The 141,035-nt window shown below is 33.8% G+C and overlaps 17 protein-coding genes across 35 annotated transcripts in view; 6 read left to right on the top strand and 11 right to left on the bottom strand.

Annotated features, from left to right (window-relative positions):
• LOC101259893 (uncharacterized) overlaps positions 1-4,299 on the bottom strand; it is a 5,594-nt gene extending 1,295 nt beyond the window's left edge. Inside the window, exons 1-5 of the mRNA XM_004231207.5 lie at positions 3,603-4,299; positions 2,835-3,010; positions 1,952-2,741; positions 1,358-1,846; positions 1-25 (exon numbers count right to left, since the gene is read on the bottom strand). The exon at positions 1-25 is cut by the window's left edge and continues 151 nt beyond it. Coding sequence (XP_004231255.1) covers positions 1-25; positions 1,358-1,846; positions 1,952-2,741; positions 2,835-3,010; positions 3,603-4,299 — 2,177 coding nt within the window. The remainder of the gene's footprint in view (positions 26-1,357; positions 1,847-1,951; positions 2,742-2,834; positions 3,011-3,602) is intronic.
• Positions 4,077-7,390, bottom strand: LOC101259593 (spindle pole body component 110-like). The gene has a single exon (XM_004231206.5). It carries the CDS (start codon positions 6,252-6,254, stop codon positions 4,323-4,325), a length of 1,932 nt encoding a protein of 643 aa, XP_004231254.1. The 5' UTR covers positions 6,255-7,390; the 3' UTR covers positions 4,077-4,322.
• A 5,530-nt stretch (positions 7,391-12,920) lies between these two features.
• Positions 12,921-21,092, bottom strand: LOC101251332 (mitochondrial import inner membrane translocase subunit TIM44-2). Its single transcript, XM_004230099.5, has 14 exons — positions 20,844-21,092; positions 20,641-20,759; positions 18,997-19,080; positions 18,785-18,860; positions 17,217-17,261; positions 16,678-17,124; positions 16,514-16,582; positions 16,236-16,300; positions 16,082-16,150; positions 15,928-16,000; positions 15,429-15,533; positions 13,970-14,041; positions 13,739-13,801; positions 12,921-13,365 (listed from the first exon to the last, which is right to left on the bottom strand). Exons 1-14 carry the CDS (start codon positions 20,919-20,921, stop codon positions 13,234-13,236), a joined length of 1,497 nt encoding a protein of 498 aa, XP_004230147.1. The 5' UTR covers positions 20,922-21,092; the 3' UTR covers positions 12,921-13,233.
• A 701-nt stretch (positions 21,093-21,793) lies between these two features.
• Positions 21,794-23,348, top strand: LOC101259300 (LOB domain-containing protein 20). Its single transcript, XM_004231205.5, has 2 exons — positions 21,794-22,247; positions 22,899-23,348. The coding sequence occupies exons 1-2, from the start codon at positions 21,879-21,881 to the stop codon at positions 23,253-23,255; spliced, it is 726 nt and encodes a 241-aa protein (XP_004231253.1). The 5' UTR covers positions 21,794-21,878; the 3' UTR covers positions 23,256-23,348.
• Positions 23,349-24,261: 913 nt separating this feature from the next.
• On the top strand, positions 24,262-29,193 carry LOC101251927 (protein CANDIDATE G-PROTEIN COUPLED RECEPTOR 2). Its single transcript, XM_004230101.5, has 6 exons — positions 24,262-24,740; positions 25,687-25,878; positions 28,141-28,294; positions 28,382-28,484; positions 28,704-28,785; positions 28,913-29,193. Exons 1-6 carry the CDS (start codon positions 24,432-24,434, stop codon positions 28,988-28,990), a joined length of 918 nt encoding a protein of 305 aa, XP_004230149.1. The 5' UTR covers positions 24,262-24,431; the 3' UTR covers positions 28,991-29,193.
• A 3,190-nt stretch (positions 29,194-32,383) lies between these two features.
• LOC101251624 (vesicle-associated protein 2-2) lies at positions 32,384-39,186 on the top strand. The gene is made up of 10 exons (XM_004230100.5): positions 32,384-32,713; positions 33,009-33,107; positions 33,615-33,685; positions 33,764-33,845; positions 35,671-35,786; positions 35,861-36,040; positions 36,134-36,229; positions 36,700-36,864; positions 38,291-38,368; positions 38,801-39,186. Exons 2-10 carry the CDS (start codon positions 33,059-33,061, stop codon positions 38,912-38,914), a joined length of 951 nt encoding a protein of 316 aa, XP_004230148.1. The 5' UTR covers positions 32,384-32,713; positions 33,009-33,058; the 3' UTR covers positions 38,915-39,186.
• A 443-nt stretch (positions 39,187-39,629) lies between these two features.
• On the bottom strand, positions 39,630-45,670 carry nhx4 ((Sodium/potassium)/proton exchanger 4). 5 transcript variants are annotated; one of them, XR_742519.3, is made up of 17 exons: positions 45,266-45,670; positions 44,798-44,831; positions 44,323-44,587; positions 44,024-44,142; positions 43,807-43,904; positions 43,011-43,070; positions 42,869-42,915; positions 42,596-42,790; positions 42,425-42,471; positions 41,710-41,776; positions 41,525-41,625; positions 41,113-41,214; positions 40,795-40,933; positions 40,657-40,719; positions 40,446-40,529; positions 39,935-40,352; positions 39,630-39,854 (listed from the first exon to the last, which is right to left on the bottom strand). XR_742519.3 is itself a non-coding variant. In XM_010325857.4 (16 exons), exons 3-16 carry the CDS (start codon positions 44,494-44,496, stop codon positions 40,038-40,040), a joined length of 1,611 nt encoding a protein of 536 aa, XP_010324159.1. In that variant the 5' UTR covers positions 44,497-44,584; positions 44,798-44,831; positions 45,266-45,658; the 3' UTR covers positions 39,630-40,037. The 5 variants fall into 5 exon arrangements, 3 of the variants coding, with proteins under 3 accessions (XP_010324159.1, XP_025884695.1, NP_001233885.2); XR_011212370.1 differs by having other exon boundaries at positions 44,323-44,584; positions 45,266-45,658; XM_010325857.4 differs by having other exon boundaries at positions 39,630-40,352; positions 44,323-44,584; positions 45,266-45,658.
• A 9,230-nt stretch (positions 45,671-54,900) lies between these two features.
• LOC101251037 (uncharacterized) lies at positions 54,901-69,505 on the top strand. Its single transcript, XM_004230098.5, has 15 exons — positions 54,901-55,328; positions 55,830-56,060; positions 56,952-57,266; positions 57,854-57,961; positions 58,755-58,944; positions 59,725-59,987; positions 60,853-60,982; positions 62,714-62,784; positions 64,341-64,598; positions 64,680-64,756; positions 65,847-65,938; positions 66,636-66,718; positions 66,997-67,068; positions 68,538-68,663; positions 68,936-69,505. Exons 1-15 carry the CDS (start codon positions 55,185-55,187, stop codon positions 68,972-68,974), a joined length of 2,199 nt encoding a protein of 732 aa, XP_004230146.1. The 5' UTR covers positions 54,901-55,184; the 3' UTR covers positions 68,975-69,505.
• A 799-nt stretch (positions 69,506-70,304) lies between these two features.
• On the bottom strand, positions 70,305-82,428 carry LOC101250741 (protein HASTY 1). Of its 2 annotated transcripts, none has more exons than XM_004230097.5 (22): positions 82,111-82,428; positions 81,350-81,451; positions 80,524-80,667; positions 80,337-80,417; positions 80,165-80,234; positions 79,609-79,679; positions 79,371-79,534; positions 79,228-79,299; positions 78,910-79,141; positions 78,313-78,375; positions 77,942-78,220; positions 75,989-76,102; positions 75,763-75,889; positions 75,506-75,675; positions 75,312-75,413; positions 74,425-74,528; positions 74,053-74,341; positions 73,716-73,960; positions 72,266-72,769; positions 71,867-72,161; positions 71,144-71,327; positions 70,305-71,032 (listed from the first exon to the last, which is right to left on the bottom strand). In XM_004230097.5, the coding sequence occupies exons 1-22, from the start codon at positions 82,216-82,218 to the stop codon at positions 70,953-70,955; spliced, it is 3,600 nt and encodes a 1,199-aa protein (XP_004230145.1). In that variant the 5' UTR covers positions 82,219-82,428; the 3' UTR covers positions 70,305-70,952. The 2 variants fall into 2 exon arrangements, with proteins under 2 accessions (XP_004230145.1, XP_069148412.1); XM_069292311.1 differs by having other exon boundaries at positions 80,165-80,257; positions 82,111-82,411.
• Positions 82,429-86,706: 4,278 nt separating this feature from the next.
• On the top strand, positions 86,707-96,191 carry LOC101249862 (probable serine/threonine-protein kinase At1g54610). 4 transcript variants are annotated; one of them, XM_004230094.5, is made up of 8 exons: positions 86,707-87,037; positions 87,680-88,162; positions 88,275-88,559; positions 88,673-88,990; positions 89,708-89,935; positions 91,974-92,074; positions 94,804-94,918; positions 95,431-96,191. In XM_004230094.5, exons 2-8 carry the CDS (start codon positions 87,761-87,763, stop codon positions 95,707-95,709), a joined length of 1,728 nt encoding a protein of 575 aa, XP_004230142.1. In that variant the 5' UTR covers positions 86,707-87,037; positions 87,680-87,760; the 3' UTR covers positions 95,710-96,191. The 4 variants fall into 4 exon arrangements, with proteins under 4 accessions (XP_004230142.1, XP_010312274.1, XP_010312276.1 ...); XM_010313972.4 differs by having other exon boundaries at positions 87,036-87,550; XM_010313974.4 differs by lacking the exon at positions 86,707-87,037 and adding an exon at positions 87,124-87,295.
• A 515-nt stretch (positions 96,192-96,706) lies between these two features.
• LOC101259005 (pentatricopeptide repeat-containing protein At5g03800) lies at positions 96,707-99,765 on the top strand. 3 transcript variants are annotated; one of them, XM_026032452.2, is made up of 2 exons: positions 96,720-97,124; positions 97,277-99,765. In XM_026032452.2, the coding sequence occupies exon 2, from the start codon at positions 97,420-97,422 to the stop codon at positions 99,589-99,591; it is 2,172 nt and encodes a 723-aa protein (XP_025888237.1). In that variant the 5' UTR covers positions 96,720-97,124; positions 97,277-97,419; the 3' UTR covers positions 99,592-99,765. The 3 variants fall into 3 exon arrangements, with proteins under 3 accessions (XP_004231252.1, XP_025888237.1, XP_010312264.1); XM_010313962.4 differs by having other exon boundaries at positions 96,737-97,184; XM_004231204.5 differs by having other exon boundaries at positions 96,707-99,765.
• A 122-nt stretch (positions 99,766-99,887) lies between these two features.
• On the bottom strand, positions 99,888-101,284 carry LOC101258707 (carboxylesterase 1-like). Its single transcript, XM_004231203.4, has one exon. The coding sequence runs from the start codon at positions 101,101-101,103 to the stop codon at positions 100,135-100,137; it is 969 nt and encodes a 322-aa protein (XP_004231251.1). The 5' UTR covers positions 101,104-101,284; the 3' UTR covers positions 99,888-100,134.
• Positions 101,285-101,917: 633 nt separating this feature from the next.
• Positions 101,918-103,143, bottom strand: LOC101250162 (alpha/beta hydrolase). Its single transcript, NM_001365368.1, is given in 1 exon segment — positions 101,918-103,143. A coding segment is annotated over 1 exon segment (984 nt). The 5' UTR covers positions 103,078-103,143; the 3' UTR covers positions 101,918-102,093.
• A 1,139-nt stretch (positions 103,144-104,282) lies between these two features.
• Positions 104,283-122,630, bottom strand: LOC101249584 (phytyl ester synthase 1, chloroplastic). The gene is made up of 13 exons (XM_004230093.5): positions 121,756-122,630; positions 121,458-121,509; positions 120,153-120,208; positions 119,205-119,363; positions 119,000-119,104; positions 115,982-116,088; positions 113,945-114,066; positions 113,113-113,221; positions 111,698-111,828; positions 110,797-111,166; positions 109,313-109,426; positions 108,030-108,127; positions 104,283-107,908 (listed from the first exon to the last, which is right to left on the bottom strand). Exons 1-13 carry the CDS (start codon positions 122,168-122,170, stop codon positions 107,608-107,610), a joined length of 2,139 nt encoding a protein of 712 aa, XP_004230141.1. The 5' UTR covers positions 122,171-122,630; the 3' UTR covers positions 104,283-107,607.
• LOC138347265 (uncharacterized) lies at positions 104,513-106,540 on the bottom strand. The gene has a single exon (XM_069295112.1). It carries the CDS (start codon positions 106,538-106,540, stop codon positions 104,513-104,515), a length of 2,028 nt encoding a protein of 675 aa, XP_069151213.1.
• Positions 122,631-124,644: 2,014 nt separating the features above from the next.
• On the bottom strand, positions 124,645-125,954 carry LOC101250451 (uncharacterized). Its single transcript, XM_010313939.4, has one exon. The coding sequence runs from the start codon at positions 125,368-125,370 to the stop codon at positions 124,807-124,809; it is 564 nt and encodes a 187-aa protein (XP_010312241.1). The 5' UTR covers positions 125,371-125,954; the 3' UTR covers positions 124,645-124,806.
• Positions 125,955-125,971: 17 nt separating this feature from the next.
• LOC101249305 (WD repeat-containing protein) lies at positions 125,972-140,804 on the bottom strand. Of its 9 annotated transcripts, none has more exons than XM_069295438.1 (20): positions 140,377-140,678; positions 139,884-139,949; positions 139,645-139,754; positions 135,519-135,677; positions 135,037-135,102; positions 134,836-134,925; positions 134,391-134,693; positions 134,194-134,291; positions 133,228-133,263; positions 132,830-132,950; positions 132,472-132,708; positions 131,268-131,363; positions 131,086-131,151; positions 130,878-130,916; positions 130,674-130,808; positions 129,643-130,004; positions 129,312-129,405; positions 127,969-128,157; positions 127,610-127,726; positions 125,972-126,734 (listed from the first exon to the last, which is right to left on the bottom strand). In XM_069295438.1, the coding sequence occupies exons 3-19, from the start codon at positions 139,741-139,743 to the stop codon at positions 127,625-127,627; spliced, it is 2,292 nt and encodes a 763-aa protein (XP_069151539.1). In that variant the 5' UTR covers positions 139,744-139,754; positions 139,884-139,949; positions 140,377-140,678; the 3' UTR covers positions 125,972-126,734; positions 127,610-127,624. The 9 variants fall into 9 exon arrangements, with proteins under 9 accessions (XP_069151539.1, XP_069151469.1, XP_069151481.1 ...); XM_069295368.1 differs by having other exon boundaries at positions 125,972-126,676; XM_069295380.1 differs by lacking the exon at positions 140,377-140,678 and adding an exon at positions 140,076-140,126 and having other exon boundaries at positions 125,972-126,676.
• Positions 140,805-141,035: the final 231 nt, after the last annotated feature.

Below are 141,035 nucleotides of genomic sequence, written 5' to 3'. Positions count from 1 at the left end.
TTGTCTCTAAGATTTTGGACCAAGTCTGCAACTCAAAAAAGAAAAAAAAAAGGGGGGAAAGAAAAGATCGGTCAGATAAATCCAAAGGTGGTTCCGTCTTTGGTTATCTCAGAGAAATGAAGGGAGAGTACTGTAAAAATTTTGCCTATAGACTGAAGTTACCAGTAAAATGGACAAATTGAAAATATCAGTAGAAGACAATTGAAATTTTTGTTACAATATAGGGAATATAAGAAAACATGTAGAAATTGTACGTTAGAAGGAACAAAATTTTTAGTGAATGCTGATTTTTTTTAAACACCAACGCACACCCTGATAGCAACTGAACTGAATGCAGTTTCTAGCTACATTGGCATCAAAAGATCTGGAAAAAAATAAACGTAAACAAAGGTTTATCAGCTGCAAGATTATCACCAACTTTATTCTGAGAACTGAGACCCCACAACTCCTCACTATCCATGTCATTCTATTTAAGCCCGTCTCCAACTAATATTTAATAACTGAAGTTATTTAACACTACAAGTTCTCTATCTCTTCTACTGACATACAAATCCTAACACAATATAATCTTCTAATATTGAACCTGAAGTAAGTGTAATGAAAAAACTAAGCCTTATCCCAATTCCTGACTAAGGAGGTTATCCAAAAAAATCCCACCTAATTGGTATTGCTTAAATGGATCTTTTCTTTCATTATACTCTGTTCTCCCCAAGTCTAGATGGAACAGAAGAGATTGTATACATTTCTAGATAACTTCTCCTTTCAAACACACCTGCACGGATACAGTTCAAGGCCTACATCAGGACAAGACTAAATCATCTCAAGCGAGCTTCTCTTATTTATCCAACGTTTACTACTTCCACTTTTTGTAAAATGTGATCATTTCTAGTGCTGTTCATCCTTCTATGACTACTGATTCATGATAAGTCAATTAGTTGTGTAGTTTTACTGTAAAAATTGACATGCCGCTCCTTTATAAGCTGACAATGTGAGGATGCCCACATAGATGGGGTTAATTCGGCAAATAACATAGACCGTAGATAGCCAAGATATAAGCCACCCAGGAGAAATTCCACGTTCCTTGGACAAAGTTAAACCACAACTTCAACAGAAAAAAGTCATCATAAAACAAGATGTATCCTACAAATTCTATCTCTGGAAAGGATATTAGCAGGCTCTAACCAATTATAAAGGCAATTGGAACCAAAATTTCATAATCAGAGATGTGAAGAGCAGAAATTTGTGACTGCATATGACAAGAGGCAGTGCAGCATGTCATTCATATTGGGAGGTGATTTTGTGTGTACACGGGCACATTTCAAAGTGAAACAAATAATAGAAGAGAGAGGAAACACACATTGGATCTCATCTGTCAGCCCAAGGATTTTGACCAAAGCAACAACCCTTTCAGTTGGCTGAACTTTCTCCAGGAGACCTAAAAGTCTATCTGGATGGAAAGAATCTGTTATTTTATAAATAGCTAAAAGCTGCAAAAATGCCACGATCTCGGTAGGTTTTACTTGGGACCCCATCAAAAAAGAATACCAGTCAGATGCAAACACAAAAGCTTCCTTTTTAACATGAAGATCAATTTCTGGAGAAACTCCTCTCAGCTGGTCCAACAGATCAGAGAAAGCCCTCATAACTGATGGGAAGTTTTCACACCTCACTATTTTTGTGGGATGACAGCTCAGGAAAGCATCCAATACAAGCAAAGCAGGATCTGATGTACAATATGAACTTGAAGCACAATGGCAGAGTACATCGTGTCTTTTGCCATTTATATCCATGTTGTCGCAAATAGATTCATCTGTACAGCCTTGAGCCTGATGTCTCTTGGATTTTTCTACGGAAGGAAAATCATCAGTTTTTGAAAAGGCAACAATAACACAAAAATCTAGGAGAAAATTTGACAATACCATATAAAAAATTCTTATATCTAATTACTTACTTGAAGTATTATCTGAAATACCGAGGACGTGACAAATTTTAGATGTATTCACATGATGTGCTACCTTGTGATACAAACTCTCAAGTTCCTCTTTCTCGAAGGCAGATGACAATCTATAGCAACCTACAAGAAGCAGAAAACCCAAGATTGTCAAATGGTTTTCCATTTCAGTCATCATCTTTGCTTTCCAGGCAAATGCAAGCTTGCTTGCTTTTAATTTAGCCTCTGGTATAATCTCCCGTGAAAGTTCCATCAATTGTTCTAATAAAAGGATGCAACTCTGCCTGATAATATTACGATGAAATCCAATCTCTTCTCTCCGATGGTTGGGAGGATAAAACCCTTCCAGTGCTTCCAACACAAGCATATCTGAGTCCAGTGACATTTGAAGAGCACTAAAGACTTCACTGCGCAACAACTTGTGCTCCTTAGAATGCTTGTTCAAAAAATTCTGCAAATTATTTCCACTCATGTTCATAATAATAATTGCCATAGTATTGGAATGATCAAAAGTGCAAGCGCAGGCTTTAGCAGAGACTGATACAGAGTTAAGGGCCTTGGTGCCTGTGCGAATAGATGGATTAGTTGATCCCATCTGGTTCACATTAGCTTGCTCTGGCCTTTTAGCCTCACAAATGATGGATAATGCAGCTTGATCTTCCTTCTGCCTTGTAAGAAATTCTATCTGCTCTTCAAGTTGTTCTACCGGATATTGAGACTGAAGTTTGTAAACCAGAATGCATCTGATAACAGCTCTAACAGAAGCAACCCTTTGTTCAATGGCCTCAATCTATTGACAAAAAATTAAATAGATTTTTTTTTAAATGAGTCTTTGATCTTAAAGGAGTAGATTAATATATTGGCAACATAAGTGGCATGGTACCTTTTCTTCAGCGGAGGAGGTCGCTTTCTCCAAGACATTCACATAATTACGTTCAACACATTCCAAGTAATCTTTCAGAATGGCTGTGGGCGGGAAATGGTCCACTAGTTCAAAAGCATAAGCATGTCTAATAGCTTCAAGGTGTTGCTGCTTGGTTAGAAGATTCTGGATAAAACCTGAAAACATAATGAGTAGGTTGCTTTAGTTTGTCACCATCTTCCCAAAGAAAGCTAGGGTAGTGATTTTCTCAACTACAATCTCTAATAAGACAACCATGTTGACATATAACAAGATTCTAGTACACCAGAGGCCAAAGAACTTAAAATATTTAAGGATAAAACCTCAGTTACGAGTCAAACTTTCAACTGTCCAGAAAGACATCTCACTTCTAACTTGTGAGAAAACAAACTATTGATTTGAGAATTGAATAGCTCCAGCTAAATGGACTGTTATGTTAAATAATCTGAAATTTCTTACTGTTGCAACATGATCTCCCAATAGACAGTCGAATTGGTCCAATCAAGGTCCAGCATGCTTTGGTAAATTCCTGGGCAATGAACAAGGAAGGAATTTACCAAAGCATGCTGAGTAATGTCACAGGAGCACTAAAGTAAATTCAGCATCGTACTGTGTTGGAGCCTGGAACAATATTAGCAAACTACAGCAGTAATTATTTATGATGTGTTTTTGCAGTGGGAGATGGATGCTTGTTAATAGTATCGTCTACCTTTAGTTTATCCACAAAAAAAAAAATACTAATATACTTACAAGGTAAATTCTGCTTCATATCAAGAGCACAACACAATTCTGCAAATTTGTCATGCTTAGCAACACTCTCCAGCAGGATCATAAGTTCATCAGCATCAAAGAAAGAAACCAAACTGTACGCAGCCAAAAGATACAAGAAAACCAAGATCTCATCTTGGTTTCCTTCGGTAGCCTCTATTTTGACCTTCCAATCACTTGCAATGCATCTTGCTATTTCCCTCACAGAACCTTGAATCTCTGGTGAAACCCTAATTAACTGCTCTAACAGAAGAATGCAGCTCCTTCGGGCAACACTACCCTCAAACTCTGTTTCTCTCTTTCTCAAATGGGGAGGACAGAAACCTTCCATTGCATCAAGCACCAATTTTGCAGGGTCAGGAGACATCTGCAGAGCCTCAAAAATGTCATCAGACATCAAAGCCAGCTCCTTCTCATGCTCAATTAAGAATATCTGTAAGCTCTTCCCATCCATTATCGCAGTAAATCTTGTAACAGTAGAATTACCTACAGTAGTATAGACCGTGTCCACTGTTACATCTTCAGTAGCTTCTGTCTTTAAGTGCGCATTAGGAATACCATTCAACTGCTTCTCCTTCTCTCTGAGCTCTCTACACCGATCCTCAAAATGTTTGTCTCTTGATTCAAGCTCCTCTAATCTATCCTTAATTCTCTCCTCTCTAAGTATAACATCTTTCATGCGTTGCTCAAAAAGTCCTTGCTCTACGAGGAATTGTCTCTTTTCAGATTGAAACCCCTCATAGCTTTTTTCGTAAATTCCTCTGCTGAATCCAGCTCCTTCTCCTTTGAATTAAGCTCTTCAACACGCAGCTTATATGCTTCTTGAGTACAATCAAGCTCTCTCTCCCTTAAATGGAGACTCTCACTGAATGACTTCAAGTGTTCCTCCTGGAGTTCAAGTTTCTTCTTCATTGCACCCAGAAATTTCTCCTTGTGTTCAATCTCCTCCTTCATTGAGGACAAGATCTCCTCATTAGATTCAACTTGCTTTCTAAGAGCATGCAAGTTCTCTGCTTCAGCTTTGAAATCGTTTTTCACCGACTCCAATTCGTACATCTTCTCCCTCAGCTCTGTTTCGACAATATTCAAGTTTTTTACCTTTTCTTGAAGTTCCTTCTTCACAACATCTAAGTTACTTTCCTTCAACGTCAGTTCTTTCTTCATACTATCCAACGTGTTTCCCAAAACAGCAATTTCCTTCTTCATTGAATCCAAGTCAGTTTCCTTCTCCCGTAGTTCCTTGTTCACATAGTCCATCTTTCTTCCCTGTTCTCTAAGTTCCTTCAGCACAACATCTAAGTTACTTTCCTTCAACGTCAGTTCTTTCTTCATACCATCCAACATATTTTCTACAACAGCAAGTTCATTGTTCATAGAATTCATTGTTTTTTTATTTTCTCTAAGCTCCTTCTCCACACAATCTAAGTTACCTTCCTTCACTTTTAATACTTTCTTCACACCATCCAACCTGTTTTCCTTAACAGCAAGTGCCTTATTCACCGCTTCCAAGTTATTTTCCTTCCCTCTAACTTCTTTCTTCAGTATCTCCAATTTACTTTCCTCTACTCCAATTTCTTTCTTCACACTATCCAACTTACTTTCCTTAACAGTGAGATCCTTCTTCACAGATTCCAAGTTATTTTCATTCTCCTTTAGTTCTTTTTTCACATAATCCATTTTCTTATCCTTTTCTCTAAGTTCCTTCTCCAAATACTCTAAGTTACCTTCCTTCACTCTTAATACTTTCTTCACACCATCCAACCTGTTCCCCTTAACAACAAGTGCCTTGTTCACAAATTCCAAGTTATTTTCCTTTTCTTTAATTTCTTTCTTCGAAACCTCCAATTTACTTTCCTTTGCTCTTAATTCTATCGTCGTACTATCCAACTTACCTTCCTGGAAGGTGACATCCTTCTTCAAAGATTCCAAGTTATTTTCAGTCACCCTTAGTTCTTTCTTTGCATTATCCAACTTACTTTCCTCGAAAATAACATCCTTCTTCACAGATTCCAAGTTACTTTCATTCTCCTTTAGTTCTTTTCTCACATTATCCAAGTTATTCTTGATCACCCTTAGTTCATTCTTTACAGATTCCAACCCCATTACATTAACATCATATTCCTTCTTCATGCTCTGCAACTTTTGAAACTCCTCCATCTTTTCAGCCAATTCTTGATCTTTCAACTCAAGAGCTTGTGTTTCATGGCGAATCCAAATCTGAATCTTGTTCAACTCCTTCTCTTTCGCATGAATCCCCATTAACTTCTCCTCCACATCCCCAATTTGTTTCCTCTCAAACTCAACCTCCTCCCATAATCTCTCGACCATCTTCTCCTGATCATTCAACTTCTCCTCCCTTAACTTCACAGTCTCAGCAAACCCTCTTCTCGCCGCACTCAATCTCTTCCACTTCAACTCCAACTCCTCCTCTTTCCTCTCTAACGACTCCCTAGTATCCTTAATCTCCTTACCCTCCATCTCAGTGAAACATCCCTTCAAACAGTTGTTCGGCAATTTTAAGTCCTTATCAAAACAACCCCATTCTAAAATCAACTGCAGTATCTTTTGCCTCAACTCAACTGTCTTCTCCTCATTGTCATACAATGCTTCCGATATCTTTTCCAGTACACCCATATTTCTTCACCAACATAAATACAAAAAAAAAACGAACAACCCAACAAAAGAAACACCGGATATTTAACCGTTAGTTCAATAAGAAAGAAAAAAACCCACAGTTAATAACAAGATAATGGTGAAAACAGAGAGATTATAAGCAGGAAAACTAGGGTTTAAGGGGAAAAAGAAGTAGGGTTAGTTAGTTTAGTGAAGTAGTAAAACAAAACGGAACCGGAAAATCAAGAACAGAGTAATACGGTTTTCCGGCCTCTTTGCATGATTTTAGAAGACGACTGACGGTGGGTCCCACTAATTTCTTTTCTTTTCTTTTCTTTTTTATTTTCCCTTATTATAGTGTCAATATATAGAAAAACTTAAATTTGCTTCTTTTTTTTTTGGAAAAACATTAGTTATACACATTAATTATAATCTTAATAAACGGTAAAACTTTATACATATTCTAGTTATAATTATAAAATAAATGTGTATAATTTCTTTTAAAATGATTTTATTTGATCAACTTATTTATGCAATTAATATTTGTGATAATTGCAACAACTGTTTTCATAATAAAGCAAAGAGTATTTATAAGAACAATTTATCACGTACTCAATTATTAAATTAAATAAATTATAATTTAAGTATTTAAAATAAATTTAAGAGCTTTATTAATATAGTCCACTCTAAATAATTTTTTGACGATAAATGAAACTTTTTTATCATGCGTCAAATATTTATACAAATATTTTACTTTATTTTACAAATTATAAAGAGTTTTTTCAAAGAAAAAAAAAGTTATTGTTCCTCGAACTAGAAACGGATATATATAGCAATGAATTGTCAAAATTTAGTTGACAATTATAAATAACTATTGAACTTATACGCGTTTCGCGCGATTATTAAAAATGATAAGTTATGAGTAATTTTATTAAGTATCATATAAATAAAGATGTGTTTGTAATATAATCGTTAAACCTTGATTTTTTATATCAAAAAATAATATATAAATTTAATGCATAATTAATCTTTCGAGTTTTTGCTAACATCCACTCCATAGGTTAATCATAATTTAATAATTTGCATCTTATTTTTTTGAGTCAAACTAAAATATGCAAATAATAAACATAAAGAATATAAAAAACAACAAAAAAATAAATAAATCAATGTGATGATTTCTACATAATCTAACAATATCTCTCAAAAACATAACAACAAAAAAATTAAAGTGATGATTTCTATAAAATTTTAACTATCTTTATTTATACGACTATAATATCTAATATCAATATGATTATTAATTACTTTAGAAATTAGAAAAATAAAAAGTTGTTAATGTAATGAAAATAAATATCATTAAAACTTATATCAAAGAAATAACTTTTTAGTTTCTTAACATTTTATTTAATACTCCCTTACAAAGGTAAATTAGATCACATCAATTCGATATTTTAAACAGAAAAATCAGATATTCTAAAACTACATGAAAAGTACTATAAATTACATTTTTTTTGCATATTAATATGATGAAAAAATACATCTTAAAATGTTAGTCAAAGTTTTTTATAGTTTGACTCTTAAAATAAAAATCATGACAAACAATCCAGACGGAGGGAGTATAATAATTAAAGAATTGAGTTGTAAATGAAGGGAAAAAAAGAAAATAAAAAAAAAATAAAAAATCAATTATTAATTAATAATCAATTATACTTTTCCAAAAATAAGAAATTCAAAAGCTACCGTTTTGCTTACATATAAAAATATATTTCTTAAATATTTCTCTTCTTTATATTTCACTTATTACCTTTTATTTTTGTAGTTTATATATATATATATATATATATATATACACAAAAAAAAAAACTAAACTCCTGCTACTCAAAAAAAATACGAAGTTTAAAAATTAAAAAGAATAAGTTATAAATAAATTTCTGATAAATTACAAAAAAAAAAATCTTTAAAAATGAGCGTGATAGAAATTTATCAGAATTTAAAAAGTGTTTTATTTTTAATAAATGAAAGAAATTTAGGAGAATGAAAGAAAAATTTTAGAAAAATTAACTAATAGTATTTTATTAATGATAAAAAATAAAATATTTTAATTTTTTTCAACATTTTACAACAAATTAAATGAAATTAATTGAGAAAAAATGGGCAGAACATATTCATGGTAATAAAAGGAGACATAAATAAAACATACATATTTATAAAAGATAATAGAAATAGAAGGTACAATGTAAAAATTATGAAAATAAGGATCAGAGTTAAATACATTTCTTTTTTAGAAAATTATAAAAATAGAAGGTAGAAAAAAGAATTTCAATAAAAATAATAAATTGTAGTAATGATAAAGAAAAATGAAAATTAATAAATTGTAATAATGATGAGAAATTTGATTTTTTTTTTCAGATTTCATAGATTAGAGAAAATAAAAAATTAAAATATGTAACAAAATAAATGACTGAAAATTAAACTTAAATTTTAATTATATTACATGAAATATTTTCTTTTTAAAGAAAAAACACAAATGTTCTATCAAGGTTTAGTCAATAAAAATTTTAAAATAGTACAACTATCAATTCCAAAAGTGGATCGATTCTCAATAATCAAAAAGGAAAATAAATTATAGCACTAACTAAATTTAAAAAAAGAAAAGTAAATAAACAAATGCAAAAGAATGACAAAAGCTTCAGAGATTTTCAAACTCCATATTCAGTCGTCTTCTTCGATCAGCAGCGCAGAAATCCATGACTATCTCGACACCATCTATTCATCCGACTTTCATCTTTTACAAACAATCTCATGTCCAACATGTAGCAATCTAATGGTATGGTTTATATAGTATTCAAAAGTTAATGTTAAAAAACTTTTCAAATTCTCTAATTAAGTGTAAAGAATAAATTTTCTTAAATTTTACAATTAAGAAAAAAAAATTTAAGGTAAGAATTTGATAACTGAAGCTTTTATGTATGATTTAATGAGGGAGTGATTAAATAGTATGCTTTAATATTTTATGAAAATATTTAATAATATTTTATATTTTAAAATGAAAAAAGAAACTTTACACAAAAAATCTGCAATAAATAAATAAAAAATCCAGCCCTTAGAGGCATGCCACATCATCAATTCTTGATTCAGATTTATATATATATATATATAGATTAGTATTACCTAAAAAGGGAGTTTCAATCAAGTATAATTATATTTCAAAAAGAACCTTATAAATTATCAATGATACCAAAGCTTTGGCTACATGGAAAAATGGCTCTTAAAAGAATAGTGTCAACATCTATGTATATTTATTAAAATAAAATTTGATCTCTAATTTATTAACTAATATTGTGTTTGGATCAGTGTTATTCATTATATTGTTACTATACAATGTTTATTTTGATTGTTACTTAAAATGTATTATATTGTATTGTTAAATTTCGTTATTACGTAACAATGGAAACTCTTATTTTATGGAACAACCAATTTGGTGTGTTTCCGTTATTACTTAATTTCTTTTCTCAATTATATCTTTATATAATATTTCAAAATACTATTTTACCCTTTACCTTAATTATTTAAATCTAGTCAAACCTTCTACCTTAGAATAATTAAGAATATTTAAGTAAATTTATAAATTAAAATACAGTACGATACAATCAAACCAAACAATTAAAATGTTACTAAACAATAACAAACAATACAATTTAGCAAAACATTATATTTACCGTACAATACAGTACAATAGAATATAATACATTACAACACATTATGAAATAATGATTGTAAAGGGTACGACTTGACATCTCTTGGCTAAGGGTGGTGTCGCCCCTGCTTACAGTAACTTATGGAACAAATTCTTTCTAATAACTTGCAAGTAGCTTAAAAGTAGGGATGTGCACTATTGAAAAATCAAATTAAATCAAATCACATTACACAAAATTTTAGTTTTGATTGATTTTTTGTTTGCTTTAGAAGTTATAAAAAGAAAAACAGAAAAAATCAAATTGTATATATAGAATTAAGTTGGTGTTAATCACCTCTATTCATTTTTAGTAGAGCTTGTCAAAATGAGTTGGTCCAACTCAACCTAATTCTAGCGTGTTAGAGAGTTAAATAAGTTAGTACAAGCTGATCATTTTATTTGAAGAACCTATAAAATAGCAGTCAAATCCAGTTCTAAGCGGACCACGAGTTGGAACAGGTCGACCGTTCAACCAGAAAAACGAACATCATTGTGTCTTAGAAAGAATATCTAAGACTAAGAGTATCAAACGTTGATATCTGATGAAGACGACATCAATACATATAATTACACATTTTTGTGAACACTTATAAAAGTACATAATAACCAACATAATAGCCAACATACAACATTGCAAGATTCATCCCAGCAAAAATTATGACACGATCACTTTTTTTCATAAATAAGACAATAAAGGAGAAAATGAAAAATTAGACATAAAATTGAAAGTAGAATTGATTTTAGTCGGCTAAAGGTCGTGAAATGTAAAAGACCTACAAAGAAGTTAAGACATAATTTTATATTTTTTAAATATTTATTGACGAAATCTTTGCAAATAAAACACTACTACAATATATAATAAATATTTTTAGGACATATTACATAAATACACACCTTTTGTTTTACTTATTTCTATTATTTTCTATTACTTTCTAAAATCTTCAAAATTCATTATTTTTAATGTATCGGATCTGCACATTAATATATTCGAGTCAGTATTTAATGTATCTCAGCTACATATTAATGTATTCGAGCTTCAATTATTGAATTTTTATTTTATTTTTAAGGGATTAATGTATTTAAAATCTATTAGGGATAGATTGTAATTTCATATTTAAACTATGAATTTATGTAATTTACTAATATTTTTAACATTCATACCCCATTTAGTGCCCGTTTGGATTGACTTATTTTAGGTTTTTTAAAGTTAAAATAACATTTAAGTAGCTTTGAAGTGTTTGGATAAAGTTTAAAAGTGCTTATAAACACTTATTTTAAAGTCAAAAACAACAAAAATAAGCTAAAAGTCATAAATTATAAATTCTAACTATGCTTGTTGCCTTATAAGTCATAAGTCATAAGTCAAAAGTGAAACCAAACAGACCTTTACTTCAAGGGTTGAGTTGGAGACTTAACGGGTCATGGCATTATGATTATGTTTGTATATTATGTTTTAACATCTATAATTGATATATTTATAAATAGTGTAATTTAAATTTTACTTGTGATTTATATTAGAAAGTATATTTAAAAAATTTAATATTATTATTTTTCTTAGCGTACTTTTTTCTTCAAATTGTAAATATAACTATGATTATATTATTTATTAATTAACGACAAAATCGAATATAAAAAAATCAAATCAAATTAAATTTATATTGGTTCAGATTGAATAACATCCTTTTAAAATTAAAAATCAATTAGTAAAAAACAAACCAGAAACTCAATACACACCTAATGTAAAGAGCAGCTTCCTTCAATCTCGTAGGTAATTTACCGAGCAACTTCGTTTTTATAAATAGAAAGTTAATCAGTAGTACATTTCTTAGTAGCACATTTCTACATTTTATTATTATTATTTATTATTATTATTATTATTATTATTATTATTATTATTATTATTATTATTATTTCATAACAATCCTCTCCCTTCATAATTATTGGACTTGTAATTTCAATTCTATTATTTTGGTGATAAATTTGTTTAAACATGAGAAAGAATTTACATATTAAAATAAAATTTTAACAGTGTCTGACTGTCTGATATGATTTAAAAATCTATTTTATTTTTTTTACACTTATATCTCATTAAGTCTTAAACTCTACAAGGTATATATCATATAAAATATAATGTAATTCCTCTTGAGTTTATGCTGAATGAGTACAATTTCGATATTAGAACCCATAACTTTTCCTATAAAACTTGTATGGAGCAAGATAAAAATTCTCTAAATTTACATACCTCATAATGTATATTGAAAAAAAATTAAATCATAAAAAAAATATTTTACTATATATTTTTCAATAGGCATAATACGTAAACATAATTGATAACTATGACTTTTAACTTTAAATGTGCATAACCAGACACTTAAACTTCTATTAAATTGAGCAAATGGAAACATTCATCCTACATAATATCTTATATATATTATGACACTTGTGTCGACTCGTTCAATTTTATAATAATTTAAATTTATACTTATACATATTCCAAATTAAAGAACATAATTGTATGATCACGCCATTGTGTTTATATATTATGCATTTTCATTATTTAATTATGAGGAGCAGAAAATAGGGAAATCTATGGAAAATCTTCTAAGATTTTGAATATCAGTGAAATTGCCACCACATTACAGACAGCTATATATCTATAGAAGCTATAAAAGACAACAGTAAAAAGCTGTCTTTACTGTTGATACATTTCTCTACTCTCTTCGTTACTATTTAATCGTCACTAATTCAGATTTCAGGCTCCTCCAAAAAATAAAAAAAAATTAGGCAAATTTACTACTATATTCTAATTTAATGTTCTTAAAAGTTAAATTTTCAATAAATAAATATAAATGAATTTATTTTAATTAACTAATTTAACCAATGAACAAACGTTAATTACACAAATATATATTTTCAAAACTAATAGAAGTAAAATAAGAAAAATAATGACATAATCACAAATACTCAAAGTTTTTAATAAGAATTGAAAAGAGTATTAAATGTAAGGTTGTAACTAATTCGCTATATGAAGTTAAACTATAGCGTAGTAAGCCTTTATACAGTCAGTCCATACATCTTAAAATTGTAACTATGATGAATATTCTATTTTTGCTGGTATAGTGAAAAAATATCCTATCTCCTTCATTAATTTGAATACATGATGATGCCTCCGTTCCAACGGTGGAAAGGGCAAAAATTTATTGCAAAAATTTTTCTGCACAAATTAAGTGCAAGAACATGAACAAGGCGCAGGCAGCAACAAATTTAAATGAGGGCAGCAACACCAAGTTGCTGCATCTCTTTAAGCCTCCATATAGGGTGGATCGCTCCTTCTCCGAGTTCTTCTGCTTCTACTAGTTGCATAGCCCAAGCATAGTATACAGTGTGTATTGTATCCTAAAGACATGTAGTAAAACAACATTTAGCCATGCCAGGGTTAATTTCAAATTCACAAGTCTTAAGCTTCGACGATGAGCTACTGTAGATTGAGATGATGAGGTCATTCTATAGAGCAACATAGATTGTCTCAATTAAGAAGCTTTTTCAAAGGAATGAGCTTTTAAAGTCATCGAATTTGGAAATTCTTGACTGATGCTCGTGAACATCCTGAGTGTACGAAGAGTACGCTAGTAACATAGAAAAATGACGATTTGACCACAGATGATATGATCACTAGAAAGTACCAAATTTACCAGCGGGGTCAATTAATTGAATAGCCAATGCACGACATTAAAAATAATATCAACCTAAAACAGAGGATAAAGCTTACCTGTCCCCCTTCTTTAATTGAACCAAGTTTATCACGTATGCAGTAAACCTGTTGCGTCTGGAACTGTGAAAATTAGCAAAGGAAGATTACTATCAGGGTTTCTCCATCATTCATACACAAAAAAATTTACCAAAGAAAGATTACTGTCAGGATTTCTCCAAAACTTATATACAAGCCCTGTCAAGAGATGCATTAGTCCACACACCAAGAAAAATGAGGAGATATGCTTACCGCCAAAATGATAATGGGACTGTCTCCCATCATTTTTGTCTCCCGTACTTCAACGTCCGAAATATGTAAAATCTGCACAACGAGAGAGAGAGAGAGTGAGAGTAGTTAACCATACAGATTGTCTAAACATTTATTCATCCATATACAAGGTGCACAAATATAAAAAGGTAGGATCTGTCCGCCACCAGCCCCTTTTTTTGTGGATGGCAGTGGTGTGAACTCATTTTCAGTAGGGTTATTTGATTCCTAGTAGCAATGGGGAGAAACCACAGGAGACGAAAAGTAAAAGGAAAGTTTGATGCTAGAGAAACCAATTAGTACTGAACTCACACTAATCGTTCCCTTGAATGTAATTTATTTATGTGATGAAAAATGAGAGATCACAAGTTCCATTTCCAATTCATAGTTTGAGCAACTTTCCTACAGCGAGAGGTGGGAACTCTGGGATGAACCATCTCTCCAGGGATTGTGAAAGATGCTCTACTAAAAAAATTCTTGTTATTGCTTGGCCTCATAATCCCCAAAAAGGGGATCCCACTCTAATAGCTAGGAATAAATTAAGTGTGCGCAGATACAAAGGCTCCTTATTCCACAACACCGAAAGCACTACTTTTCTACTCTTTCATATACCTCGCGCAGCTGCAGCAGGATTTGAAAAAGGAGTTGATTGCAACTTCTTCCCTTTTGTGCCAGTTGTGGGCTAGGGATCTCTTTAACAGGGAGAAACCACAGGAAAGGGAAAGGGAAGTTTCATGCTAGAGAAACCAATTAGTACTGAGCTCAAGCTATTCAACCCCTTTAATGTAGTATACTGTGTGATGCAAAATGAGAGATCACAAGTTTCATGCCAAATTTTCAGTTTAAGCATATTTCCTACAGCGAGATGTGCGAAATCTGGAATGATTTTAAATCAAGACCACAACTACAGCAAATGTAGCACCTAATGCTTAGATCAAGGCCAATGAGAAACAGTAAATAGCAATATGCAGCGTGAACAAATACATTTAACTATTGACGCCGGTACAACCCCTAAAGAAAAAAAATGACGCGTTTAAAAAAATAATAATATCACTCTTCAAGGTATTAGATTTGTTGAACAGGCTTCATGACAGAAGGATAGTTCTAGTCAGGGAAAACGGTTCTAAATCTCTATCAACATAACAGCATCTTGACAAGCACGGAACTCACAAATTGTATCTTCACATTAACAGAATAAGCCCATGCATCAGCAATAAAATGTAATCACCTACAGCAGTAAGAGAAGTGTCTTGGCTATTTTAATTCGATCAACTTTACTAACTATTGATCATGTCTGACATGCTAATAGAAGTGATCGAAAACAGATTGCAACACTGAAAGTTTAAGTAAAGCGGCACTTTTAATTTATTTATTGTTATTCCCTTCAGTGTAAATAAATATTCAAACTGGAAGCCAATACCATAACTTGTGTTTCTCTTACCTTGTTATCAAAAATGATACCCTGGCTTTCAAAAGCTTGATGCTCTGCTTTACACCGCTCAATTACCTCTTTGCTGCAATATTTCTTCAACACCTCTGAATCTCCCTAATGACCCAAAAGCAAGACGTCATTGAAAGAAGAAGAAAAAATAACATATTTAAGTATATCAACATGAGAAGATTCAATAAGCAGTGAAAGACAAAATAGAGCTCGGTACGAGGCAACAAAAGGAAGGGTAATGGTGGACCTGCTGATTTACTTCTGAAGTATTTATCCATCCCTTTGGGTTATATGATAAAGAGACACATAGATTCTCCTGTCTGTCCAACTTTGAAGGAGTTGAAAACTAGACGTGGAGAGATTGCACCACCCACTACTCTTAAATGTGAAACAAACACATGACTAACCCATACCCTTCTGTCTGCTTCTACTATTTCTACCCCACACGAGAATTAATGTTCATGTGTCCATAAGCTTTAGTGAACTTGCGCATACTTACTTTGAAGAAAGCACCAAGAACTGGCCGAATCACTTCTTGAACCTCAGCAACAAATTCAGGTAAAGAGAATGACCTTCACAAGACATACTTCAAATTTCTTATACAAGCCAAAAATGAAAATGAAAAATCAAGCAAAAGAAGGCTGTAATCATACGGATCTCTGCGGCGGATCTCTTTAAATGACAAAGCAGCTGTTGATTCTCCAAACACAGTTTCATTTATACTGCAACCATTAAGATAGACCTATAAGTTACTCTTAAATAGAACTCTATCCAGGACACAGCATTAAAATTGGAATGTAGCCATACTCTTGGATTTTATGAACAACGGGATGATCACTTGTTTCCCATCTCTCACGAATATCTTCTGCAATCTGTCATACCACAAAAATATTTCAGATAACTTCATATAAATGCAATCCAAATTCACTGCTGCTGCTATCAGCTACATGATTTTATGCTAAAAATTCTCACTTACAAATGCTTTCTGGATGTATATCCTCATTGAGTTAAATATAGCAGATAACGAAGTTTGAAAATGAAACCATATCACAAATGATAAATTTCTACAGAGAATCAGAAAGTACCTCCTGGCTTTTTGTTACAACAGGTTCACTCATGCCAGTGAAGCGCTTAAACACAGGGTGACCTTGCATCTGGAAATAAATAAAAACTTAAGGCAAATTAGGATTATGAGAGGAAAAGACAAGTTCACTCAATCTCAACAAGGACTAATAAGAAAAAAAATTACCTTTTCCTTGAGTGCCTCCCATTTCTTATTCCACTTCGACTGCTTTGACGGTAAGACAGCAACATCAGTCCTTGTGCTCCTCTCGAAGTTTGATGAAGTTTCTTGTGTAGGAGCAGAATGTTCGAGGCGCTTTCTCTTACCTGGAGTACCTTTCAATTCATCCAATATAATGCCATATCCCTTCTTGGCTAAGTCAACAGGCTTTGCTTCTTTTATTTTTTGGATGGCTGGTGAGACTTTTGATGATAAGGATGAAGCAGCAGACTTAACCTTGCTAAAAACTGTTTCTGCATTATCACTGGAAAAAGATTGTTGCTGCTGCTGCTGTTCCTGTTGAGTTTTTGCTGATGCAGACTCACTACTCTCATTGGTATTTTTACCAGAAGTATCTGAATGACCACTTGATCCTGGAGTTTCTTCCTTCCCCGTCCGAAAGCTTGACCTGACCTATAAACGAATCAGGGTCAACTGTTACTCTCTTAAAGAATTCACCATAATCGGGACATGTGCTAACAAGAGCTCAGGGAAGAACTACCAACCTCCTCTTTAGTAGCAGATATTTTTTCCTCCACATTGGCATAAACCTACAAGACAAATTATATTATCTCAAAAGGCAGTGACTAAACTTGACTTTTTTAAGGAACTTTCAGGATTCGAAGATTGAAAGATCAAATATCTTTTTTTTTAATGGAAGAGTTTTATTACTGGCTTCAAGGAAAAGCATTCAATACAAGAGTAAATAGTTAGCTCCATTACATGAGATGGTTATGGCAGAACCAAGAAGCTATCCCAAAAAGGCAAAAAATATGTAGGGGAAACACAAACAAGTGGGAAAGTCAAGGTTAGGGAACTAACAAAGTCTAGAAATGCATCAACATTATACGACAGTTTGTTCCAATCAAAGATGCAAAATAAACATCTAGCCTTCTTGGAGTGGTTTGTAGTTGAAAGATCAATATCTTTACTAATTAATAGTGATAGGTGTTGAAAACATAAATAATTATATAAACTTATGCTCTCTCTAACAACTTAAGACCACACACATTAAATTGCTATCAGAGTAGGCAGAAGTCATGGGTTTGAGTCTTGCCACCACCCATCATCAAATTTTTTTCCCCACATGCTTGGACCAGTCACACGTGAGGGGATGTGTGGAGACGTAAGTTATTAAATAAAAGTATGTTATCTCTAATGACTTAAGCTTTTAGATGAGATGGTTACACTTCAACGACAAGACAAAACTTCACTGCAATGAATGTTCTCAAATGTTGGTGCACCAGAGGAAAAGATCTCCAAAGAAATAGTGCACCAAGAGAAGTCTCATGTTTTGTTGGCAGTAGAGCATGGTGCTTGACAGAGGATAAACTACGTACAAAACTTCATTACAAATATTACCATACAAAAAATAACTTGATTGCAAATATTTGTATTACTAAATTAAAAGAAAGGGGGGGACACTGTGTACAAGAGGATCCAGTATGTGTAAAACATAAGTAGGAATTGTGAATCGTCTATTTATTCACTAGAAGGCTGCAAAAGAGTTGTGAGACATGTTTTCGACTTATTCGATATCAGGCAGGCATACTTGAATCCGTAAAGGTTGTCTATAACAGCTTACTAGGAGGAAAAGAGGGAGCTCAGTTGCAAGATATAGAGAGTTACCAGCAAGTATTATATGGACACAAACACAATGGGGAAGAAAGGAATCAAGAATGTCCCGTAAGTGTTTACACTCCACAGATAGATTGAAAGATAGATGTCCATTTAATCTAACTTGCCTCTGCAATTCAAAGTCTGTATATGATGTAACACCTGGGCTTTATATCCCTTCATTTTTGAGGGGGTAGAGGGGTGCTTTTATACTCATTGCATCCTCTGAATCTCCGATACTAGATTTTTATTATTTTATAGAAAGGCAACAGAATAATATGAATCAACCTGGCATACCATCTAGATACCTAGAAGCAGCTTTGCACAGCCATGAACAGCTGTTAATATAGTCTCGAGGAAAAATATATGTGTGGGAGCATTCATTTTAGATAAATCTCAATCAGCAACGAAATATTAGACCAGCACCCTGATGGAGGGTGCACCATTACAGTATTACCTTTTTTGCCGTAGCTTCAGCTTCCGTCCAAACACCATCGACATGCTTGTAAAGCTGCTCAGTTGTCTGCTTCGTTCTGCATTTGCCAGTTCACCATTTCAGGGTCCCCATTGGTAGTTCTGCCAGCCTTGACATACAACAGTATGTCTCAGCCCCTTAAAGAAAAGGCTAAAACCTTTTAAAATTACATTTAAAGGAAATCTAAAAGGCACCTTGTTTTAAGATCTTCTTTCACCCCTTTTAACTCCTCTGCTTTCTCCTTCAACACCTTGACTGACTGTTGGAATTCTTGATTACTGCAGCAATAAGCATTGAGGAATAAACCCAGTGACACCCCCAACAAAGTCTTAGAAGTAAATAGATGGAGAGCGCGACACGGACACTAGAAACTTGATAATCATAAAATTGAGAAATATTTGTATTCTCTACTATCTCACTTCAAAAGATAACAACATGTCCCCATATCACCCGGTCCCAAGGAAAAAAAGAAATGCTCAGAATCAGGTTCCTCATACTTCATTTCGACAGATCTAGCCAACTAATGAATGCTAGGTAGCCATTTCTGTTGGGGATTTTAAAGATAAAGATGTAGTAATCAATGATAAAAAATGTTGAATGCAAGTTAAGTTGAGTGGAAGACATAGCCCGCCCAAGAGTGAAACAACATATTTGAAATAACTACATTGTCTAGCATATCCACATACCTGTGTGTGCCCCCTTTTTTGTATGACAATAGTGTGAACATAGGATAAAATGATAAGGAATCTTCTCTTGGAAGAAAAACATTGCCACAAGCAATATCATTTCATGGATAAAAAGAAACTAATATCTGTTTAGAGTGGTCTAAGGGTCAGGATACTATTGTATTTAATATGGCCATGTACACAAATGGTGGTAGAGATAAACACAAAAAGAGATGAATTATTAAGAAAGTAATAGCTGCTAAATATGCGACATGAATGAATGTTTCCAGATGAAGCGACTAGCCATTTAATGAGCACGTCTGCGGAAAGGGATTATGAAGAAAAAGATGACTTCCTTAGATTCATTGACTTTGTCATTCGGAATGACAAATTTTGGTTGGATATGTGGCATGAAGATGCAATCTATGATCAGTGGTGTTAGCTATTGCTCATAATATGAATGCAATATGAGCTTGTAGCTAACATGACGTTTGAAATCGTTCAAGAGAATATCATGGGAATTTAGCTTTTCAGGAGCTATTCAGATTGAGTATCTGACAAGTGGAACATGGGAAGGGTAGGATGGTATAAAGACGGTTAGTGTGTACATTGTCATTAAAATCTTATTCCTACGGTCTAATTAATTGAGAAGAAAAGAAGACGTCGTAAAAGGAGATTCTCACACAAAGGCACCAAAGAAAGTCGCTCATTTAACTTAGGTGTGTCCCGCGAAATGATATCCTTATGAAGACAATCCAATAAAAAATAAATGCATTTCTTTAAGTGCAGAGGCTATGGATAGATGAAGTTATGTGTCCACCATGTCCATCAAAGGAACTGGAGGATTTTTCAAGGCAATGAGAAAATACTTAAGATATATACAATATCTTGTTTTATTTCATATATGCTTTGGCTTAACTAATTCTTTTGTATAGATAGTTTGGTAGGCTACATACCTAGATTGTACATATATCTTTTGCGCATCTTCACCAACTACTGAAAGATATCAAGCCCAGGGTTGATCACAAAATTAGATACAAAGGGAGCTTCTAATTCAAATAATAGAATTCCCTAGCTGGTACAAAATCCCTTTCTCTTCTTTAATTACCAATATACAATAAAGTAAAACAATTAGAGCATTGAAATGAAAAGCAATAAAGAAAGAGCAAATACCTGTCTACTTCGCCTTTAACTTTCTTGGAGAACTCATTGAATACACCGAAATGACGAATACCCAGATACCTATCTGCTCCAACAAACCTCAAATTTGTTGTAACTCTACCCAAAACCACCTAATGCAAAAAAAATAAAAAATTACAAATTATAAACAAGAAGCAGTGAGCACAAATTGAATAAAGAAGAAAAACAACGAGAACCTGTTGCGGTGCTAATATTCGGCGGAAAACAGGTTGTTTGGAGATAAACAAGTCCCGCACAATCTTTCTGCTGGTCATTTGGAGCCCTTTAATGAAGAAGAAATGCAGATTTTCTTGTGAAGAAGAAAACGGTCTGTAGTAAGCTCTTCTTCTTCCGTTCCTGCCCTAATGTTAGAAAGACTTGTTTGGGCCGCAAGATAAACCCCAACTTTTTAAAAATATATTGGTCTAACAATTTTTTTAAAAAATATATTCCATTGAAAAATGAATTGCTTAAAAATAAGGAAATTATTAATTGAAGATAATGAAAAATAAGTTTAACAAATGATATTCGCATTTATTTATCTTCCATACCGTACAACATGTCATCCTTGCTCAACCCCTCGTAGCCCCAATCCAGCCGGCTATCCCAATTATTTATTTAAATTATATACATTTATTTTTTATTTACATATCGAATACAAGAAAAGAAAATAAATACTCGTATATGCAAATTAAAGCCTTGCATCAAAATGCAAAGAAAGCATGACATAGTACATGATTATAACTAAATACGTCTGGTTTCCAAATTCCCACAGGCCACGGGCAGCATAAATCTTGTGTCTTCACTTCACAGACAGCACTTCCAATCATAACAAACTTAACCCCCACCACAACCGCACACAAAATTTAGTAGGTTTAATCTTTAAATTGGTTAACGTGTGATATTAAGTTATGATGAATTTACTTAAATAACAATATTACCATATTATGTTATGAAATAATACGTAACAATGATTTAATTAAACCGAAAAGTGAACCTATGGACAACACTCTCTTTGCACGTGCCTCTCACACCCAAGAAGTACTTACTACATTCCTCTTTTTCCCTCCCCCATTCTCAAGTACTCTCACCAACCTTAACGTCTCTACCTTTGCCAACCCTTCACGAGAGTTACGTGCCTTTCTTCATTCCTTTTCTTATAAACAACTCTATTAATTTCTCTTTTAATTACAATTTACATTCTTACTTTCCCTTTTAACAAAAGCCACCACATGGATGAGCGATCAAGTGATGGCGCCGACCGGCGTAAGGGCCCTGGAAAGCATGTTTCAGGGGCCGTGGAGCAGCAAGCCTCGGGCGTTCTTCCAGCTTCCACGGCCCCTTGTGGTGCATGCAAGTTCTTGAGAAGAAAATGCATCAATGGCTGCGTTTTCGCTCCCTACTTTGGTTCAGACCAAGGCGCGGCTCGGTTTGCAGCCGTGCACAAGGTGTTTGGAGCCAGCAATGTGTCTAAGCTATTGTTGCACATTCCGGCTAACCGGCGGCAAGACGCGGTGGTTACTATTACTTATGAAGCTCAAGCTAGGCTCTCGGATCCTGTCTTTGGTTGTGTCTCAACCATTCTTGCTCTGCAACAACAGGTGAAAAAGTGTCAAAAAAAAAAGAGTAAAATATTCTTTCGTCCAAAAATATTGACAAAACTAAGTCATTCTATGAAATAATTCACCAAAATAATATGTTTTTTAAAAATTTTATAAAAACTAGTATAAACGTATTTCACAGTAACGTTTTAGGGCATATTTTATTTTTTAAATGCTGACGGCATTAGATTGATATACATTATTCATAGTAACATTTTACTCCTGAAACGTTACTCAAAGTAATGTTTTAGGAGTAAAATATTACTAAAAAAATATTTTAGGAGTAAAACGTTACTCACAGTAACATAGTATCAATCTAACGATGTTTGTAATGAAATATAACTTAAAACGTTAATGTGAAATATGTATATACTAGTTCTGTAAAATTTTGAAAAAAAAATATATTATTTTGATAAATTATTTTATATAATGGCTTAGTTTGGCAAAAAAATTTCAAAAGCTGACATGTTTAAAGCCACAAAATTAAAAAGCAATTTAGTACATTTGATTTAATTTTAATTTATAACGAAAAAATTAAAAAAATCTTCTTTTAAAATTTTGTGTCAAATCAAACCAATTCACTCATTTTGAAACGGTGGAAGTATAAGTTCATCTAATAGACTAACATGAGGTAGTACAATTATTTTGTAGGTGGCATCGTTACAATCAGAGCTAGCAATAGTGCAAACACAGGTGATGAACAGCAGATATGCAATGGCAAATGCGTATCACAATATTTCACAAGAACAACACATTGCAATTCTACAGCCAAGTTACTCAAACAATTCTTCTATTTCAAACAACAATATTAACCTCATCAACAATTTCAATAACTTTACTACTAATAATATTTTTGATCATCAACTGCATGGATCAGTTACCTGTACTGCTAATAACTCTCCAAGTTTTGACCCAATTCATCAACTCCGTGAGGAGGAGGAGGAGGAGGAAGAAGAAGAAAGCCATAATCCACTTGCTTTTACTAATCACATGTTTCATTCCCTGTGAAGTAATATTATCACACTACACCTTTAATTTTACAAATAATTGAGCTGTTTTAATTACCATATATATATGTTGATAGAAAAAGTTTATTAATTATTTAACTAGTAAATATTTCACTCCTCGCTTTTACTTTCACTTTCAACATTGTTCAATTACCGCTAATTAAATATGTATTTTAAGCGACACTTAACACTCTTTATATATATTTTTAAAGTCTGTAGCGACATTTAAATCTAACTTAATACGAATAAAATTTTTAACATTATTTATTAATGTGTCGATTCATTATCGCTAAAAGTTATTTTATTATAATGCTTAATAAATATTTATAGGAACATATTAGTTTTGACTTAGCAAAGACGATATATGTGACTTCACGAGATCAAAAGTCCAACAATAATCGGTCAAGATAAACTTAAAAGTGTAAGTAGCCTCAAATTTTTATTTTATTTTTTTTTTAGAAAATAAGTTACATAACTCGACAAATAACGAAAACAACGTGCAAATATGAGTCATCACATTATTAGAAATAAACAATTTACATTAAATATTATTCACTATTTTCGTACGTAGTATCATATATTTTGTTATTTTTTATCATTTATCTTTTATATAGTGTTATTTAAAAAAATATTAGACAAAAGAATTTTGATTATTTTATTTTTATTTATAGGAACTACTAATATATTTTCTTAATATATTTTTAAAAATTACTACGTGTTGAAACAAAATAAATAACTACAAAAATTAGAGTGATAAATAAATTAACAATAGAGTGACAATTTTCTGTAATAAAATTGAAAAGAATGCAACCGTAATTTCGCTATTATTAGTAGGAATATTTTTACTCATTTGATGACTAAGAAAATTACTCTTCATATATAAAATAAATATCAATTTTAGTTTTGCTATTTATAATTAAGTATGAGAAAACTGATGTGTTATATTATGCTTATCTGTGCATATATTAAAAATATAATTGTAATATAAATTTCGAAATTAGAAAGATAGAGTATAACTTATTAATTAAATTGGTCTCTGCTAGCTACCAAATAGTTTGACCTTTTCTATTTCGTTAAAAAAACGACGCAAAAAAGAATCCGATTGTATTTAGAATTCTCCACCAACTATTGATCAGTTATCTATAATTAAAGGGATTAGCTGAAGTTAGGGCTTTTGATGATTGATTGGAAGATGAGATCTGTTGAATCCATAGTGGCGGAGTTATCACCGTCTTCTTCCGCAACAGCCGTGGTCGGAGCAGGAGGAGATGGCGGCGGCGGCGGCGGCGGTTGGTTCGTGGAGTGCCACGGTTTATGGCATAATGTATTGATGATAGTTCCTTCAGCACTATTTGTTATATACTTGGCTTCCCAAGCCAAGAGAAGCTTCTCCAAGGTTTCTAATGGTCGATCGCATGTAGTAGCTGTTCTCTATGCCATTCTCTGGCTTGTTAGCATCTTCAATTTGGCCTGGTGCTCTATTCAGGTACCTATTTGTTATCCTGTTAACTGTTTGATTATTACTAACTTTTTATAATTTTTTGTTCTGATATTTGTACTTCCTGTAATAATGTTCATACATCGGATTGGTCTTACCTTAGCAGCAAAGCAATGTTCTATGGAAAACAATTACGATCGCCATTTACTATTACTCAAAATGGATTTTTTATTTCTAGCTATAATTAGGGGTTAGTGAGTTGTTACTGGTTACTGTATGTATATTTTTGATCCTTTTTGAAATGTGCCAATGACAATCCTTGCTTGCTAACTGTCAGAAGAAGGATATTACAGCTTTTGCTGGACTTATTTATGGAAACTTCCTTTGTCAATATGTCGACAATGTCTGTTCCTGCTTTCTTCAACTTGGAAAAACACAACTCTTATATAGAGTGCAATAATGAAACAAAAACGTAGAAACAAAAGAAAAGGTAGTAAATCCTGCTTATGGCATGGTCATGTAGAATTATTTTACTGCAAAAGACTTCACATTGATGGCTGTTATCTCCAACTTGTTTCCCGTATGGGCTGCAAATAGTTCTGCAAGCATTTCTATAGATTATAATCCCAAACTCATTGGATGTTGGTGCCTTACATGATGTCCTGTTATGTATGGTATTGAGCATTTACAACTTTTAGAGTTGTTTTTGGTCCCTAATGCATTAAATGCTTCTTTATGTGCTTGACCAAGTAAAAGAGCTTCTTTCTTGCTTTCTTGAAGCTTCTATTTTATGTTCTAAAAACATGTTTCTTTCGGTTCTCACGAAGAGGATATCTCCATTTAAATACAATATGTACAATATTGATTTTGTATTGATGCTTCTGGCTGTCCAATTTGTAGTGACTGGTGCACATTTGCCTAAAGATCAACCTGTAATTAAGCGAAATTGATATATCTGTTTGTCATTATCTTATTTAACCCATTTTTCGCTCAGGCATGGGAGTGTGCTCCAGGGAAACAATTCATGTGGAGTGTCATCTCCTTGTTCACAACATCTGGCATGCTATTTCTCGAAGTAAGCTTGATAGCCTTTCTACTTCAAGGGAACCACGCTAGTGGACGTGAGGCGCTAACACAGACTTTCCTAATCTCTGCAATTGTAGTAGGTTTAGATATATCTCTAAAGGTGCGATCCTGTTCTGTTTAATCACCAAACTTTCACTTATTTGTTGCTTAATGCTGCTGTTACCATGTTTATGCAATAGCTTAAAGCCAAGTTCATATGGCTAGCACATGATTTTTCTGCTAGGATAAAGTAAGAAGGAGAAGAAGAAGAGGATTAAATGTTCATATTCTTATTATGTTATGAGGAAAAGGGACTTGTCCAGTGTGGGAAAATTGAAAAGTTGCTAGGGAAACGGAAGAGTGGACACAGAAAGGGATGTGCCAATGTTGATGATACAGGAATATTGAATGGAAAGGGAAGAGGGAACCGGTAAGCACTACAAAGGAGAATGTACCATATATTGGTTTGAACTATCTAGTGAGCCACTTTACACCAAAAATACAGATTTTGAAAACATCTATCGTAATGATAGAAATGTGAGTTCTCTGCCCTCCAAAGCAAGTTTTTTCTGCTCCAGCGATATTATCCATAAGATGCACAGTGTAATAGTTCTCTATGTGTGCTTTATCTCTTTTGGTATCACCTGATGCTGCCAACCCTCCATTATACCTTTCACATACTGGGGCATCACCCATGTTATACCACAAAGGTTTTGGAATAACTCCCAACATTCTCTAGAAAATCTGCAATGGAGAAATAGGTGCCAAATTGTTTACTGATCTTCTTGATACAGGTAGCATCTAGTACATAGGTCAAAACCTCTCTTCTGCAAGTTAGTTTGAGTTGAGCATGCCCCCCATGTTGCAGCCCTTTCCAAACATGCTACTTTAACTGGAAATCTGGAGCGTCACCCATGTAATACCACAAAGGCTTAGGAATAACTCCAAATATTCTCTAGAATCTGCGATGATATAGGTGCTATATTGTTTCCTGATCTTCCTGGCACATGTAGAATCATCTATTTCATAGGTCAAAACCTCTCTTTGCAAGTTATTTTAATTAAGCATGCCCCCCGTTCGGAAGCTAATTAGTTGGCATGGACACCATGATTATAAAAATATTTCAAAAATAAAATATCATGTGGCTCAATAGTGAAATTCAAACTATCCTCATTAAACTGTGTTTCAAAATGCCATTCACTGAAAGCAAGTCATGGAACTTCTTATATAACAGAAAAGGTTGTGTAGATTTATGTAGTCACCTGTCAATACAACTTAATCTCTTCTTTAGTCATAAGATCAACTTGCAATGTCGTGGTGTGCCAGAGTTGAATGTACATTTGCAGTCTGAGTAGGAGTAGTTCAAGTTGCAATTCGGATCTGAAGATAGTCAAACAAGGATAAAGAAAAAAGTCACCCAATCATGAGCGAGATTTAACTTGAGAAGGATATGTATATGGAGGCAATAAGTGACAGGCGAAAAATCTATAATAAAAAAAGAGTCATATTTTTCTCTTCATGCTCTCTATACATTTGTTGGGATCCCAGCCTTAGTGCTGAAGATTTATATACAAACTTGTTACCTTTGTCAAAAAAATAAAAGATATTCTATTTGAAGACGGTGTATGTATATATGAGAACAAGCAGAAACATACTTAAGTAACATGTATTCATGCTTTCTTATTAGTTGCATGAAAATATACTTTATTATCTGCATCTATATTTGTCAGCAGATGCAATGTTGTGCGTCATAATATGCTCAAGTAAAACCTTGTTCCTTCTCGGAACAAATTTATGTAGCTTTTCCTGCTGTGGGTTTGATAGATTTCTCTAGATCACCTCATTTAAAAGTTTAAGTAGTCTGAGAGGAGAAAATTTTTATTTATATAATTATGTCTTAACACCCCAGTGACATGTGGGCCTTATTTTTTTTTATTTTATTTGATTAATCTGTGGAAACACCTTTGTTCGTTTGGTGGCGGTGAGTTCTGAAACCAAAATTATGCTTTGGTACCATGTTCACGATCACCTCATACAAAAGCTTAAATTGGTAGAGAGGAGACATTTTAATGATTAATTTTGTTGTAACAGCTCTTAAAAAAAGAGGAGGTATCTGGCGCAAAATGAAGTTGAAAGTCGGAAGTTTCTGTGGCATGTCATGTTGCTGGTTATATCCCAGTTGAATTTTTAGATGAATGACCTAGTTCCAATTATTTCAGTTGCTTTTGAATTGTTTATGTCCTATGAGGATCAGGGACTCATGTCAGCATTCAGCACCTCTGACATGCTTCTTATGCGTCTCATCCTCACTAAGAGTCGCACATTTTACTTTTGTGAATTATATCATACTAGAGGTATTGATCCATGCTATTTATTCTCCCAGGGGTTATACCTATTTGGATTTGGTATTCAGTTGTTTGATGTTAGCAACAATGGCTCACAATGGGCCTTATGGGTTATTCACAAGTTGCTGCTGACTGGAGTATATGGCCTCATCTTTTTTATGTATCGATCTACATGGAGAGAAAGGTTGCCAGGTGAGTTTCGTCTCATGAATTTATGTGGGGTCTATTATGAACTTATACTATTATATCCTTACTATTAGTATCTTTCTCTCGTTGCAGCAAGACCTGCATTCCAGAACTATATTTCCATCATGTTTTGCGTAAATGCAACTGCCTTGCTTGCATGTGCACTTGCAGCACATGGGACTGGATTTGGAATATGGTAGGCTGTCTTTAATGACTTCAGATGATGTCCTTTCTTATCTACTGTGATTATTAAGGGCATTCATACTTTAATACTGGAACTAATGATAGTATGAGTTCAGACATGCAATTTTGACAAGTACAAGTAAAGGGGGTCGGGGAGCTGGGGAATTAACATAATCCGATGTATGATTCAGCTACTTTAAGTTTACTAAGAGATTATCATTTTTCATTACAGGTTGTACAATATCACGGTCATATGTTACCATGCCATGTACCTTCCTCTTCTGTATATTACTTTCCTAGCGGACTTTTTGCAGGTATCATTTACTAATCATTCATTCTCACTTTATGTCCCTGCCATGTGTATCTTTGACCTGCAAAGCGCTTACATTGTTGGACTGTAAGATACTTCTTTACCTGCTCTGTTCTAACTTATGTGTGCAGGAGGACGACTTGCATCTGGAGAATGTATACTACTCAGAAATGAAAGATGCTGGCTTCTTTGATGTCGATTGGGAGTAATTCAGCAAGTACTTCTAAATAATGGTGGTGAATTGGATGCTGTAAATGTGTAAATATGTATTAACATTTTAGAGAATTCAGAAAATGGTAAAATTAGTTTCCTTTCAAGTTATACTTAACTTCTCAATGACTGTACCACTATTTGTTCGATGCTACTATAGAGCAAAAATATACTTTATGCATACGTGAGATAAGTTCCTAAATCAATGATACTAAGTACTAACACATGCCCTTGCCCAGTGGTTTGGGCTTGAGATTTTCATTTTGGAGGTCTCAAGTTCGAATTGGGGTCGACCTCGTTGCACCGGCCTTGCCTAGTATAGGTTTTCTTTTTCTTACGTGGGTTGCAAGCTATTGCGCCCTGCGCTTGGGGATGGATTTCCGTTGCCATAAAAAAAAACTAATGATACTAAACATAAAGAACCAACACCATGAACATGTGAACAAAAACAGATTTTGTTAGCACTTGCAGTTGCACCAATGTATCTTTATTAGAAGAAAATTTTAAATGATGTGAACATGCTATTAGTCATTTTCAATTAAAAGCCAACTCTAACCAATTTTGTTCACATATTTCTCAACTGCCTCTTTTATGTAACTTGGAGACAAATCAATCTTTTCAACAACTGGCCTCATTATCATCCATTTAACCAATTTTGTTAATATTCCTCGTGAGTTAATTTCTCAATGGAGGAGTCTACTACGAGTAATCATTAATCACATTCTTTACAAGAAATATATATTCTCTCAGTGTTTAAAAGGAGGCGTGAAGCGAGGCGTTTTATACCGTACGGGTGATGCATAACCCCCGAGACATGGGGTGTAAGTCTCATGGATTTACGGAGCATAATTCCATGTATATTTAATATTATAGTTTTATTACTAATAAAATAAACAAAAGTAAACATTTCAATGATTTTAAAAATAAAGATTTATAAATAACCTATAATATATAGAAATTATATTATGATGTTTATTTGAGATAAGTATTATTAATCAATAAAGCAAAAAAAAATCAAAAAATAAATTAAAAACGCCCCAGCCTACGTTTTTACGCCTAGAACTTACGTTTTCATGTTCTAGGCTTACGCCTCAAATTTTAGAACTTACACCTTTAATTTACAACCCGAAGCATTTTTTGTATGTCCGGTCCCGAAACTCGCCTCAAAAACGTTTTTGAAAACACTGTTAAATCTCAATTATTTCTTCACCTTTAATTAGAAATCTCGTGTGAAAATAAATTTTTTACCAATAAAAAGAGAAATCACTAAGATCTATCTTGACGTGAATTTAAATTAATTCAATCAAATTAGTAAATTTTGAATATAGTGTTAAGATTAAAAAAAAGACAAAGACAAAACAAGATGAAGCATCTCAAGGTTTGGTCCCATACCCAATTAAACCCATATTGTTGAAAAGATAAGAGATAAGAGGAAACTTGAAGAATCAATTCTGTTTGCATAATGTATGCAAAAATTGGTAGTTTTTTTTCTAATTTCATTTGGCTAAAAATAAATTCCCAGCCTACTCCACAGGTGATATTTCATTTTCATTATTCAATGTAAAGTAAAAGTTGCCCCACCTATATTTGTTGCATGTGTTTATACAAAACCACATATTATTATTACTTACTTACAAAGAGAGTAATTTAATTTGCATCAAAGTTGTTGGTGATCATGCACTGGCTTCTTTTTCTTTTCAATTTTTTTTTTATTTTGATTAGTGAATCATATGGAGAGAAATTAAAATATTTTTTTCTTAATCTTTAATTTAATGGAGTGAATAATTAAACATTGCTTTAATTTCTCTGCCTTCTTTTTTTAAATAAAGTTGCTCAAATTAAATGATTGAGTCACATTGAAGGAAAAAAGAAAACGATTGGAGATACTATTTTTTTTTATAAATAAAAACAATCTAATAATTTCTTTCTACATACACACATGATAAGGGGGTTTATAGGGACAATCAAGCCAACATTTATGATCTGATCTAAAATATACGAGTGTCGGACATCAAATAAGAAATTAAAAAAATTCATAAGTACCATTTATAATTTTCATACTTCAATGGTTCTGCAAGAACCAAGTTAGTTCTTTTAAATAAGAAGAAAATTGACTTATTTTGGAGTTCTTATTGTAAAATGTGTGATCACTTTTAGGCAAACTTCAATATTAGGAAAAGATCATATAATTAAGCTTTATGATATTATTTTTCTTTTTGTGAAAAGTTAGAATAATTTTTGGTAGGAACATTTGGAATTTTATTTTTTTTTTGAAAGGAACTTGGTTGATAGAAGCACCATGACACAAAAAGTTCAACCTTTTGTTAATTATTTGTTCATTTTTTAAAAGAAAAGTTTTCAATTTAAAAAGATATTGGTTGAAGAGTCAAATGTTGAAAGGACATTCATCAAGAATGAACTATTGAAATACTAACAAAAAATTTAAATATAAAGTCATCAAAAAGGTCCTTTTAACCTAAAAGCACATATAATTTATTTGAAAGTGACATCTAAAGTTTATGTAAAACAAATATCCAACGTTATATTGCAAGAACGATGTTTATAATATTTAGCTTGATATATTTATTAAATATTATTTATTTTTATTTAAAGTAGATATTTTGATGCACATTATTAATTTCACTCCTGATAATTATGTTGTTTTAGATTACTGATACCAATATTTTTCAAAAATACATTTTGAATTTGAGTCACAATTATTCGTTTATTGAATGTGACATTTCTTATTCTTTAAAAACATGAAAGTCACGATTATTTGCTTGTGATATTGGAGTTTAAGGGTGGTATATGGATAGGTTAAACTGAATTTAGGCCGATCAAAATAAATTAGCAAATTTATTTAAAAGTTATTTAGATTGAAAATTTGAATTACGATAGACCTTAATTTATCTCCCAACTATAATCAATTTAATATTTTAGTTTGTTTCTTATGATTAATGAAATTACTTAACAATTTTTTTTAATTACGGATGCAAATAAAATTTCCAAAAAAAGAGATAATACGTATTTTTGTTTGATCAGATTAAATTATATATTTATTTTAATTTTAAATATGTGGTATAGATGAATTATATCGATTAAAATAGAAAAAAATCGACTGGACAAAACTAAGAGAATACGATGGATCACATTTTTTCATGAGGTAATTCTTTATCACTTCTATCCAAAGTAATCATATATTACATATAAATCAATTGTAAATATAATAAAAATACAAAATATCTGAAGTAATTTTGGAAAGAGGTTATTAAATAAAATATGACTCATTTATAGTTTTACAAGAATTAAGAATTATGATTAAATGTTATGTAGTTGATCAATTTTAAGTTCTCGCTAATTATAAAATTACGTCGATTATATTATATATAAAAGAAGCGGTCCGGTTCGATAGCCCCAGTTCGGACCCTTTCGGTGAACCCTTTTACGCAATTCACACTTCCCCCCTCTACTCTCTCTCTCTGTTTCTGATCACCGAACAACCAAAAATTCTCTCTCTCTCTCCTCTTCATATCCTAGGGTTCATCGATTTATCTATGCATACAATGCACGTTGCTTTCTCTCTCTCTGCATCATTTGTTCTTCTCTAAGAAAGATAGAGAGAGAGAGGTGATACCATTGATCAGAGGAGGTCCCAAAAGTAACGTTATATTCAATTCCAAGATTGATTCCTCTTCCATTATCATCATTCATTGGAAGCTCCGGTGAGTTCTCTCTCCCTCTCTCTCAAAATTACGATTTCTAAAACGTTGTCGTTTCTTCTGTAGACGCTGAATCATGAGTCTGATGGGAAACTCCGGATCAATTTTTTTTTTTATGTATTGGATTTGATGCTCATTTTCCTTACTGGCATGCACATATTTTTATGAGATTCTTACGCGGACATACAATAGTTGTATTATGGTATCTTTTTGTTCGTTGTTACTTTTAGGTTGCGTGTATTTTTGTTGATTTAAATATGGATGTTTTTTGCTATTTTGATTTCTTTTTTGCTTGCAGGAGGTGATATCTGTTAATTTGGATTGAATTTTAAGATAAACAAAATAGCCATGTATTCCGACCTGGTGGAAATTGCACCAAGGGAACTCCAGTTCACATGTAAGTTTTTTCCCATATTCCAGTTAATGCTGCTTGCTTACATGTGTAGTTTAGTTTAAAAAAATAAATAAATAACACTTGCTATGAGCTGTGCAATCATACTACAACTTGATCAGACTGAAGGATTGGTATGGATAAGAGACAGATTTAATTATTCTAATAAGAGCTTTTGTTGATGAGGTGGAGCCTTTTGGTTCGATTTACACTTGTTATGTTAAGGGTGTGATTGAATATACACTCATAAGTCATAATAACTAATACTTAACCTCTGACACCATATAATTTCCGGCGAAGGGTGTGCACCAAACCACCCTTCGCCTAAGGTGGCCCCGCCAATGATGGTCTAGTGCTCATGTGCATCCACTTTTCATTGTTTTCATCTTAGTTTTTCTTTCTTTCTTTTTTTGTGTGTGGGGTGGGGAAAGGGTTGGTTTATAATGAAAGTTTTGTTGTATAAATTCTGGGAAGGATATTGTTGCTGAATTGGTGTTGGATTTTTCCTTGCAGTTGAACCCAAGAAGCAAAGCTCTTGCACTATTCGACTAATCAATAAGTCCCAAAATCATGTTGCTTTTAAGGTATGTATTTTTTGTTTTAGTTGAGTGCTTTTTTGGAATTATATGGAGGTTGATAAGTATCATGTTGGAATTAAACAGGTCAAGACTACTAGTCCAAAGAAATATTGTGTTAGACCAAATACAGGAACTATTAAGCCAAGAGCATCCTGTGATTTTACAGGTAAGAACAATTCTTCGTGATGGCAGCATATGCACATCCATACCTGTGTTTTGAGTTAGATCTATGACAAATCATTAAATTTCTTGTAGTAGTAAATACAACTTAAGAATGTCGCATTATTCTTGGTACAAGTAGTAGTTCTGGTGCGTTCTGTAATGGAGATTACCACCACTTCAGCATAGGTAAACCTTTTCAATGATCACTTGTCTGCATGATGGTCTGGAATGATAGTTAGTATTGCAAGAGGCAATTCATAAATCATTTTTTAATTATTTGTTTATGCTATCAAATGGATAGAGAATCCTAGTGTTCCTTTCATATGAAAGAGGAATTGACAGCTAGAATTGAATGTTCAGTGTTATGTACTAGGGTCATTTTGAAGTGGTAAGGATGGATGCTAATATAAGCCTAAACTAAATAAGCTTTGGGAATTTACATGGAATTGATTTTAATGGAGGTGCTCTTCCTTTTCTTCACTAGAGAAAGCTCATGTACTACATAGAAAGAAATGACTAGATAGACTGAACATGAAAAATATAATAAGACGAATAACCAACCAATGCTGTGATACCCATGCCTTTTGTCTAGTTGTAAGAGCACAACATGTGATGTGTGGGTTAGGTGCACATCACGGGTTCAAACCAACCAGTGTTCTGATCTCGGCGCTTGGGCTTTGTTCTAGTGGGTGCAACATTTGACGTATGTGGGTGAGGTGTACGTCATGGGTTGTGGAACCCTGCCTCAGACAATATCCTGGTATTTAAGTGACAAAGGGTAGACACGGATGGACCAGTTGTCTACTGAGTTTTGAACTGTGCACCAGTGGTCCTGGGGATTTAGTTATTAGAAAAATCAATGTTTTGTATGGTTAAAGGCACACTTAAGGACTGAAATACTCAGTGCTGTGAATCTTGGCGTTTTGCATTGCTTGGGTAGCTTTCAGTGCAAGAACAAAGGCTAACTCATGTTCCTGAACAAAAACCAGCCAACGAAACAGTCATTTTATATAAAAATGCAAAGCAAATTGAGTCAGCAGCCATTGCTTATTTGAATTTGACATTAACAGATGAAAAAGAGAAAAAAAGAGAGGACATAATTGGGTTATCGGAGTATTAGAATTCTTCTCCAGATATGCTTCAGTTCTCTTTATACTTCTTCCCTTGGTTGCTTCTCTTCTATCTTTCTTTGGTTTTCGGGATTCACTTCTTTTTTATTTGTGAGTAATGTTAATTGTAATCTGATGTTATAAGCCCATAGTGTTATGTGTTTTTCTACTGATTTAAAAAATGTGTGCTTTAGTTCAAAGAAGCATGCACTTATCTCTTCTTGTTTGAAGCTCCTAGGTGTTGTTGCTTTCTTGCTCAACATGAATTTTGATTGATTGTATGTCTTTGAGACTCTATTCAGTTTCTTGTTTTAACAATTTCAATCACGGTATGAGTTAAGTAATGTTATTTGCTAGTATTTGGGACACTCCCTTATCTTGTATATCATGTTGTTTGTTAATTTAATGAATGTGTGAACAGAATATCCGGAACGAAGTAGCCTCTCTGTTCAATTTTAATTCAACCCGTAACTCATGTTGTACCTGCTTTGATTGTCCCTCTCTAATACTGACTGTTGTGCTGCAAAAGGAATTCCTGTTTGAGAGATGATATACAATATATATTACAGATATTGTGATGCATCAGTTCTCCATCAGTTCTCCGTAGTGGAGAAAACTTTATTACAAATAATCCTCTGACTGAATATACTGTTCCTGTTAGCAATGATAATCAATTGATCATAGGCAATATATAGGGGTTTGAACGTTTTTTTTATGCAGTGACCATGCAGGCACAAAAGGCACCTCCTCCTGATATGGCATGCAAGGATAAGTTCTTAGTTCAATGCACAGTTGTGGCAGAAGAGACTGTTGAGGAGGATATTACGTCAGCCATGGTATATTCTTAGTGGATTATATGATTTCTCAAAGGGCATTCCTCTTACACCATTTCTGACTGCTTTAACTGTAGTTTTCGAAAGATGATGGCAAATATGTTCAAGAAAATAAGATGAGAGTGGTTCTTATCAGTCCACCTGGTTCGTCTATTTTATCACCAATCAATGTAGAACACAGTGATCTTCCAAGTAACATAGATTCACCGCGAGAAGATCAAGTACATGGTAATGAAAATATCAGTTCGCATCAAGAAGTAAGTAATCTTCTTCGGAAACCAGAATTTGTTGACCATGTGGTTTGATATGGTAATAATGCCAACAAGCTAAATATTGGTAAATCTTTTCAGGGAGATGTCAATGGAGTACATAACCACAATGGAAGATACAAAGAAGCATTGACCAGAGATCAAGTAAACCCCCTCAATCAAAATACACAGAAGGAAGTAAGTTATTCATCTAAACCAAAATTTAATGACTGGTATAAATGGAAAAAACATGGAGTAATGCTAAGTGTGTTCAGGAGATGTCAGTGGGGTTTGGCTGTAAAAATGCGGCCAAGTAGCATGATTGTAGAGGCTCTGAACCATATGAAAGATATGGAAATTAAAAGGAGAAAAAATTTCTTGAATTAGTTGTTCAACAACATAGGAAGGCTCCTTGCATAGAAGTTCTAAACAAGTTTAGACTGCATAAAATAAGGAAAGTTATCATATAAGGATTTCTTTTCTATATTATTAGCCTAAACACTGAGAAAAAATTCTAGAACATACTATACTAGCATATAACTAAATAAGTCCTAATTTGCTTGATAAGTTTATACTGATTGTGTTTTCCAGTGTTTTGCTCTATGTTATGTACATTGAGTTAGCTGTTTGGTAATATATTTTATCTATCTGTTGATACACTTGTCCAGCTGGATGAGAATGCAAAGGAGTTTAGAAAGGAAAATGCTAACATGCAAATGGGGGGAAAGCATGCCCAGTTAGAGACGAGGAAGCATGATGAAGAGATGGACTTAGTCAAGGATGTCACAAGCATGAAGTCAAAAATAACTGAACTTGAACGAAAATTAAGTGAGGTTAGAATTTTTTTACCTTCTCTTCTCTTCTAATTTTATTTCAACAGTCTGGAACAACTTTTGTTCTGTCATTTCAAAAACAATATGTAGTCAGTGCCCTTGGTGGCCATCAATCAAGCCAGGGATGAAAGACTTGTACAAAATATGCTGCCACTTCTTTATGTCATAGTATGGTCTAATTCCTTGTGATCTGCATAAATAGCTAGCAGCAAAAGCAGATTACACTGAACTTCTTAACGGTTCCCTGGATTTGTCAGACCTGGACACATCAGATATCAGTCAGCAGTATTATTGACTAATGTCCGCTGCTCAGAATTGTCTCTGGGTAATTTTTTTAAAAAAAAGAACTCTTAAAATGCACTATCAACTATATGTCTATTAGGATTAGGGTCGGTGTTATCAAAAGCATAAAACGCAAAAAAACTTTTAAGGTCCGTCGAGGCTTTAAGAACAAAACACAAAAATGAAGCATAGACTTCAATGAAAAAGGGACATATATATATATATATATATATAGAGTCCAAGACTCATAATTCTAAGCATGAATGACAAGTATATGAAGAAAGAGATTGAAAGAAGACTATGATAAAAGTGAAATATCACAGTGTCGCCTCTTAGTCTCGTTGGCGGAGAAGTATGCCTTAGATCCTTGATAACAAGACTGAAGTGTACATTAAGCGACATGAAGCGCTTAACATGGTTTGAGCTTCAGTTCAGTGCTTAAGCCCGCACCACCTCTTACAACATTGTAGCGGAGTGAAGTGGATCCCAATTTATCAGCAATGAACGAGTATCTTCCGACTTGGATTTGACTTCCGTAATCAGAGTCTCTGTTCAATGTTAGTGCACTTGATCTAGCAATGTTGAATCAATCCTTTTTAGTTGTTACAGCTGTCTGCAAGTACAGAAGGGTGGTTTCCTCCTAGCAGAATCTTGGTAATATGCTGCTCAAATATGTCGTAGCACTGTCTTCTTTTTTGATGTCCCGTACATGATAAGGTTCAGAGTAGTTGCTTGAGGATATTTGGCAAGTACATAGTAAGATCAGACTTAGTGAATTTAATTCAGGCGTCTGTTATTTAACTGTGCGTCTTCTTTATCATATTTTAGTGTGTACTAGTTTTGGCATCTATTGGTCAAAGGTGGTCGCTTGATGAAAATTCAGAGTAGTCTAGTTTGTACCACAGTTTGCTGATTTGTCTAGTCATTTTGATGAACTCGATGCCAAAAGGATAAAAACTGGAAACTAAATCAACCTCGACCTTTCTTGCTGAAGATTTTTCGAGTCTTCTGGAACACTTCATAGAGTTTGATATATCTCTCCCGTGGATCTGAACTTTTGTTCAAACATGAGTCAATTAGGTTTAGTGCCTGTAATTGGTTTGGATAAATGCTCTGTTTCTCACCCTTCCTTACCCTCTTGCAGGCTAAAGACACCATCTCAAAGCTAACAGAGGAGAGGAAATCTACCGCTCAAGAAAGAGAGAGCTTACAAAGAGAACTGGTATTTTCATTGATTCCTATATGGTTTAAACAAGATTTTCTCAATATTATTAATTTAAGATCACGACATCAGTAGAAGTCCTCAAAAGATTGGGATGCTATTAACTAAGTCTATTGGGATAATAATAAGCCAGAGTGTTGTGTGGATGTTGTGGATGTTGTGTTTGTTCTGGGTCCATGTTAGTCTAGCTTTACCTCAAGCAAATTGCGTCCTTGCCTTGATAAGTCGGATCCATTTAAGTCTTACAAAAATGTGCATCTGTGAAAGTGAGGGATGTAGAAATTGTGTTTCAGTCCCTCACCCTAAATTTTACCTAGATGAAGTCTCTATTTCAGTTGCGGTGCTCCTGTGACAGATTTTGTGCTCTATAAAAAGTGTCCTTAATTACCCTTCCTTGTTTCGTGTTCTTTTTCTGGTGTTGTGATATTGCAGGTCATGTTGACAAGTAAGAAAGGCGGAAGAAAAGTGCGGGTTGGATTTCCGCTCCTCTATGTGGTTACTGTAGCCTTTATTAGTATGGTGTTCGGCTACCTTTTGCACTACTGATCGAAGCATTTAATACACTGCTGCGACTGAGAGAGGTTATTATGTCTTATCTTGATAGACAAATTTTCCTTCACAAAGCCCTTCATCTGTTCTAGCTAACGCTGAGGATCAGATATGTTGTTGTATTGACTAGTAGAGTATATCAAGTGTTGTAAATGCCGCTTTTAGATGGAATAAAGTGTAATAATCTCCGTCTACTACCTAAGCCTGGCAGGTAGAGGAGTTGGAGTATCTTTTTGCTGGAAGTGTTAATTATATTGATGGTTTTGTGAGGATGCTCTTTACATTTTTTTATGTTCAATATTTTTTCAATGCATGTGAACAGTAGTTGGCAATTATTGTGAATGCCAAAGAGCGTAAACTTTAGTTTTCTCAAGGAAATATTTTCTTGGTACCTCCGTCTAATATTAGTTATCTCATGGCGGACTAGTCCTTTTATTATGATTTCTGAGAACTAATAAAATGCAAGTATGTTGGTACTCACGATCACTTGAGAGAGCAAATACACTCCTTGGTGAAGAGATACGATCGGAAAGTGATCATTCGAATCGTAACATGAGATAGACGTACATTGTCATTGAAATTTCAAGATCCTCTAATATCCAAGTGTGACGAAACAAACAATGAGATTCTGGTAGGTCATGACGTGTCATTGCGGCAAATTATCAGAAAGAATGGAAGTATCAATCTCATGTCGATACTATGGAAATGAAAATGACTCTATGACAATTATTTCTTTCTCAACTTCATAAAACATTACAAATGGGATATATATAAATACCACACCACGCAAAAAGAAGATGGCAACATTTAAGCAGCCAAAATTTACAATAAGTTTGAATAGAGATATTGCCATTTTCAGGATTAACTTACATACTCGCCGTTGTCAGCCAGAGCTTCACCGTTTCGTAAATCCACCACTGCAAATGAGGGGATTTTGCTGAATTTTATGAAACATTTTATCAGTTTTAGAGTTTGCTAAAGCAATGTAAATGACAGCAGGACCAAATGATCAAGGACCTGGGTGAAGCTGTCAGCAATTGTGTACACAGAATCTTTAGGATTCCCTGGACGTCCCTTGGCGACTTCCTTTTTTACATCAATTTCATTTTTCTAGTGCACATCATGGACCGTGTTCCGTTGGAGAACGAGGAGCAGGAGGAGCAAATCCCCGACCACCAAACATAGGGCGCATGAATGCATCGTCAAACTTGCGCCAGTACCGATGCACTTTATGACTTGGTGCGGTAAGTAGCATCCTCAAACTTGGTGGGTGAGGAAGATCTGGGACATTTAAATCACCTTCAGAGTCCTCTCGACTGCCTAGGAGTGGGGCTGTTAGAGACTTAGGAGTATTTGCACCTGATGACACTGTACTCAATTGCCTCTGTGGTGGCAGCAGGAGACTTATAAGGGGTTTTGTCATTAGACCAAATACCTGGGGGAAAAAAAATAGTTTACATATTCTGGATTTCACGCATGAATGGTTCAACTGACAAAGAATATCAACGCAGAGACAAGAAGTATATACCATTGTGCTGAATAGAACAATGGTTATCGTGCTGGTAATCATTATTGCATTGTCCTGCAGTTGAGTGTGTCCCCCATGAGTGAACTGCATGACCAAATGATCAATGATTCATGGCATAAAAAAATACAAGGATGTGAAAATAAGTGTCATGAAGGGCTGATATTCCTTCAATGTCAGCAGAACTGGCCAAGATTATGATTAGCACGTTTACCTTATTATATGCCAGTGCCATGGACACTGCGCCTCTCATCAAACCTGCCCACCATATTATCACCTACAAAACAAAAGTTTGTACTGATATCCATATGAGACTGGTAATAAGAGAGAATTTGATCAAGCCAGTGCTCACTTGCTGCCTAAAGGTAATTTTTTCTTCCGAGGATTTCTTCATTAAGTTGGATAAGTATGATAATGGAAAAACAAAAGCAGCTCTCCCCAGCAAGATTAGTCCCATCAGTATCGAACTCGCGGAAATTGATAATCCAGGCCTGCAAGAAATAAAAGAACCACCTGATAAAGACTACTGAATGTATGACAACAAATTAAAAGGGAGGAAGGTTCACCATGTAAGAATTAATACTTATCTTTCTCGTACTTCGCACATAAAGTTCTCCTTTCGCAATATCACTAACAATCATTTCAAAATGAAAAAGAAAAAAAGTGATACCTGTCACCAACAAATTTCCACTTCTCGATATCCAAAGCATCCATGCCCACATAGAGGAAGAGGAAAGTCTCTGCAAGAAATGACAAAGTTGCAAAAGTGTGCCTACAGAAACATAGCACAATAACGTTTAGTTGCAATATGTGCACATATGTCAGTTTTCTACCACAAGTGATAGCTGACATGCAGTCATTTATATAAATGATTATTTGCATAAGCTATATAAATGTGTGTCTATTTGTCAAAGCTAATCAGATCAGCTATTATTTTAATTGTTGTAAGGCTTCGGCAGTTATGACCTAAATAACAGGTTGCAGATCGCAGATGAAATAATTTTGACAATAAATGCACAAAACTAGGGTGACCAGGCAGAATAAATTGGAAAACATCATGGCAGAAAAGTAGAAAATTGTACCTTGTAGTGACTCTTGAACTCTCGGTCACATTGTGCCAAGTGTAATGAGACATCACAATACCACAGAAAAATACGGTGAGAATCCCACTCAAATAGAATAGCTGCAAACATGAACAATTACGTCACTAGTATCAGAAACATGCATATTGAATATAAGTGCCAATTTGCTAAAATGAAGATCTTACTTCGGCCAGCATGTATGATAAATAAGCCATGAGCATCATAAGGGCAACCTCACGATCTGTGGAGTGCCTGGAGACCGTAAAAGTAACTTGTCATTACTAGTACTGCAATAAGCAGAGGTACGGAAATAAGAAAAAGAATAGGTCAAGAAGTTTCTCCGTCAAGTTAAAAAGGAACTAAGCAAAGTTTCACTAGATAAGAAAGTGTAATGGAACATGAAAACTTTAATATGAAAAGCTTTTTCATGAACCATGTTTACAGTTCTATCAAATATATTCTGGCTCTCTCTAGCTTCTTAGAAACACAGTCTCAAACAACGGAAAGTCCCTATTAGTTTGCTATAAGTGACAAATAGATACATCTGCAAATGAGGCCAGAAATCTTAAATCTAACTAGAGCAAAATAATCAGGAAAATACATTTCCAACAGACCATAGGTGTAGAACTCGCTATATAAAATAGGCATAACCTTTCAACTATAGTAGGGAATTTAGTTACTGATATAGAGTCAAGCGACATCCCAGAGAAAAGCATCATATCTGAACAGTCAAGCTTGCAAGAATACTACATTTATTAGTTACAAATAATGTTCTTGTGACATTAAGGCAACTTCACTAATTAAGGACTGAATTTGTTGTAATCAAAGCATATCTGCAACTCATTGCAGCAGGAAAACCCGAAATCTATGTTACCATAGACTCCTTAATAGAGGCATTACCTGCCAAAATACAGCTTCTTGATAATGTAAGCACTAAGAAGACCAGTCTGCAGTAAGAAGAAAATGTCAAATGGAGGGGGAAATCCAAACTAGAAGTCAATATCAAAGATTTAATGAATGATGCATCACGGACACATCATTTCCCACACACGCTCACAGAGTGAAGCTTACTCCTGCTCCCAGTAAAGTGCTAGCAAGGAACAGATAGAAGAAGTTGCCAAGGAAACTGAGGGCTATACTGGGATTCAAGCTCGTAAGGTCAACGTTTTGAATAGCATTGAAAAGCACCACCGATGTAGCATCATTTACAACTCCTTCTCCAAATACAAGACTGTAAAGGAGGGGTGTCTCATCCTGATGTAGGACCTGCAGCAGCAAAACTTGAACTTTAGGGCATTATATTGGGTCTAGCATTGCTATATGATGAGGGCACTACTTCTGTACCTGCAATGTGCAGACGGAATCTGTGGCAGCAAATATTGCTCCAATTGCTAACAAGTGGAGAGAGAGAGCAATAAGAGCGGTCAGAGGTAGATACACAAGCAATCAACAACAGAACAAACACAACCATGGTTTCAAAAAATACCAAGATAATCCCCAATATCTAGGAATTCAATGTCCAACTTCTTGAAAGTTTGAATGGCACCTTCACACAACAGAGAGAAAATATCAGAAAACACTAATTAACAAAGGTTGTGAGAAACTAACACATACTACTGCATTGAAATTCAATTCCAAGATCAGGATAAAACAGGGATGATTTCATTACCAAAAAAAAAAAGGACATAGTAGCATGTCTGCGCCAGAAACTCTAGGTGAATGTACTAAAATGCTCAAAACTTCAGGTATCAAACACATCTACCCTAGTAATAGAGAAGCTTTGCAACATTGCTTGATGGATAGAAGGTAAGCAAATTCGAGACATCTTGAAATAACCTCCTCCTTCCTTACCATCAGCGAAACATCTGGAATATAATCGTTTGTTCACTATCATTATCAAGGCCATGGACATGAAACATCATGCACGCAAATAGGCAGCTTGATATGTGGAAAAGCATATGAAAAGCAATTAAGCAAAAATTATCTCGAGAAACATACACATTGACTAGTGAACATGTTTTAGCAAGAAGAAAATCCACGAGAAATCAGTGAACTCATTACAGTTTCATCCATCACAATTTCATGACTCATATGGAAGATAACTTTGGGCCGGTGTAATCTCTACTCTTTAAAACAAGTACCTTCAGTAGCTATGATAAAACCACAATAAGCATCAATCTGTTGACTAGGTACCCCAGTTGCAGAATAACTCTCTGGAGGAGGACCTCTCTAACCAATAAAACATATTAGATTTTCCTACAAAAGAATGCTTTCAATAATACCTAATGATATAATGGCACATGAGACCAGGGTACCAATGGCTCCGAACAGCATTATAGTCATGAAGTTCACGAAAAATTGCTTCTTTTTTACCTGGAACCTGTAAAAGAGGAAAGTAACATATGTAATAATCAAATTTTGTGGGATCAATACTAGCAGTCAAAATATGCAATGGACCACAAGAAAGAAAAGTAACAAGAGAAGATAATGATATTTTACCCTGCATTAAATATGATTGGAGGAAGTAGATATATGAAAAAGAGATCTTCACTGAAAACCAAAAGGTGTGAGCTCTTTCCACCACTTACAAGCAAGATAACCACTCCTGTACCCAAACCCTGCAATTATCAAACATACATGTAATGTAAGTGTTAGTAAGCAAATCAAAGAATGTAATATATATAACTAGAAAACTGGAAATTTGAATCAAATTCAAATGCGACACCAGTCTGTAACTTCAATTTTATTTATGTTTACGCGATCTGCATTACATGTAGAATAAAAGGAGTGACACTCACAATTATGAGGGCAGTAATGGACTCATTAACCCAGCGGTTCTCCTCCAAGAGATGACCAATGATAATGCAAGCACAAAGGAGTGCCACAAAGAGGTTGATAGATGCAACAGAAGCATGATCTGAAGTACCCAAAGATCCCAGTTTTGGAAACAGAGAAGCCAGCACAGAAGCCATCACTTTTGCCACTTTGTAATACAACAGTTCACCAACTTTGTTTCAACTTCACCAAGTTTTCATTGCGATTAGCTCCGGTCATGTCAATCTTCTGCATAACACGGAACAAAATATCCCACATAAATCGAAACCTTAGAAGCCAAGCAAAAAGTAACTTTGAACAAAAGGAGCAGAAGAGAATGATTTTCATCAACTAGACTAATGTAATTTAAAATTCTCTATTTTTAATCTCCCAGTTATTCCAATCTACTGAACACCCAAACAGAAAACAAGATCGTTTCTACTACATAAAGATTCTCACCAATGCAAACAAAAAAGCTTCCAGCGCCTTTCACCTATAATTACAAAAAAAAAATGAAAAAACTTGTGTTAAAAACCAACTTAACAAAGAACAAAACATTCACATTTATTACAAGTCCCACAGTACAATTTCCAAAATTTGTCTGATTTTCTAAACAACCAAATATAAAATAAAAATAAAAATCAATTCTTTTCTACTGAATCAAGATTTTCACCCAAAAAAGTTAACTTTTCAATAGTTTTCTACTGTTCGTGTCCAAATTATTCATGGGGTATAATCATTTAAAATTCTAACCCAATAACCTTCAATTACAAAAATTCCCTGCCCTACAATGAGGGGAAAAAGTTAAGTACGTATCATTTTCCATGAAACTAAAGGGTTTTACAAACATTTTCCGAGAAAATTCATCAAAAAACGGAAAAACAGAATTTGAATACTCAGCTTTTTCTATTTTTCGTATATACTCACCAATATAATTGCATTCTGAAAGCGCCGCAAAACAGAGCAGAAAAAATATTACAAATCCTCAAAACTTTCTGAAACCAGAAAAAGAAAAAGAAAAATGGGAAGAGAAAAGTGCAAAAGTAAAGTTCAAATATTTGTCTGCTTCGAGTTTTCGTCGTGAAATTGCTCCCAAAAATGGAGAAGAAGAAAAAAAAAGCAGAGCAGAGAGAGAAAATGATTTTGAGGAGAAGCGCGAAATTTCTAGAAACATAAACAGTAAACTCCGGGAATAACGTGACCTCCTTTTCCTTTTTATTTTTTCTCTCTAATATAGTTTTATTGTATTTTTGTTTCTTGATTACTAATTTATAAAATTGGAAGTAAAATATGTTCGTATGTATCGATACTTATTAAAATAATATTAAATATGATATATTACTAATGTTTATATTAATTAATATATAAAATTTATTATTAAAATTAATATATAATAATAAGTTCTAAAAAAAACATTCTTAATAAATATTTTGAGAAGCAACAATATCTTTAATATATTAAAAAATAATATGAATGATAGATATAATGAATACGTACATTTTTTTTTTTTTTAATAATCAAACTGAAGCCTTTCTGTGATGATTGTGAAATGCCTTTAAGTTAGAGTATTTAAGTTTGAAAATGATTTTGATAGCAATATCATTTAACTCTAATAGTGATCGATAATACATTATTCTTTTATATTATTCTTTTTGTGGTGATTGTGAAATATCTTTAAGATAAGATATTTAAATCTGAAAATAACTTTGATGGTAATATCATTTAATAAATATTGCAGTATATTATTTCTTATAATAAAATACACTTTACATTAAATTATTCTCATTGTACTACCCTTCTTGTCTAATTAAGGCTGACCTATAAGTGGAAATAATTTTGATAGTAATATTATTCAACTCTAATAGTGATAAAAACATATCAAATATTCTCTTAGAGGGAGTTTGCACTTAAAAGCAAGCTCCTCTCTTATTATTTTTACACTGAATGAAAACATATAATATTATTTAATTATTATGATTCATAAAATAAATTTATGAACAAATATTAGATCCATATGTATACGGATAACTCATAACTAGTAATGATATTGATAATACACAATATTAGGTACATTTTTTTTTTATATAATATACTTTTATCGAACTACCCTTATTGTGATGATTGTGAAATGTCTTTAAGGCAGGCATTTATGTTGAAAGTAATATCATTTAACTCTAATGGTGACCAATAGTACATTTTTTTTTTATATGAAAAAGGTTCGAAATAAATTTGAAATTTGATCGAAATCTTTATAATGATATCAATTTTTGGAAAGGATATTTTATTCATGTACTATTTAATAATGTATTTTTAAAGGTATATATGTGTTCACATGGACACATTACTATTTATAGTTATACTATATTTTTTTATGTCAATGTGGTACATATATACCTTTAAAATACGCTATTAAATAATGTACGAATAAAAGATCCTCCATAAAATTTAGTATTGTAACATTAATTTTGACCATATTTGGAGTATTTTTCCAGACCCTTTATCAAACAACCCTTCTTGTAATGATTGTTGAAATGCCTTTGAGGGAAACATTTTAGTTGAAAATATTTTTGATAGTAGCATAAAAATTTCAATAATAATTTGTTCATTATTGAGTTGGTATAAAAATTAAGAAATTATAAATAATAAGAGTAATTTTTGTAGGAAAATAAATAGTATTTTAATAGTACGGATAAAATAGATATAAAATAACACATTATTTAATAATTTTATAAACTATCACATATTATTAATATATCCTAGTAAAAATGAGTGAAAAAGTATCTTTTATACTTTAATAATGACTAATACTAGGGTTGTTCATGGTTATGGTTAAAAATTTAAATTGAATTTTAATCCGATTGAATCGATTAAAAAATTAATATTTGATTTGATTTGGTTAGGTTTGATTTTTAAATTTAAAAAATCGATACTATTTGGCTTGGTTTTAATTTTACTAAAAATAACTGCAAAAATAATCGAACCATAATAATTTTATTAAATTTTTAAGTAACTTAAATCTTTGACGTACAATTTTCTCAAGCATTATACTTATTTTAGTCCAATTACAATTCTAAGTCCAATTTTTTAAAATTACCTTTCATAAGATAGTCACTCACTTTTTCTTAATTTAATAACTTTGTTAGTGTATTGCTTAATTGAATCAACAATAACTTTTTCCATGGATTATTCATGTACTGATGTTATTTTTATCAAGATATGTATGACTTAAAAAATTCACTCTTTCAAATTAAAAGAACCAAAAAAAATCGAATCAAACTGTCAATAACCAAATCAATGATTATTCTTTCATTTGATTTGATTTAATTTTCCAAATCGAACTACGAACGCCCCTAATTAATACTATAAGAAATAATATATATGGAGCCAAAGTGATTTCACTTATCAGTCATTCCCCTCAGATGTTACTTTAGAGTTTGTCGGAGAAAGTAATATTTTATAAAGTAACTTATATTTTTCAATAAATAAAATAACATTTACGTGTGAGATAAAAATTATTATAATAATAAAGAAAAATCAAAATGAATTCGAACAGGACAAGACCAATTGACAGGTGATATTATGTATTGGATCTAAAATGATGTTAAAGTTTTATAGCATCTTATGTCAAGTCAAATTATTAATTTCTTTTGATTCATTCATATACTTCAAAATAAATTAATTTTTTTATAATTGTTATAAGAATTCCATTTTACTCACTTTATTCTAGTTCCTCTAAAAAAAGAAAATGAAACGTGGAAGATAATCTGTCATACAAAAAAAAAAGGCTACGTATATGATAGCAACTCTGATGAGCAACCGCAACTATATATCTCAATCAATTTTTAATGTTAATTTTGTTTTTTTTTAAATAGTAGGCGTTTGTCCATAATTTTATGAAATTAGAGTGGAAATGAATTTAATATGTTTTGATATAATAATTTTTTTAAAGAGAAGAAAAAAGACTTTATTTAAAATATACGAAGACGGAATTAAAAATATATATATATATTTTTTAAAGAAGTAAATAATTTTCGTGATCAAATGATTCTTTAGTTCTTCTATTTTTATAAATCGGATTTTCTAATTTTGAAGTTGATTTTTTTAGCAATGTACAAAATATATTGTTAAATATTTAAAATAAATTTCACGGGATCTAGTTTTGTTCAAGCAATTAATTCTACCAATAATCAAAGAGAGATTTAATAATGAAAAGGAATATCACTTTTTTAGAATTCTTCCTTTTTTCAAACGAAATGAAAAGAGATAGAATAAAACTAAATTTGGGTCAAATCTCATTATTTGAAATCTTTTGAAAATTAAAATTTTACCCTAAATTTTTATTTTTTACGAAACACCCTCTATAGTAGTTGTTTGTGTTGTATTACATAATTTTTTACGTGAACATCAAAATGGTGATGAAATATTTAGTGAATATTAAATAATGATATGATTGGTGATGAAAATGATGAAAAATTAGCTCAAGTTTACAAAGTCATGCGCTCCATGATGTATGGAATGATACTTGTTACACTCACTTCAAATTACCACATTGTTTTAATGTCATGGACACTATTTATTGTTGTTGTAATGAACAATCAATTGACTTGTAATACAAACTTATAGCTAGTTTTGATAGTTTTTTAAACTTATGGACATGCTGAAATTTCACTCAAATAACATTTGCTAAAAATATTTAAAAAAAATTTATGATCAAACGCGAGCTAAATCTCGAAATGTCTTTCTAAGATATTATCGTTGGTTGTAGGATTGAACACGAAATGTACTTGCTCTTATCTACATACTTTATTGCATATCTGTCTTTTCATCACAAATGTAACAATTTTAATTATCGTGTTGTCTTATCAACTCGATCTGTTATATTTAGCTTATCACTTCGCATAATGAGGGCCCCTACTCGTACATTCTGAAAAATATCCTAATTAAACAAAATAAAATTATAACAAATTAAATGTTTTTTAATTTCATAATAATTTAAAGAATTATTATAATAATGGTATATTCTGCTGACATTGTGACAAAAATGCTTCTTGACGTTTTCCTAAGATAGCTGCCGACATAATTAAACCTAGTAAATGTCAATCTTATTCTCATTATTAGACAACTGTTCTTTTCAAATGTTACTTGAACAATATACAGCTTCAATTCTAAATAATTTCGGACGAATAAAGTTATTTAATATTTATTAATAAAATTAATTAGAATACGTAAAAATTATTAAAAAAAAAAAAGTAGAACAAAAGAAGAATACATAAATAACAACTTTCTTGCTTGCAATTATAATCTTGTAGTAGTTGGAATATTCACGTGAAATAATGCATCAAAATTCACGGGCACCAATGCCATTCTTGGCCGTAAATCAATATATTTACTTGTCTTTACATGTAACCTCATACATTGAAACAAATTGAAAAATTATTTAGTGGTAATAATATACTTATCATTATATTATATTTAGTGCTATATGTATGCATCGCAAGTATCTTATTTAAATCTTGATAAATATTTTAGCGATTTTGAGAATAATAACAGAAAATTCAATTAATCATTAAGTATTTTTATGATAATAACTACTGTTGTTAAAAAAAATCTATATAGATGAAAGTATTTTTTAATATAACAATTCAACTAAATTAATTTACTACTCCTTTAAAAGTTATCTTCTATATATGTTCCATTTGTTAACGTAAAAGAGTAAACTTTTGGATGAAATTAATGTTTAACCTTTTCAATTTTGCTTCCTCAATCAGATTCTTGTGAAATTCACAAGAAAACATAAAGTACTTGTGGCTCATTGTTCTCTTCATTTTCATCGATAGAGTATTGTTCATTGAATCTGATTAGATATTTTTGTTCAACTTTTATTTGATCAAGTAATTTATTAATATTATCGTTTGATATTTATCATCTAATTTTATTTTATAGAATAAGAGATTGTTATTTTATGAGATCAAACTCAACGTTTGAATTGATTTTTATTTATCTACTAATAAAATGCAACTCCGAGCTATGTCCGAGTGAAAAGTAATAGTAATTGTTATCTATTGTATTGATTGTATCATTACTATGTATACGATGTCTGTTTTGATTATTATTTAAGTGTATTATATTGTATTGTTAAATTTCGTTATTACGTAACAATTAAAATCTCTATTTTATGAAACAATCAATTTGGTGTGTTCGTATTGTTACTTAATTTTTTTCCAATTATATATTTACATAATATTTCAAAATACTATTTTACCCTTTACCTTAATTATTCAAATCTAGTCAAACGTCGTGCCTTAGAATAATTAAGATTATTTTAGTAAATTATAAATTACATTACAGTATGATACAATCAAACCAAACAACTAAAATGTTATTAAACAACAACAAACAGTACAGGCTAGTCAAACATTGTATCTATCATACAATACAGTACAATCGAGTACAGTACAATATAATACATTATGAAATAATAGATAACAATGATCCTATTAAACTATGAATCTATGAGTATTGAGTAGACTAGATAATAGTAGTTATATCCACTTTTAATTGTCATAGTTTCGTCTTTTTTTAGAATCAAATAATAGTAACTTTAACTACTAATATTTTTTTATATATATTTTTATTATATTGATATGTAAAAAAAATTAAAAATTATACTAATATTTTTAGTGTAGTTTTTGAAATATATACTTTTGTTTAAATTATCGAATTAATATAATCTAATTTAACTTTAAAAATTAATCAAATTGATTTTAAAAATAATGCAATATGATAATTAAAACTGAACAGGAGAAGTACTTTTTCTTGTCTTAATTTACGTGGTATATTTCAATTTAAATGAACTTTTCTTTAGTTGTATTTATTTTTTCTTTTTTTTTTAAAAAAAAATATATATTTAAATTTAAATTTAAGCTATAATTGTTAAAAAATTGAGTCTCAAAATTTGTATAAAATAAATTGTTGAGACCCAAGAAAGAATTATTTTTTTCACCCCCAACAAAAAGTTATATTGAGTGGTTTGGAGAACGATATGAGTCACCTCATGGCTGCGTGTAGAATTTGGATTGGCCAGAGCCACAATTATTTGACTAGACTAGAGGTACTAGTAATTGATGGGTATGTAAATTTGTCCTATTGAGCACATCCCTGACCCATGAGTACAAATTATATTCCATCTAATTCTCAATTATTCACTTCATAATTACTTTGATTAAAAAGATAAATTTACTCTGTCAATTTTTGTTTTCTTAATTAGTGTATCAATCCAAAAGTGAATAAGTAATTTAGGGATAGAGAGAGTATTTTGTCTTCTCATCTCGTATATGAAAGTTGATATCGAATCTTCAATTAAATCTGTATTAAACACTGAATGTTTATTTTAGAGTGACGCTTTTAACAGAATTTTCTTTTTCTTATTCAAAATTCAAATTTGAAATCTTCTAGTTAATGGTGAAACAATCTTTTGATTGCACTATAATTGATAAATTTAACTTGATCCAGTCTTACAATATTAAACAATGAGTAAGAAATTAATATTATCTTTAAAAAGATTATGATATTAAATGATGTTTTTTTTGTGGAGATATAATTCTCTAAATGTATTTTTCTTTAAGATGTTTATTATAGACCAGTCATTCCATCATTTTATATGTTATTGGCACATGAGTTTATTCACAGAGTATCACAATTTTATAGGAACACGCAAAATAATATCGTAAATGTTCACAATATATAAAACTAATGAAACTTTAGCTTTTTAAGGCATATCTTACTTGTTAATTGTTAGCATGACTTCAAAGCGTATTTGAATAAGTAACTTTAAGATTAGTTATTTTACTATCGTTGCTTTATTCTTAATATGAGATATGAATAATTTTTATTTTGAGATAACTAATTATGAGGCGAGTTATTATGTAATTTTTAATTAAATTAAACATATATAAGCTTATTTTAAAATTAATTTCGAAATTAATTATCTCTTATCTCTCGTACCAAACAAATTTTATAGGGTTGCTTGGTACGATGTACATGTATATATGGTTTTGGAATAAAAACTTAGAATTACCTTTTTTTCTTATTTAGTTGTTAATTTTGAAATAAGTTACTACTTCAAAGATGAAAATTGCTTATATTTTACTATTACTGGTCTCAATGTAATTAGTGATGTACATGCATATATGTATGGTTTTGGAATAAAAACTTAGTATTATTTCATTCCTTATTTAGTTGTTTATTTTGAAATAAGTGACTAAGTCAGATGAAAAAATATTTATATTTTACTATTATTAGTCTCAATATAATTAGTATCAACGTATTAAATTTCAATATAATCTGTCTTCAACCAAAATCATCCCTATTCCTTTTTTTTAAGAGAGATTCAAAGTTAATATAACCTACCATATTTTACTTTTATGTTTTCGATCCTATTGTGAATAGTTCAACCTTAATTTCATACACACAAAATTAAAACAACACTTGCAATGCAATCAAATAATTAGATATATCTATTTTTAATAGCTTACACTTATTAATAGTCTTACAACTTTTACCTAGAAAAATAAGAATAAAGTATCTAGATTTATAAAGTGATATTCAAACACAAAATCTCAAAATTGCAAAATTCAATCTCCGTCGATACAAATTTAAAAAATCAAATAAGAAAAATAACGAATGAAGGAGTAAACAAAGAGATATGGCAAGCCGGTGACTTTTGCAAAAGACTGTTTTGTGTAGTTTTATCATGTATTGTGAAAAAGACTTATTTTCATAATTTGAACTCGTAATCTCATGATTACATAATAATAACTTTATCAGCTAAGTTAAGATTTTCATTGAAAAAAAAATGCATATTCAAAGTGAAAAAATAGAAAAGTCGATACAATTACTAAGAAAGGAGGGAAATTATGAATAAAAAATTAATTAAAGGGGTGAATAAATCCTAATAGCAACTAATTCAAGGGAATAACAAATAAGTATTAGTTCGGTTTTTGAGAAATGGAATTGAATATAATATTAACTATAAAGGTAAGTTCAAGCCTAAATCAATCAGATATTAAATACATACTATAATTTTTAAAGTTATTTTAGACATAAGAAACATTATATCATAACATATTTTATATATTTTTCTTTAACTTTGTCATGATTTTGTTGGGCAACTTTCACATATAGCAAACAAAAAATTTATATTTGTATGCTTTATCAAAGTTTACATAATTGCACTCCATAACAAACATATAATTGTATAATTCACTATACATATATAACTGTATAATTCGCTGGCCTAAATTGTATAATTCGTTGGCCTCGCTGTACATATACAATTGTATGACTCGCTGGCATAAATTGTATAATTTGCTGGCCTATTTCACTGCAATTGTATAATTTGTTGGCCTATTTCGCTGCAATATGAGTATAAAATTTGTTTTGCATACAACTGAATCGAAGTAAAATATTTGTATATTGTATAATTCTAAGTGTATAGGAAGAAGATATATGTTTTTCTTTCGCTTTATACAAAAACGGAAACACAATTTACACACTTCTGTTGTATAAAACGAGAGAAAATTGTATTTCACTGCAATTGTATAATTCGCAATTGTATAATTTACTGACCTTTTTCGCTGCAATATTTGTATACAATTGAATCGAAGTAAAATATTTTTAAATTGTATAAATAAGTGTATAGCACGAATATATATGTTTTTGTATGTGTATATACAATTTTCTCTCATTTTATACAAAATAGAAACACAATTTATACACTTATGTTGTATAAAGCGAAAGAGGCGAGCAGGGTGAGAGTGGTGAGTGAGAGTTTTGGGGGAGAGGAGACTGACAAACTTTGACAAACGCTTGTTATGAGGCACAATTAAATCAAACAGTAGTTACTCTATTTATTTTAGTTTATTAGTTTGCTATCATATACAATTATCCCATTTTTGTTTTTAACATCATATTTGGGCCTACCATTCAAGCCCGCTAGGCCCCATGCTTGTGATTAAGATATTCAAAACCCCAATCAAACTATTTTACACCCTAAATTGGTAATATTAATATTCAGCTCGAATATATTAATATGCAACTCGAATATATTAAAGAAATTAAGAATCTTGGAGATTTTCTTTATTATACAGTTTTTATGTTTGCTATGGAGCGCAATTATATAAACTTTGCTATATCATACAAATATGAATTTTTTATTTGCTAAATATAAAAGTTGCTATTAAATATGTAATAAATTTATAACTGGATCAATATCTAAGTGATCAAGTCGCTACGTTGTAAAGATAAAACCAATTTAAGCTTTTCAGCCCTTCTCAACAAGGATTTGGTTCCACTTATACACAATATAACTTCGATTTTGTTTTCCTAATTTTACACAACATATTTTTATTTTTTTATTTTTTTTAATCTAAGAATTTAAAATTTAAAATCTTGAATTCATCTTTTATCGGAAATAACTTTTATACCCTTCGAAGATAAAACTAAGATTGACATATTCCCACCCTCCAAAACATATTTATAAAACTACATACTTGAGAATAATGTTTTTTCTTTTTTCAATTAAAACCTCTTGTTTACACATTTTTCTTTTGTTGGGCTTAACTCTAAAGCATGGGCCGAACCCAATAACAAGTAGTACTATAAAAAAGCGAACAAATTGGTTTCGGGTTCCAAATTGGTTACGGTGGGTTAACCCGACCCGATCTAAAAATCGTACGCAACTGAAGAGAGGGGTTTTCGCTTTTCAGTGAAAGAGGAGCCACCAGGGTTTCAAGAAGCACCGCAAAACCCCTTGAAGAATTAGTTATTCTTGTTGAACGGTGAAAAAATGGTGGGCAAGAAGGGAGGAAGCAAAGGAATGGGGGCAGCAGAAGATGCAGAGGAAGAATTGGCTCGTACCCCTTTGCAAGCGATTATCTTGGCTGATAGTTTCACCACTAAGTTCCGACCCATCACTCTTGAACGCCCTAAAGTAACCTTTCAATACCCTTATCTGCTTTTACTTTCATTAAATTTATATGGGTTTCAAGAACTTGGACTTCTTCTATCAACAGTTTCATGTCTGAAATTTTCTTTTAGGTGTCCTAGGCAATCTGAATCTTTGTTTTTTTCTCGTAATAGTAGAACACATTAACTTAAAAAACACCTTTCTTTCGATATTTAACAATTGGGAAAAATCCAAGCTTATGGTATCTTTCTAAATTTCTAACTATGTCCGAAGCAAACACCAACCATATCAAAGAATAATCTTGGAGTACCAGTATTCGTCATGTTTTTTTTTGTCTTATTTTATTGAGAAGGAGCTTGCTTTAGGATTTTCAGTCTAAGGATTGAAATTGCATGCTCTAATTTTTATGTTGCTAATTGTATGAGTAATTAAATAGTTAATTCAAAATTTGGAATTCGAAGTAAATGTATTGACAGATGTAGTGTTATATGTGTATAATACAGGTTAATGGTTTTTGCATTGCAGGTACTGCTACCATTGGTCAATGCCCCTATGATAGATTATACCTTGGCATGGCTTGAATCTGCTGGTGTTGAAGAAGTTTTTGTTTTCTGTTGTGCTCATTCCAAGCAAGTGATGGATTATTTGGATAAGTCCAATTGGTTTGGCCAACCAAACTTTTCAGTCACAACGATCGAATCACACAATGCTATTAGTGCAGGAGATGCTTTGCGTTTAATCTATGAGCAACATGTGGTATGTAATGACATTTGCTTATCATCTTGCCATCTTCCCCTCAAATTAAAAATCAGTTAGTGGATGTTACAGTTTGTCATATTTATTGAACAAAGAAAGTACATGTTATCCTATGGTTTTCTATTTTAGTATACAACTGGTGATGTCTCTAGATTATTTTAGGATCACATGGAAATAAGGGGTTTTGTCAACAAGGCACAGGAAAATAGTAAAAATAAAGTTTGATCCTAATGCCTGGGACTTTATCACGCAATTGGCATTCTGATCTTATCATGTAGATGCTTTAGGGTTAGATAAGCCGTTCCTACTATAGTTTGTGTATTCGAGAGTGTGGAAAGTTATTACTAGTTTTAAAGGCTATAACCTGGTCAAGTAAGAGGTAACAGTAGAGTAAGGGGAGGTTTGGGCATCAGAGATCCGAGGAAGCAGAACAACAATCTACTGATGAAGTGGCTTTGAAGATATATAATGAAGAGGCGAAAGCTCATGGAAATATAATTGTAAAATGAATCAAACAGGGATGAAAACCATGGGAGATCATGGTTCAAAACTTAGTCGAGGCAAGAAAAATTTGAGGTGATATCTTCCCAGCTATCTTAGCCTTTGGTGAATAGAGATTATGTGGTGTTTGTGCCGGTGAAGGTAGTAGGTACCTGGTAAAATAGTTGAGACACACACAAGTTGATCCGAACACCACCGTTATGGAAAAGATCAAAGATCAATGTCGACATTGAACAGTGTGTGCAGTCCATGTTTGTTTTCGGAGATGAGGAAGATGTTTTCTTTTCCTCTTTGTGTTCACTGTGCTTAAACTTGTAGACTTAATATTGTTGAATTTGGAGTAATCTTTTGTCAATGTGATTAGTTGACTCAACTTTTTGGCCTTTGAAGATACGCGGTGATTTTATCCTCGTCAGTGGAGATACTGTGAGCAACATGTCACTATCACAGGCACTTAAGGAACATAAGGAGAGACGAAGAAAGGATAGCAATGCTGTAATGACCATGGTCATTAAACAATCAAAGGCTTCACCTGTAACTCGCCAATCTCGTCTTGGAACTGAAGAGCTTTTTATGGTAATTGATCCAGAGACGAAGCAGCTGCTGTATTATGAAGACAGGGGAGATAATTTAAAAGGATATTTGTCTCTTGACAAGGCATTGCTCACTTATAATACTTCCATTTCCCTTCAAAATGACAAGCAGGTTTGTTTTGTTACCTTGCTATAATAGTCTAGTCTTACTAGTACTGCTACTAGTTTGAGCAATATTCTTGATAATCTGTGTTGCACGATCTGGGTTTCATTACTTGAGAAAGATGAGGTCATTGGACGAGCTGTACGAGTGGTTGCCTTTTCTATTCCTCTCCTGCTTGAATTTTATTAACAATGTTATTTACAGATTACATCTGCCAAAACAAATTTTTTGTTTTAGTTTCAATGCAAATGTTTTGCAATAGTCAGTATTTGTGGTTCATATGTTTGTTTTGCCTCAATAACAAATGGCAGAGTTTAACATTGTTTAGGTATTGCATTTGGTGAGGTTTATTTACTTTCCTTTGTTGACTTCACTAACTTGTTATTTACTTATGTTTTTAAATGCCATTGTTGCTTCTTTCCTAGTACGAACCTTCATTAATAGATGAACTAGTAAGAAATGTCCAAGTTTCTTGTAGCTAAATTTACTCTTCACATGTGATGCTATTCTTCCTGTCTTCATCTTATTTTGGAGAAGGCTCGTCATTTCTTTCAATTTTATTTTTGTGATAAATGATTGGTAAGTGTTGGTTGCAGGATTGCTACATTGACATTTGCTCCCCAGAAGTTCTGAGCCTTTTCACGGATAATTTTGACTATCAACATTTGCGGCGTGATTTCGTCAAGGGGTTGCTCGTCGATGATGTATGTATAACCCATTGTATTTCTCTTGACGAATGCTATTCTTCTACCCAAGATTAAGTGAGAAGGTCAAGCAAAAACATAATTCCAAGTATGCATTGAAAACATGTTCCTAGTGTGGTTTCACCCCAAAATCTTGCTAATGGTTTTGAATGGTTTGTGTATGGCGATGTCTTAATTTTCGCCCTGTGTAAAGATGCCAGAAGAATGAATTAGTTATTCTTGAACGTAAGTAAGTAAATAGATATAATCGTTTCATTAAAATTTTGGTGAACTCTTTCTCTTGCCAGTAAGTTCACTTAAGTTAATGTAAAAAAACTTATCCGAAAATTGGGTTCTACGGGCACGAGGATGTTGGTTAGGAATCTGTAATGACCCATTCTTAAAGTTTAGCTGGATTCTTATATTCTTTTACATAGTATGGAAGTATGTTGAGTTGTATTTGAGTGTCATCGATACCTTTCATGTGTATGGAATGATTGAGACGAATCTGGTCCGCATGTTAGGAGGCGTGTTGGAGAAGTAATTATATAAGTAGAAGTTTTAAAAATATTTTAAGCTTTTGGTACTACTCACTATAGTATACTCATTCAAAAGTCTAGTTGTGGACTTCTGCTTTCAAACTTAAAGAAGTGGAAACAGAGTCGAGTGTATCCAATAGTTTAGCCAAGTTCAAGTGAGATGGTACTATCCATCTTTCATGGTCAAGTTTCTTTAGCTTGTTTGCGTTGCTGAGCATCTCTTCTTGCTTCCTACATCAATATCTTTATCCTCAACGTACTTTTTCTTTTTTCAGATAATGGGTTATAAAATCTACAGTCATGAAATTCATTCAAGTTATGCGGCTAGAATTGACAACTATAGAAGTTACCACACCATTAGCAAGGACATAATTCAGCGGTGGACATATCCCTTGGTGCCTGATGTCCAGTTTTTTGGAAATTCTGCTACTAAATTGGAAAGGCAGGGCATGTATCGAGCACCTGGTCAGGACCAATTCCATCTTATCTTCTCGCTTATTTGAACATGTTGCTAATGGATTAACTTAGGTTGGACATTTTGAAGATGGAAATATTGAATAACAATTTATGGCATTCTCTTGGTAGATGGATTGTATACATGAGTTTTTCCCACATTAATAAAATTATTTACCTAATCAAAAGAAATATTGAATATCAATTTTTAAAACTGCGGCTAACAACAAGGACATGTAATGGCTTCAAAAAATGTGGTAATCTAACAGGTTTGCTGTTCACAGGATTTAACTTTAACTGCTTTAGTATCTGATGTGCTTGTTGTTGAGGAGTCGTGTAGTTGACTCCATCTAGTTTGAGATGGCGGTCTAGTATTTTTTCTTATAGCATCTGATGTCCTTGTAAGTTCCGAGGTTTTGCTGCAAGAATACTTGCTATATAATAAAGCAAGCTAGCTATACAAATTGCGAGGTTTTGTTGCTAATTTATGCTCATATCATCTTGGATGGACTTTTTTGTGAAAATGGTATAGGTGATATAGATTGTCAAAGAGAGCTGCATAGCAACTTGCTATTTTTGGTGTAAAGAACATTGTATAGAAAATGCTGAACAATTGGTAGATCTTTTAGAAATCAGTCTCTTGTTTTAGCTTGTTACTACCTTTTTGGAGGTGTCCGGCATACCTTAATGCTGAGGAATACAACATCACAAGTTTCAAATAAATAAATAAATATAGATTTTGTTATTTTTTCTGGACTCCTTTGACATTGTTGTTTACCTGCCATTTCTTAGAAATTAAGCAATCCAGCTCATCGAAAATTGGTCCCTTTACTGTCATTGGGTCTGGAACCAGTATTGGGAACAACACAGAGATTTCAAATTCAGTTGTTGGGGAAGGTTGCTCGATTGGGTCAAATGTCACTATAGAAAACTGCTATATATGGCATAATGTCACTATTGAAGATGGCTGCAAACTGAAGCACTCAATAGTTTGCGACGGTGTGACAATGAAGTCTGGAGCAGCTTTAGAGCCTGGTGTCGTCTTGTCTTTTAAGGTAAGTGCCTCCAAAGAACCAAGATTACACACTTCTTTTTTTTTTTTTGGATGTACTAGTCAGACCCGTTTTTGATGAATTTCAATTAAGCAATTCACACATCGTAACGTTGCCTCAAGACATCATCCCTTAGGAGGTGGAGACGAGATTATTCATGTTTTCTTGGCGGTTCTTTCTGGACAGGCTGTTTACCTTTATATGTTTCTTGCTTTTGACTAAGATCTGGGGCCACTTCTTTAAGCATTGCTTTGTGAATAAATTGATCAGTTCGAATGAATCTATGGTAAATCATATCAGGGGTTTCCACCCTTCCTCAGTGCCATGGTAAATCCTCATCGTCAAAGGGATTTATTAAACTGAAAAGCAGAAATTTGACACTTAAAGATCAGGCTTCTATCTTATGCTTAACTCATATACTGAAGTCATGAGCTGTGGCGTAGAGGGTTATTCTACTTGACCATGGAGGTAGCACTTCTAACTTTAAAAGGGTTTAGACCTTGCACAATTAATAGTGAGGCAGAGATCTTATGTCACGTTGTAATTCTTGATTAGATATGAATGTTTCTTAACTACCCTAGATTGTTTCTGCTTACTACAATATGTCCTATTTTCCCCCCTCATAATTTGCCTTTGTCTTTGCCTTAGAGCACCACTTGTGGGATCACACTGAGTATGTTGTCTTATAATTTGCCTTTGCCCCTGGTAACGGTTCTTGATTGAACTTAATAACTGTTGCACACCAATGTCTCACACTCTTGTACCTAGTTTTCCTTTCTTTTAGTCTGCACCAACATATTTGTCTGTTTGATAACCCAGCCTTTCCCTTTTTTTGCTACTTTGAAATGATAGCATCTATCTCCCTCAGGTTGTGATTGGCAGGAATTTCCTTGTACCTGCTTACTCCAAGGTATCTTTGCATCAGCAACCAATCAAGCAAGATAGTGATGAGGAACTGGAATATGCTGACAATAGTAGTGGGATCACTGAAAGTCCATGTAACTTTTCTTACTTTTGAATATTGAATTTTGGTGAAGTGAGCGAATAAATATGGCTTATATTTTCCTATATAGTGTGCCTTAGATGATAGACACCCAGGTGGAATAATGTTGGCGTTTTTACACATTCTTGTCTCGTCTACACTTCTTGAATTTTGATTAGTCCTGAGGACTTCCACACAAATATGCACTCCTGAAAACTGTTACTTAGATCTGAAGTACGGTATGAAAAAACAATTATTATCTATGCTTGAATGGTGTCTCAATTATGCAAATAATCACATTGACTCCCACACCAAATTACTTTTTTTTTTATAACACTCCCGCACCAAATTACTTAACCTTGTTTCTTTCCTATTCCGTCCTTAATTCTAGATTTTCCCAAAATAGGGAAGTTCAGAATCATCAATAACTTTGACAAAACTCAAGTTTAGGGCAGAATAGGAGCGAAATTATGGTAAGTAATTTGACATAGGAGAAATATGACTAGATTGTCCATCCGAGAGGAGTCTACTAATGTTATGAGGCTTATGTTGGATTTTCTGAAGTAGCTTAAATTTCGAAAGACCATCAAACCAATAAGTTGCGCTTAAATGTGGAATCCTCTATTTATTTTCATTATTTTGGTTTTGGGACAATGTCATAAAAATAAGCCGGATTTTTCTGAAGTAGCTTAAAATTTTGAAAGACAATCAAACCAATAAGTTGCACTTAAATGTGGAATCCTCTATTTATTTTCATTATTTTGGTTTTGGGACAATGTCATAAAAGTTAGAAGTTTGAACACATTTAGACACTTGGAACAGGGAACAACTACATTAATATACCCAGTGTAGTCCCACACAGTGGGGTCGCAGTAGGGTAGAGTGTATGCAGTTCTTATTTTCTACCTCAAAGGCGAGGGAGGTTGTTTCTGATAGACCTCCGGTTCAAGGCATAAGAAGTCTATAGACAGTAACAAAATGATAGATAGTAACAGAACCATACTAGAAACGAACTCATGAAATGACAAAATAACAAGATAGTAACAGAAATTGAAGAACAAGAAATGACACGACCTTGATAGGTGAAGGCTTAGGCAAGCATGAAGGGATAAAGTTCCATGGACCTACCACCTCAATATACGTGTCAACACCTTTGATAGGTGAAGTATTTATAGGAAGTATCTTGGTAGGTGATGTGTGTTCCATGCAGGCTTTAGACTTTGGCTTGTCTGTCATCCCAACAGAGTTCCGTGCATACTGAAACCTTTTGTCTTTAGAATATTTTCTTTTAGCCTTTCTCCAAACACTTGATTATATATCGTATTTTTATAATTAAAAATTTGCGAGATTGTTATTAATAGATATAATATTTAACTTTTGGATGTATTTTACATATTTCCATAATATTTATATTTTATCTTATGGCGTTACTTGGAAGAAAGTCATCTTGTTGGCTGCCCAGCTGCCTTGTCGCTATTGGCCTGCCCATTATAAATTAAGTTCTACCTTTTCTGACGTTGGAGGAGTAATTGATTCGAAATGTTGTAATTCTCAGTTTGGTAGAGTCAAACTAGTTTCCTGTCGGGTAGACATTAAACTATGAGTCCTAAAATGTGCATCTTGTGCATGTTGGTAAATGATGTCTTCTGGTGTTTTTAATTTTTTGTTGTTATTACTGTTATATGGTTCTTATAAGATTCTCTATAATTTATGAATTAACAACGATCCTTAAATTGATTTACCTCAGCTGTCTCTGGTACTTCGGACCTGTTGAATGAGGAAGAGAGGACTGAGCTACCTGACTCGCAAGAGTATGAGGTAAGTTTTAACTCTTGCTGCTAAAATTACTTCTCAAATAAAGATTATCACAAAATGCTTCTTTGAAAGAGTACTTCTCGGAAAAGCTATTTTGACAAATGTGTTTCTCTTTTTGAAATTGAAACTGATGTGCTTCTCAGTAAGAAATTCTAGAAGTTTGTTCAAATAGGTTTTTTTTTTGGTAACCTAGAGATCCTTCTGTGACCCATCCGTTGGACCAATCACAACCTTCTGAACTCGGTGGATAGTGGACCCACCCCTCTACCCTTCTCCACTTAAATACCGGGCTTTGTTTGCGTGGTGTGGAGCTTGAACATGGGACCTAAGACACAAATCCTCCACCTTTTGCCACTTGAGCTAAGCCTTGGGGTTGTTCAAATAGACTTTTAGTTATCATACTATCACATGTATTTGATCAAATTAGAGGTCTACATAGGATATTGACATTGCAGGTGATCTTGCACCGCTCGGATGTGATCGTTTTGTTTTCTTATCCTGTTTGTATGTCCGCACATCTATGTTAACATATGTTTTTCTTCAACACTCATCTTGGGGATATATTGGGCTTCTACGGTCCAATAGACACTCCCATATAAAATTGTTGGTGTCACATTGTTTTATAGAATTTACATTCAATTTGTTAGCATCTTTATGATTACCCCCCCCCCCCCCCCCTCCATTTCAACCTTCTAATTAAAATTTGTGTGTTGCATCTTCATCTTTCATGCCATTCTCCTGGAAGATTATAGCCTAGATATCTGAATTGTCTGCATTCAGGAACCACAACTCTACTTGGGTGCACTTATTCTCTCATACTTATACTTATCCTAAAATCCTTATTACTCATTCTAATGCTTCAATTGTACTTTTCTTGTATCCATTGCAACTAGACCTTAAAAATTAGCTACTTTCTAGTTGATTAGGTTCCTTGGCAATCCTTCTGTCTTGATGGACTCTTCGTTCTTGTAATCTTTGGATAGGTTGTATTCATCTCTTTCTGGTCTGAGATATTGTAAATGTTCGGAAATGTGAGTCTCAACATCTCTTGTCATAATCAGTTGTGACTCCAGTATTTGATTCTACTGTCATTCCCTACCATCAAAGTTATGTTGCTGGTGAAGTCTTCCGCTTCCTTAATGGGGCTTTCTTGCAATTCAGAGATCTTTCTCCTCATGTCTCTCCTCTCCCCTCCAACCAATTTCTTTGGATGCATAACGTCCTCCCTGCCGACTAAGTGAGACTTCCTTGTTTGTTTGTTGAAATAGAAAGTTTTTTTGAGAAAAGCATAGAAAGTTCTTTTTAGATCCTTTTCAATTTATCTGTGACACTGATCTGGTGCTTGAACCTGCGCTATAAAGTCGTGTAGGTGTGATTCAGTCTTTGAGTTCCTGTCCACAGGTGCCCAAAATGGGAAACAAATGGAAAGAGATTCTTTATTAAAAAAAAAGAAGGAAAAACAAAAGTCACCTGTGTGAAATTCTGTATCTTGTTTGAAAAGCCAAAGCTGTTATGATGCGTTAGTTGTTTGTTTCTTATACCTTATCCTGATTTTCCAGGTTGGTGATGGTGGAGTAGGTTTCATATGGCTAGTCAGTGAGGCTGGACAGGAAGAAGAATGGAGACACTCTGTTGCACCAATTCCTGTGGATAAACTTGTTGAGATCATGCAAATCTCTAATGATGAAACGGATTTACCAAATGAAGATGGTGCTTTTCTTCCACCTTCTGGAGAACTGGGACCTGATTCTATTACTAATGATTCCAATGAAGACGCTGAAGACATTAGAGATGACTCTGTGATTTTTGAAAGAGAAGTAGGTTTTGATGGGAATATTAATGATCATTTCGTACAACTATATCATAGACTAAGATTTCCTTACCATTTATTACTACAGGTTGAAGCAACTTTTCAAAGGGCTGTAGAGGAAGATGTAACAGATGACCATGTAATCTTAGAAGTTAATTCGTTGCGGTATGGTACTAGTATATCAATATCTTATATTGTCGACTATGGTGTCTTGAGAAAAGCTCTTTTCATGGAATTAACTTTTGCTCTTCCCTCCTGTTGGCTCCTGTTTGCTGCATTATTTCATGCCAGTTTTATTACAAGATTTCCACTTTCTGTATATTCTGTAGCTCTTGCCCTTCGGACAACTTCTTTAATTTCTGCTTGTATTTACCAAAGAGGGTCGAAGTGCTACTTGGCTTAGTATATCTTTGCTAGGTTAAAGCAGCATTTTTCCTCTCCTCTTTGTCTTCTGTTTCTTTTTCTTTTTTCATTTTGGCCGTCTACTTTGTTGCCTGTCTCCTGCAAGACAGTGTTCTGCTTCTCGTCTTTGACCTTTCCTTTCATTACTGTACTACTCTACACTGTATATGCAGATTTACTGTAAACGAGTTCCCTGGTCTCATGTTGTTTGTCTTACTCTGATTAGACCCAAGATTTTGTGTGCAATTTAAAGTACATAAGAGGATGAATTGAGTTCCAGAAAGTATTATTAAGTAAAGATAAATATGGAAACCTCCAGATTATTTGTAGATAGTGCTGAGTAAATTTGTGGCCTCCTGCCTTTATCTCAAGTAGTTGCATTTATCTCTTGTAAATATTCACATTTACTATCTCTTTGCACTATCCTTAATTTCTGATGGTAGAAGGAGAAACATATTGTCATAGGAACAAAGACTAGTGAATTGATGATTGGTTGTTGTTGTTCATTTTAATTTCTGACTTCATTCAGAAGTAATTCGCAAGATCATGCACAATCTGTTATTTTTCAGGAGTCTTTATTTTTGTTAAAGACGTATATGTTTAGTACTAAGTTTTTGTCGCAGGACTATCTATGCTTGTCCAACATACCAAACGACCCCCTTAGTGAAAATGTAAACACAGTAGAATCTTTAGTGCTAAATAAGCTTTAGTTTTGGAGAAACACTTTTCAGGAAAGAGATGTGATTCAAATGCCAAATATCTCTCATTGTCTGTCTTGTACAAAAAAATAAATTCTATTGTGCGATCTTCTGTGTTCAGATTATTTATGCCTTCTTTCTCTATTTCATTGCAGGTTGTCATACAATATGGCATCTGCAGATTGTGCAGGAGCTTTATTTTATTCAGTGATGAAATTGGCACTGGATGCTCCACATGACTCGCCTAGTAAGTTTTCCTTCAATTTTTGTGTTTCACAATAACCCGGGTTGTTGTAATCATCTGTTAGGTTGCTTTTTCTGTTGCAACTTGACACAGATTACTGGATTTATGGCATTCTGTGGTGAGTGGTAGAGGTGCTAGTTTTCCTGTCTTCATCAAAGAGAAGAGAAATAATTTTCTTTAGTGTAGATTCAGATTCACTTTGTCAACTTGGATGTCCACCAAATGGACATCTGTTGCATAAATTCAAAGATCATTTGATATGCATGTCAAGCATTGAAGCACTATTCCCTTAAAGCTATAACTCAATTAAAAATAGAACTTTTTAGGTCAATATCATTGTCTCTTGGCTTCCATTTCCAGTTTCTGAGATTAATTTTCTACTCTTTGTTGATGTTCTGTTGTTTGCTATGCATGTGCATTTGTACTTGTATGTTCATATTTTTCTTTTAAAACATGATGGTTTAGATACTGAGTTTTGAGTATTCATTGCCATTGCTTTCTTTATCTCAGACACCAATATCTTGTAAAAGATATAAAGAATTTAGCTGGATGCACTTTCTTCCATCCTTTTTTTTCCTCACTCTTTTCTTTCTGGAGGTGGACTATATTTTGTGTAGTCTTTTATGCTTTTCTTTGCCCGCTTCCGTCATATGGTTTGTGTATTCATCACATATATATTTTTATATATGTTCTTTTTCAGATGAATTGTACAAGAATGTTGTCTCCACGGTTAGGAAATGGAAAAAGCTTCTGAAATATTACTTGTCAAGCATTGATGAAGAGGTAAAGAAACTTCCCCTCTCTCTCCAAAACAGGTAAACTAAAATAAAGTAATGATTTTTCTTACCATCCTGAGGCGCAATAGGTAGTGAAAATTAATTACGTAATTAAATTGGACCAGTGGTGTGTTAACTTGCCACCTATCTGTTGGTTGTTTATCTTACCCAAAGAAACGTTGGGTTCTTAAAAATCACAGGGGTAAATGTTTTTCCATCAGTTACGATGTTTGGCGACTATTTCACATTTTTGGTGCTCATGAATATTCTGACTTTGATTGTCAGATTGAAGTAATTTTGAAGTTTGAAGAAATGTGCTTGGAGTCTGCCAGGGAATATTCTCCATTATTTGTACAGGTAAGCTGTTTCGTTCTTAGAAGTTGCTTCAGTTTTGCAGTCAATGGTTAGAGGATTGAATTATTCTTTCCAGTTGTTTGGCTGTTTGATGTGTGTAGCAAAGGGTTAGATCTACACAATCTATAATACAATCTTGTTGTCTACTTGTCTTAACAAGTAAGAAGCAATTCATTTTGGAAGTTGTTAATATTGTTGAAGATAGTCTATGTGAATAATACTTATAAAGGAACAGTAGATGAATATCACAATTTGCTGTCTTAAATTCTGATAGTAGATTTGCTTTTGCTGTGTTGGCATGATGTGTAGTGTTCTAAAGAGCCTTAAATTCCACTGCTAGCTAAATGTCCTTGTTTTATTTGGACTATTACTGAGAAGAGAGTTGAAGCTCCCTTTGCTTTTGTCCCCTTGCGTGGACTATTACTGAGAAGAGAGTTGAAGTTCCCTTTGCTTTTGTCCCCTTGCCGACAACTCGTTGCACCTTAGTGTGCATTTGCAGTTTACTGCCTTCCGACACCAATTAAATAAGAGAAACAAGGGCCATTGATGGTAAGTGGCTATGAAGATATGTGGTTGATGTCACACCCTAAATCTGGAGAAAACACCAATGCCTGTACCTTACCATCGAGCAAACCAACACTCATTTTATGCTTATGCTTAGACAGCTATGCATCATGATAACAGAAATGTTAGAACCTGAATTCATAGAACTTGTGGCTCATTAACCTTAAAATCATTTAGAACGTCTATATTAATCCATGAAATACACTCAACACAATTCTGATCATAATTACACGACCCTCAGTGAACTTGGAACTTCTAATGACAAGGATTATATAATGCATACAACTAAAGTAGATATGGGTGTGGTAACAAGGTTTATTATACAATCCTGGAGGAGTCAAATGCCAGCCTAATCTGCTTCCCCTAATTTTACATTTTGCGCCTGCAAAAGGGTAAAAACAACAATATTGCCCAAACAATGCAGAGTACATTCACTATATGTGATAACTCTCCAATTCACCAGATGAAGCTTCCAATCGCCTTCTGAACTGTCTCATAAAAAGTTACACTAGTCTTTCCAACCTCTCAGTCACTTCGCCAGGGGCTTGCAAAAGTGACATGAAATATGTAGATATGCTAGAAAGAGTACTTCTGATCAAAACTTGTTCGACAAGTACCTCTTTTGCTATCCCCGCAAGCCACTTCTTTACTCTCTTGAACAATGGATTACACACTGCAAGATCTTTGCTTGAATAAACCAACAAACCAAAAATGGACGGGAACACCCACCAAATTCAGTCACAGCCTTGCCGGAGAAGCGATAATCAGAAAACCCTTCCCTTGTTAAAACGCTTTTTGTGCTATCACACAACATCTCTTGTTTGATCATGTATACTGCATCTGACCTACTTAAATATCCCCTATGCAATCTAACCTATATATCATTCCTCTATTTTGTCCCTCCACAGATTTTGCATCATCTGTACGATCAGGATATTATACAAGAAGAGGCAATACTTGACTGGGCCTCTGAAAAGGAAGGAGCAGAGGAGTCAGATAAGATTTTTGTCAAGCAATCAGAAAAATTTATTCAGGTTTGTAGTTACAGCACTTGTAACTTTGCTAGATGACCTGCCTGTATCGAAGATCCATTGGTCTATTTCGATGATTGATCTGCTTAACCTATCTTGTCATTCCATCCCAACCTCTCCCCACCCCTGATTCCCAATGCTCAGGAAAGAAATGACAAGTAATTTACTAACTTGTAAATTGAAAAAAGAGAAGAAAAGCAAAGTGTCTTTTCAATATTCCTCGCTTTACTACTTGAATCATGCATGCACCTTATGAACTCTGGATTTTTTTGCAGTGGCTCAAGGAAGCATCTGAAGAAGAGGACGAGGATTGACACAGTTACTCGGGACCCCGTAAGTTTAAAGCTGTTCTAACTACCTACAGATACCTGACAGTTTGCCCTTGGATGAACGTGGTACTCACCACTCAGAAACCTGACACAGCTGAGAATCAAAACCTTAACCTCCTCCAGCGTATAGTCCGAATGTGTCAGTTATACCCTTTTTCGTCACTTGTATGATCATCAAATAATTCATCTATAGTGAAACTGAGGTGCCATTTAGTCTGTAGTCTCTTCTGTAGCAATTGCAGAGGTCAGTTTTGTTTCAATAGAATTGTCTCGAGGAAACTTCGACATGTCAACTGTGTGCGGAAATGTCAAGTAGTGAAGGATTAGTTGCAATGAAGCTTAAGATGTTGGAGGGAGACACTGTTTCCTACTCGGTAATTGTCAGTTCTATGCCATAAAACAACATTTGAGCTTCTATATATTATTTTTTTCTCTGGGCCCATAGAACAGCTTTGTTGTAACTAAGACACCTGTTGGTGTCTTCTTGAGTATCTGAGAAGAGCTTGTTTTATGTTATTGCTGTTGTATATGAACCTTTTCTTTCTCTGTTAGTTCTCAATTTTCTTTTCTGAAATCCTCATTACCATAAATATGGGCTATAGGCTCTGCTGGGTCAACTCTTCTTTTAAAAAAGTAAATAATTTTTATGTTTCTATAAGTTAAAGTAATAATTTAAAAATATTACCATAAATATTGACAAGACAATATTATATTGTGTTAGTTTTAAATTTTTGGCTAAAAACATCATTTAATTATATCCAAATTTAAACTACATTCTTGAAATATCATTTCTAGCAGAAAACATCCTTTAATTATACTTCAAATTTAAACTACATCCTTATAGTATCATTCCATAAAACATCCTTCTAGTATTTTAAAGTGAGCAATTTTCATCTTTCTTATTTAATTCCTCGTAGAGCTACCCCATATATCCCACAAAAATTAAATTGTCCCTTCCTAATGATTATTTTTTGCAATTGAGTTATGATGCAAAACTTTTACTTTGACCATCTTTTTCATTCATTTTTCATGTAAATTTAATTAAAAATATTATTAGTTTGATTATGTTTCTTCTCAATTGAATATGCTAGAAGCGATATTTGTTGGAGACTTCCACTTCTAATAATGTAAAATGTAAAATCAATATTTTGGTCACCTCAATATTAGAACAATTAGAAACTGAATAATATAGTCTCAGTCACAAGTTGGCAATTAGAGTTAAGAAGCAGTGAGGTACAAACAAAATAATCTGAAAGCCTCAACTATTCTTGTACAGGTTCACCGGACATATTTTCATTGCATCAGACCAATACTCTTAACTCGAAAATCATACTTGATTATGGTTCAGACTCACAAAGTCAAAAAGCAGAATGTACATGGAACACTAACTTACAGCCATGACTAGTACAGAAGAAAGAGCAACTTTACAGATAGTTAGAAAATATGACATTTATAGTGTCTTCCAAACAAACCATTCAGCTAAAAAGATGGCCTTTCCTTGCAGCTCTCATGTGACATTCGCAAATCTTGATCTGTTGTTGACTATATCCTCCTCAGTATTTCATTTCATCTTCACTGCATCATCCTCAATGGATGACCACTGTTTTCAAATTTTTACCAACCTCAACAGGTAATTAAAAATGGGCAATTTCCGGTGAAAGGCCAAAATTTTATGATTAACACCAAACTCAAAACAAGTAACATACTTCTGTTGTTCGTATACTTTTTTTTGTATATTGTGCAATCTTACCTGTAAAAAGAGGTAGGAAATTGCCCTTGGATTTCACCAGCGATAAGGTTAAAGACTACTTAAGAACCAGTAGTCTTCATTGGGGGCAGAATAAGAACGGCATCAACATTGAGGACTAGATCATTACATTGGGATATTATGGAGCTTTTCGGTAATTAACTCACGATTTTTTATAAAAATATAAATGATCACCAATATATGGAATGAACTTCCTTACACGATTCCCGCTAATCCAATAGCATCTCCTTCATCGGTCTTGGATTCCAATGCGGGAGTTACATTTCGAGGTTTTGCTGAAGAATGAGGCGGAATCACAAGTAAATTAGCATCTTAAAAAACTAAAATCTAGGTTTATATGGACAAGACAGGAGAAAAAACAAGGCGTTTTATTGAAGTCTACTCACTTGAAACATTTGAGATGACATTAATGCTTTTTTGAGCAGCGAGAGCTTTTAATTTGTTTCCGGTTGCTAACAGCAGGAAGCTCTTCATGTGCTGTTTCTGCTCCTTAGGACTAGCAGTCTTGGTCAAAGCTTCCTCAAAGGCGAGAAGATCTTGGGATGTAATGCAAGGGAGAGAGAGTAAAATCTGCAGGCAAAAATTTGTATGAATTATATTGAATATAAGATAGAATGCTTTCAGTGAGGTAAACTTCAGTACTTTGCTATTGAAGATAGCAAAAACACTTCATAGCAAAAACACTTTTAGCCATGTGTGTCATCGTCTATGAGCATGTGTTCTAATGTAACATATGTTTTTTAGTTATGGGTATACTTGGAGCAATTTCAATGTATCAACAGAAAAGTAAAAAAGATATGCAAGTTTAAGAATTTCTGAAAATAAATTTGGTTAAATAAATTGAAAAATGTATTTTGTTCCTAAGATACCAGGGGAAAAAACTTGCATGGGAACTAATAACTTTTGACTAGTAAAAAAACAATTTGTTATACCCAAAAGCTAATATAGCCTTTTAACAATATTATTATGAATATAGGTGAGAATAAATGCAAATGGATAAGCACAATCTCTAGAATTCTATCTTTAAAATACCAGACAAAAAGAAAGAATAATTGCAATGAACATTGGGTGACACCACAAGCAACTGAAAAGTGTGAGATCCAAATAACCTGTCGCGGTGCTGGGTGTTTATCAGCAAGATAAATGAAAATTTCACGACAAAGCGCAACTAAATCAGCACTGATGAAAGCATTTGACTCCAGAGACAGAGCTTGTATTGTTGCAGGGAACAAATCTTTACAAACGAAGTCCCGAAGCTCCATATTAGTAGTTGAAATAGCCAAGAGGATTACAGCTCCACAAAATGAAGAAACTTTAGTTACAGCTTCACCATCTGTCCATCGTAAAGCCTCTAAACTGATCTGCAAGGCTGGAAGTGCTATGCTTTTATGCATCAATACAAATCTGTGCATACATCATAAAGGTCAAGAGTGAGAACAACAGAAGAATGTAGACTAGAAAACTACTTCCACACACTAAGCAACTTAAAATTGACAACTTCCACATACCCAACCATGGAGCTTGTGGCGAATGCAGCCAAGTCTTTAAGTGATAACTCATCCACTCGGCTCACATAGCCAGATGGCTCCAATGAAGGAAGTCCGGCATTGAGTGTGGGTAAAGCAAAAACTGACAGGATTGAACACGTCTCGCGAGTCAGATCTCGCAGGAGCTTTTCCTCCATTACTTCCACGTTCAAGTCTGAGCCATCGACTATGCCATGCAGATCAGGAACCTTTGCTCTACCTTCCTGTAACAGACTAGACCACGAATAGCTAAGAGCTTGCTGAGAATGGGTGAGTAACGGGTGCAAGAGCTTTTCCAGCCATGCCTCCCACATATCTGAAGGGCAATTTTTAATTAAGGGGATCAACACTAAATGATCAAGCAGCCTTAAGTGCCTGAACTCCATATGTTGTATGTTCTCCATCAAGGCTAAAGTAACAGACTGAGAGTCTAAGCATTTGAACAAAGGATCCCCAATGGTTGCTGATAAGCCCAGTACATTGTACCTAAAGCCAAAAAATGTATTAACAAAACCAGACTACTAAATGGGGAGAATATGATCAAGTTAATAAAAGTATACTCTCTTTAACAACTTAAATCTTTTAGATGAGCCAGTCACATATTTCAACACGATATCAAAGCAAGCAGAGGTCCTGGGATGAGTCTCCCACCAACCTTATTGAAAGAATTCCCATGCGCTTGACCCATGAACAAAGAATCATGCCACAGCCCACACGAAAGGGAGGTGTTGAGAATATAAAAACAACTAAAATGTGTTATCTTTACCAGCGTAAGCTTTCAACAAATGGAAACACGAAACTGATTCCCAAGAGCATGGAGTAGAAGTGTATAACACACACACACAGAGGCAGATCAATAGATTTAATACTCACACACTAGAGATAAGAGATTGTTTATGATAGATCTTATAGGCACTTCACTGAGAATTAAGTCAAGGGTAATCTTTAAAAATTTAAATAAACAAAGGAGAATTCTGGACAACAAGACACTTAAATATGCTAGTGCAATTCAAGACATCAATTTTAATTTGCAAGCAAAAGATAATATAGCATGAACACAATGAAAAGTGATTAGAGATTGGCTTAAAATAGTCCATAGATAAGAATGCAGTGCTTTCCTTTTAAACATAAGAAGTTAACCAAACTTGCAAGGGTAATCTTTGTATTCACAATGTTCTTTCTCATCTTTTTTTTTCCTACTAATATGGAGAGAGGGACTGGGTGTGAGGCATTTCCTGGTTCCCCCTCTCTTGTCATAAGATCAGTAAAAGAGCTGCAGCAGAAAGAGCCTAGGAATGTTAATTCCAGTCTGCTCATCCATAAAGATTAAAATAAGAGTTGCCATATCACCTAAGGTAGATCTTCATGACAACTTTTGAAAAGACATTATTTAAACCGTCAGTTCTAGAGATACAGAATAACAGCAACATACCCACTATCTCTGATACCTTTCAGCCAGTTGCGGATATCAGCTTCATTTGGCTCCGCATAAGCTTCTCTACTCATATCGAATGGAGATCCATCAGTAAAACTTAGAGTACCTTTAGGCAATTTAACATTACCTCCCCCAAAAAGACTGGCCCTTTCAACATCACTCATAGCCATTGCAGCTTTTATCTCGCCAGGTAATGCTTGACTAACAGCTGGAGACCATAGAGAATGTATGGCACGGAGTAGCTGACAAAATGAAGACATTTACATCTTTTAACAACTCTTAACTAAGGTAACAAATGAGTATTAACCAAAACAGTTCCTAAGAACCTCCTTACTTTAAGAAGAGGAGGAAGCATCCACGAGACATGAGATGCCATTGGGTGCAAATTGTCAGATGTCGGTATGGTTTGTACACTATTATTGCCTTTCCTTAGACCACTCCGTTTAAGAGCCTTCTCAAAGAATGTAACTGTGTGGAAAATGGACCACATAAATGGTGTATCAGCACACAGTCGAATCAAACCTGTCAGATCAGAGAGATATGCATCTTGCCAGTCAAGCTGTGTCCACTGTTTGCTCAATGGTTCAAGTAACCAGGCCAAAACTTCTAGCTGCTGCTGAACCCTGAACCAGTTTTGAGAACACATAAAGGTCAAACCTCATGATAACTAGGCATACAACAGAAACTCATCAAGACCAGTAGCTACCCGGAAGCAGAAGCCATAATAAGGAATGCTTCACCCAAGAGATTGTGCTCTCCACGAAGTAGACGACCTTCTTTTTGTAAAAGTGCCATGGTGTCAGCAATTCCCTGAAAAGCAAGAGACAATGCGCAGTCACTTTCCAAGGCAACCAAACAAACTCCGGTTAAAATTTAAAACCAACATCTCTCATATCAAAACAATTATGATACAATCAGAGTAGTAATGTGTTGGTAAAATTTTCGGTGCCAAGTAAAAATATTCCACCCACCCACATTTTCATATTCCACAGGATGAGCAACTATCAGAACTAGATCTGTAATATGTCATTGATACAAAATAGCTTCTGAAAAGCCTAAGGACATAGGTACAGATAACCAGGAATAGAAATTGATGTGGCATTCTGTACTTCCTAGAACCTGTTCAGTTATGAAAGATGAAGATTGTTCATTGTATCATCATAACAGTCCGATCAACTAAGATAATAACTGATGAAACATTCAAGGCTCTCTATTTCAATTATGATGGATTTCCACACTCTTTCGGTGTTTCCACAACATAAAAATGGACAAACTCCATTTGTCACCGAGATGACTGTATATCTACAGAGTCTAAAACATTCCATGTAAAATTGCCAGATCAAGATGTGTTATGGACATTCAAGTGAGACATACTGCAAGGGGCGTTTTGAGAAAACTGAGATACCCTACCAAGTCCCTTTATCAAAAGTATGTAATTACTCTACATAGTTCCTTCTCCCCCGAATCAGTGCAAAAATTAGAGACTTGTTCAATTCATAGACACAATTCACACGCTACTATTAATGTAATTGACTTGCAAATTCAGGTTAAAACCAGTGTCATGACCAACTAATGAGAAAGAATGTAATTTACTTTCATGTGAGGCAATAAGCTCTGGTCTGCAGCTTTTGCAATTCGGATGAATGATGTGCAAATCTGTAATCTCGCATGTCGAGAAGCACTTGTAGCAGGATCCTGCCAATTTTACTTAAAATGTCATGGTGGTTGTTTTGGATGGGAAATAAGATCACAGGATTAAATAAATAGAATGGCATTTAGTAGTTGACCTTGACAACAAAAGGTTGTGAGGTAAGTAGCTCGAACAACTTATTAATGACACTGCCAACAACATCTGGATTATACTTCAGAAAGGGTCCTAGTGCATCTAAGTAGTGGCCGAGAACTTCTACAAGTGCCGGTTCAGTCCATTTCAAAGGAAGAAGTTGTTGAAGCAGACCTTTAAGTTCACAGTAACCCGACTTCTCAGCATAAGAAGAAAACTAAATTAAGAATTTCTAAAAAGGAGGTGGATATCACACAGAACCTTCAAACATTCTGCACAATGACTGCTGAACTTCTGAACTGCTCCGTACAGTTTCACTTGATCCATCAAACACTGAATTTACAACATTTTCTAAAGCTAACTGCATGCTCTCAAGTATAACCAATTCCTGAATTAAGGATGAAGGACGTGAGAGATTTGGAAAGGGAAAAGAAGGAACATCATTAGCTTCATATTACAAGTTCAAGACAATAGTTCATGAACCAACCTGAGCAGGATAAGGTGCAAGGAAGAGACTCTTAATAATAGTCATGCTCCTCTCACAAACTTTAGCAGCAGCTACCATAGGCTTGGCGGCTGCAACAAAACGGATCAACTCTAACTGCAGTTCATGATTGAGCAGAGTGAGAGAGTGACTCAATATTGCTCACATTTACAACTGAAAGGTAAAGATATACAATATACCAACTTTAACTAGTAATGATGGACCAATTGGTAAATAAGCAGTAATGATGTGTTAGATAACTAGAATATTGAATAAATGAATAGTAGGCAAACAAAAAAAATTGTCGATAACTTACACATCTTAGGGTAGTTTTACATGGAAAAAATTTATCAATAGTCTAAGTCTCCGTGAAGTGTGAACTCGCGACTAGCGAGTTATTATGGGGATTAAAGCCTAGATGCAATTTTACAACCGGTGGTAGGGCTAAAGTATATTAGGCTATAGGTTAGATGTCATCCCATCAAGGGATTAGACCGAACTTACAGCAAATGTGTTTGTAGCAACATGCATAGCAACCATTCAACTGACTTTCTGTTTCCTCAAGATCCATAAGTTGAATAATCACCCAACAAAAATATATCGATGTTGAATTCCATTGTTGTGTTTCAGAAGACAATAATCTCAACACTGTTGCTCTCACAAACTTAATACCAGTCAGTTATATATTGAACCCAGAAGTGGTATCCTTCAAGTTATGAGGATAGAGCAACTATGAAAGGAAAACATTAGCACATGAAGGCTAAGGGTGTTAGACCGACGGATTATCCAAAATGGAAAAGACTCTTTTCTCTTTTTATGAAGAATAAATAAGCACAATAGAAGAGAAGAAGACAAGCATGAGAAATAGTCCAACCCTCTTCAATACACATAAATTAAGAGGAACATTAAGGACACTTGGCTGAATATTAACTTATAAAAAAAAAAGGACATCTGATTGAATGCTCCTACACTCATGGCTACAAGGCACGCATTAAACATTGTTAGATCTTATATTGATGGGTAGTCGGGGATTTGGCATCACAGCATGAAGGGTCTGCCAAACCAAACATAATACCAGAGTCCAGACAATTAAAACTAAAAAGAACAAAAAAGGAGTTGGGCATATACATCTACACATTTTCTCAAGCATTAGGGTTGTGTTTAAATAGCCTTACTCCTACCTAGTGAAGATAAAAGATCGTTTCCGATAAATACCTACCTTATTGAATCCCAATAAGTAATATAATCCAATCATATGCCTTCATTAATCAATTGTATTTTAACCAAATTCCACAATCCTGTATCCTTATAATTATTATTCGTTTGAGAAAGTAACAGTTATAGCCTGTACTGCAATTCCAAGTAATCCATCACTATCCCATTTTTACAACATTCAATTATAGTTGTCCAGAATCCAGTCCATATACCAAAAGCGAACTAGTGGAGACTTGGAGTAGACAAAAGCTTCTTTCTCAACTGCAGCATTTTAACTCCAAAAAGGAAGGAAGATGGTTTCTCTTACAACATCAAGCTGTAGGTGTATGTTTTACCAATTCGTGAGCAGAACAATGATAGTTATAGTTTTTAAAGCATTAGCTTAAGTAATTCATTGTAACCTTATGCATGGTACATGTCAGTTTCTCCCCTTTCCAGAAAGGAGAAACTTTTTTTTTTTTTGAAAATGGAATTTGTTTCTATTTCTGTAGAACAGTACATAGGTTGCTCTGAGAACCATATTTACATAACGAACCCCAATAATACTGACCTATCCCTATAAAATGAGTCTACGACATCAATGATAGAAGGAGAAACTTTGAAAAGGAAGAGTATCACTATTCATAAATTTTATTTCCTTTTGACATCAAAAGCTTGTCCTCATTTGGACACATAAAACAGTGATTATCAGGAAAAAAAACATAGAAGAGTGAAAAATTGCAATGAGCCACAGGAACATACCAGCCTCGAACGGTACTGGCCAAAATCTCCTTTACCCTCAAAATCATCACTCCACAACTCTAATGTCCCAACAGAAAGCGATGTTCCAGGATTAATTTTTTCCTTCTTCAGTAATCGCTGGAAAGATACATCCAATATAGAACTGCAGATATCATCATTTACAAAAGCCAATATTTTGTTTTTCTCTGTATCCTGTCCTGATCCCACTGCAAGATTACTAGCTGAGTTTTCCCCAGACCCAATAATCTTTGGCTTTGACAACAAATCTCTCATAAGCGTCTACCAATGGAATGAAATGTGAAAGGTCAGAGAAACATAACTTGTCCAAAGATTACATACACATCAGTGAAAAATACACTTATGGTACCCACCAGCCAAAACAGAAGAGATTGATAATGGAGAGCAAGCTTATGGTGCTTGAAAAATCCGAGCATCTGAAAAGTACCGAATAAGTAAGATTTTAGTACTGAATTAAGATTCAGATATTTTGAGCGAATAAATTAATAAAATAAGATGAGATAGCCTGTAAAGTCAAGTGACGCATAAAACCAAATCATTCAAATTCAAATACTTGAAGTTGTGGACACCTCAAGTATTCACCTCACCTAACAATGAATCAAGGACAGCAACACTAAGTATCCCTTAAACAGCCGAATAAAGCAGGACCCGTAGAATCATGCACATACCAATGAGCAAAAACAAATATCAAGCTAGCTTAGACTTGGCATATACACTCAAGCCTCTTATTGTATGCTAGACAATGTACCAAAGACATAAACATGCTACACAGTCAGTGCCTTAAATGATGTTTGATAGCAACAGAAAACATTTCCTCGAAATCAGTCTACCAATCATAGTTGAGTCTCCTTTACAAAAGATATTATTCTACTAAAGATGGGGAGATCTACTTAAGTATACAAAGCTTATTCTCAAAAGAAAATGAGTTTAAGATAAGTACAAGGTATCACCTGTTGAAGGTAATATGATAGAACTGAATTATCAGCAGCAATACATTGCAAGTTTGAAGAACCCAAAGCAACCATGCTCTCACATATGTACTCAGCAAACTCAAATTCATTCTCATCAATTACTGCACCAGAGTCAGATTTTTGCAAAAAGTCTCCAGAGACTTTCATCAAAATCTGAAAAATGTTACTCATTGCGGAATCAAACTCAACAGCAGCATCAGTTGGTCTTTTCCTGAAAGTATTTTCAGGAATAACTTAAAAGTTTCTTGACCTAAATAAGTAATGTTCACATTACAAGATATCATTGGTGCAACATACCTCAGGGAGACAAGCTTGAAGAATTCACATGCATGAAGACGAAAATCCGGAGAGGAGAGCAAGATTCCACAACTATTTGCAAAAGAGGGATAAATACACTATACTAAACTCATCTTATACACTTGCAAGTACAGAGAGCATACCCATGTATTATTCCATATTTTGCAAGATCTGGCAAGGGAGCCCATTCAGCATATGCATTAACAGCATTTAGAGTGGCAGTTACAGCAGCTGCATGCTGTCTTGCAACTTCTAATTGTTGTCTTCCTGCTTCAGTTAGTGCAGCTCCAAAGTGTCTTTCTAGTAACTGGCTATGAGAGTAAGACTCAGAATGATGCAAAAATATCCCAACTACACAAGAAGTCCAAACCAAAAACTTACACTGTACAGTAAGGGAAAAATCTCTGGCAAAGAGTCGGTAAGTCCCCGTAATAATAGCCTACGGCGATCACCTAAATCAACAGAAAAGGTACCAGGTAATAAGAAAATAGAAATAATTAGAATCAAGGTTTATACAGCATGAAAAAACACACAAATTATGTTAAATTATTTATAACATTCTAAACTCTGCCAGTATGAAAAGCATAGCCAGTCCCAGGGTTGGTAAAGGAGAAAGATAACTGTAGATTATATTTGTCAATGTAAAAAGCATCAAACTATGATAAATCTTTTTAACACAAAGTGGATGCATAGGATAAGGAGTAGAATGGATACAAAGGATTTATATAGCAGACACTAATTTGGCATTGACATGAGTTGAGTTGAGTTACAAAAACATTCTAAAACACTAAACCATGAGTCTCTCTCACCTAAGCACCTCAATCAAAGAAAAATACTACTATGCAGCCTAACTCTTTTTCTTACAATAAACTAACGGTCAATGTGTAATCCAGTTTACAGAATAGCACTGACTATTCTGTTTATTTTAACCACAGACCTTCTAAATCTTCATTATGGACAGTTATATCTTCAGGAAGCCACCTTAGCATCATTGAGACCAGTTCTGCCTGCAACGAGAAAGATAACGCAGCTGCATTACCTGATGAAGACCTCAAATAAGAGTAAAAAAGGAACACCACGGAACCAAACAGGAGAAAGATGAAACTTACTTGTGCAGGACCCTTATTAGAAAGAGATACTAGAGATGGAAAGAGCTCCTGCCATAAACTTAAACCTTCTCTCCTAGCTATCTGAAACATAAACAATCGTGTGGTCCTAAGTACTATAAATTTATCAAATGAATTGACCAAATCTTTTTTCAAAAAGAAAAAAATGAGGAAAACACAACAGAAATACCTCGGCAACAAGAGCTGATGTCTGACTTTTCAAAGCCCACTCTTCACTGGAATTAGTAATTTCAGACATCAAATCAACAGCTACACTTGCAAAGTTCCTTCGCTCATCAGGGTTTAATTCATCCCATCGCAACCTCACCAAATGCTATAAAATTAATAGAACTTGAGAAACGGATAGAAGGAGCTCAACGTTTAAGTCATTCAGACAATATTGGGACATCTATATCACAGAGTGTACTTGTATGAAATTTCGAAAGATGAGTGCAAAGGACACTTGAGTCAAAATTTCAAATCCCTTATATAGGTAAGTGGCATAGCTTCTTTGCTGAATTCAACCACAAAAAATATTAAAGCAAAGAAGCTCGGCCATTTTCCAACATATTTTGGTGTTTTGTTGTCAAGTACATTATGCCCATTTAGGACAGGAAACTATGTTTTCCCCAGCAGCTAATCTTTGTTATCTTTCTGAAGACAGATTGGCTCAAATCTTCTGGAGAAGGACATCATAGAGTACAAAGTGGGGGTAGAAACCAGGGGGCATAGTGGAGCTTTAAAACCTTATTTATTCACTCTGTACTGAAGACAAAAGCTAATTACCCGTGTCTTGTTCTCGTTCCTTGAACAATAGAAATTTGAAAAGTGTACCTTTGTGACTTCGCATCTGGTTTTGGATGAAGTCCTTACTGAACAATACTATTGGTAGAAAACTAAGTTCTACTTATCGAATATCCACCAAAGGAACAGTTGAAACTAAGATATTTGGGTGGCCTAGCTAAGGATAAAAAGCTAAGAAGTAAGAACATAATGCAGAGTTATCATAATGTAACCTGGAGCATCTTGTAGGCTTGCAATCGTATTTCTGAAGACCATTCTTTCCTTACTAAAATAAATGATGTGCTCGCCAGGACACGTACATCCCCTGCTTTTATCTGCAAAAGAAATATGCAGTTGAAAAACCCAACTTCATCAGAAAGTTACCAACAACTCAAATAAAACAAAAAGTAAAGTGATCAAAAACCCTTTCGCTTCCATGTGAACCTAAACCCCTCAACCAAACTCTATGATTCAAAGGGCAGACTGTTACATCAAATACCATACAAGCATCTACTAATCCAATTAAAATTATTATACCCAAGCAACTTGTATCAGCAGAACTCACATATATCGTTTAGCAACTCTTTTTTTTATATTCAATTCAAACCACACTGTACAAAACCCCTAGCACACCTTTTCTTCAAGAAAATACCAAGAAAAGAAAATAAACTCCAATCCCCATAGGATGAAGCTACGAACCACACACACATAAACATTTAGCAAGTAAGACCCCAACTCTTTCAGAATCCTTCATACAACTCAAACATGGCGATCAAGAATCACATTAACAGAACCATATGACTCAACAATCAAGTCACCTACGTAAATTTTCCATTAAAGACTCAAACTTTTTTCTAAACCTCATTCAAGAAGGCGCAACAAATAAAAAACAGACCCATTACTTTGTTCCTTCCTACTTTTTCAAGAATTATAAATATAACAAAGTGGGTTCTTGAAAAGGGAAAAAAAGATATATGAGCTATCTGCTGCTTACGGATTCTAAATAGGCATACGCGGCTTTACGGTCATCAGGAGACGAGTTCCAATCAAGGGCAGCCACTATAGCACGAGCTACATTGCTTGATACCCCATGTTCCTCCATCTTCTTTAAAGATTCTTGAAGTTTCTTGAAATTATATTTGAAAAGAGATTGAAGGAGAAAAAAATCTTGGAACGGGTTTAGCAGAGATGTCAGTTACTTGCGCTTTAGGGGTTCTACAGTAATAGAGACAGAGAGAGGAAAGTGAAGTGCAATGGTGAAAGTAGGGGAAATGGGAGAGAGATGAAGGATTCTCAGAAATTTGGGGACCAATGTTTCTCTTTTTATAATATAATTCCCTTTTTTCTGCTTTGTTAGAATTGGTCCTTCAATTTTTTACTATTTTCTTTTGTTTCCCTTTGTAAAATCTGTTGGTACTTTTTATTTCTTTTTTTCAAAAATTTATACAAATAAAATTAGAATATATTTTTTTAAAAAAAAATCAAGTACACACAAATGAAAGTCTTACCCCTCAATTGTTTAATGCTTTCAATTATGAAATAGGTGATAAAAATATTTTTTTATAATGGTGTTTTAAATTTTAGATTCACAATAAAATATTTGTTTTGAAGAAGATATATACTAGCCAAGATATATCTTCAATTTATTGTTATGATTGAAATTTTTGATTCGCTCTTTTATTTTTTTATTTTTTTATAAATGATACAAATAGAATTCGTCTAATAAAATTAAAGTAATCTTTCTTTCATAAAATTAAGTTCAAACAAATTCTTCTTCAAAATATTTATTACTTTCAATAAAAAATTATGAAACTGTTTCGTTAAAAATAACTTTCTTTTATAATAATATTTTCAATTTACATAAATAAATTATATATTTATTTTAATAAAAAAATATACTAGTCAAGATATATCTTCAATTTATTGTTGCAATTGTTTCCTTTATAATAATCTTTTGATTTGGTCATTAATTATTTTATATTGTTTTTATTAAATGATATAAGTAACATGGGATGAGTAATATTAAAATAATTTATTTATTTTTCAAAAATAAAGTACACACTAATGAAAGTCTTCCCTCAAATGTTTAGTGTTTTTAATAAAAGATTATGAAAGAACTTTGATAAGAATGGTACCTTCTTATAATAGTGTTTTAAATTTTCAATCCACATAATTAAATAAATAAATAAATTCTTTTGATAAAAAATGTACTAATCAAGGCATCTACAATTTTTTGTTGCAATGAATATTTTTCAATAAATTTTGGAAAGTTCTATAATAGTTTGAATTTGTATTTGTGAAACATTTGGCACTTGACAAAATCTTTAGATTTAGTCTTATCTCTATTGTTAACTTAAGATTTAAATGATTAATCTTTTTTAATCTAAAAATCAAACATGTTAGAAAAAAAACAACTAATTGTGATGTGATCTTAGAAAAAAAAATCAGTGACTGTATTTTCCAAGTTTATATACTTATATACCATCTTCATCTCTTCTTTTTTTAAATAGTCTTTTTACCATCAATAAAAAAGAAATAAACCTAATTTTATTTTTTTATACTAAATAATAATTAATAATGAAATGAAATAATGAAGTGAATACGTATTTCGAAATGTATATCTCTCAAGTGAGTGCATGTTTGTAAATCTAAACACTAATACAAATGATAAGTATGTAATTTAATTTTAATTATATCAGGTGTTTATTAGACAGTTTATATGAGAGATTTCATAAATAAATAAAAGAAGTTTCAATAAAGTATTTTACAAAGAAAATGTTAATTTAAATCTTTTTTCCCTTGATATTATTCTTATGTATCGAAGATTGACAATTAATTATTTATTTTTGGATGAAATATTAAATTGTTGGATAATCTATATCATTTACAATTACTTGCACTCCAAAATATATAAATAGTAATCAATATCATCGCTTTGATTATTTAATAGTTGATAAATTAAAATATGTTAAAAGAAATTTATGAACTAACTTCATATTTATATAGTATATTTAATTTTCGATATTGTATATATCGTGTTCAACTAATATTGAATAATCAATTATAAAATTACATTTTTATTTATAGCAATCATAATTATAAAATCCGCCAAAAAAAATTATTAATTCAAGTATAACAGATTATGTTGTTAATTTTTTTCTTAAATGATGATTTTATGTTTATATATATATGTGTGTGTGTGTGAGAGATATGATATGATTGTAATAAGTGGAACGAGTGCAAGAGAAACCAATTTTGATCTCATTGAGGATTAAATAGTGCAAAATCGATTGAAATAATATTTTTAAAATTGAATACAAATCGGGGTGAAATTTGTCATTTTCTTTGATTACTTTATATATCTCAAACTATGGAGTGAACTTTTATTTTAAAATTTTACGTGTGGTGTTCTATTTTTTTTCGCAAAAAAATATATAATTTTAATACAAAGTTTTATTTTGCTTTAATTTTACTTTTCTGTCGTTTAATTTATTTCATTAACATTAAATTTATAACAATCTTACTTTTATTATTCAAATTAATTTAATTTATGTCAAAGTCTTTTTCCTAGCTTGCTAGTTATGAATGCTAATATATTATTTTTGCGTTTAAACAATGTAATTATTGAATTGTACATCGTTGAGTTGTCATGGAGATTCTCCTTAGGAGAAAATGTTGATATGAGATCTCTTTATGAATTAGTTTTAGCTCGTGATTATAGACCTTATTTATTTATTTATTTAACATTCAAAATCATAGATGTGATGTTAGGTAAATAATGAGTGACAAAGAAAAAGAATTCAAATGACGCGATAGAAATTTATACTAAATATACATATAAAAATGATTGAACGTTTTGATCACACGTTATAAAAAGACTTTGATCAAACTTGAAAAAAAAATATAAAATTAATTATACCTTGAAATAGGTCATATATTTTAGTGATGTGTAAAATTCTCCCACTTAAGCTAGATTCAGTCATTTTTAAAATATTTATTTTATAATTAATGTGACACTCTTTTATTTTTATGTTCGAACTTTGAAACTATATAGATTAGTAGTCAATATTTTCATGTTAAGTACATTAAATGTAATAAAAATAATCACCGACAAATATAAATAAAATATTAATACTATTAAAAATGATCTATATTTCAAATACTACCAAAATTAGCTTATATTTGCATTTATTGTTTGCTAAATTTAATTTAAAGATAATTCTTAGGATCTTATCATGAATTGTACTGATAGTGTTAGATGTGAAGTTATTATTTTCCCTGTTGGTCCATTTGGGTTATTACCATCAAGAGTCTCTTTTTAGATGAGTTTAAAATTTAGACGTAAAATAATTTTGAATAGACTTTAATTAAAATTGAGTTAAATTTTAAATATAATTTTTTAGTGTTTGTTAGTTACCAGTTGTCCATCTAATCTGGACATTTGGAGGAGTTTATAATGTAAACTACAATTGATGTGAAGAAAAAAAGTTGAATTAGTTATGAGTTAATTTTTTTAAAAGGGCTTAAAGAAAATGAAATTAGTTTCCATTGTAGTGTATATGAGCCTATATATACCTCTTGTAGCTCCATATAATATTGTACATCAAATTTTTCATATATTGTTTTAAAACAAAATTATGTTTTGTTTGAAGTTATATAGCAAGTGTATATTATGAGTTTTTTAATATTGTTGAAAATTTAAAGACGTAATTACATTGTAATGTTATGAATTGTATTTTTTGCAATTATTTTATATAATTATGTATATTGAACTTGTAGACGAGCTTACAAGATTATTAGTAGATAAGCATAAATCTACTTTTATGTAATTATTTCAGGTTAAAGCGGGGATGACTTTGTTAGAAAACAATACATGAAAAATGAGATTGAGATAAGTTCGGACATGTAGAGATGCATGAATATCCTAGTGAGAAAGTGTGAGCAGATGACTATGAAAGACTACTAGAGTGGTACAATAAGCGGAAGAGGCATGGATAGACATGACGTGATGAAACTTTAGCTTATCTAAAACATGACCTTAATATGAGGTTATGAAGCGCACAAATTAGAAAAAAAGACTAGTAGATACTTAAACGTTATCTCACTTATCCTCCCACACCAGTAGTCATGAAATCACTCATATAATTTATTATTCTTTAATTTATACTATTATGCATTCTTGCACTTCGATCGTAGTATTAGAAATATTTTTTTCATATAATGCTTTGTCATGCTTCCTTGCTTTCATTTATTTAGTGAAATGATTTTTATTATATTTTTTCTTCAGCCATTGATCTATTAAAAATATCGTCTCTAGCTCCCAAAACAAATGTAAAATCCATGTAACCATATTTATGAGTTTAGTACATTGTCTCATTATGTCTTAAAACACCTCTACTTATTATTTTACATTAGAAAAATCTTATCGCAAATTGTCATTCCATATTTTTTTCTAAGAATCAAATAGTTTTCTCTTTAGTTAATTAAATTCTAATAATCAATAAATAAATTATTACAAAAGAATACACGACTAAAATTATTAAAATATTTAATCTCTTTTTCAAAAGCTAAATTATGCTTTTGGTCAAATGATTTCATGTAATTATGATATAAGACCACTTTTTTTTTTTATAGAGAAAATCTCGGCCGTGATTCCAAAAACTCTTCTCTATCCCTGTCCCCACAGTCGAGTGTTTTGACTTGCAGAAGATCAAATCCCCCCCCACGTAAATGAATCACCCCACCCACCCCCTCTCTATATTTATTTGTATATACTGAAGAGATTGGTTGTCCGATTGATTCTTTTATGATTATACTCTTTTCTTGTCTTACAGCAAAGAAACGTTGAAGACTACAGACACCACATAAAACTCTCTCTCTCTTATTTCCTATTTTTGGCTCAGATTTGATCAACCCAGCAAGTAATTTCCACTTACCCCTTTTTTTTTTGATGCTTTTCTTGGACTTTTACTAGAATAAAGACTGTCATTTTCATGTTTGTGGACGTGTTTGTAGTTTTTGTTAATTTGGGTATTAGGGTTTTTATCGTTTTGTAGATGTATCTTTGTTGCTACAGTGTGGGTCTGTCTTGGTGGGTTTTATTTTGGGTCAGATGAAAAGATTGATTTGGGTTTGACTGTGAATCTGAAACTGGGTGACAAGTGCGACCAAGTAAAAGGGTTGTTTCTGTTTTTGTTTTGGAGTTGTAATTGATGGTTGATGTGTGTTAGTTTCTGAGAAGAAGGGGGTTACTGTTATGATTGTTTGTTGACTATGTTTGAATCTGTGATAATTTTGTCTAATTGACCACCCCTTTTTAAAAAAATTACCAAACTTTGCCCAGTGTTGGAGTAATTGTTTCTTTGGATTCTTCTTGTTTATGGGGCGGGCAAGGTTGGGGGGCTTTGTCATGGGTCCTTAAGATTTGATGCTAAGTAGGGAACTCAACTATTGCCAATTTAATGATTTACTGTTTTTTTTTCCTTTTCTCTAGCCTATTTAATGATTTACTCTTTTTTCTTGCTTGGCCAATTTAATTATGGACTATCATATTGCTTTTGTAGGTGTTGTAGATTCTGAGTTGATTGTGGAAATTGGTTGGTTAATCCATGAGAATGTTGAGTTATGAAGTGTAGACCTGAAAGATGGGGTGTGTTTTGGGTCGGGAAGCTTCATCAGGCTTAGTACACAATGGCAGAGAGGAGAAAAGGGAAGGTGCACATTATGAGAAGAAGAGTCAGAGCATTAGCGCTGAATCCACTGAAACTTTTGAGGTCAAGGGGGCTGAAAATGTAACTGTTGACACTGAAGTTGTGGAAGCCGATGAAGGTGATGAAACTAAGAAGGATGACAAGACGGAGCATGACGGAAAATCTAGGAAAGAAAAGAGAAGGTCGAAGCCTGATCCAAGATTAAGTAATCCACCTAAGCATAAACATGGGGAGCAGGTTGCTGCTGGATGGCCTTCCTGGCTCTCTGCTCATGTTGGGGAAGCAATTGATGGTTGGCTCCCACGACGCGCTGACACTTTTGAGAAAATTGATAAGGTAGCTTTTAAGATTTCTTTTTGTTTTCCTTGATACATTTCAAGTTCTCTCGAGTCCTGAATTAAACTTTTGCTTTTGATGATTAACAATCTGCCTCTGTTTTTCTTAATAGATTGGCCAAGGGACATACAGTAATGTCTACAAGGCGAGAGATACTGTTACTGGTAAAATTGTTGCTCTAAAGAAAGTGCGTTTTGACAATCTAGAACCTGAGAGTGTGAGATTCATGGCTAGAGAAATTATAATTTTGCGACAACTAGATCATCCTAATGTCATCAAATTGGAAGGCTTGGTTACCTCACGAATGTCATGTAGTTTATACCTGGTCTTTGAGTACATGGATCATGATTTGGCTGGACTTGCTGCAAGTCCAGAGATCAAGTTTACCGAAGCACAGGTTAGGATGCTGACTGGTAGTAGTTCTGCTTTGAAGAAGGAGGGATGCGAGTTAGATAATATCCATCTCATTTGTAGAATTAGAGTTTGCTAATTATTGTTCTTTTATTGCAGGTTAAATGCTACATGCATCAGCTGTTGTCTGGCCTTGAGCATTGTCACAATCGTCATGTGCTTCATCGCGATATTAAGGGGTCAAATCTTCTTCTTGACAATTCTGGCATTCTCAGAATTGCTGACTTTGGACTGGCTACTATTTTCGATCCTTCTCATAAGCATCAAATGACTAGTCGAGTGGTTACTCTCTGGTATAGACCACCAGAGCTGCTTCTAGGTGCTACTGATTATGGTGTAGGTATTGATTTATGGAGTGCAGGTTGCATCTTAGCTGAGTTATTGGCTGGAAAACCCATTATGCCTGGTCGGACTGAGGTAATCGCCGTAGTTTGTTATAAATTTTCTGTAGTAATATGTTATAAATTGCTGTAGTTTTGCAAGGGTTTCTTGTAATAGACCCAAAGCGACTTATTACTATTTACAAGGCCCAGTTTATCAACATGAGAAATTCAGCAGAGTCCATTAGGATAATCTATATGCTCAGGGAAAGTGAACTCTCTATAATTGTCAGTTTCAAAAATGAACTCTCTTTAATTGGTTACTATCTTTGGAATGATGGTCTCAATGATAAGAGTATCTGAATTCCGACCCATGGATGATTAGGCTGTGTGCCATTTCTACCAGTATTGCCAATTTTGGAAATTGAATAAAAGCGATCAATTCTGTGAGGAACAATGGTTTTTACTAGCTCTTATTGGATAACAACCTAACAACATTTATAAGGGTGATGTTTGCATACTACGTCTCTAAAATTGAAAGAAAACTGTGGACAGTATGTGTTTTTATCTTTAAATTGATTCTGTTTCTTGCCAGTAGCTTTAGACTGTCTCTTGTATTTTTCTGGAATCAGGAGTACTCTATCTGGGAGATCGTTTAATTAGCATTTATTTTGATACTTCCAAGGCTACAAACTATAGAATTTCTGTGACAAGTATCCCAACTGACTTTAAGCTTGTATGGAATGTGTTAATACACAGGAATGTTTTTATTTCCCTGCATGAGTTATTAACAGCAATTTTTTCTGTCACTAAGGTAGAACAATTGCATAAGATATATAAACTCTGTGGTTCACCATCAGAGGAGTACTGGAAGAAGTCCAAGTTGCCGAATGCAACACTTTTCAAGCCTCGAGAACCCTACAGACGATGCATTAAGGAGACTTTTAAAGATTTTCCTCAGTCTTCACTTCCCCTGATTGATACATTACTTGCAATTGATCCCGCAGAACGCAAGACGGCTACTGATGCATTACGAAGTGAAGTGAGTAGTTTCTGTGTCCAAATTGTCTTGTTCTAATTAGTAGTTTTGTTCTCCTTTCACTGCCAACCATCTTTTGAAGAAAGCTTTTTTTTTTTTTTAAAGAATTATAATATCTTGGGGTCATTAACTCCTTTTGCTGGCACAGATTAGTAAGGTTAAGAGCCTAATTACATGATAGATACTAAAATAGAGGTATTTGCTATGCTTTCTCTAGTGGTAGAAGAAATTTCCACAAGTCTTACCAGGTAGGGCTGTACCAAAGTTATGCTCTCTGTGAGATATAAACTAGTTTAAATGGGTTTGGGTACTATACCTGTGACTTTTATGTTAGGAAGCTCTGTAGCTTGAAGGTATTGGTGTAAATGAGAAATTGCCAATAGCCTCACTTTTTTCTGATGACCGTGGTGTCCAGGCCAGCTTTCGCTCACCTCGACTAATTCCACGAGACACCTGCCACCTCCCATTTGTTATTACAAAATTCTTGCCATATAATTTTGGTTTGGTAATAAGTCAGTTCTGCAGTCGTTCGGTACTTCTAGTACAGCCCTTGGCAGATTTATTTGCTACTTGTGATGTTTTAAGTTTGGATTCTCTGGTGAAAACTTTTAGCAAGTGATCAGTCGTTTGGAACTTTTTAGTGTTTAGTTTGCTATTGGGTTATTTTTGTCACTTGTTTTTGAGTTCAGGTTCGCTGGTGAAAAGTAAAATACGGTATTAAATGTCTGCAGTGAGTAATTTACACTTCGCTTATGCAGACTATTGACTATTCAAAGAAAAGAATAACCATCAGTACTCCCTCTATTAAAAAATGTTCACTCTTTGCTTGCAAATATCCATAGCTTAGTGAACCACTGACCTTTTACAATGTATTTTATTTTGAAACTGGTAACATTGAGATATGAGGTAAATTATAATTTATACTACTGCTCATTTAGGTTGTGAATATCTATTTAGTGTTAAAAGATAATTGTTGTCATCAAGTTTGTAGCCTGTTTGGCCAAGCTTTTGAAACTAAAAGCACTTGTATCAAAATACACAGTAGTTTGTTCTGGAGAGTTGAGGTGTTTGGAATAGTTAGTATAAATTGCCAAGCTTCTTTAAGCCTCAGGCTGGAGCTTAGTTAATGGTTGGAGCTTCGTGAGACCTAGTTTTAATAAGATGGGTAACATCAGACCAAACACTTGACATAAAACAAATTGCTCAATTTCAAGCTGTATAGTGGACAATTTGACCCTTCTCTGAAAAATAGATTATTTTCTTGATCAAATAAATGTAATCTCATTCATAAACATGGCCCAAAACTTGGCTATGTACAAAGGTTGAAGGTTATACCACAAAAGGTAAAGAATCTACAAAAAGAAATGATTCTCTACAAACATCAAATCTTCTATACAGTTGGAACTTGTATGGGTGCACCAAAAGAAAACAAGAGATTGGACGCTACTTCTCAACAGAGAAAAACTTGACTCTACCCCTTCAAAAGCTCCCCTATTTATCTCTCCACAGTCCACACCACCCACATTAATGCTAGTAAAACTACATTCCATGCTCTACATCTTCTCCTTTTCTCCCACTCTTTCAACTGAACATCAGTTCTTTCCATTTAATTGGTCCCAATGGGCTCTTTGCTCCAAATTGATCAAATCAACCCTTAATATGCAAAAAGAGCCAAACAAAATTTGGATGGAGTACAATTTGAACTGTGTTTGATAATCCTTAATGTTCACGGATAAAGCAAAATATATTTGTAATTTCAGTTTTATTGACATAGAGGAGTAGGACAAGTAAGACATCAAATAGTTTAGCTTGAAGGAACAAAAGAAATAATAGTTATGAGCTATTTAACTACTTTTCCCACTGTCATTCTTTCTTGGTGCAGCACTACGTCATTCTTTTTTCTGGTGTTCTTGTATAGCATGTGTTATTGTGATATACCGTGTCTTCTCTTAACCTGAACACATCATTTTAAATAACGTGTTTCACTTGTATTCTTATGCTGTTGCCTTCTTCTATGGTTAATAAAGTTCAATTTCTGCAGTTTTTCAATACAGAGCCATATGCCTGTGATCCCTCTAGTCTTCCAAAATATCCTCCAACCAAGGAAATGGATGCCAAACGGCGGGATGATGAAGCTAGACGGTCAGCACTTTTTACTATTTAGTGTGAACCAGGCAGCTGGTTGATTCCTCACTGTTTACTTTTTTTCATTCCTTCGTAGCAGCCTGTTTGGAGGGTGTTTGGATTGGCTTAAAAGTTGGTCAAATCTAATTTAAGAGTTTTTGACTTATGGAACTGTTTGGCTAATGTAATAATAACTTAAAATAAGTCAAATAAATAAGTTAAGAAATGTTTGACAAGGTTAAAAATAACTTAAAATAAGTTATAAATGACTTAAAATAAGTCAAAAAACCAAAAGTAGGTGCTTAAAAAAAGTAGCTTTTGAGTCAAAAATAAAAAGTCAAACTGAAATGACTTTAAGTCAAAAAACCAAAAGTACGTCTCCCCCTACTTTTATTTTTTGACTTAAAGTCATTTCAGTTTGACTTTTTATTTTTGACTCAAAAGCTACTTTTTTTAAGCCAATTCAAACGGGTCCTTACTTGATTAATGATAATTCTTGTAAGAATAATCTGGTGGCATTTGATTCAAATTTGCAATAACTGAATTTTAAGTTGTTTGAATGCAGCTTTGAGTTTTTGTAAATCTTTATGTTATCCCAAAAATTTTAAGGATTTCCCTTTTTGAAGATTGTGTACCTCAGTTCTTCAAATCTTGAAACTCAAACTAGTCTTAGATCTTAGTGTTTTTGAAATATTTGAAAAACTGAGTTTGAAAACCTTTTTAAAAAAGAAGAAATACTTACTTAGAGAACTTCTCAAATAAACATTTTCTTTAATAAACAAAACCTTCTTCCAGAAACTCAAAATATGAGTTTGCAGTATCTCGATCAAACAACACTTTGGAAATGCTAGAATTTGATATTCAACAATTTTGAGTTCTCGAAAAGAAAATACTTAGAAGTGAAATATTATAATCACTTTACTGCGGGACCTATCATGATCTCGAAATTTAAGTATGCAAATTTAGTACTAAAATTTTTGCTATGTTTTTCTTTAATGTAGAATCTACAAGTGTTCTCGGGTCTTTATGCTGGTCTTGCGTCCTTCTTTAGGATACATTTTACTTTAATATACACATAACGTTGGGTCTTTCATGAGGTTGTTTTGTTACAAGAAATTCTTTGCCCTTAACTCTGCTCAACATTGAAAAAAGAAGAAAAAACAAATAGAAGAACAGAGAACTCAAGTATAAGGATTTCAGGTTGTTGAGGCACCATAGGATAGTAAGGGAAAAGCTTCTGCTGGCCGCTGGGTGTTTGGCTCTCTGTATCTATCATTCCACTCAAGTTCTGGTTTATGTCATTTAAGTTATGCTCAAGTGTCCATGAACTAACATCCAAATATGGGTGGGTGGGTGGGGGTGGGGGGTCGGAAAGAGAAACTTTGGGGTTAATTACCAATCAAAAAGATGAAACTCGTGAAACAATTGAAAAAAGAGAGATAAGATTTGTGTGAAATATTGGAGAATATTATTGAATTGTTGTTTTAATTATTACATGGAGAACCCTATTTGTAGACACTATAATACAATTCCTTTCCAGGAGACTAGAAACTATTGCTATTCTATGTAGGATTGTGTATACCTGTTCTATTCTAACAAGATTCACCATAATATGATCCAAGGAGATTAATTACCAACAGAAAAATGAGTTATGAATGACATGGATTACTGGTTACAAATTTCATGATTATATGTGTGATATTTTAATGTAACATAAAATGCAATAGATGATTTTTATTCTTGCATGTATTGCAACATAAAAAGTCATAGAAGATTTGGAAGCATCTATTTCAACAAGTTATAATACTTCACTTTTGATAAGTAATATTTTAGTTAAATAGAAAAACCATCACTAAGATAATGATAGTAATGTGCAAAAGAGGTATAGAGACGTAGTTGTTAGCTGTGCCTATAGTTAAATTAGACAGCTTGTTAAGATATCCACTTCTTGTACTTTTTTGAGATGAAATCACATGGCTACTAGATACTAGCACTTGTATTTTAATTATGCGTAATCTCAGCTTTTCCTTCAAAACACCTTTGATCTCTCTCTCTCCACAAAGATCCACAAAATACAAGCAACGGTTGCAATCCAAATCCCTAAGGTCTTCTTTACAGCCCAGTATTTTAAGAGTTCTTTAACAGTCTTGGTCATACATTCATGTAAAACATATATATAGTCACTACAGTGTGAAGCAATCAGGAGGGTAAAGAAAAGATATTCAGTGCCCTCATTCTCCTTCTTGCTCAAATAAAATAACTAATTATGTAACAGTTTCCGATGAGGGAAGGTGAGTGCAGCTTTAAAGTTAAGAGGAATGCCATCTGTGTTAGCAAACTAGAAGAGAGAATAGTGTTACTGATCCTAGTAATCTAAGTATGGAGGTCTTGTGCGCACTTTACTTTATCTGGCAACAATATGTCATTTGCAGTGTAGAAATATAAAGTCAGATATCCGTGTCTCGTGAAAAAGATATTTGTAGCATACAGGACTTGCTTGTCAACTTGTCAATGCTTTAGCTTTACATTGTTATTGTACCATGTTTGGATGCAATTGATCTTTTGGAAATCTTATTCTTCTCTCATTGGTTTTACAGTTTCAACAATGTAACTATAGAGGCCATTGATATTTGTAAATTCATTTTTTCCATTTCTAATTAGAAATAACAATATTAAATATTCACTTCTGGGTTCCATCTGATGCTTGTGAAATGGTGACAAGCTGTTCATTCCATCTCATCATGCAGGCTAAGAGCCGCTAATAAAGCTACAGGAGATGGTGCTAAGAGAGTACGCCATCGTGAACGAACCCGTGCTGGCCCTGCTCCAGATGCCAATGCAGAAAATCAAGCTAATATCGACGTATGCCATTGTGATATGTCTCCTTCTTTCTTATGGTTCTGTTATAGTTGAAGCTTCTTATTTTTATTTTTCTGATTTACTATGCCGCACATTATTTTATCATCACTTGTCTTGTTGTTTAGTGTCACCAAGAAAGTTTAAGTTTGAACAAAGTTTTTCATCAACTGTCAAATAAACAGAAATTTGGATGTAAAGTGGGAGATATGAGTAGCTAGTCTAAAGTAGACCAAGAGCAGTCACATAAGTTCTCTCTGTTATGCTTCCTTGGAGACTTATTAGAAGTCTTTGTTCCTTTTTTTCCTTTTACTTTAGCAAGTTTCAGGCTTGGCACTTTTCAATGGCATATAGGCTTCTTTATTTCATCTGTATAATTTTTGGGCCAAGTTTCAGTGGTGTATAGTCCTTCAGACAACGTTATACTCTCTACTTACATGATGACTACTGCATTAGTTTTATCAGTTGCTATGTTTGATTTTTTTAATTGGTATTTTGCCTATCTGTATACTTTGCAGAGGCGTCGCCTAATCACTCACGCAAATGCAAAGAGCAAGAGTGAGAAGTTTCCCCCACCACACCAGGACGGAGGACTTGGCGTTCCCTTGGGTGCTTCACATCACATTGATCCGTCCCTTGTCCCTCCGGATGTGCCATTCAGTTCGACCTCATTCACATATTCAAAAGAACCTGTCCAGAATTGGTCAGGCCCTTTAGTAGAGCCTGCTTCAGCTGGTGGAAGGCGGAAGAAGCATACTGCAGGCGATGCCAAAAAGCATTTGTCAAAGAGAAGATGAGAAGCAACCTTGTTTTGGGTAGCAGCAGAGCGAGAGCTTCAGATGAGTGTTTCTATGGCCTATTCTGGAAATAACATTAAAAGTGGGGGGCTGGCCATGGCAACACTTTGAAGCATTTTGTTATTAATGCATCTTCCAGAGAAGGGTTTATAGTAATGCCCAGAGCGAAGCATTGCTTTCCTTTTCCATTTCCAAATATAGAAGGGTCCTTCTGGTTTTTGACTTCTCAATTTGTTGTGGTGGCGTGAAGCTCCCCAGTTACATGTATATTAGTACTACCAGAGTTAATTCTTTGTGATGGTATGTTCGACTTCTGCAGTTGGTAGAAAATTTTACATCTATATTTGACCGGTGTAATTGCATCTCCTCTATCTTACTCATCGACATTTTGTATAATTCTGCTTGTTCATTGATGGTTGAAAAAGGATAACACCTATTATACAGTTCTTACAGCATGAAATGGGAAGATTGATTCTATGATCCATGCCTGTTTGCGCATAAGATTGGTAAAATTTATCACATAGTGAGCCTTGTAAGGTTATTTTTGTCATAGAAATCATTTTCTCAGAAATTTTAGCTGGAATATTTCACTTTTGTGAGATTCCAAATATATACAAATGTTTAGTTGTTTGTGCGTATTCTAGTTTAATTGAGTTGACAGATGATCTATAAAACAACATCAACATAGATCACATTCCGAGTTCAAATTGTTTAGGACTTCTTGAGTCCACTGCTACCCACGTTGAGTCGACTATTGCCTGATAATAATAATTGTTTTTGTTGCAGTACATGTGCATACACCATTCTCTCCGTCCGGTATTGTTTATCATGTTACGCTTTTTGAAAGTCAATTTAACTAATTTTCAAAATTAAATTAGATCAAAATTAGATATTTTAAAACTATATGAAAAGTATTTTAAATTGCAATTTTTTGTATATTAATATGATGAAAAAATTATATATATATATGGGTCATAAGTTCAAATACTCTGAACTTTTAGGGGCAAAACAGATTTCCAGAACTTGCAAGACCCTTCACAAAATTATCTGGCAGTTGAGTCCGCAGGGCTGAAAACTTGAAGATTTTGAGTAAACTATAGATAAACCCTTCTGGAAAAATGGACACTCATTTTCTGGATAGCCATAAACCCCCAAGAAAGCAGAGAGGAATAAACACTTGACTATGCTTGGCGCCTTTCTTCTTTCATGGCTGCCGTTTTCTACAGCCCCAACAACGCTATCCCTTTATCCCTTCTCCCACCTCGACCCTTTAACCTTCATTCACTTTTCACCTGCACTTCAAGCCTAACAACTACCAAGAAAACCAAATGTAAGCACAAACCCTCTTTGTTCCTTCAGAACCCTTCAAAATCTCATCTTGTGCAACCCCCTCAGCAATTTAAGGACTCTAACGGGTCAGTTGATTCTGAAACTAATTGTATTGATTATGCCAATTTGCTTCGGATTTCTGTTAGGTGTGGTGATGTTGAGCTTACCAAGATAATTCATTCTTCACTTGTCAAATTTGAAGAAGAGGATGTTTATTTAAAAAATGCTTTAATTGCAGCTTATATCAAATTGGGTTGCTTGAATCTTGCTGAAAGAGTTTTTGATTCGCTTAGGAGCCCTGATGTTGTCTCATACACTGCAATTATATCAGCTTTTGCCAAGTCGAATCGTGAAAGAGAAGCCTTTGAGCTGTTTCTTGAAATGAAGGATTTAGGTATTGAACCAAATGAATTTACATATGTTGCTATTTTGACTGCTTGTATTCGTTCATTGAATCTTGAGTTGGGGTGTCAAGTACATGGTCTTGTTATCAGATTGGGTTATTCGAGTTATACTTATGTGGTCAATGCACTTATGGGGTTGTATAGTAAGTGTGGCTTGTTGGAGTTTGTTGTTCTCTTGTTTAATGCTATGCCACAAAGGGACATTGTTTCATGGAACACTGTGATTGCTTGTATGGTTGAACACTCCATGTATGATAGAGCATTTGAAATGTATAGTGAGTTATGCAGAAATAAATGCTTGATAGCTGATCATTTTACTCTTTCGACGCTTTTGGCTGCATCTTCTCGCTGTTTGGCGGTGAGAGAAGGGCAAGAACTTCACAGGCATGCTCTTAAACGAGGATTTCATGGCAATTTGAGTGTGAATAATGCACTTATAGGCTTTTACACTAAGTGTGGAACCTTGAAGAATGTAGTGGATGTGTTTGAGAGGATGCCTGTAAAGGATGTCTTTAGTTGGACTGAAATGATTGTGGCATATATGGAATTTGGGCACGTTGATTTGGCGATGGAGATTTTTAACAGTATGCCTGAGAGAAATTCTGTTTCTTATAATGCTCTTTTGGCTGGATTTAGTCAAAATCATGAAGGGTTTAAGGCACTGGCGTTGTTTTGTAGAATGTTGGAGGGAGGAATGGAGTTGACAGATTTTACATTGACCAGTGTTGTTAATGCTTGTGGTTCAGTGATGGAGAGGAAGATAAGCGAACAGATTCATGCGTTTATCCTCAAGTGTGGTTTAAAATCAAATGATCGTATTGAGACGTCATTGATTGATATGTGCACGCGGTGTGGGAGAATGGATGATGCTGAAAAGCTATTTGATGATCTGCCACTTGATCATGATAATTCAATTGCACTGACATCAATGATATGTGCATATGCTAGAAATGGACAACCAGAAGAAGCTATTTCTCTGTTCTTGGTTAGACATTCAGAAAAATCACTAGTTGTTGATGAAGTTGCATTGGCCACTATTCTCGGTGTTTGTGGAACACTAGGGATTCTGAAGTTAGGGGAACAAATCCATTGCTATGCCTGGAAACATGGTTTAATGTCTGATGCCGGTGTTGGGAATGCCATGATCAGCATGTACTCGAAGTGTGGTGAAACGCAAAGTGCAGTTAAGACCTTTGAGGCTATGCCTACACATGATTTAGTATCATGGAATGGTTTATTGACTTGCTATGTCCTTCATAGGCAGGGGGATGGGGCATTGGATACGTGGGCGAAGATGGAGAGATTAGGAGTAGACCCCGATTCTATCACTTGTGTCCTTGTGATATCAGCTTATAGACACACTTCCACAAATTTAGTTGATTGTTGCCAAAAGTTCTTTTCCTCTATGCAATCCTCATATAACGTAAACCCCACCTCGGAGCATTATGCAGGTTTTGTAGGTGTCTTAGGCTATTGGGGTCTGCTCGAAGAAGCAGAAAAGATAATTAATGCAATGCCGTTTGAACCAAAGGCTTCTGTTTGGCATGCTTTGCTTGATGGTTGTAGGTTACATGTGAATGCTATCATTGGAAAAAGGGCCATGAAGAATATACTTTCCATTGTCCCACAGGATCCTTCTACTTTCATACTAAAGTCAAATCTTTACTCAGCATCTGGAAGATGGCAGTGTTCGGAACTTGTTAGGGCGGAGATGAGGGAGAAGGGTATCCAAAAAATACCAGGACGCAGCTGGATCATATTTGGCGACAAGGTTCACTCCTTCTTTGCTAGAGACAAATTGCATTCACAGTCAAAAGACATATACAGTGGCTTACAAATACTTATTTTGGAGTGTCTGAAAGCTGGATATGTACCTGATACAAGTCTTGTGCTTCATGAAGTAGAGGAGCATCAGAAGAAAGACTTCTTGTTCTACCACAGTGCAAAACTATCTGTAACCTTTGGGCTTCTTATGACTAGACCTGGAAAACCTGTTCGCGTTATGAAGAATGTGCTTCTCTGTGGTGACTGCCATACATTCTTCAAATATGTTTCTGTTATCACCAAGAGAGATATACACGTAAGAGACGCTTCAGGTTTTCATCATTTTGTAAATGGTAAATGCTCGTGCGGGGATAATTGGTGCTGAGAAAAGAGATATTTTGATATTTTTAGCTGTAGTCTTACATTGTTGTTTTCAAGATTTTTGTAGCTAATATTTTTAAACCTGTTGTTAGATATACAACAATTAGAATGTATTTACACCATGTAAAGAACTTTTGATCAATCAGTTTAACAAAAATTCTTTTCTCTGGTCTATAAAGTTTGAGAAAAGCACAAGACTTTGCATCTTCCTCTCTGATTTTCATTATATTCTTGTTTTTGAATGCTATTTTTTGGTGACTAAGATAATTCATTGATTATATTACCATGAGGTGCTGGAAATTTATGTACAAGTAGAACAAGGATATATTTGCTTCACTTTTTAAACAAAGGGTATATCTGCTCTAAGTAGTACATTTGAGATATATATATGACGATACTTCACAACTTATTTGAAACTGTAGAACTCGAAATCTAAACAGTGCTTCTTCTTTTATCTCAGAGTATAGCTCTGAGAGTGGACTCCTATTTTCATAATTGTTACAAATATTTCTTTCAAATTAAAGATCACTTGCCACAAGTACTTTAATTAATTACTTCTCATAAATTCCTTTACAACAAGGGTCAATTCCTTCAACTTCATGCCATCAAAATACTCACAACCATGAAATCCTCCTTCACTAAAACAATCCACAACTTGCACACCTTTTGCCTTCAACATCTTTGAAAACTCAATCTGTCGATCGACCAAAGGATCACCATCACAGTCAATGATCAGAATCTTCCAACCTTGTATTTTCACTTGATCAAACAAATTTTCATTTGATCGAATCTCCACCATCGGATTACAATATGGATGATCGCGATCGCTACCAATAGGCAACCCTAGCTCCCACATAATATCACTCACATTAAGGGGCAGCATCTTATCGTGAGCTAATCTTAATTCCGATTTTGTCCTCTCATTTCCACCAAAAAGACTATGATATAAAATTAACCCTTTGATTTCTAAAGGCTTAAGATTTTCACCAACTCCAGCTACACGTAGTCCTACGTTGTACGCTATGTTGCCACCAGAACTAGTGCCCAATAGAAAACACTTTGAAAAATCAGCATATTTTTTCAACAGCTCGTTAGGGGTATTTTTGATCCAATATAACGATTCCACACAATCATCATACGCTGCTGGGAGTCGATTTTCGGGGGCGTATCGGTAATCAACCGATACAATTATTGCTGGAATTTCAACCGCAAGTGTTGCACAAAATTTTTGTAAAATCGGTGTGTTTACAGTAATTGCCATTACAAATCCTCCACCATGAAAATATACTACAAGAGGTAGTTTATTTTCCGAGTTGAGTACTTCACGAGGGATGATAATACGAGCCCACGTGTCTTTCACAGGGTTAATGACAAGATCTTTTATAAAGACAGAGGGATCATGATCAGGAATAGTAGTAAAAAATGGACGAGGTGGGATTTGGAAACGTGTGATAGAGCCATCAGTGTTGAAAATAATTCCCAAGTATCCATAAGGATCAACATTTGGATCAGACATGCCAATAATTTAATTGAATGAACATGGGAAAAATAATGCCTTGAGGTTTTTATTGTAATAGTTTTATACAGACTACTGTAACCAATTTGCTCTTATTTTTCCTTTTAAAAAAATATTCAAGAATCATTTTACGATTTTAAAACATTGACCATTATAGAAATAAATAAAAAAAATCCAAATTCTTATCTTATTGCACGATTTGTGGAGATTTCAACTTTAAAAGAAAAAGACAGTTTCCTAATTTCGACCAGAAAGTTTACTTTATTTAACAAGTTATGATATGTCAAAGAAAATGACAATTCAAAATTAATATTTCAGATCCTTTGCATTCTATATAACTATATATGTGTGTACAGAAGTAGTATATATAATTGACCCAACAATAGAATGCAATGTTTACCTATATCATATATAAGCGTTTGGGTGATAATTATTTTCTATATTTTTATCAAAAATCATTAAATAAGTTATTTTTAGGAAATTAGTTCTAATGGCAAATATATTTCTTCATAATTCCTATATATAGACTTTATCCGGACTATTTTATTTACGGAAAATGGTCAGTATTAAACGATTCGAAAAAATTAAAATATATGTTCATTTATTTATTTAATTAAAAATATCCTCAATTCATCTTTTTGGCCTACTTTTATCATATTTTTTATTTACATTCTCTTTATGAAATTATGTGTTTTAATTCTTATATTTCTTACTTCATATTTTAAATGATTTTATAATCTCTCTTCGATAAAACGAGTTAATGTAAATAATCACAATATTAAAATAAATATTATGTTTGTGCTCTTAACTTGAATTTTGTAATGCTCATTAATCAATTTATTTATTACTCTTAAAAAGATCAACAATACTTAGCAACTTATTCGGAGCTCTAAAACTCAAAACCTAAATAATTCCTCTTCTTTTTCTCCTATTAAAGCTCTTATAGTCATAATTAGTACAAATATAGATCACTTGCCTCAACTGCTTCAATTAAGCTCTTACAAACTCGTTCACAATAAGTGCCATGTCATTTAACTTCACGTCATCAAAAAACTCGCATCCATGAAACCCTCCTTCACTAAAACTATCCACAACTTGCACCCCCTTTTCCTTCAACATCTTCGTGACCTCAATCTGTCGATCAATCAAAGGATCGCCATCACAGTCAATCACCAGAACCCTCCAACCTAGTATTTTCATTTGATCAAATAAGTTTTCATTTGACCGAATCTCCACCATCGGATTACAATACGGATGATCGCGATCGCTACCTATAGGCAACCCTAGCTCCCACATAATGTCACACACATTAAGAGGCAATATCTTATCACGAACTAATCTTAATTCCGATTTCGTCCTTTCATTCCCACCAAAAAATGCATGATGTAAAATCAACCCTTTGATTTCTAAAGGCTTAAGGCATTCACTAACTTCAGCTACACGTAGCCCTACGTTATAGGCTATGTTGCCACCAGCACTAGTGCCCAATAGAAAGCATTTGGACAAATCAGCGTGTTTTTTCAACAGCTCGTTAGGGGTATTTTTGATCCAATATAACGATTCCACGCAATCATCGTAAGCTGCCGGGAGTCGATTTTCCGGAGCGTATCGATAATCGACTGATACAATTATCGCTGGAATTTCGACTGCGAGTGTTGTGTAAAACTTTTGTAAGATTGGTGTGTCTACAGTAACTGCCATTACGAATCCTCCACCGTGAAAATATACTACAAGAGGGAGTTTAATTTCCGAGTTTAGTACTTCACGAGGGGTGACTATACGAGCCCACATGTCTTTAGTGGAATTGATGACAAAATCTTTTATAAAGACGGAGAAATCATTATCAGGAATAGTACTGAAAAATGAACGAGGAATTTGTGGACGTGTGATAGAGTCGTCACTGTTACGAACAATGCCCAAACATCCATAAGGGTCGACATTTGGATCAATTGACATGACAATTTGATCAGACATGGCAGTTAAATCTGGAAACTAACAAACTATAGTATTGGAGGTATGAATATTAGTGGTGTTTAATATTGAGATTTTTATAGCTTCATAGAGTCTTTTAAAAATAAACATTTTTTCTGCATAGAACATTCCACAAATAGCTAGTGAACATCGTACAGCCACGTAGCCTCCTGCGTAAGTAATATCCACTCCTTAGATTTTTCTCATATCAGCCCACACCAAAATATTTTTTGCGGTAATTAATTAATGATAAAAATTTAATTATTATTGAATATATATTTTAATGATATGTTTTATTAATATTAAATCTAATGACAATCAATTAACGGATATTAAATTTAATGTCAATCAATTAATATCAATAAAATTTTTAACATTCTTTATTAATGTATATATTTACTATCATTAAACTATAGTTTGAAGTGTGACATGTAAATTGAGTAAAGCAAAAACACTGATATTATGAATTTCCATTCATGAATAACTTTGTTTTTGTTTGTGAACGAATGTCTAATGATAAACATGATATAAAAAAGTCAAAAATTAAAATTTGAAACGTCATACATTAAAGAAATTTCAATCTTAAAAAATGTCTTATACGTCTTCTCTCGATCCTGAAGAATTAGGTCGTAGCTTCTAGTTTTCTTCCTTTAAATAGTGAAGGTTGCTATTCCTCAAAATTGACCATCTAGAAAGAAATTCTAATCCATTTAATTGCACAAATGGAGATTTCAAAGAAAAGGACAATTACCTCATTTAACTGAAACTAACCATGAGAACTTGCATAAATTAAAAGGAAATTAATCCTTCAACTAGAAAATACGCTTCCAGTGGGTTCTAAGTGTATAAAAATTGTTTTTAATTAAAAATTAATAAAAAAATAAATAAATTAAATTCGTATTATATCAACAAAAATGTCTTTAAAAAGTTACATGATTATTGATGATGATAATAGGCAAATAGTGGTGTTGGTGTTGGTTGATAGTGCTTGTGGGCATTAGTTAGTGGTAACGGTGGTGGTTGACATGGTCAACAATGATAGTTGGTGGTGGATGATATGATTAGCGATATATGGTGATGACTGATGGTGGCGATTTTCAATAGTGATCGATGATAATTATCCAACGTCATCTGGTTCACAAAGCTAAGTGAAAAAAGAAGAAGAAATAACTCAATATACTAAAGTCTAAACCATGAAGAAATTGATATGATAAACACAAACTCTTTTCTCATTCATATGCAATCACAAATACACAAGTAAACTGTACTATTACATTAGCAATAACATATTTCAGTGCTTTTATTCAAACAGAAAACAACACCACACTCACAAAGAAGAAAGAGAAGATATATATGATATGTTTGATTATCATTGCAGCAGAAACCATCCATCAAAGTCAAGCTAATGTGAAATTTCTGAACATCTTGGCACTTCTCTCTATGGAACAAATGCACCATTGTACTTTTTCACAGCTTCCTTGCTATCAATTGTTCCTGAGAACTTCATCTGAGCTGGTGACACTGGTTTTAAGTGAGCATACTTTTTCCTGGCCTCACTGCTATTAAGGGTTTGTTTTGGTTCCTCTGTATTTTCATATGGAGATGTAAAGGACACATTGCGCTGGATTTGGTCGGGGTAATGGTCTTCCATTTGTGGACTGTAGCGTTCCTTTTGTGGAGAAGAAGGGGTAAATGAGGGGTGGAAACCTTGAGTTTCATGATCAGGGTAGCTTTGTTTCATATCAGGTGTTGAGTGTGATGTTGGAGGGTGTGGTTGTTGCTTAGAAGGAGAGGAAAACAGAGATGTCCAACCTTTTTTCTTCTTTGGGTGACTTTCGTTGTTTTGAGAGGTCGGATTTTCAGTTGATTGTTGTGTAGAAACAGGGGAAAACATAGGGTTTGTATCGTGTGTTCTTTCTGGGTAGCTTTCTTTCCTTTGAGGTGTTGGGTTTGAAGTTGGTGAATGTGATTGTGGTTTATAACCAGTGGAAAACAAAGGCTTCACGCTGTGTTCTTTTTCAGGATAGCTTTCTTCCCTTTGAGGTGTTGGGTTTGAAGTTGGTGAATGTGATTGTGGTTTATAACCAGTGGAAAACAAAGGCTTCACGCTGTGTTCTTTTTCAGGATAGCTTTCTTTCCTTTGAGGTGTTGGGTTTGAAGTTGGTGAATGTGATTGTGGTTTATAACCAGTGGAAAACCAAGGCTTTACGCCGTGTTCTGTTTCAGGATAGCTTTCTTTCCTTTGAGGTGTTGGGTTTGAAGTTGGTGAATGAAATTGTGGTTTATAACCAGAGGAAAACGAAGGCTTTACGCCATGTTCTGTTTCAGGATAGTTCTCTTTCCTTTGAGGTATCGGGTTTGAAGTTGGTGAATGTGATTGTTGTGTATAGCCAGGGGTAAACAGAGGCTTTGTGCCGTGTGCTGTTTCAGGGTAGTTCTCTTTCCTTTGAGGTATCGGGTTTGAAGTTGGTGAATGCGATTGTTGCGTGTAGCCAGGGGAAAACAGAGGCCTTGGTCCCTGATTTGTTTCAGGGTAGTTTGAAGTTGGTGAGTATGGTTGTTTTGTATAAACAGGGTAAGACAGAGGCTTCGTTCCTTTTGTTGGTTCAGGGTAACTTTCTTTCCTTTCGGTTATCGGATTTGACGTTGGATAATAGGATGATTGGGTTGAAACAGGTGAAGCCAGAGGCTTTTCACCTTGAGTTCTCTCAGGGTAACTTTCTTTTATATGTGGAGTTGAGTAAGATGCTGGAAAATGTGATTTTGGTGCATAAGTAGGAGGAGCCAAAGGTTTACTACCTACCCCAAGGATCTTGCCTATATCATTTGTGGCCTGGCTAAGTGGAGCACTAGTTATCTTGTAACCTCCATTGAATTTTGGCTTGCCATAATCATCATGATCTCTCCTGCCATCCCAATCGTCATCAGTTAACCTTGATCTTGGTGGTGAATCCCATGTGTTGTTGACCCCATAGTCCTTCACATGGCCAGCCTTGGGAGAACCCATGGAGTGGCCATAACCATCATTCTTGTACTTATACGGACTTGATCCTCGACTACCTTGAAGGTGAAACCCTTCAAATTTATTACGAAGAGGGCTGCCACTAAAATCGTGATGCTCCCTATACTTTGGAGAGTCATGATCTTCACTTGTCCAACTAGGCCTTACAGTGATCAACTTTGGAGGGCTCAAAAGAGTGGAATGAGTTGGTCGACTAGCTTCATTATGAACTTTATGGAAGAAGTCACTGACTTTCCTTGGACTATCATCGTCCCATTCTTCATGCACATCGTACTCATCTACATGACCATTCAGGGGTATTCCATAACTACGACGAACTTCAACAACTCTTTGAGCTCTCACCATGAAGCCCCCAACACTATGTCCAACAATCACAGGGCGACAAACATGATCAGGGTAGTCACTATAGCTGTTAAAACTTCCACCCTTGCTAAAACTAGCCATAACTATTATTTAGAATATAACTGGTTCTTTATGTTTTTTTCCCTTGCTTACTTCAGAGCAAGTTAAGTCTCAACATATATATATAGAAAACTAGTGTCTTACTGCATGTGTCCATTTTTCTTTTCTTTATTCTGTTTCTACTGTTTTTGTCTTTTGATTCTCTTAGCATGGTGCTTAGTGTGGAAGAACCACATTCTCTATACACTTATCCTTGATATGAGGTTTTCATTTCCTATTGGTGTATCTTCATGAGAGGACTTAAAAGGGCCAAGCAGGACAAGGGGAACAATAGATTTTTGTGAGAATAGTTTAGGGTATAAGAGATAAATGTGAATATTTCACTCTTCAAGTAAAGCATAAAGATTGGAATTTAAGCCTCCAAGAATAAAAACCAGCTATTAGATAAGGATACTTACAATTGGAATGGAATCTCTTACTTTTACTTGAAGTGAAACTCAATAAAATCTTTTGTTTTTTCAACTCCGTGTCAAGTCAAACCTACATTGTATAGATTTAAACAGTAGAATCTGGTGCAAACATATCCGGATGAGCTAGACAATGAATCATACAACTTGTCATAACCAACACTGAAGTTCGGAATCCGAATAGTATGCTTTCTATGGATGGTATATATCCTCTTGCTACTATTGATAATTTGACTTTAACAATCTCAAAGAGTTTTGATCACTTCACGTACATCTAACACGACCAGATTCATGTCCCTTGGTTGAAACTGGTCAATTTATTATGTAATTTTTTGTAGTAGATCAGCTGCATTTGACGCACATGTCAATTGAGAAAAAGTAATTGCAGTAGAGCTTTTAGACTGGAGCCTATGGCACAAGGCATGTGTTTTCATATACTAAAAAATTGTTCTGCTTGATCAAGTAGTACTGAAACTGATGCAAGTTATGACAAAGATTGATATTTGCCTTAGTTATTGGTGGAAGGAAAGCTTGCTCATATTGGAACATAAATATTTTTTTAAAAAAATTACAACATAGAATTAAACAATGGGTAAGAGCCTTTACCCAAAAAAAAAAATAATCGGACTTCTAACTGGTCATCTAAAAATCAAATGTTGGGACATCACCAGAAGTGGCAGAAAATGCTCTATACATGGTTCGATCGATGAAGTTCCGGTAAGGATCCTCCTCTCTTTTCTTAAGCAAATAATTCATGTTATTTTGAACTTCAGATTTTACCTGCAAGTATAATTCTCTTGCTTTTTCTCTATCTTTCACCAGGTCTTGCCTTCCCTTTGTATGAATTGGTTTCCCAAAAAAGAAGTAAAAACGACCGGGTATCTTAGGTAAAAGGCCAGGGATATACAACATTTGGTTGGCAATCTCCCCGTCCATGTCCGCCCTATAGAAAAATTTAATGGGATGGTTAAAGGGTGTAAAAATAAATGGTTAAGAATGAAAGAAGCAAGTGAGCTTGGAGCAAATATTAGGAATGAGACAAAAACAATATATTAGAAGATGACCTGACTGCTAAGCCCCTCCTGGCTGCCTCTTCGTTCTCACTCCTTATCCGATCACCCAATATAGGTATACTTTTTAGGTCGTCATAGTCGAGAACTAACTGCAATCAAAACATATAAGATCAGGCAACAGTTCTGTATATAGAATGCATTCAATATGTTGCTATTTGAATGTCCGTATTTCTGATTTTGGACTATTTCTTAGCGGAATCATGAGCTTGGCAAGAAAGTCAATGGGTAATTGACCTTAAGCTCAAAGCTGCACCCCCCCCCCCCACCCCACCCCCAAAACCAAACCATTGGATTAATCTCTTGGATTAATAATATCCACCTCCCAAGAAGGATATCTTTTACTATTAATTTTTGAGACTTTAACTCGTTGAACCTAGTTAAGAAATATATCGAATCACATGAATCAGGATGGTGGCTCACTGGCTAGATTGGACTGTCATATTTGTATCCTCAAAAAAAGAAGAAGAAATAAAGGGTCAATGGTGTTAAACAGATGCACAAGTTTCACTGAAAAGAATGCTCAAGCCTTGAAGAGTGTTCAAATTTGTTCATCTCATCAGATGAAAGTATCAACAGCTTATAATAGGAACAAAATGCAAAAAGTAAAATATAACCCCTCCGTCTGAATTTGTTTGTCTTACTTTCCATTTTAGTCTGCTTAAAAAGAATGTCTTTTTCCTTTTTCGATAGCTCTTTAATTCTTACTTCCACGTGACATGTTTAAGATCACAAGATTGAAGGACATTTTGAAATTCTACATATCTTTAGTTTAAAACCACAAGATTCAAAAATTTGCTTTACTTACTTAAACTATGTGCAGAGTTAAAACCAAGCAAACAAATTGAAACACAGAGTAACTAGTTTTCTGATTTCCGATGGTTGAGATAGAAATTGTCATTGACTTGTTGCACAAAAGAAAGATAGAAGTACAAGAATCCCCCTTTGGCAGGAAATGGTGAGAAAAGGGAAGAAGCAACTCCTCAGTATAATCCATTTTTAGTTGAACCAGTTTCTACATACGTGTCAAAGGAGAATAAGTGAAGACTTCCTGCTTGTTCCTCTTTTTTTTTAATTTCTATGAGTTAAGTTTCTCCTACAAAGTTAATTCCTCCAAACATGCAAAATACCCGAGAGACGAGAAAACCTCTTTGCAGCTTCCAAACATGAAAGGAAACAAGCTAACAAGCTTTTTGGGGACGTAATATCGAGGAACCAAAAGAGCATCATTACTACTTCTAATGTTGCAAAGGAAAAAATATGTAGGACTAACAAACCTGTGCTATATCATCTTCTCCTACAACCCCAAATGGCACAATTGTCGCACCAAATTTTGCAGCCATTCTGATGAATTCTGGTTGGTCAGGCCATATCACCTTGTACTCTTCTCCCTACAACAAATAGAAAACCATCAACATAAGGAAATAACCTAAAGAAGGGAAAACTCTAACTTGAAAATGAGGTTATTGTTATTTTTCTTTCATTGTAATGAGGTACACTGAGTGACAGCCAGTCACCAGTTTTTCTCTTCAAGATAGCTTTGTGAATAGCAGTTAAAAAACAGCACAGAAAGCTAATAAGAGATGAAAATCAGAACCAAACATGTCCAGAATATAATCACTTTGTTATTGGGAGCTAAGTTGCGCGGACTCCTCGCTTTGATGCCGCACCCGTGTCAGATTCTCCAAAAATACACTACTTTTGGAGAATCCAACACGCACCCGTTGACATTTTTGAAGAGTCCGAGCAACATAGATTGGGAGTACCTGGTCAGCTCTGTCGAAATTCAAGAATATAAGGTGCTTGTTGTGTTATGTTAGAAGTGAAGTATTGACGGTTAAAATAACATAGTATAGAGTTACATTTCAGGATTAAATTCGTAACTACGATATTATCCACATTGAACAAATGTTATGTGCATTCTGGTTGACACATAAAGTGTGTTATGCATTCATCATATCGCCAGTTCAATACATCTTTCTCTTTTCTTATTTTCTACATGGTAGCAGAGCCAACACAAGTGTTGGGAATTCGAGCTTCAACGACACCTCTCATCAAAAAAGTTTCATGTGCTTGGTCCATGAAAAAGAGTTGACCAGCATGTTAAAGACATAATTAAATAAATATATGTGACTCCACTGTAATAATTTTTAACTTTTAAATGAGGACGTTCTCGTAATTCAACACTTCCATTGAATTAGGGTGACAATATCTACGATTACGTTGCTTTCAATAGTAAATTCTCGATTTTTCCTTACAAGTTCATTTACAAAAAGAAAGAAAAAAATAAAATTTAAAATTAACATCTCAATCCAATAAATTGGAGAAAACCTTGGGTCTACAAGACTCAAGAAGGGCATGGATTCTCTAAGGCATCTAAAAACCATTTACAGCTGAAATGCTGATAATGGCACGGATAGTATGGATTACATGAAACCTTTACTCATTTAACAACAAAATGACATTGCTTTGTTATCTTTGCATTGCAAGATGTCGTCATCAAATTCAAAAGAAAAATGAAGTTGTCCAACTATTCGTTAAAATCCTTTATAACAGAAGAAAATGCATCTTCAAGCAGAAAATTCCAGTATTAAGTACCAGTAATTTTAGCAAAAAGGTAAGGAACTGGAATTGACAATGATTTTAAAGCGATAGCAATTTTATTATACTTCTAGGTGAATGCATGAATAAGGATTGTACGAAGATTCCATTTTGAGAAATATAGAAGATGGAATTAACCAAGGAGAAGATTATAACACACCTTACGATGTAAGGCCTCACGGGCACCACCAGGATACAACAGAACATGTGACTTTGTTGCAAGCAACTTAAAAAAGTTGCTGGCAGTGACAGGTGTAGCTCCATATAGTTTCAGCATATCAATGAATGAGCTTGCATCAGGTCGACTCTCAACCAGCTGAGTAAACAACGATGGATGTGCTATTCCACGAAGTAAAATTTTCGTCTGCATCATATATTCTTGAACAAGAGGGACAATTTCTAAACCCATAAGCATGTGATAACCGACCAACAATACAGGGCCTTCACGTGGGACCCCCGCTAGACCTCTAACAATTTTCCCATTTTCCATCGTGGACAGCATAACTGGTCCAGTAATATTGAGATACCAACTGCATTAACATTTTTTTGCATATATTAGCTTCAAGATGCAGGATATTAACAAGCACGCGTTATACATTAAAAGGGAGCTGAAAATATATGAATTTGATTGACGTATTAAAGGAAAAAAGAAACACTAATGCAAAGGTTGTAGCTTCATGACCCAAGACATTCCTAGACAAATTAGTGTGTTCCCCTGCTTGTAATCACCCATTCCTCTAATCACTTCCAAACTTACTTCTAATGCAGCCGGTTACTTGAATTTTTGGTCTAACCAGGAGGGGTTCACAATGAGTCTTTTAATTAGGTTAATGTTAATCTATATTTCAAGTTGACCCACATTTGTAAATTACATTGCTTGGCAAGGTATGTATTTCACCATAGACACAGAAGGAAAAAACAGAACTTGGAATCTAAAGGGAAAGAGAAGAATGAGAAAAAAAGAACTAAAGGGAAAAATAGAAAAAAGTTAAGGGGATAAGCTTATGCTCGATGCCTACTGCAGTCAAGTGTTTGCCTGATTCACCTGATGCTCAAATTACCTATTGTTCTTGATTGCGTTCTTGAACTCTGACTTACTAGGAGGCAGAAAATCTTTGACATAATCACGCCTTTTTGAACGACGATATTTGCTAGTAGCTTTGATGATGGATAGCAGATTAATACCATCTTCCTGCATAGTCAAAATGGCAATCAATCCGTCTGCTATAAAGATCCCGTAACAGAATCCATCAACATAGCATAAGGTCTTATCACAGAAATAAAACCACCAGACTCGCCACAAAACCCAAAAATCCAATAAAGAAATTCCAACAGTCTGCCTTTTGATTAGATTTTCCATTGCTTTCAGATAACTTTAAAATGCTAAAACATAGAAGAGGTGAAAAATAGATTTCATCTATATTTAGCAAAAAGTAGGATTTTCCACTCACCCGCTCATGCTTTGAGGATGTACATTAATTGAAACGTAAAAGAAATAGGTGCCAACTTATCTTAACTCTCACCAGGCATGAATATATAAAATTACTGTAGCTTTATATTTTAGAGAGCCTATCGAAAAAGTATGTCAAGATATATCGAAAAAGTATGTCAAGATATATAAGTTAAGCAACAATAAAGGAAAAACAAAGAAACAAACAGAAGGCGGCCCTTTATAAGATAATCAATAGTTGTGTAAAATGGACTATTTTACTTTTAATGCAGACTGAATGTTAAACTTGATAAACTTTTAAACATGCTCAAATACTATTATACCTAGCACTGAACACCACTTGATAGAAAAAAAATCCAAAACGCGCAGACAAACTTGGGCTAACGGAAATCTTTCACACTACCCAATGGTTGACAATTCTCACTATAAAAACTAAGAAGTGCAAGTAGCAAGAGCTGTCATATATTTGAACGTGGGAATAGTTCCATACAAAGTTTAAATAATTGAGCAAACAACTTATTCAGCTCATTATTTTAGAGTAAGCATTCAATCCCCCGGGGATTTTGTCCAGTGGTAAGAGCGGGAAAATGTGATATATGGGCTAGGCTCGTGCATGAGTTCAAACCCTGCAGCAAGCAAAAGCCTAGAATTTAAGTGGAGAAGGGTAGAGAGGTCAGCCCATCATATAGTATCCAATGAGTTTCAAGCTGTGCAACATTGGCCTTCAGGATTTCTTGGTTATCAAAAAATAAAAAAGTTAAAGTAAGAATATAATGGTGTCTCGATATCCATAGGTTACTGCCTACCAGAGAAACAAGAAAAACAATTGAGAATCAGATCGAATTTCAAATTTAGAAATAACAGTATTTAGGCTCTCTACAGCAACCATCCAATTAAATTTACTATATATATGTATATGTATATACCAAGGACAATAACTAATCAAAGAAAGCAGATATTATTTTAGAATTAGAAAAAAACAAGAAGCATTTTAAGATGTCCAAAAGAGAAGCACTCCTCACCTACCAATAAAATAGTATGCCCGTTGTCTTTGAAGTATCGTACTGTGCAGTTTCTTAATGAATTTCCAAGCCTCTGAGCTTCATTCTCACTTGGAAGCATGTTATCCTTGCCACTATACATTGCAATTCAATTCCATCACTTCTTCAAACAAGTATATCCAATAGGCAGAACAAATTCAAGCTCATGCACACATGGAATACAGAGAGAATATGCTACAGAAAATTTTAGCATCATTCTGAAGTTTCCTTCACAAGGAAGAATTATGCTCGTAAAAATATATATCAATTTAGGTTTCATGATATCCTTTTTATCTTCCAGAACACCAACTACGAAAGGTTAAACACATCATGGAATCTAAATTGATATTTATAATGGGAAGAATTGAAGCTTTTTAACTATTATGACCCCTAAAAAATTACTGATGAATGCCTAGTAGAGAGTGTTATTTTCACCTTTAGTTTTGCATGAGGTCTTGACCCAGATACAACCACATCAAATTGACTATTGCAATGTCATAGAGTGATTGATAAAACTACCCATAATAGACTGTACTCATGAACTTCATCTTCAATGTAGTGCAAGACATTTGAAGTAAATGGTTTGGTTCAAATACTACTTCATATGCTCAGTACTGTATGAGATAATCAATGATAAAAAGAAAAGGAAGATAAAAACAAAGAAGAAAAAGTGAAGAAACATAGAGTAATTCTTCAGTTTAATGGACTTGAAGGACCTCTGAGGCATAATTACAAGGTCTAGCATATAAATCTTCAGAATAGAGCAGAAAGCTTTAAGCTAAAAACTCACAATAATATAAAGAGGATAGAGGTCAAACCTAGCAATCACAAGTACTTCAGCATTAACAGCATGGAGACGGGAATTTGAATAAGATGAAGCAGATCTTAGAAGCTTCAACTTCCAGAGAAGAGTTTCCTTCGGTATAATATCAGCTAAACCCTGAAGAAACGGAGGGGATACATTTACTGTAACACGAATCCCTATGCAATTTCAGATCATTTAACTATCATATATAAAGCAAGATTTATTCACACTAAAGACTCAGTACCCCATTTAAGACTTGTTTCCACCACGTGCAGTTAAAACCCCCAACTTATAAATAAAATGAAGCTTACTGTTTTTGGTTGATTAAGTAAAAAGTAATTCCCATACTCCTCTATGTCCAAGAAGACTTTTGTGGTTATCATCAACTTCCCAATATATCTTTAAACAGTGTTACTAAAAATCCATCACTGTATTGATTAAGGTGATGGGTATAAAAAGCGAGTGTTTATTGCTTCACGAGTGAAGCAATATACTTCAAAGAATCATCCATTTGAAAAAAGAGCCACAAAGTGATCAAACAAGGGTTCCTTGAACCTGATATAAAAAGAAAAGACAAGACAAAAAGCAAAGAATGAGAGGAAAAAGCATTGCTTTAATCAATGAGTATTAGTACTGCTCTCCAGTCTCCACATACACTTCAACATTTTACTTATCGTGATTATTGTCTTTTTCTTGATTTTGTTATGTCACTTATTTGAATGCTTCTATTTATCTGTCTTCTTCTATTTCTTCTCCAAAGAACATCATTTCTTCTTCTTCAGCATGCAAGTTGTGTTCTGCTACTTCTAATTTTGGGATTCTCCTTTCTACTCTCTTAGTATAGCTTCTAGAGTACTTAAACATATAAAGAAGTCTGAAAATTAATTCTTTTTACAACTGATCAACTGAAAATTGAAAACCATTTATTCAATGAAAGTTATCTACCTGTGGCCTTGTTCAAACTACTTTTAGTGATGTTTTGATTTGATTTTTTTATCTAACACATTGTCATAACTCTGTATTGGATGCTGAAACCAGAATGATAGTCAGTAGTTTTTTTGTATTTTTGATGAATTGTGTGCCTCATTTTAAAGTTTCGTGTGGTTAACTTCTCACTTTTGCCTTAAAGCCCCATGGATATTTCTACTTTCCTCTTCTTTGATCTCTATTTGAACATTTGGCTTTTGAAAACACTAATCTTTGAATATGTTTATATTATCTAACACAAACAAACAAACAACCTACTCATACACTTTTTGAGTTTACAAAAGAAAATAGTGAAAAAAAGACAGTTTTGGTTTCATATCTTTCCTTACCTACATTAAAATAAAATAATACGAACTCCAATGAATACCTGATTGTATGGTCTTCAACCTAATCACTTACATTTAACAATTTAAAGGTACTCATATGCCAAAGGAAAAAACCCTGTCCTTCCTACCTGCCGTCTTAGAATAAATTTTCAAGGCTTCAAACTCATTCATTACCCCCTCTAACTTCTCTCCTTTTTCCATCTACAGTTTACCTTTACCCACGAGATCTCAAAGTTGAGTCACGTGATTACTGTGACTGTTTCTTTTTTTTTTTAATGAAGTGGAGATTTCATTAAGGCAAGCAAAAGATGCAAAGATACAGAAAGGGAGGGATCTGTCAGCTCAGCAAATACAAAAAAAAAGTCTTATAGAGCTAAGGAGCTGACAAAATCCAGGTAGTGAGCAAATATTTTGCAGGTACTTAGCTGAAATGTTTAGTTCGATGTTACGTGCCATTCACTGTCTTGGACATATATGTTGAGAACCTTTGAGGGTGACTTACAGTCAAGTCGTGAGAAGTTCTGTTACTCAAACAATTGTTTTTATTTGATAGCCAAGCTCTGTCTGAACTATCATTTTGGTTAATCTCATAGTTATTATCCTAGAGAATGAGTGAAGAACTGAAACTAGCACTTAATATATGATGATGCTAAAACCACAGAGTATACTGAGGTCTTTCTGTCGCACTAGAGAAGACTATATCCAGGAATAACCAAAGTAATGCAAGCAGAACTTACATAGAGGTGGGCCAGCAAATCAGTGAGGTTGCCAGCGAGACGTTGAATAATTTGTCCAGGAGGAAGCATTGAATCAATGTTAACCATCGCCATCTTCAGTGGATCACCTGATGCACAAATGACACGTTATTTTGCTGACAATATGAAGAACTTGCAGTTGCAACTGCATTATGGTTCATGAATTTGCAAGGGAAAAGGACTAAACAAAAGGGTTATAAGACATATCCTCTTTGACACAATTTTTGAACAGGAGAAAATCAACAAGAACTAAGATTCAATAACAATTTTTTTTTATATTGACTTGTGGCTACAAATTCACCATTTCTCCTAAAGTTCCCAAACTACTCTGAGGAGTAATCAAGATATTTATGCCTGGTACAAGATTCTAATAGAAAAGAAATCTCTACACTTTGAACACCTGAAATATATTCAGCTACAGAAGAAAATGACAACCATCAACTAACACAGTGAAGATAATAATCATCATATCATATATATCATATCATATCATATATATCATATATCATATATCATATATATTATTATAAGCATGAAGCTCAAAACTTAAAAGTTGAATTACTATTTTATCCTACACTAAATAAAATTATTATAAAAATATTAATTAAATATTCTATCATTAATGAAGAAAATCATCATATTCAATACTACACCATAATGTCCACATACATGGCATATTTAAATTTTAATAAAAATCAATCAAGTATTTAGGCATACAAAGTGGTGAATTTTATAGTCATTTATTTCAGCATTTTCAATACTTTAAAATAACTTTTCATCTTACTAAATTAATTCAATGTTTGTAAGGTCTTTTCAACTTCCAACTATAGTTATAGAATTTTATAAATAGTCACTTTAGTGAAGCATGGTAAATTCATTGAAATTTTCCTCTGCAGTTTCAATACCACATGTCCTCTTCTTCTTTTTCATTATTTATCTTTAATGTGTCAATTAAAGGGTTCCATACAAGGGCCAGTAGATATAGTTAAAAATGTTATTGGCATGAATAAATGAAAAGTGTGTGTCTGTTTGTTCAAGATTTAAGCTGATACCTCTTTTTTTTACTATTGTTTTTATTTAGTTAGTTACGTTTGAGTATTATTCTATTAAGATGTTTGATGTTTCTGATTTGAAGAAGATTTGGAAGTTGTGTTAATTGCAAGAATGTTATGACTTCGCTAATTTCTTTCATTTTATCTAATAATAATATTTCAATACTCGCGTGAAGTAGGAATCAAAATAAATATGTTGATTTCAGTTCATTTGTGAAATTGTTTTTTAAATAACCTTCATGAGTTATAATTATTATATCACTCTCTAATTAGTTCGAGAGAAGAGTATTATGAAGGATCTAATTTCATGTAGCAGTGATAGTTTTATCCATATTGGATCTTAAAATTGTTGAGTCTAAGTCTTTATCTTTATCTTGTCTATGCCAAAAAAGAACATTATGAAACTTGAATTTTAATTATCAAAAAGTAGAAAAATAAAGAGTTACAAGATTTAGGAGCTTAGTAAATTGCAATCTTTTAGTCTTTCAATAATTTCAATAATACCGGCTTCTTATGAACCATTCACATAAAAAAGAAAAAGAAAACATAATTAACAATTAATTAAGTAAACTAAGAATATAATATTACATCATCGTGTGTATATATGTTAGGAAAAAGTTAGATTACAATTCTATTCCTACATTAAATTTCAATGTTATAAATTATTTAATAAACTAAATATTGAATAGTAAATCATCATATTAGTACATGAATTAACCATTTATGCACTTTTAGTCAATTTTATAATTAAGGATTTGCATTTTTTTTATTAGGATGATATATGAACTTTCAATTGTAAAAACAATGATTTTTTTAGTAAATACCAATAAATTTGAAGTGGAGAAAATATGTCATTTACAAAAAAAAATTTATATAAAATATTTGGGATAAACGTGCAACGCACGTTTCTGAAACTAGTATTATTATAAGTGGGAAGCTCAAATATTCAAAGTTGAATTACCATTTTGACCTTTCACTAAATAAAAAAAAATTAATTAATTTATTAAATACTAATATTTTAGTTACATAATGATGAAATATGAAGTTCAACAACTTCACTTTAATAATAAATGACTCTTCCAATTCAGTGACTCTTTGAATTTTGAAAATAAAATAAATTTTATGTATTATGATTCACTGTGCTCTATTAGTTTGGTAGGTGAAAAGACAACTAAATATCAGTAAATTGTTTCTGATATCATCATATTCATGTATTTTCCATCATCTACTGGTCTCTTTTCTTCTTCCTAGATAATGATATAGATACATATCGTCAAAAACTAACCAAAGAAAATAACAGATAGCTTCATTATGAAATTAAAGGGAGAAGTTTTCTTACAATATAGTTCAAGTGTTAAGTTTAGAAGTATACGATATGACATATATATTTCTTTAGATCTTTTTTATGTTAGCTTATGATTTAAGTTTTTCTTTTTCATTTTGGAGTTGAAGTATGATTGTCCAAAATAAACTTAGTATGCAACTCATCTTTTATATAATTATGTATCATTTGACATTGTTCTGAAATTTATTTCATCGATTTTTTGAAGTTAAGGTATGGTTCTACAAAATAAATTTGGTATGCAAAAATTATTGTATATTGTCTTTTCCTTCTATGTTTATTTTTTATATTTTCTCTCTATCATTCTTCTTTAATTTAATTTTCTATGAAAAGATTATATTATCATAACATATTTTTGAGATTGTTGCATTTTTGTACTAATCATTACACACAGGACTTCATAAAATTTTAATCATTCTAACAAATTTATTAAAAAAAAGATGGAATACGTGTGCTTGGCACGTCTCCAGAAACTAGTTACAAAAAGAAGAGCAAAAAACAGGGATCTTATTAAGGTCAGAAATCAAAGAAACAGCTCAATAAATGCACCAAGATTAAACTTAGTAGACTAGAGATGGATATATTTCAGAAAGAGACGAACTATACCCATAATAAAACTCAGAAGATAAGGGACTGTAACATGAAATTCATCAGGCAGAGACTCCAGAAGAGGAAGCAAAGGTTGGAGTTGTGTCCTGTCAAATGAAGTTGCTGAAAAATGTAGAAACTAAATATTAGATAATGGATCATTAATACAGTGGCATACCAGAAAGAGTTACAATAAGGAAAGGCTCTCCTTCTGATAGCTTACCTGGATTAGCTAATATCAGAACAAGGTCAATCTCAGGGTTATGAGCAGCAATGGCAAGAGCCAAGCACCCTCCAAATGAATCTCCAACTAAATAAATTGGCTTGTTTGGAGATGAAGCATGCTTCATCCTCACAGTTCTCCCGACGAATTTCACCAGTTCTATAATTTAAGAAAATAGACTATAACCAAACTTTGTTCTTTTCCAGCTGTGATAAATCTCACATGCAGATGCTCCATAACCAAAACACATTCAGATAAATCAACATATGTCAAAGTAAATATTCTGACATCACAACTGAATTCCAAGCTTTGAAACAGTAACAGCCAAACTCCCAAGTCCCTGAACCCACAAAAACACCATTTTGCTTTCCTCGATCCCCACTCTCCGAAGCAGGAAAATTAGACCTTTAACCATTTTTTCGTGTTTTTAACACTTCGACTGGCAGTTAACCATACGAAGACAACTACAAAGAACCTTCCAACTTGTGCCAAGTCCTTTCCGCCCCACTAAAAAGTCCCAAAAGATAACAGACTGAAAGAAGAAAGAAGTAGAAAACAAAGAAAGTATAAGCGCCAATTTCTTCTCTCCGTAATCTTTATTTCCTAAGCATGTAGAATTTACTTCTTAATTTGATCAGTTAAAAGAGAGAGATGTGAGATAATTGGAGAGACATGCAGAATATCAAATAATGCCCTATATGTTGATTTCTTTCCATCAACCTCAGTGTGTCTTCTTCAAGTAGTTGCCCAAATTCATTCTTTCAAGCTCGCAAATTAAAACACCAATGGATCTTTGTAACAGAAACCTCTTTCGCTCTGTGATAGTATTGTAATGTTTCTAAATTGATACTTATTGCAAGTATAAATATAAATTCACAATAGACAGGTTCTTCGTTGGACCAACCAATATTTGCACAAAGCACTAAATAAAGGGAAGAAATACTATACCATCAAATGGTGTTCGATCATACACAGGAATATGCAAGCACCAAACCTGAAAAACTCTGCAAACAAGCAATTCTTCAGTCAAGAATTTGAACTGAAGTGCTAACGGAAAGGCCAGTGAACTGTTTAACCATAAGTAGCGAGCCCTATTATACGAAATTAAGCATCATAGCCTACAAAATGTTAACAAACTTTTCTACCACGAGTATATATAGTCAGGGTAAGCACAACAAGCAACAACAATAATAACTACTATGCCTCGATCCCGAACAATTGCGGCTATATAATCCTCACATCTCCATTTAACCTCAACTCATGTCGTCATCATACAAAATAAAACTAAAAGTGAATAAGAAGTTAAATATAAACACATATATATAATAGTAAAATTAATATCCTAGTAATAGATATCACTTATACGAATCTTTTACTTCCAGTGTGCCCAATCTTTGATAGAAACGACAAGCAGAAGATATAATTACATTCCATGCTTGGATAAGAACACATACTGAAGTCCTAAACATAATAAACTACCGAAGTGTTCCCACTTCGTACTTTCTTTACATGATACAGTGGTAATTTTTTTTTGATGACAAGGGAAACCCGCAGCAGCTACCCCCGCTCCTATGCATAAACTTCTTTACATGATACAGTAGTATTGTAAAGGTGATTTGATTTAATACAATAAATAGTCATCAACTGTACGATTTGACTTGCTACAGTACATAGACATCAACTGTTATAACCAGAAATTTATGAAGCAAATAAATAGAAGTCTATGATGCCATTAATAAAGCCACTACATCTTTACGAAGCACAGGAGCAATATTTTTTCAACTAAATAATCATAGCACTTGGATATCAAGTTCCAAGATTATTTAATCATATGGAGCTCACTACCTCAAAGCCACACTCAACTGACAGCTTTAAATATAAGAAGATTGCATTGTAGGATACAGACCACTAAATTTAAATCAATAATCTTTTATATCTGCTTTGACACAAGAAAGTGAAATGTCTTTTGCAACATTTAAGGTGCAAAAAGATAAGTGGAGAACAAATAATCTAGGCCTAAAGCAATTGTGATTGATGTTGTACAATACTTGATCTTAGCCAAAACAACGAGAAAGGTATTGGCATTGGTCTCATATTTATTACGTGCGCACAATTTGACGAGGCCAGCTTAAGTTACAGTATCTCATACTAGTGGAATCATGAAGCTAGCTGATTGCTACCTAAGCATCAATAGGAATTATACCAGAACCAGAAAAGTATTATTACACATTATAGAAGAGTGCTTGGACTTACTTCCCAAGAGCCTTCTCATGCAAAACAAGACCCATGCCAGTGCCATCCATTCCTATACATTGGAATTGCATTCTAGTAAGTCATCCAAAAATATTAAGAGAAACCCTCCACACATTTAATAATAAAAATTGTATCCTAGGAACAGCATGCATGACCTTGCTGAAACGTACTGCTACATTGGATTGATCTTTCCTCAAATTTTAGGACTACCAAACTGATATCAATTCCCCTATCTGTACCACTAAACTAATATAAAAACATGTTATAGTGTTATTTTTCTTTTGATTTTGAAGATTACCTGGCAGAAAAAGGAGGAGAGGAGAGTCTTCCAAAGGAGGGCCAGCTGATATGGGAGTAAACCACCGCGGAGGACCTCCATCAGGCTTAATAATCTCTGATCCTATCTCAAGATAATCCTTAACAGTTTGAGTTCCATATCCATCATCCCAAAGAGTTTCCAACTTGTTTTGAATATCCTCCTTGTTCTTCTCCTTAATAGCTGGAGCCAGATGACTATTTTTCACATCAATTATTGTGCTACTTTTCTCCTTTTCTTCAATGGAGGACACACCATTAACTATAACAGAATCTGAAGACAAAAATGTAGAGTCCCTGTTAGCTAAGCATGCGAACCGAGCTATACAGTGAGGCTTATAGTCCGGACTAAGACCAAAACGAGGGACTGCCCAGAAATTATGCAGAAGAGAAGCCATGGTTTGCAACAAATGGCCACAAACTGCAAAGTTTCAAACTTCTGTAGAAATACTGTAATGTTTTATGAAAACAGCACAAGAAAGCTAGCAGATAAATATCTCATATTTTAAAGACACTTTTTCCACCACTCCCATCAAAGGGAAAGACAAAAACAATAGTTATTGATAGTGAAAGTGAAAGAAACCAGAAACGAATTCCTAATTTTTCCAAAAAAAAAAAGAATCTTGAAATTGCAAAACTCCTTTAATCACATCAAAGAAGCTTAAAGCCACAAACTTTAATCAGATGCGTGGCTAAAATGAGTTCACATACATGTGGAGTTGCTTGAACTACTGAAACCTAACATCCAAAATACAAAATAATTTACAAAATTCTTGACAATTTATCAAGATAAGAAAGCAAATGCGCAGTTCAAAAAGATAAAAAGATTAAAATGAAGGATAGATTGGACACTTACCAAATCAGAAGTACCCATGTGTGGCTTTTTATGGGAGATGCCCATTGCCCATGACCTCCATTATTTAGTATTAATTAGAAAACTAAATTCAGTATAAACTACTACAGCCTTTTCAGTGAAACGGATATCTGCTGTTTAAATTGTTTGATTATGACAGCTTGGTGCCAGATTTTTCTACAATATTACAAGTTGCCTTTTTTTTTCATTTCCTCAGGTTGTTCCTTTATCCCTTTGGTTTTCCACTGGTTTTGAAAAGTCAGGTAAAACCTTTCTAACAGAGGCGGCAAAAAAAAAAAAGTATTTTAATTTGATTTAAAAAAGTATTTATCCGTCATAATTTTTGTTGGTATATTTGACTAATTATTGTAAATCCAAAAGTTTACTATTTTTATCTTATCTTATTTTGTAAGATTCCAGAGTGTATATGTTATTGTTATTTTACAAAAGTTAAAATTTTGATTTCTTTTTAAAGATATTTTATATATTTTGTCTAACCTCACAAGATTCAATTGTTTTTTTACGTTTTAAACTTTGTGTTCATTTAAAATTGGACAAACAAATTGAAATTGCAAAAATATATAATTTTTTGCATTTTACATGTCAATAATCAATATTTTCATGAGAACTGCTTTAATAAAACTTAATCAGACTCAATATTTTGTACTCCCTCTATTTCAAATTAATTAAATTGTTGAAGTATTTCATATTCTTCAAAAAAAAATTTAAGACATAAATTTGACATAACTTTTCATTTTTACCCTTATTAATTATTGTCAAATTTATGGTTCAAATAACTAAACATTAGTTAATAACTAATTCTAATACTAACTAATGAAGAGTAAAATTAGAAAAACGTTCTAAAAGAACTCTTGAAAATTGAATAATTAAGTTAATTTGAAAAATAAAATATATCTCAACGATTTAACTAATTTGAAATGAATGAAGTATTAATTTATCAAATAGATAACAAGCGTGCACTTGTGTGACCAGTTAATCATAAACTCATAACAAATTAGTGTGATTTAACGTAAATATTTATATATGTAATGGTATTACCAAGTCTTTATTTTACATTCAAAAATCAAAAAAATGACCACGTAGCCTAACTTTATAGATATTTTTATCGTTTTATATTTGAAGTGTTGTGATACACAAGAAAATGGAACTATTTAATAGACAGAACTCAAATCACCCCTCATGTTGTGACAAGAATAGAAGTTTAAGACAAAATTAGCTAAACAATCTCTATGTAGAGTCTTGTAATATGTTTATGTTGTTGTTATAATATTAATTAATTTAAATCAAGACTAAATTGATGGTATTATAGTTGATATTTTACAAGTAAAATTTGCATCGAAACAACTTTATACTAATCTCGATCAAATCTAAACGTGATTTTTAAAATTTATGTTACTCATTTTTATAAATTTAAAAAGTCATTTTTGGGGAAAAAAAAAAGCATACGTCCTACTCATATCAAGTTGGACTTGATTTTGATTCATTAAATCAACTAAACTTAAAATAAGTAACTGAAATTTGAAAAATAATCAAATTTTGGATTCTCCTTTTCTTTTAAGGTGATTTTAACTTTTAGTGAGAATGACAACCCTTTATGCCCTATAAATATTTATTACACAATTTTTGTAGAGTAGTTGATCAATAATGAATTTTAAAAGATCATTCATCACACAGTCAGTGAGAGTGATATTTACATAAAATATTAATATAAAAATAAAGTTGGTTTAGTCCCTAACTAAAACTTTGATTGAAGGCCTCAGAATTGCATTAAGTAGGGATGTAAATCAATACATTTTTTTAATGAATTAGTTCAACTTCTCTTTTTGATCAGATATTTGCAATTTGTAACCAATTATTAATCTCAATAATTTAACATATTAATTTTTATAATCTAAAAATTAAAAAAAAAAATTCTAAAAAATATTAAATAAAAAACAACTCATACGTTCAAGAACTAGTAATAGATGATACGCAAAGATAAAATGATGAATAGAAAAATAAGGTAACAACTCAATTATGATATCACTAATTGTAATTGTATAACAGTATGTAGAATGTAGAGTTAAACACAATTACATTACACAAATTAAAAATCCCAAGAAAAACCCTAAATTCCAAGAAACACAGTAGCAATCACTCAAAAATTTCAATTACCAGTAATTAAAGATCATCTTCCATCCTCAAATACTCTCCAATATCAGCTTGATGAAGCACTACAATTCCATTCGGATCCATTTTCCGGCAATCCTGAGTACTCTTCGCTGCAACCCCAAATCCCAATGGCACATCCGACATCGAAAACACAACCACACCATCATGATCACTAATACTCTCTGTAATCCTTCCAACTCCACCTTTCAATACATTATTTCCATAAAGAAAACTCATCTCAGACGTGGGTTTCAGCCACACTTTGTGTTTCGCGTGTGCAGCTAAGAGACCCAAACATTGAACCGTGAGATGAAATTTACCTCCCTTGGTGAATTTCCCTAACTGGGTTCCCAGCGAAACTAAGTTATCTCGCTTTACGTTGGTTGCTCGCTTGACCAGAGATTCTGATACGTAGTAAACTCTGTTTCTCTGGAGACGAAAGCAGTAACGGCCGGGAGTGTTGTCGGTACCTTCGTGAGATGGGTTTTCCACTATGTTCTTCAGATTGTTTCCGACGAATTTGTGTAGCTTTTCGAACACCTGTGTTGTTTCTTGCTCATCTAGCGGTCGCATTTTTGCCTCAGTTGGATAAACCCTAAAACCCTGCAGCTTTTCTTGGTCTTCTTATACTACTGCATCGAATCAGGTTTGGGCCTTAAATGAGTAAGGCCCATTCAACTGACCTGAAGAGTAAGCCTAGCATTTTAGGGATCAAAATTATGTTTTTATGAAGAAAATAAAATTAAGCTAATAATAATAATTTTAATATGAAATACGCATTTCATTTCCTCTTCGTAATTTTATCCTTCAATTTTTAGTAAATTCATCGACGAAAAAAAATGAATGACAAATTGAGGAACTTTAAGTGTCATATTTGCGTGCTGTAATAAACAAAATTGAATAGTTTGGTAAGTGGATTTTGGGTTTGTGACCTCTATCTTAGCCTAAACCTTCTCAAGGACCTAAGACGACTCCTTTGTATATATACGAAATACTATTATGTTTACCGATACGCTTCAAATCGTAAATTTTGATGCAATATTTTCTGCGAAGCTATCGAGCCAAGTCTAATGTAAACTATCTCTCTACCCCACAAGGGTTGTGGGGTGAGGTACATCTCACTCGCCAAACCCCACACTGGTGGGACTATCCTGGGTTTATTGTTGTTATACTGTTGTTTTCGTCATTATCTCCAGAATATTTCATTCAAAAAAAGTAGTTGTTCCAGATACATGAGCACAAAACTTCACCATTCGGAGCAACAACATCATCGCACAGTCGGTAAGAACTATATAATAACAATCTGCTTGGCGTTATAAATGGCCTATCACCAAATCTTTCCCCACTAAAATTGAGGAACACTAATAACAAAGAAGATTTACAGATTAAATTATACCAGAAAGAAAGTAAACATATAAATTAGTTTTGACCAGAAAAGGTAAGTTTTTGTTCTGGAGATATTATTCACCTGCCCAACAGTGTGGTTCTTGAAAGACTATATCAAGAAATCCAAACCCCTGCCTTTGCATATAGAGTTATATATAAATCTACAGGCTCCCGACAACATCATCACGAGCTCTTTCTCTTGAAACATTCAGCCTCATGTCCCCTCAAAACCAAAAATCCTTTCTTTAGAAAATGCAAACTTTCTATTTTCTTCTAAATGCACCAAAAACCAAAACTCAATAATCACCACCTTCCGACGTGCAAACAGAAAAATGGTCCAAATGTGTAAATTTTCATAATTAATCCAACCACCTGGATCTCAGATCTACAAGGAAGCAACTACTCATATGACACAGCAGCAAGCAGCCAGTTGAATGCTAAACCTTCCAATTATTTTTGAGGAGCAGCTCAATCACCTCCAGCTACTCTGGACCTACACGAAAGAAGGGGCAAGGGGAGTGGACAGAAGAATTGCTCAACCATGCCTTCCTCTATATGCAAACAAAAATGAACATGTGTTTATTTTTATCTACAGAAAACATGTACTCATACATCATCTTAGATAAAAGAATAATAAGGCACATATACCTCAAAACTACATTACATACAACAATTTGCTTGGTTAATTGACTACAGAAGAAACCAACTTTTCCTAATTTTCAACCAACCCCAATATGTGAAAACAAGTGACAAACAAAACCTAAAGTGTTCTACTTCTCCAGTTTTTTAGGTTTCGGCAAGAACACTACACGTGCACAGGGTGGGCTGAGGGGGCAGGAAAAAGGAAAGATTCTCTAATGTAAATTGAGGCAATGGCACCTTATAAAAGTAATCAAATAGTCAATAATCAGAAATGGAAGGAGAGACGAAAATTCTCAATGTTTTAGTCAATGCAGCAACCCATCAAAGCAAAACCAGACAAGTGTGTGTCAGCCAACTGGAGGTCAATCAAAGCGTAGGTAGGAGTAGGAAAGATGATTGCATCTCTGAGATATATATAATAGTGCTCCTGAGTTTTGTTACAAACGCAGAGCTGGAGGTGATATTATCAGATTTTTGGATGTGTAACCAGGAATCACAAGTAGAACTCTCAAATCATACTAAACCAAATAAAGCAAAAGACTAAAATTGATCATCACATGGCATGAGTATTTGATCTGCATCACCCCAAAACTGCCAGCTTTTCAACAATCTGTCACTCAATGACTAACCAACTACAAATCACAACCAACCCAATGGAAAATCTCCATCCAAAAGAAAAATTGAACTGTACAAAGAGTGGTGGTGTGGGGTGGGTTGTGGATACAGTACAAAGCTGAATATCAATTACAGAACATAAAATATGCCTAAAGAATAATGAATGTACCTGACAGACAGAATCCTATCCCTTGCTCGTCAACACCCGGTAGTTGAGGATAAGGTCTTCAGGTTTCTTCCATATATATGCACGGACAGTCGCTAAGCTCATATCAGGGGATAAGACCTGGTAAAAGTACAAAAATGAGTTCACTAACCAGGAACTAGAGTAAGAACCTACATATTAAAATCGACCAATTATCTAGCCACATCCTCTAACATACACAGATTGTGTGAAGTTCTAATGCTAAAATTTGACATCAATACTTCCATACATCACGAAGAAATGGGATGAAAAAACGCAGTGCTTGAAATTAAAGACTAACCAGCTATGCAATCCACACAACACAAACGGAAATCTAAACTTGCCTGGTTACTGCACAATATCTCTATGGATGGTTTAAGCTTTTGCCAAGGCTTCAGCCCAGTCCGAAATATGCCATCTCCTCCATTAGCTGGGTGTGTCACCTGTCCACCAGACACTCCAGCAGCTCCATCTGAGTTTAGGCTATCCAGTGGCTTATCAAGAACCATCTTTTCTATAACATAGTTGACGACCTGACAAACAAATTCAGTGCAACTTTGTCATATTCATCCTCTACAAAATGGAGGTTTTTCAGCAATAAATCTATTTGTAAGAGCACCAATTCTCCATGATCACTGACGCTTAACATAAAGCTGGTAATGCAACTACCCCAACTAAATCAATAGTTCAGGCAGAGAAAAGAAACACGGTGAGTGTTTCTCGACGAAGTATATATGGACCATGAAGACAAATTAGTAGATGTGCAAGTTCTCAGCACTGGAAATATGTCCATAGGCATTCACAACGACAAAAGATTGCTTGTAGAGATAATGTAATTTTTATTTATATTAAGATTGAAGCTTGTAGCCTGCTCACAGAAATTACTCAGCCACAAACATTAGCTCTATAGTCGAGGGATATAAAGTCATATCAGAACACATCATCTCCAACAGAAACAATTTCTTGATGAATAGGACTTTTTACAAGGAGACCAGTAATCCACCACCTGAAGCTCCATCACATGTCAAGTAATAAGTGAGTGATCATGTGGTCTACCATGAATGGTCTGAAGTATTTACGCTATTTCTTAGATTTCCATTAAGAAAAGGTTTGGACCGCACCTATAACAATTGCATTAACAACCATATTTAAATTTGCTGCATGACCAGCAGATCAGTATTGTTTCATTAGAACAATAGGTTGTATTATCACACAACAAAATAGTTGTGCGGGAGTATGACTTCCATTATTATTGACAACGCTTCAAGGCAGATAATCCTCACCATTTTTCTCTCAAGAACACAGGTGTTACCAACATATACAAATCTTCAGATAGTTCATTGGCATATTCCTCCAGTATATCTTTTGAGTTTCTTTCAATTGAGACAAGGATCCTTCGGAAACAGCCTCTCTACCTCTACGAAGTAGGGTAAGGACTGCATGCGCTCTACTCTCCCTAGATCCCACTTGTAGGATTTCACTGGGTATGTTATTGTCATATCTTTGAGTTTCTTTACTATTTAAATGCATGAGACACAAGTCATAATGGGTCAGGAAAACAGAATCGTTTAAAACTTCAAGTATCCTGGTAATATGCATACAACAAATGACTTAGTAAACCAACAAAGGCCAATGTAAATCACCACAATACTGACTCCACCACGAGATTCAAGGAAAAGATACTTACTTTGTGAATTCTTAATATGCGAGGCGCACTCAGCTTTCCCTGGGTAAGGATCTGAACAGTAGAACCCTCGCATGGATGTAAGTAGAAGCTACATCTGCAAATCCATTAAGATGAGGGGAGAAAATGGTCAAGAAAAAGTGACTTTGCACATAAAGATGGAAGATCAAAAAGTGTTTTGTAAGCATTGCTGCAACTCAGAGAGTTGAGATAATGTTAAGTGCCTCCAGAAAGACTTCCTTTTAGTTCTAAACAAGTGCTCTCAGCTCTGTAAGTTCAAAATGCAAGTTGAGCACTATGAAGAAAGTAGAATACAGTTATATTGGAATATTACTTGGTATTTTCCCTGGGAGGCAACCGATTGTTCATCACACAATCCACTACCCACCATGGCATGTCCTTTTCATCTTCTGTTCCATCTAAGTCGGTAATCTTTTTCCTCCATGGACCACTTTGAGAACCCTCAGTAATAATTGATGGAGGGCATGCTGCTGAAAATTCAAAGGGAGGATATACTGCAGCATCATTGTCAGCACTACCGTCCACTTCAATTTTTGACGCGGTCAGATTCCTTGTAGGTACATCCTTTCCAGCTGGGGCTTCCCCATTGGCCAAAGCTTGAGATCCAAATCTCTGTTTTCTTTTGGCTAACCAATGAGCCAACAGCCCTTTAAGGGTTTCTCGTGCCAAATTAACCTAGCATCAAAAAGCCGATCACAATTTCAGTTCGTCTCTCGCAGAAATATACAAAAATTTATCAAATGAATGATAAATCAGGAAGTTATTAAAAGAATTTAATTGATTAATTAATTAATAAGAAGAACCATTTCCAGGAATTGAGTGTGTCTTATGCACACCATTTGCTATAGTACAACTCCCAGAACTAGTTAAAAGATCACAACTAAAAAAGTCATGTCTGAGGACTGAGATACATTCTGCTAAACCATCCACGTACTTACTTACAAGAATAATAAGTATTATGCCTTATCCAAAACTATTTAGGTTGAATTTTATAAATCTTCTATATGCTCCATTTGGACCCATTTCCTTCAAATACTAAATGATTTGTCTGGAGACAGATTAGGAATTCTCTGAAACTATATATTCCCTAATTCTCACATTTGTCTCCCCCCCCCCCCCCCAATCACATGCAACTTGATAACAAAACTAATAGGAACCCTAGAAAACATCGGAACTAGTTCCGGTAAAACAATCTTTTCTGGCTTTCAATCTTGAAAAAAAAAACTAACAAAAACAGCGGCCAAGAGACTATACTTCAAGAATAGGAAGGCAGTAACGGGAATAAATGAAAATAGATTTAGGAACCAAGCAGAAAATAGAAGATACAAAAACCGTTGTAGATACCTTGTCATCTTCAGGCTTCCCTGGAATGTGGAGATCAGCAGAGTACATCTCAGCAGAAAAGCATTGTGGTGTATCCAGATGTACAGACAAGTTTCCAAGCTTAGTGTCCACAGTGAACCATGCAGGGATGCTCACCTGAAGAGGCAAATCATATCAGAAGAAAAATTATATGTGGAAGTTGGATAATTCTACAAAGATATTTACCATCTCAAAAAGTTCTTCTTTCTTCTTCTCAAATGAAACCTACATTTGGACAAAAGTACGGTGAAAAGAAGTTAAAAAGACAATATGAAAAAAAACGTTTAGAGGTAGAAGGCGACAGCTGTCATAATTCAAAGAAAATTAAACAAAAGAGTTTGCTCAAAACAGGCCATTGTAACTTAGCATGCCACTTGAAACATTACTATCTAACCTCTCCATAGTTGTGAATCACAGTGCCTCTAGTGATCTCCCACAACTTCACTGTTCCAGCAGTATCCTTTAAAGACAAAAGCCATTGTCAGGTTACAAAATCATATTTTTAGAAGACAGTTTAACCTCATTAAGAACAATAAAGCCATAAGCCACATGGGTATAAATGCAAAACAAACTTACCTTAGTCAGGACATGTCTTCTGTTGTTCAAAATCTCATGCTGCACTATTCCTGGAGTTCCAGGAATGCTAAGAGATGGTTCTTTATAAACAGGAACCTACATTATTGACCAATTGTGAGTTTTTTAATATTTAAAGATGTAAGTGGAAGTAAGAGAATATAATTTAATATGGAAGGGGCAGATAGATTCATATCATATTACTCCAATGTTGGTAAAAGATACCCACCAAAAAACTTATAGGTCACTAAAGAAGGTTTGGAACTCTAGGATACCAGTGAAAGTAATGTGCTTCACATGGCTAGTTATCAAAAAAAGCTTGGCTAACTCAAGACAACTTGCAAAAGAGGGGCACACAACTAGTCAGCAAATGCTTTCTATGTGAAGGAGAATCTGAATCGAAACATCTTTTTTTGTATTGTCCTTCAAATAGTGCTTATAAGTAATCCTAAAAAGGAAAAGAAAGTAATTCCAATTCCAAATTACACAATCTTAAGGATTCAATATATTTCCCATTACTGATGTCCGCAAAAGAAGCAATTGAAAGCAAATAAGAATAAAGTACAATCATATGGCCACATAAAGGATTAAAAGATTTTGACCAAAAATACGATGAATATGATCATGGAGAGCTCAAAAAAAATAACAAGTCCTAATTCACTACTCTTCAATAAGTTCCCGAACAGAGCCTTCCATATTGCAACTTACGTTAGCACATCAATAACCACTTGAATTTGATAAGACTTTCTTCTTACTCTGTTGGTTAAGTCAAGACCCGGAAAATTTGAAGTAGAAAGATTATAAGAAGAGTACATATTTTATCTGGAAACATAGTGAACTCCACATGAGACAAGAAAGACTGATAAAAACTCAAAATTGAGAAATATCCTTCATGTGCTCACTCGTTAAAGAAAACCAGTTTCCAGTTCTGATTAGCAGCTCATCTTTAAAATGCATCCTTTCTAAAGAGGAATCCAGAAATAGCAGCTATTTTGGAACCCCATACATCAATTAGAAATATGTTCCAATAATCTTAGCGATAACATCAACAAAGGATATAAAGGGGTGACAGGGAGTTGCTCAGATGGTTAGGACCCCTCAGCTTCAACCCTAAGTTTGTGGGTTCGAGTCACCAAGAGAGCAAAACGGGTCAGAGATCCTAGGGAGGGGCTTTGGAAAAAAAAGATATAAAGGGGTTGAAACTCACAGGTGTAGATCCTTCTAGAGAAACCCTTGCCCGGGAAAAGGACAAGTTTCCAGCCAAGAATGAGCCCCCTCTTTGGAAAACTTTCTGGGGATTACGCACTTCTGCAGCCCACCTATGTACAGATGAATCAGTTGTGGCCACCCAAATGCCATCATCATGCAATGCTAACTGCAAAATGGGGTGTTCCTTTGTGCACATCAATACACTCTCCCTTGTTGCCAAATCTGTCAAGTATAACTGCAAGTGCAAGCAAAATTTAGCAAGGAAACAATGACTGAGAGAATAGAAATCCGCGTATGGGGGTAAGAGAGAGAGAGAGAGAGAGCTATATTGGATAAGTTGTATTAAGCTCACTTACAGATAGGTCTCTTCCACCACTATAAACATGACTAAACGTAGGAGTGCTAGCAAGTGACCATACAGAATCCGTATGCACAGCATAAGAATGCACGCAACGCTGCTGACCTAGATCCCATAGTCTGAAATGTGGAGGTATAGTTTTTTGTTATAAACCAAATGTTGGAGGTAAAGTGAAGTTTGTAATTAGATGAAAAAAGACCAAACAAGTGTGACCACAAGATCTTATTTGGAGAAAATGTATAACTGGTCATCATAAAACAATGAAAACAGTGGAACCAAGCTGTTTAAAAAACTGATATGAACTTGATAGAATCTAATGATTCAACACCAAACCAACTACCACGCCAAGGGAGCCAGTGTCTATGGAAACTAAGTAATGGAATTATCAATACTTACCTAATCATGGAATCAGAGGATCCAGATATGCAGAACCTACAAAAATGGAGGATTGGACCATTAATTCAAAAGAATCATAAAAGTGGAGGATAAGACCATTATCCAAAAGAATTCAATAAGTTGCACTAACCATACACTGAAGGCATTGAAGACCGCGCCAACCAGTATAGGAACGCAAGCCAAAAAAAGAACATCTAGATATGGATACAAAAGTATTTATCTACAGTTGCATGGATCATCGACCAATAATGTAACTAGTTTTCTGTTCTCAGGTTTTCAACTAACTTACTGAACTAATGCTAGGTTAAACTATCTATTATAATCAGGAGTGTGGACTTGTGACCCAAGAAAAGGCATTGGAGTGATGGGACAAAATAAATTACTCTGCTACAAAAATTAATGTTTTCAAAAGCAACAGTGGTACTCATGCAGTATCCTTGGTATTTTGCCCCTTAACGCTTTATGCCACAGAGTATTCACCAAAAATTGCCCTAAATGCGCCTTGTATGTGCTTTCACGTTAGATTATCCATCCTATATGCGTTAGAAAAAAATTGTTTTAAATTTTATTTCAAGTATTTGATTATAAGTTACATAGTATCTTGCTTTATGATTAACGATTTGTGATTATTATGTACATATATTTATTATGCCTAGACAATTAAATCAGCTGCTGCACATTTTTTTCTTTTGAAGTACAAAATTTTCTATATTCTATCTATGTACTATAATGTTATATTATTTTTAACATATTTTAATTACCAAAACTTTGTGGGAATTATACCCTACCCATGACAGGTAAAATGTCCTCCACCTTTTCAAAACGTTTATATGATAATCTGTCTTCAGCAATGCTTAACCAAAGTTAAATAGTTTCAGATCGGCTGGAAGCAATGACATTTTAGATGAACTTGAGAAAATAACCTAGTCAAAACGCCTTCATAGCATCATTGTTTATTCAACATACCTGCCAGTGGAGTCTATCAGAAGAGCCCTAATATTATCTGTATGACCTTTTAGCTTCATGGTCTTGGAACCAGTTCTTGGGTCCCAAACGCGCACAACCTAGAAGAAAATCAGAACATAGTCATTCAAAGCTTCTATGCTAGTAGGTTAACTTGTGTATCAAAATATTCCAAACTAACCTAACAAACAGAAATATACCTTCTCAGTACCACCAGAAACAAGAAGGGATCCACTCTCATTCATTGCCAATGCATATACGGACTCCTTATGGCCTTTTGCAGTCACAGGAATATATACTTGAGACTGGGTCTGCAAGGAAATGTTATTGCCCGAACTGATAGGACGGATGCTTGTCATGGGCAATGAACTTCCTGAACCATTGACACCATTTGAACAGTCTTCTTCGGTGGCATCACCGGACTTAGATGTCGGAGTAAGTGCAGCTTCAAGATCCCATATGAAAACCTCACCACCAAGACCAGCAGATGCAATAACATTGCTCTGTCATTATGGTAACAACAAAATCAGAAAAAAAGGCAATTACACTCACATTAAAGCCAAAAGACTCAACCACAATTTCAGCCATAAGTTTGATTCATCAAACGATTTAAAAGTACTAAAAGCTTTTGCAGAGAAGTGATACATTTTTTTCTGCTGAAGCAAGGGTGGTGACGTAATCGGAGTGCTGCCGGAGTGTCTTAATACAATATCCCTCAGATAAGCCATTCCACACCTAATGATCGACACAAGTTTTTCCAAATAAAAGAAACTTCCAAATTACTTCTATACAGTAACTGTAAAAGTAGCACTTCATACAATAAAAGATTCAGAAGAGAAGTAAAACCTTGACAGTGGTGTCTGAGGAGCATGATACTAATGTGTTACTACCTGTAAGAACTGCATCATTAACCTGCAGAATGATTGAGCCCCAAAAACAATTCAACGCTAGTGATATTCATAATAGACATAATATAAAGGGTATAGTTGCATCACCAAGTATTATTTTAAGCATTAAAAGGACAAACAACAACACATCCTGGTATGTACACCAGGTCGGAACTAATTTAAGCATTTAACGGACAAGTCAACAACACATCCTGGTAATGTACACCAGGTTGGAGAGTTTTCATCTAAACCATAGAATTCCATACAAAATAGAGCAACTGCAGACACTAGGAACTAATACTTGTTGACCTTACCTAAATAAGTATAAATCTGGCGAATACAAATATTCTTTCTCGAGTAAATATATTAGAAAGCTGAATTTAATTGGGCTTCAGCGGGAGCCTATGGAAATACAATTAGCAAGGCAGACAGGAGCAGTACCCAATCGACATGTGACTCAAATGTGGCAGAGCAGGTGGCACCATCTTCAGCCAATGCCCATCTCTTTAATGTGCCATCTCTGCTCCCAGTGAATAGGTATTCACATCCATCAGTTGCTGGTGACTTCAATACAGCCAAAGAATTTACACCTGCACAATGCTGTAAAGAGAAAAATGTAAATGAACAAAGGGTTAGAGATCATTTAGCAAAGACACAAAAACAGAGTAACTGCACGGAATTTGTTTAACTGCAAATAAATAAAAGGTATATATGAAAAACTGATGCAGTTTCCTAATATATACGATTATGGTGTACTAACAAGAAATTAAAAGAAGTGAAAAATCTTCAAGATAACCACCTTAGAATGTAACTTAAATTAAATTAAGATGAATTTACATCAAGAAGTTCAATTCTTTCTTGGTTGCCAGAAAAGGAGGTAAGGAGAATGCCGTCAATAACAATTTATAGTAACAAACAACAAAAGGTAGAGAGAGAAAATGGAATCAGGAGATGTACACTATAATGATAACCTTACAAGGATTTATAAATAAAAAGGGAAAAATATTAATGAGTCAATCACAGGAATTAAACTTCAGTTGTCCATAAAAACTTTTGAGCCTAAAAAAGAACAAAAGGTAAGCTAATGCTACATTGCTTTGAATGGTAAATGGGATGAACCTGCAATTAGCGACCTAACAAAAAATTATTACACTACATAGGCTTCCTCATATCACGAGACAAAAGTATTTTAGAAACCTTGTTGAAGTATTATTTTTGATGACTAATTTATCCAAAAAATAAAATTATTACTACAATGTTATGCTACCTTTGTCCTCCCTCCGTCCCAATTTATGTGATACTTTTTTCTTTTTGGTCGATTCCAAAAAGAATAACATCTTTCTATATTTGTAATAATTTAACTTTAAACTTCTCTAAAGTTACCAGTTTAAAAAAAGAACTTCCCATTTTACCCTTAATGAGATAATTTATAACCACCAAAAATTGTGGCTTATCTTAGATCACAAGTTTCAAAAATGTTTCTTTTTGTCTTAAAATTCCATGCCTCGAGACAGAGGGAGTAACTTCTTTTGATGAAGTAACAATTATTTGTTTACGGAAGGGCAAAAATACTAGTATACAAGAAGTGTCAAAAGTAAAAAAACTTACAAGAAGATATGAATTTCTAATAAGATACCAACTCTACCATATGTATAGGAATCTCATGGGTGCACCAAAAAGAGATAAGGGAAACATAGCTACTCCTCAAGTGTACCTCTTCTATTTCTCTCTCCAATTACTGCATTATAACTTGTAATATTAAAGACTTAAAGTAGTAAACAACAATACATCGTGGGAATCACATATTCACTTTACCTGTGTCCGATGGAGACAAAAGCCACAACAAAATTGTAAGAGAAAGGATGTCCTGCACTAGAAGGCTAGGAAGGATGAGATGTCTACAAAGAATTCATGCTACAATGTACTTATGGCTAGTGGGAGTAGAAGAGGACAGTGGCCAAGATGATTTGGAAATAAAAAACAGACTAAAGTAGCTTGCTTAGGATGGACAACAACTAAAGAGACTTGTTGACTCAAGATAACCTCCATATAAAAGAAAATTGCTTATGTTACGTGACAAATCACAGAAGATGGATGTGAGAATAGGCACCTGAATCCCCTAATCATCTCCGCTACACTATGACAAAACATCAGATGTAGTGTTTCTATCTCAAACTGTTTGGAGTACATTGGGTAATGACATAGACACTGAAGAAGAATTTACTCAGCTGGGAAAGAGTTAATACAGAGATAAAATAGCTCAAAGCTTTCTGGAGAACAAAGCCAATGGGCATACTCTGAAAAGTTTGGTTGGAAAGCAACCACAAATGCTTTAAGAGCAAATATATATAATTATTTTTTATATGGTAATAAGGAAATGTTATACTTTATGCTCCCTGCATAGGTAAGGATAAGCTTTTGTTTCAGGATATATCACCATGTAAATCAGCTCCAAGAATAATTATTGATCAGGTGACCTATTCACGACATCAACAAACCATCTCAGGCAACATTATCTCACTTCCTCCTCCTTATGTGCTAATTTAACTCTGTGACATGTGGTCTCTAATCTTGTCCAACCTTGTATGACTGCACATCTATCTTAACAATCACATCTCTACGACGTTAAATGTCCTATAATATTGCTACTCTTACAACTATTCTAAGAACTCAGTTTTCAGTTTAAAAGGTAACCTTCTTCGTATAACATTCCCATGAAACCCCTCTATTTCAACCACCTACATAAAATATGCACCAAATCTTCAAGAGTAAACCTAGATAATTAAATTTATTTGTCGTTAGGCACTACAATCCCATCTACTCACATTTCACCTTCCCTTTTCGTGAGGGTTGCATATGCAACGCATACTCTAGTCCTACTTCAAATTATCGTAAAACCCTTGCTCTTGGGGGAGCTTCTTCTTTTTTATGAAGAACGTCTTCATAGTTGTATCTTTTGGTTGATTCCCTCACAAATTTCATGAATTAAAAAACAACATTGGATGCATCATAGGACCTCATCCTATGCATATTATTGCTTACTCAAAACTAATTGGGTAAATTCCTTTTGGGTATCCTTATATGTTCTTACACTTGTAATTGTTCCTTCATACATACTATTTAGTACATCAACATGTTTATATGAATTCATTGCTTTTCAAGCACCCAACAAAAGACTTTTCTTGGCACTCTATCATATGCTTTATCATAAGCAAATGAATATTATATGGACATGTATCTAGGCTTTCCACTTTTCGTGGCACTCGATCATATGCTTTGTCATAAGCAAATGAATATTATATGGACATCAATCTAGACTTTCTTACAAATTTCTATCGATCTTCTTAACTTAAACTATATCCTTTTCATAGATCAACTAGGCAGAAGTTTAAATTCGTTCCTATCATCCCAACTGAGACCTTTACAAACATGCAGTGGAAGGATGAACAATCAGGAATACAATTTATTTTGTTATGAGTACATAAATTCTAACAAGAAGTAGGGCAAGAAATATAGTGTAGGAAGAGAAAGCAAAGGGAGAAATGTAAGCCTCATGCCAGTTGTTCTTGAGGGGCATCCTAAAGAAAAGATGCAACAAAATATCTTAAGGGTCAAGAGGAATTTCTTTTACTGGTAGAGAAAAACAGAGGGAGCACAAATAGTGAAAAAACTTCAATTCAAGGGGTAAAAAAGCCACAACTTGCCTGAACATTTTTTTGATGAAGGGAGTTATCATTAAAAAAGCATCCACTGGATGCACAGATTACAAAAGGAGATAACTGACAGTCGGAACACAACTAACTTTAACTTACTTTGTACTTATCAACCTTGCCCAAAAATACCATTAGATACAAAATACACATCTAGTGAAGTCCAGTATCAAACTCTGCCATATAAGTGAAGTTTAAATTTGAGAAAGCAAGCCTAATTCAGAAGACTTGTAAAGAGCAGCATAAATTTTAAGACCACCAACAATGTCTGAAAAACAACTTATTATGACTTCTTTAACTTAAGCTAAACGTGACCTGGCTTCACAAGTTTCCGCTTCTTTCTATTAAAATAAATTATTCTTATGAACTTTCTCTTCTTTTCTAAAAATGGCTTCTTAGTGTTGTTTTTATTTTTCCATGATTACTGTGACAAGCAATAAGTTCTTTGAGGACAGTATTTTTGGCATATGATATCTCAACAAAATTATTCTCTTTGCTACTGTCAAGCTCATCATATTCAGAGCAACAAAAGATCCACAGAGTTGAGGAAATAACTCAGGGATGCGTTCAGAAAAGTCTATAGGAAACAACACTCAGACTTCAAAGAAAAAAGTAGCTGAATGTAACAAATGGGGCTGCTTGAACCAAAAGAAAAAAAAAGAAATCATAATTTCCACTCAGCTAGTTTCAGCAATCTGTATATGGAAAACAGATAATAAAAGGTAATGCACATATAAAGAGAGGAACAAAAGTAAGGCAACGGGGGGCAGAATACACTAAGGCGAGCCGTCAATGACAGTTTAAAGTTCATCAAACTAGGTTATACACAAAAGAGTACAGCTTTCCAGAAGTCACACCTTAGTGTCACCTGCATCATTCAAAACATAAGTCAACCTCTTCTCCTTCCTAGGCCGAACCGAATTGGACGTGTTCCCTGCACTTGCTACACGGTGCATTGCAGAAATCCCTAACCAAGAAATAAGTGGACATATCAATATTCTGTATGAGGGAGAGAAATCTCCAATCACTCTCAACCAAGAAAGGAAATCTTTAATTCAGACAGTACAACTATCCAAGATTCTCGTCAAGAACTAACCTATAACTCACAACAACTCTATTCTGAGCAGATTCTAACCTTAGCATTTAAGTTCAACCTCAACTTCTTTCAACGCCATGAAAAAAAAAATATCAGTTCCATAAACACCCAAAACAAAACCAATAAACACCCAAAACAAAACCAGTAAACACCCAAAACAAAACCAAAAAAAATAACCATGAACTAACTCACAACGAAAAACCCAATTCAAGAAACATCACGATCAATCAAGAAAACAATAGTTTACTGAATTTAAAATATAACATAATCGGATCAAATAAGAGGAAATTTTCCATTAATAGACAAGTCAAAGACTTAAAAATCAAATGTAAAAAAATAATCTAATTTTCAGATACCCAAAAAAGAAAAACGTGGTGGGCACTATTGGATTTGGTTTAAAAAGCCAAATAGGCGAAGATTATAGGGATAGAATATCAACCTACTTCATTAAAATCTGCAGAAAAAACTGAAGATTTCCGTGAGAAAAACCAACCCTTATTTTCGCTTCAATTGGATTTCAATTAGCGATTTACCCTTCTTCTGCTCGCTGTAGAGATTCCTAAGAGTGAAAGAAGACTATAAGTATCGGTGTAAAACCGTAGTCTCTCTATCGAGTTCGCCAGAGAGAAAGAGAGGTGTTTGTTTAGTGTTTTTCAATGCTTTGGGATGAACTCATCGAGTTTCCCCTATTTCTTTTTTTCCTCTCTAATATCCAAACAAAATACTACTCTTATTTATGATAAAATATATTTTTCGCCAAAAATGTTTTGCCATCCACTTCTTAATTGATTATCTGATAAAATAAATCGGTATATACTATTATCTTATAAATATTTTACATAAAAGCTAAAGCATAAACAAATATTAGTAGGGTTGGGTGTTGAGCTGGAGGTGTGAGTAGGAGCAAAATCATGTGAGTCTAGATTTGGAATTATCGTTTAAAGAGGTTAAAATACGAAAAAAGTAAAAATATGACATGGTTGAATTTTTATTATTATTATTTTATATATATATATATAAGATAATTATTTTAATCATATATGATTAGTGTAGTTTTTTCATTATTATCATAGTATCCACGCACCTTGACCAATTCCACGTGGTATTCGTCATCTTCCACCAACAATGAGTACTAGCCACTAGGTTACTATG

The sequence above is a fragment of the Solanum lycopersicum genome, chromosome 1 (genome assembly GCF_036512215.1).
Source record: "Solanum lycopersicum chromosome 1, SLM_r2.1".
Lineage (NCBI taxonomy): Eukaryota > Viridiplantae > Streptophyta > Magnoliopsida > Solanales > Solanaceae > Solanum > Solanum lycopersicum.
This window is presented reverse-complemented; position numbering and strand designations above follow the sequence as displayed.

Bases quoted from the DNA above. Each gene is read 5' to 3' on its own strand.
- LOC101251332 (XM_004230099.5), bottom strand. From the start codon at position 20,921: ATGACCAGCAGAAAGATTGTGCGGGACTTGTTTATCTCCAAACAACCT. The intron at 16,301-16,513 runs GTACTTTCTGAT...GTGGTATGACAG, and splicing joins TTGTAACAAAAAGCCAGGAG to ATTGCAGAAGATATTCGTGA. The intron at 13,802-13,969 runs GTAAGCATATCT...TAATTTTCACAG, and splicing joins GTCCCATTATCATTTTGGCG to TTCCAGACGCAACAGGTTTA.
- LOC101250741 (XM_004230097.5), bottom strand. From the start codon at position 82,218: ATGGAGGAACATGGGGTATCAAGCAATGTAGCTCGTGCTATAGTGGCT. The intron at 80,418-80,523 runs GTATTTCTGTTG...TTTATGTTTCAG, and splicing joins CATCAGCTCTTGTTGCCGAG to ATAGCTAGGAGAGAAGGTTT. The intron at 75,890-75,988 runs GTTGGTTCATGA...TCCTTAATTCAG, and splicing joins TTGCACCTTATCCTGCTCAG to GAATTGGTTATACTTGAGAG.
- LOC101251624 (XM_004230100.5), top strand. From the start codon at position 33,059: ATGTATTCCGACCTGGTGGAAATTGCACCAAGGGAACTCCAGTTCACA. The intron at 33,686-33,763 runs GTATGTATTTTT...GGAATTAAACAG, and splicing joins AAAATCATGTTGCTTTTAAG to GTCAAGACTACTAGTCCAAA. The intron at 36,041-36,133 runs GTAAGTAATCTT...AAATCTTTTCAG, and splicing joins ATATCAGTTCGCATCAAGAA to GGAGATGTCAATGGAGTACA.
- LOC101251037 (XM_004230098.5), top strand. From the start codon at position 55,185: ATGGTGGGCAAGAAGGGAGGAAGCAAAGGAATGGGGGCAGCAGAAGAT. The intron at 55,329-55,829 runs GTAACCTTTCAA...TTTGCATTGCAG, and splicing joins TCACTCTTGAACGCCCTAAA to GTACTGCTACCATTGGTCAA. The intron at 57,267-57,853 runs GTTTGTTTTGTT...TGTTGGTTGCAG, and splicing joins CCCTTCAAAATGACAAGCAG to GATTGCTACATTGACATTTG.
- LOC101251927 (XM_004230101.5), top strand. From the start codon at position 24,432: ATGATTGATTGGAAGATGAGATCTGTTGAATCCATAGTGGCGGAGTTA. The intron at 24,741-25,686 runs GTACCTATTTGT...TTTTTCGCTCAG, and splicing joins TGGCCTGGTGCTCTATTCAG to GCATGGGAGTGTGCTCCAGG. The intron at 28,485-28,703 runs GTAGGCTGTCTT...TTTTCATTACAG, and splicing joins GGGACTGGATTTGGAATATG to GTTGTACAATATCACGGTCA.
- LOC101249862 (XM_004230094.5), top strand. From the start codon at position 87,761: ATGGGGTGTGTTTTGGGTCGGGAAGCTTCATCAGGCTTAGTACACAAT. The intron at 89,936-91,973 runs GTGAGTAGTTTC...CAATTTCTGCAG, and splicing joins CTGATGCATTACGAAGTGAA to TTTTTCAATACAGAGCCATA. The intron at 92,075-94,803 runs GTCAGCACTTTT...CTCATCATGCAG, and splicing joins CGGGATGATGAAGCTAGACG to GCTAAGAGCCGCTAATAAAG.
- LOC138347265 (XM_069295112.1), bottom strand. From the start codon at position 106,540: ATGGCTAGTTTTAGCAAGGGTGGAAGTTTTAACAGCTATAGTGACTAC.
- LOC101259300 (XM_004231205.5), top strand. From the start codon at position 21,879: ATGGATGAGCGATCAAGTGATGGCGCCGACCGGCGTAAGGGCCCTGGA. The intron at 22,248-22,898 runs GTGAAAAAGTGT...ATTATTTTGTAG, and splicing joins TTCTTGCTCTGCAACAACAG to GTGGCATCGTTACAATCAGA.
- LOC101249305 (XM_069295430.1), bottom strand. From the start codon at position 139,743: ATGCACCGTGTAGCAAGTGCAGGGAACACGTCCAATTCGGTTCGGCCT. The intron at 131,364-132,471 runs GTGAGTTTCAAC...TCAATAATGTAG, and splicing joins CTCTAGAAGGATCTACACCT to GTTCCTGTTTATAAAGAACC. The intron at 128,158-129,311 runs GTAAGTATCTTT...TTTGTTTGTCAG, and splicing joins GCATATTAAGAATTCACAAA to GTCGTCAACTATGTTATAGA.
- LOC101258707 (XM_004231203.4), bottom strand. From the start codon at position 101,103: ATGTCTGATCCAAATGTTGATCCTTATGGATACTTGGGAATTATTTTC.
- LOC101259593 (XM_004231206.5), bottom strand. From the start codon at position 6,254: ATGGGTGTACTGGAAAAGATATCGGAAGCATTGTATGACAATGAGGAG.
- LOC101249584 (XM_004230093.5), bottom strand. From the start codon at position 122,170: ATGGCTTCTCTTCTGCATAATTTCTGGGCAGTCCCTCGTTTTGGTCTT. The intron at 116,089-118,999 runs GTATAGTTCGTC...TTTGTGCATCAG, and splicing joins TCTTCTGAGTTTTATTATGG to GTGATCCACTGAAGATGGCG. The intron at 114,067-115,981 runs GTAAGTTCTGCT...CCGTTTCTTCAG, and splicing joins ATTTGCTGGCCCACCTCTAT to GGTTTAGCTGATATTATACC.
- LOC101259005 (XM_004231204.5), top strand. From the start codon at position 96,916: ATGGCTGCCGTTTTCTACAGCCCCAACAACGCTATCCCTTTATCCCTT.
- nhx4 (XM_010325857.4), bottom strand. From the start codon at position 44,496: ATGGCTTCTGTGCTGGCTTCTCTGTTTCCAAAACTGGGATCTTTGGGT. The intron at 42,916-43,010 runs GTATTTTTTGAA...TCCACTTGTTAG, and splicing joins AGATATTGGGGATTATCTTG to CAATTGGAGCAATATTTGCT. The intron at 41,777-42,424 runs GTAATGCCTCTA...TACGGTCTCCAG, and splicing joins AAGAAGCTGTATTTTGGCAG to GCACTCCACAGATCGTGAGG.
- LOC101250451 (XM_010313939.4), bottom strand. From the start codon at position 125,370: ATGCGACCGCTAGATGAGCAAGAAACAACACAGGTGTTCGAAAAGCTA.